The sequence below is a fragment of the Cajanus cajan genome, chromosome 7 (genome assembly GCF_000230855.2).
Source record: "Cajanus cajan strain Asha chromosome 7, NIPB_CcT2T_4, whole genome shotgun sequence".
Lineage (NCBI taxonomy): Eukaryota > Viridiplantae > Streptophyta > Magnoliopsida > Fabales > Fabaceae > Cajanus > Cajanus cajan.
This window is the reverse complement of record NC_138523.1, coordinates 14,950,115-15,094,293: the sequence shown is the minus strand read 5'-3', so window position 1 is coordinate 15,094,293 and position 144,179 is coordinate 14,950,115. Positions and strand designations below refer to the sequence as shown.

Here is a 144,179-nt window from a genome sequence, read left to right as displayed (position 1 = left end):
GTATTTTACTTAAATTGGTCGCTTGGAATTGGTATAGCTCGGCCTGGCCCCTATACCGTGGTCGCTTCATACACGTGTGCCTCGACCTTGCCCACACACGGGACCAACCAAGTCCTAGAGGAGAATAACACATCATCCACTCCAAGGAACAACTTTCCAAGGAGGGTTTTTAAACAAATTGGGCTCTCAAAGCACCACAACTATCTCAATCGGCACAATGAGATGAGCAACTTCGAAAACTTCTCCTCTAGTCCTAGTGATCAACAACTCATCACAACACAACCACATAGTATTTATCACAATAGCTCAACAATCAACTCATTCATACAACATTATATACAACTTGAATACAACAACTCATACAACATCAACTAATGCGTTGTCACGCATATACAACTAGGAGATCTCCAACAACTAAGGTTGAGCAGTCTAGGTGGCATAAACCCTACTGCATCCAGCGTTTGACCTATCTCAACCAGGTCAAGTATAGAACAACGTTAGGAACTCCGAAGAGAACCAAGTATAGACAACAATAGGTGATTTCTCAGGTGTGTCACTTAGACTCGGAGGTCCAGTACTACTGTCAGGACAGAAGGGTTTGGGTATGAGCCTACCACGGCCTTGGCTAGCATCACCAATCCACATATGGAGTTAGCCCACCCATTGTTCTCCAAGTACCATTCACCCTCCAGTACCTAGTCAAATACTACATCTCTAACTAAATACCTTACTCAAATTGGTCATTCAACCATGACATGGATCGACTACTTCCATGTCGCCCACACAGTACTAAGAGATTCAACTTTAAAACAACTTTCAAATTATCACCTTAGTACTATGTATCTCAACATAGGACATATATCTTCACCATATGTCCCCAACTTTCCAACTTTACAACAATAGGCAGCTTTACAACTTTACGGCAATAAACAACTTAACAACTTTACAACTATAGGCATCATAGCAGCTTTACAACAATAGACATCTTAACAACTTTACTGCAACTTACAACAATACATCAATAGACATCTTACAACAATAGGAAACTTACAACAATACAACTATAGACATCTTACAACAATAGGCAACTTACAACATTACATCATCAGGCATCTTACAACGATAGATAATTTACAACTTTACAACAATGAACTACTTCAACTTATACATCTCAACTTATTAATAACTCAACAATTAACAACATAAAAAAAAACCACTTAGTTTCACCAAATACACAACATATAAACTGTAACGACCCGCCACGGTCTTTATACTTAGTAGAATCGCATTACAACTAGTTAACTAAGAGAATATTAAACTGGATAACACATACATACAGGCATAAATATAAAGATCAAAATAATTAAGTTTCTGTATATAAAATATAGCACCATATATGTACAGTCATCCCAAAATATTCCTTAGTGCCGGTCAAGCACATACAAAAAAAATGTTACCCAAAATGGTAACTCAAAACACGAGACTCAGATCCCCGTCTCACAACGATCACCTCTACTCCAAACTATCCCTGACCTACTCCCATACCAAGTATGATCATCACAGTTCCACCACATGGAAACAAAAGGGTAAGCTAGAATTCAAAAATCAATAGTACAAGTACAGAATAAAATCTATATTACACATGCATCCCAAATCCTGTCCCTAAGGACCCTTTCATCTCAATCAATCACTCATTCATCAAACATGAAGTCAAACACCACACTTCATCCTATTAATAATCATGCAATAAATGCATTTCATGACAGATATCAATGCATATCAATCATCTAATGCGTCGTCACGCATACACCTAGGAGATCTCCATAATAATAGAGCTGTATAAGTGACATTACATCCTACCGAAACCACCCCAACCGTTTTCACGCCCAATGCGCCCGCTCGGTCACAGCTAAACAGGATATATAATCCTCACTCGGATTTACTCGGATGATGTCACTTACACACTTGGAAGTCCAGATCCACCATCAGGTATTAGCACAGCTGGGTATGGGCTTACCACGACCTTGGCATGCATTAACCAAGTCAATTGTGGAGTTCGCCCACCGACTATCCGCAAGGATCCACGCACCTTCCCGAGTACTTGGTTAAGGGAATAACCCTCGACCTCATACCCCGCTCCAACACTAGCTAAGGACTTAGAGGAGACTCACCCAACCCAATGGCCTATCTGAGCACCACTCTCCCAAATCCAGTGGCCTCCCAGAGCACCACTCTCATATATCAGTGGCCTATCCAAGCACCACTCTCAAGAGACTCTATGTGAGCTCTTCCAGTTCGAAAATATTTTTCCTCTCCTCAAGTCCTAGGCTAGACTCATGCCATAGGCATCACATGCAATCATGCATCATACATCATAATGGTCTGCCCACCATCATGATCAACAATCATATGCATCATACATCATAAATCATTATGATCAATAAACATACTCATATCATATTCAACCATTCGTACGTATCATCACAAGCATACATATGAATCATACCTCACCATACATCATATATCATACATACATGATCTAAACTTCGACTTTAAACATGTATAAGCATCAATTTAAATTAATTATTTATAAATATAATCACGATCGGCGCAGTCAGCTCGCGCCTGGCCTAACACCAACCCAAGAGCTCTAAGCTCTTCCACGCCTGGCGCGCTCAACCTGCGCCCGACCTAAACCTATTCAGAGAGTTCAAAACTCTCATCCAAACTAACAAATTCAACCACATGCAAACAATCTAGCTTTCCTTACCTGAAGATTCGCTCAGATAGCCAAAAACTGAACAAAAGTAGAATTTCCCTTTGAGGCTCAACTCGAAACTTCAATCCTCCCAAAACTAGCTTTCTAATCTGAATTTCAAGAAAAGACAGAATGAGTTATTGATCTAGAGGAGAAAAGGAGTTAAACAGAGAAATTTGGGAGAGAAAGGAGCTCACTGACCTAGAAACCTTCTCTCTAAAACTTCTAATTCTCCTCACGGCCCCCTCACCCCTATTTATAGGCAATCCGGAGTGGCCAGAACGGCCTGTACCGATACCGGAACGGCCCGTTCTGAACTCCCAGATCACGCACAAAATCCACGCCTAGAACGGCCCGTTCTGAAATCAGAACGGCCCGTTCCGGGACTCATCCGGAACGGCCCGTTCTCCTTCCCAGAAAGGCCCGTTCTCAACTACAATATGTAGTTCAATTTAGTAGTTTAGAACGGCCCGTTCCAGTTTGGGAACGGCCCGTTCTGGGCTACTGAATCAGCCTTTTTTTTTAACAATGTTACATAAACAACGTAAATCAACAACTACTCAACTCATCTTCATCAGACAACTTAGCAACTTAATCACGTTATAAACAACTTTTGAAACACAAGAACAACTACATGCAACCACTAATTTAAATCAATTATATCTTTTCTTTTAAACAACAAAACCCAACCTTTTAACTCAATCCACAGCCAACAACTTAACCATTTTCAAGGAAAACAATGCATGAAGCTTCTCTAACCTTAAGATTGGCTCAGCATTTCCAAGAGCTGAGAAGAAGTGGAATTTCCTTCCGAAGCTCAACCCGGGAACCTCCATCTTTCAAAAGCAAGCTTCCTGACCCCGAGTCTTTCTCTCTAAAATTTCTCTCTAAAACTTCTTTCTAAGTTCCCCTTTTCTCCCCCCCCCCCCCCCTCAACGCCTATTTATAGACGTTCAAGAGTGGCCAAAACGGCCTGTTCCGAATTCGGAATGGCCCGTTCTGCACCCTTTCATCATGTGCAAAAACCACATGCAGAACGGCCCGTTCTGAGACTCATCCAGAACGGCCCGTACTCCAACCAGAACGACCCGTTCTAGGGTTTGGAACGCCCCGTTCTCAACTATATTTTACAGGCCTATTTAGTAGTCTGGAACGGCCCGTTCTGGACTACTAAATCACCCTTATTTTAGTCATTTGGAACGGCCCGTTCTAGTTTACCAACTGCGTTACATCTTTAGTACTATTCTTATGCTTTATATGTGTTGTAAATGGATAAGATATATTCCCATTACTTTATTTATTGTTTTGTGTGTTTAGATTTTCACTTGCACGATTAGACTAGGTACAAGAAGAAGAGTTTGATAGAGGCATGCTTCGATGGTTGTTTTGCGATCTTGTTATCATACTATGACATCAAGGGTTAGAGAGGTTTGTGTTTTCCTTAGTTGACAAAATTTAATTCATTTTATGACATTTTATGCTTTTGTTGGAATTTTGTATAATAAAATGATCTGCACCTTATTTTGAAATCATGTTAAGGATATTTTAAATGTTTTAATTTAGTTATCATTTTTAAAAATAAATTTTTTTATCAACAAGTAGTTAGTTTGAGTGGTATTTGACTTGGTCCCTTAATTAAGCAAGATATTGGATTTGAGTCTTGTATGGAAAAACATATAATTGAGAAGGGAGACCCTATTAAAGGTAACTAGCCAGATTTTTCAACAAAGATTAATCATCGACGAAGTCAATAGATATTTCATTTCTTACCAATAACATAGTTAAAAAAAAAAAACTTTAACTTTGAGATAGAAAGGTGTTACAAGTATATGATAGTCCGACCTATTTAAGATATAACCTACAAAATTGTATTTTTTATGAGCTGAATAAGTTTGATCTACAAAGTAAAATGATATTTTTTTTCTAACTCGTATTCACCATTCGAAACATGCAGTTAAACAAACAAACCCATGAATCCAATAACAACATTAAAAAAATATATATTATTTTTCCTTTCCATTTTTTTACACAAAGAAAACATGAGAGAGCGATACGTTAAATTATAACATCAAACATTTTAAAATCAAAATAAATTATAAAAATCTTAATATATAAAAATTTACATATTTAAATTAAACATTAAAGTATTAACATATCAAATTTACATATTTAATCTATAACATTTTGATAAAAAAAAAATTAAAAAATATTTATTAAATTTAATATTTAATATTTATATTTATTTATTAATATAATACTAAAATCACACGTATTTTTAAGACCCCTATAAACTCTTAAAAGCTAGAAAAAATAATTCTCTTGTATTTTTTTTTTAAAAAAAACTTATTCAATGTGCAGTCCACGGACTTTGTGGCCAACCCACGGGCTATGTGCGCAACCCAAGGGCTTGAGACATATACACACACTTAATTAAGACAAGATTCTAATTTGTTTTTTTAGATATAAAACCGAAGTAGTATTAGTTTGAGAACAAAAGTAAAAATAAAGAAAGGGAAAGTGAAGAGAAACAGAGAGAGAGAAAAAAAAAAAGTTGAAATGATTTTATAAAAATGAAAAGAAAGAAAGTCATTTTTTTAATCTTGTTTGATTGTATAAAATAAAATAAACTAAAATAAAAGACAGAAAATATGTATATAAAATGGCATGAATATTTTTTTAAAACAGAAATGTAATATATATATATATATATATATATATATATATATATTATTATTATTATTATTATTATTATTTTTATTATTTTTATTCCTTAGGGTATGTTTGAAATGGTTGAAAGAGGATGGACAAAAGTTAGATGGATAGAAAAGTCTATTGAATGCGTTTGTCCTCTTTTTGTTCCAAATTTGTGAAGAGGAAAAGATTAAAAAACATATCGAGCCTACATGTTTCGTGGTCCATCCAAAATTAGATATTAGAAGGAGTGGATGAGAAAATGTGGTGTTATAAATATTTTATAAAACAAATATACTTTATTCTTAATTTTGTAAATTTTTTATAAGGTCATACTTATGTCATTATATACAATTTTTTTTCTTTTGTTTTATCTATAACCAATCAAGAAAAAAGAAAAAAAAATAACTTTATTAATTAAGTTTAAATATTTTTAATCTCTCAAATTTAGGATAAATTTATTTTATTTCTCAAATTTAAAGTTATTTTTCTTAATTATTGTAATTTAAAAAAAATAGTCTGTCAAATCACTAATAATACATATAAAAATAATAAATTAAGACAATTATACTATAATAATTAAATTTAATGTTATGTTGTCACTAACAAAGATATCTTATAAGTAGGTTCTGCATGAAAATATTTGACAATTTTTTTAAAAAAAGTTTAAATATAAGGATTAAAACATAATTTTTTTTAAATCACATGAACTAAAAAATAAATTTCAAATTTAATGAACTAAAAATAAATTTACCTTAAATTTTAGGAATTAAAAACATATTTAAATTTATTATTTATTTTAAATATATTCTTACCAAACAATATAGAAAATCATAGTACCTTCTAAATTCTTTCTTTTCCTCTTAAAAATTTATTCTTTTTATAGACAATTTAGACCAATTCATTAAAAGAAAAGAGTTTTTTTTAATATTTTTATTTTATTTTTCTCATGCTTTTTTAGTAATTATACGATAAGGATGCAAAGGTAAATATTGTATTACTTTTGTGTTTTAAATGAATTCAAATAGGAATAAATTAAGAAGGATGGAGTAAAAAATAAAAAGTTTAAATATATTTTTAGTCTCTCAAATTTAAGATAAATTTATTTTCGGTCCCTCAAATTTAAAATTATTGTTTTTAGTCCCTGTAATTTTTAAAAATCTTGTTTTAGTCCCTTAGGTCACCAATAACATATTTAAAAGTGACTAATTAAGACAGTTATGCAATATTAACTGAATTTAATGTGATATTTTCACTAATAGGGACACCAATAGGTAGATTTTATGCAATATTATTTGATAAATTTCTTAACAAAATTTGAGTATAAGGACTAAAATAAGATTTTTCTAAAATTACAGGGACTAAAATCAACAATTTTAAATTTAAGGGACCAAAAACATATTTACCTTAAATTTGAGAGACTAAAGACATATTTAAGCCAAAATAAAATGTAAAAAAACGAATACACATGTTAGCGTGCCAAAACCACCACTAAAATAAGTTAATCACATAATTTAATTTTTATACATGATATAAATTCTTAATTTAATCTTTATATATAAAAATATATTAAATAAATTATTATACATATAACTGATTTAGTCTTTGATACTCTTAACCCTCTTACAATAATCGGCCTTATAGAGATAAACGGTGTTATCAAATTAATGATACTTTCGTCGCATGGACCAAACCAATAATGAAGTAAATTTACGTTTAAATAAAATTAAAAAGTTAATTAAATAAAAACTAAAAGAGTTGCACTAATTGGATACTATCATGTAGGTGTAATGTATTTTTTATCTCATCAAGAAGAAGAGCAGAGTTAGGAAATAAAAGGATAAGATAAACTTTTTTCTCTTTCTTATATAAATTACATTATTATAATATATAATAAAATATAATAAATTTGACTTATATAATATTAAATATTAATTTATAAATGTATATAAATATATTATATAATATTAGTATATATTATAATGTACATATTAGTTTATATAATATATATTATTAAATTTGCATTTAGCGTTGAATCTCATATAAATAATTTTGACATCTAAATTTTAAGTATATTATTATCTAAAATATTTAAATATATTTTAAAAAAATAATTGAAATAATAATTATCTAAAATATTATAATAAAATTATTATTTAAAAAGTATAATGAATTTTTAATTGTCGATTTTTTTTATAAAAAAATTATTCGTATACATATGCTATTTATAAAATTTAAGATAACACTAATTACATTTTATTCCATTATATATTTGTATTTTACTTAAATTTCAGTTAAATTTATATATTAACAATTTTGTTATAAAATAAAAGTAAAAATATAATAAAAATGACCAAAATTATTTTATAAGAAACTGAAAATTTATTACGTTGTTTAATTTGTGTTTAAGAAAGGAAAATGAAACGGAAGTACTAATACATTTTTTTTCAAAGTAATAAAACATTTTCTTGATGGATAAAATTCTATTTTTGCTTATAGAATGTAAACAAAGTTTTAACCCTTTTCTTTGGGGTGGAAGTCCACCTTTCTTTGTTAATAATCATTTCAACTGAGTTTAGTTACAGCCTTACAGGATTTACAGATATACAAAGATACATTAATCTTACTCTTTCAAACAATGTTAATACAATTTAAATAATTTTACTTCAATTTTCAAACAAAATATCTTAATATATTATTTTCCATTTTCTTACTATTAGACTGTAGATTTTAAGATGTTTAACTGTTTTTAAAGAAAAATATTAAAATAAAATGACAATGAAAGAAAATGTTGGTGATGGAATTACTTATTGAAAAAAATTGATTACGTCTTTCCCCAGATGGCATCAATCAAAATATCAAATCAAATGAAAGTTGCATAAATCAAGCAAAAGTGTAATGATTACCCGCCAAACCGATTGATCAATGGATCATCCCTTCACTCTCTGTCTGCAACTGCAAATGCAAAGAGTATTCACGACTTCCCATGCCTTCTATTCCTACTAATCTAATGTTTTCCTCGATAACGTAATAATATATATCTCACATTATCTTCTTCTAACAATAATCATTATCCCTTTATATCCTAAGATTAATATTTTTATAATAACAAACTATACTTACTAGCTACTACTCTATAAAACAACAAGTGTGTGTAGTTTTTCTTTTTATTATTATTTAAGACTTAAATACATTTTCAATCACCTAAATTGGAAGATATGTATTTTTATTAAATTTATATTTTAATTTTAATTTTTATAATTTTAAAATATTTATATTAGTTTTCTATATATTTTTTTAAAAATTTAAAATTTTAATTTTCATTATTTAAATATTAAAGTTGTTATATTAATTTTTTTATTAAAATATTATTAATGGATTGAGATGATAATGAATAAGGTCCGGATAAAACCTTATAATGTTTGTCTCTTTGTACTTTATTTAAAAATAATACCGATGTTTGACTCTAAATTTACAAATTTTTTAATAAGTTGATTAATTTGTCTTTTAACTCCTATGTAGTCTTACGAGTAACTACATCTCATACAACTTTCACTAAGTCAATAAGTTTGTCTCTCAACTCCTTTAACTTGTGGTAAAAAAATAATTATTATTTTCTTCTCATATGTTAGGTTCTCCCTAGTGGTGTTCAAGGAACGGTTTTTTTTTTAAATCTAAACTGAATCGAACTGTTTTATAAAAGTGGATTGGTTAACCAATCCATTTTTTATAAAGTGGATTGGTTTGGTTTTTTTAAAATATGGATCGATTTTTTTGAAATTAAATCGGTTCAGTGCGGTGCGGTTATCTATTTTTTACTCATATACGGATCGACTTTTTTTTTAAATCGAACCGATCCATTTTTACAAAATGGATCGGATATTTGAACCGGTTTCATAAAGTGAATTGGTTCGGATATTTTTCAAAATGGATTAGATTTTTCAATGCGGATCGGATCGGTTATGGATTAATTTGGATTTTTTACACACCTCTAGTTCTCCCTGACCTACATCACATTTGATTCTACCACATGACTAAGATCATGCATGTACTTCCTTAACTAAGCTACGTGAAATTTATCATGTAGGTTAGATAGAAATGACGATAGAAATGACGATAAAACCAACTGATAAGCAACTGGCATATGTGACACCCTTACTACCCCAACACATATATAAATAAATCTTGTAAATAAACTAAAGAATAAAATATTCAACGTTGGTAAAAGGATTCACATAAAACCTTCAAAAATAACCAAAATAATTAAAAATGAAATTTAAAAGGTAAAACTTGAGAGTTTACAAATTGCTTTCAAAAGAGAAGGTATAACTCTAAATACATATAAAAATTTATCCTAGATTTCTCTGCCCCGATGTCACAATATCAGAGCATACCCACAACTCAACGGTTGACATTCTAGATGCCACTCAAAGCCGGATCTTCCTCACCTAAAACATCCACAAATTGTACGGTGAGAAAAGAAAACATTTATATATAAAGTACACAAGGAAATCCACAACATTATCTTATCACAACTTGAAATGTTATTTACAAGCATTTCTATATATATATCATCATTCTATCAATCATTCATCATCTTCACATCACAATTCATAATCAAACAAATCCATTACAATCCACACAAATCTTACAATTAACCCTATGTCAAGGTCACGCCTATAGCATCTCTTGCTCGAGGTCGTGCCACCCCCGACATAAACATTAATTTCCTCACACATCCCACCCTATGCTAAAGTCACACCTGTAGCATCTCTTGCCCAAGGTCGTGCCACCCCCGACATAAGTATGAGAAATCACACTCCTACATTGTGCCAAGGTCACGCCTACAACATCTCTTGCTCGAGGTTGTGTCACCTCCGACATAAGCATGAGGAATCACCCATCTCATTCGATGCCAAGGTCATGCCTGTAGCATTTCTTGTCTAAGGTCGTGCCACCCCTAGTCACAAGTGTGAGGAACCACAATCACATTCACATCCACATCCACATCTCAATTCCACAATACATATACACAATCCACACAAAATAGTGGTTCACATACCCCTCAAGTAATTTACCATGAATCCTCATCCTCATCTAGATCATCAACTTTACCAAATCATGTAATAATAATATTTATAAATTAATATAAAACCAGATTAAATCGCCAATTTAATATAATCTTAACCCAAGCAATAAAACCCCCAATTTTTCCAAAACCTAACTCACGGGCACTTTTCTACAATTTCGTTCTCTCTACCAAATCATCATTTGTACAAATTATTAGCATATTTCTAATCCTCAATACATATACAGTCTAATGGAATCATTAATTCCTCAAACAGAAATAATCCAATTTTTCCAAAACCTAAACAGAAATAATCCAATTTTTCCAAAACCTAACTTACGGGCACTTTTCTATAATTTCGTTCTCTCTCCCAGAGCATCATTTTTACAAGTAAATCATATATTCGTAGCCCTAAATATATACAGAATCACATAAGACCAATAGTTCTCCAAACAGAAATAATTATAAAATTACTCATAATCCTAAGGGGCTCTTCCTCTACCCAATTCCCTCATGTAACTCTACATATAAATAATCCCCTTTTCTCCCGTACCTGGATAAACAGTAGCTGAAACTAAGGATCTGATTGATCTCCTCCGCTGGATTCTCCTCGGTCTGAAGCAGAAAGTAGAGTGAAAGAAGAGAGAACAGAAGAAAAGAAATCAGAAAATTAGAGGTGTGCTTTTTGGGAGTGATAGAGAGCTCAATTTATAGGCATCAGGCTTCGCCGGAACGGCCCATTCCAAATCTAGAACGGCCCGTTCTGGACCCTTAAATCATGGGTAAAAATCACATCCAGAACGTCCCATTCTCAAACCGGAACGGCCCGTTCTGGAGTGCATTTAATAATCACAACGATCATATTTTTGAATGGTCCATTCTCAACTCTGGAACGGCTCGTTCTTAATTAGGAATCATAGGAAAATTTAATGGTTTGGAACGGCCCGTTCTAAATTCGGAATGGCCCGTTCTGGGCTACCAAAAGTAGGTCTATTTAATAATTTGGAACGGCCCATTCCAATTTTGGAACGGCCCGTTCCGGGCTACTAAACCACCTTAATTGGGCTTTTGGCCTAGTGAAAATTGGGTTGTTACAACATACACAATAAAGGATCTGAGAAGGTCCAATAAATCTAGGTGTCAATTTCTTGGATTTTATCACCCTTCCCACTCCTGATGTGGGTGTCACTTAAAAAAATGTTCTTTTTCAACAAACTCAAGAGGCTGTCTCATCTTGTCAACATATGACTTTAATCTTTACCTTCACTATAGTTTATAACACCAATTATGGACCTACCATAACTAACTCACCATCCTCATACCAATATAAAGGTGTTTTACACCTTTTCACATAAAGGGCTTCAAAAGATGTCATTCCAATACTGACATGAAAAAAGTTATTGCAGGTGAATTCCACCAAATGTAACACTTCTTCCCAAGTTACCAAATGATCCAAAACACAAGCACTTGACAAAATATTCAAAGGATTGGATTGTCCTCTTAGATTGTTCATTTGTCTATGGGTGATAGGAAAAACTCAACCTCAACTTTATTCCTAGGACTTGGTGTAAGCTTTGCCAAAACTTGAAAGTGAACCTTTGATCCCAATCCAAGATAATACTGAAGGTACTCTATGTAACCTTACTATCTCCCTAATATATAATTGTAAGCTTCTTCAAGGACAACATAATGTTGATAGGCAAAAAGTGAGCACTGTGAGACCCCTTCCATCTTTTCTTTTCCCGACTCTCTTTCACTCACTTGCACTCTCTTTTCTCACTCACTTGGTTGATTCACTTTCTTCTCCCTCCCATTTTCTCACTTTGCTTTTCACTATCTTTTCCTTGGGCTAAAGGTGCTTAGTAGCAGTGGTGGAAGCTAGCTGAGCCATGCGGAGCTTCTCTTCAAGTTTCTTCTTCTTCTTCATTGTCTTCTTCTTCCCAGAGCTCGGATTTCTTCACCCAGGTAAGGGAAGCTAGGTTTTTGGCTGATTTTGTTGGAAATGAGTTCATAAACTCATAGTGTGGCTGATTTTATGATGATTGATGAGCTATTGTGATGAAAATTCAATTTAGGGGTTTTCGGGGTTTTGAGGAAATTTGGGGTTTTGATGATTGATGGATGCATGTTGAAAAAGCTGGGATTTTTGGGTTGTTTGATGAAACTGTGATGTTTTGGGCCGATTGCATGTGCTTGGGGTGCTGATTTTTTGCAGGTTTTAAAGGAAATTTTTGAGCTTGGAAAGTTGCTATTTGGTATCACGCTGGGCACAGTTCTTGGCGCCGAGCGCGTGACCATCAGAGGGCTCCATTGGTCGAGCCCGCCGAGCGCAAGTGGTGTGCGCCGGGCGAGCTGGAGAATGGATTCCCCTAGATGGCTCACGACGGGCATGGTTGGACCATGTTGGGCGCGATATCAGGAAGTAACTTGGCATTTTGGGATTCTGGTGTGGCGCCGGGCGTGACCACGTCTTGCCGGGCGAGGAGACTCCTTAGGAGTCTCTGCTAGAGGTGGTGCCAGGCGCAATTGGTATTGCGCCGGGCGTGAGACCTTGGGGAGGTCTCTGTCTACCTTACACCGAGCACGGGTTTGGCATGTCGGGCGTGTGAGGCTCTTTGGAGTCTCTACCTCCTAACATGCCGGGCGCAATTGGTATTGAACCGGGCACGTTTTAGCTCTGGTACTCTCTGGTTGGGCCACGTCGGGCGCGACCTTGAGTGCGCCAGGCGCGGGTGTGATGGTTTTGTATATGCTGATAAATGTGTGAAATGTTGATATATGTTGAGCTGAGATGTTATTGATGAAGATTCTTGAGCTGAATGATAATATTGTTGTGTTGTAAATTATTAATGTTGAACTCTGATGTATAAGTTGTGTTATATGATGTTATTGTTGTGTGTTGTGTTGTGCTGGATGATGATATAAACTGTTGTAGGCCGTAAGGTTGAGCTGTTGTTGGTCGTAAGGCTGAGCTGTTGTAGGCCGTAAGGCTGCTGAGCTGTTGTAGGCTGTAAGGCTGAGCTGTTGTAGGTCGTAAGGTTAAGCTGTTGATCACTAAGACTAGAGGAGATGTTTGCGAAATTTCTCATCCCATGGTGTGGATTGAGGTAGCTGTGGTGCTCTTAGAGCCCAAATTTGTTAAAAACCCTCCCTGGGAAGCTGATCCTTGGAGTGGTCATTATGATGTTCTCCTCTAAGTACTTAGTTGGTCTCGTGTGTGGGCAAGGTCAAGGCACACGTGTACGAAGCGACCATGGTATAGGGGCAAGGACGAGCTATACCGCTTACAAGCGACCAAATCTAGCTGATATGTGTGACGACGCATTGTGTGTTTACTGCTGTTTATGTTGTATATGTGATGAGTTGTATGCTGATGATGTGCTGATAGCTGTAGCCGTTTACCATTCATGTATTTACATATATGTATGTTGATTCTTTTCACTAGCTTACCCTTTGTTGTTTCCATGGGGTTTGGATTGCAATGATCATACTATGTATGAGAGTAGAGCAGGGTTAGGTTGATGAATTGAGGCAGGTCTGCAGCTGGCAGATGGAGCTTATTCTTTTTGATGATTTTTCTGTTTTAGCTTTTAGTGTAGCATTGTTGGGTGTATTTTGTATACTCTGATTCTTTGCCCCATATTGGACCTTGCGTATATATTTTAGTTGTTTATATATATATATATATATATATATATATATATATATATATATATATATATATATATATACTTGCTCTTTTCTGTGTGGTGTTGTGGCGTTGTGTTGTGTGTAGTGACCAGCTGGGTCGTTACACTTTAGTGTATCAGAGCAGTTCAAGTCTAGCGGACACTCTTTGGGGGTGGTTCCTTTAGGCTTTTGTTGTGTTGAACTCTATGTTGTGTTGATTATATATATATATATATATATATATATATATATATACTTGCTCTTTTCTGTGTGGTGTTGTGGCGTTGTGTTGTGTGTAGTGACCAGCTGGGTCGTTACACTTTAGTGGTATCAGAGCAGTTCAAGTCTAGTGGACACTCTTTGGGGGTGGTTCCTTTAGGCTTTTGTTATGTTGAACTCTGTATTGTGTTGATTTCTTTGTTGATTATTGTGCTGTTGATTGTTGTTTGGTTTAGTTATTGTATACTGAAGGTGTTGTTACTTTTGTAGACAATGACTAGAACTAATGAGCAGATAGCTCGTGCCATGGGGATGATGGATATGGATATGCAGCAGCAAAATGCTTATTTTGCTAGGATGGACGCTGATAGAGTTGCAGCTGGTGTAGCAAGGCCAGTGGGGTCACAAGAGAGCCGGGATCTAGCTGAGTTCCGGGAATGCCATCCTCCACAGTTTAAGGGAGATGTAGACTTAGAGGTAGCTGACCACTGGATCTGTGAGCTGGAGAAGATCTTCCCAATGTTGGGATGTTCTCAGGAGAGGAGGCTGACATATGCTATCTACATGCTGGTTGGGGAGGCTGAGCATTGGTGGAGGGGCACTCACCATATGCTGACTACTAGAGGTGTTGTTGTGGATTGGGAGTGCTTTAGGAGGGTGTTCATGGAGAAGTACTTCTCGGAGAGCGTGAGGCACGTTAAGGAGGCTGAGTTCATGCGGTTACACCAGGGTGGGCTGTCTGTATCGGAGTATGCGATGAGATTCGAGCACCTGGCTCGTTTCTACTCGCAAGCTATATTTGAGGCCTAAAAATGCAGGAAGTTTGTTGAGGGTTTGAAGCAAGAGCTGAAGAGGGTGGTGGTGCCTATGGCCATCATTGAGTTTCCGGCCTTAGTTGAGAAGGCGAAGGTTGTTGAGCGGTTAGAAGGTGGCAACCGTGTGATGAAGACTACTGAGGGACCAGCTGGGTCCAAGAGGGAAGGAAACCAGAGGAAGCCATATGATAGGCCCCAACCACAACAAGGGGGTCCTTTCATTAGGCAACCTGCTGATGCTATCAGGGGAGGGAGACATGGTGGAGGTGTCACTCTTAGATGTTTCAGGTGTGCTGGACCCCATTTTGTTAGGGATTGTCCACACACGGAGAGCTGGTGTTTCAGGTGCCATCAGATGGGTCATGAGTCAACAAACTGTCCCGCTAGAGACAGACCTGAAAGGGGTTCTCAGAGGGGTGATGCTTAGAGAGGCGATGCTCGGAGGGGTGATAGACCTACTACTGCTGGCAGAGTATTCACTTTGACTGGGGTTGAAGCTTCTACTTCCTCAGATCTTGTGTAGGGGAAGGGTAAAGCTGCTGGTAAGGATGTGATGATCTTATTTGACTATGAGCTTCCCATTCATTTATTTCTTATGCATGTGTTGCTATGCTTGGTGTGCCGGTGTGTGACTTGGGGTTGAGACTGCTAGTGTCAACGCCCACTTCTACTTTGGTAGTTGCTTCTGAGCTGTGTGCTGGCTGTCCTATTGTGGTGAATGAGAAGAGGTACAAGGTGAACTTGATCTATTTACCTTTGGTGGACATTGACATAATCTTAGGGATGGATTGGTTGTCTGCCAATCGCATCCTTATCGATTGTGCCAATAGGAGGTTGATCTTTCCTCAAGTGGAGGAAGAGTTGTTGATTTCAGCTGGCCAAGCTGAATCATTGTTGAGAGATGGAGCGAAGTGCTGTCTTCTGCTTGTTGCCATGAGTATGGAGACCGAGAGGGTCATTGCTGAGATAGATGTGGTGAGGGATTTTGCTGAGGTGTTCCCGAATGAGGTGCCTAGGTTGCCTCCTATTAAGGAGATGGAGTTTAACATTGACTTGGTTCTAGGTGCGGGGCCAGTGTCGATGGCTCCCTGTAGGATGGCCCCAGCTGAGCTGGTTGAGTTGAAAGGTCAGTTGGAGGACCTGTTGGAAAAGCAGTTGGTGCGACCGAGTGTATCGCCGTGAGGTGCTCCCGTGTTGTTGGTGAAGAAGAAAGACGGAGGTAGTCGACTTTGTGTGGATTACCGGCAGTTGAACAAGTTGACCATTAAGAACAAGTATCCACTTCCCGGATAGATGACTTAGTGGATCAGCTGAAGGGAGCATCGGTTTTCTCAAAGATTGACTTAAGGTCAGGTTATCACCAGATTAGGGTGAAGGAGGGTGATATACCGAAGACTGCTTTCAGGACTAGGTACGGTCACTATGAGTATGTTGTGATGTCGTTTGGTGTGACCAATGCCCCGGTAGTGTTCATGGATTACATGAATAGGATCTTTCGTCCTTTCTTGGATTACATGAATAGGATCTTCCGTCCTTTCTTGGATAAATTTGTGGTGGTATTTATTGATGAGATCCTGATTTATTCAAGGACCCCAGAGGAGCATGGAGAGCACTTGAGGTTGGTGCTGGAAATTTTGAAGGCGAAGCAGTTGTACGCTAAGCTTTCAAAATGTGAGTTCTGGGGTTGGATGAGATGAAATTCTTGAGACATGTGATTTTAGCTGAGGGGATTGCTGTTGATCTGGCTAAGGTGGAGTCGGTATTGCAGTGGGAGCGTCCAAGAACTGTCACTAATATTCAGAGTTTTGTGGGTCTAGCAGGTTACTATCGAATGTTCATTGAGGGATTCTCCAAGATAGTAGCGCCTCTAACCCAGTTGACAAGGAAGGAGCAGCCGTTCATTTGGACAGATGCCTGTGAGCAGAGTTTTGATGAGCTGAAGAGGAGGTTGACTACTTCTCCTATGCTGTTGTTGCCCGATTCTGGTGAGCCTTTTGATGTGTATTGTGATGCTTCTCACTAGGGTCTGGGGTGCGTGCTGATGCAGAACAGGAAGGTAGTGGCATATGCTTCAAGGCAACTGAAGAACCATGAGAGGAATTATCCTACTCATGACTTGAAGTTAGCAGTAATTGTGTTTGCCTTGAAGATATGGAGACATTATCTGTATGGTGCTCGGTTCAGCGTCTTCAGTGATCACAAGAGTCTAAAGTACCTGTTTCATCAGAAGGAGCTGAACATGAGGCAGAGGCGGTAGATGGAGTTTTTGAAGGATTATGACTTCCAGTTGATGTATCATCCTGGGAAGGCCAATGTTGTGGTGGATGCGCTGAGTAGGAAATGCATCCACATGTCTAGTATGATGGTGAAAGAGCTGGAACTGGTGGAGGAGTTCAGAGATCTGAATCTCTGTGTGGAGCTAGCTCAGGATCACATTAGTTGTGGGATGATTACCATAACTAGTGAGTTCTTGAGGCAGGTTGGACTGAAATAATTGCAAGATGTGGAGTTGGTGAAGCTTCTTGGGTTGTTGGGTACCGAGAAGGTTGTTGGTTTTGAGCTGGGCGGAGATGGGATCTTGAGGTTTAAGGGCAGAATTTGCCTACCTCATGATGTTGAGCTGAAGAGAGCTGTGATGAAGGAAGGCCACAAGAGCAGACTTAGCATACATCCTGGTATGACTAAGATGTACCAAGACCTCAAGAAGACTTTCTGGTGGTCTGGTATGAAGAGGGAGATAGCCAAATATGTAGCGGCTTGTCTGACCTGTCAGAAGGCGAAGGTGGAGCATCAGAAGCCGAGTGGTTTGATGCAGCAGATGGAGATTCCGGAATGGAAGTGTAATAGTATCACTATGGATTTCATTGTGGGGTTGCCTAGGTCGGCTAGGAATAGTGATGCTATCTGGGTGATTGTTGATCGGTTGACCAAGTGTGCACATTTCTTGCCTGTCAATATCAAGTGGTCCTTGGAGAAGCTGACACAGTTGTATGTGAGGGAAATAGTACGGTTGCACGGGGTGCCTTCCAGTATTATTTCAGACAGAGATCTGAGGTTCACTTATAGATTTTGGCAGAGTCTACATCAAGCCTTAGGCACGAAGCTGAAGTTGAGTTCTACTAATAGACTATGGCCAAAGCCAAGGAATCCAAGAGGTGATACATTGAAGGAACCAAGAGGAATGGGATGATGGACCATGGGCCAACGGCCCAATTTCTAGAGCTATGGCCACCTTGAAGACCAGTGGACATCTTGAAGACCAGTGGGCTTTCCAAGCCCAAGGTACTCTTCAATTTGGACCTCTCTATCATGAAGAGAAGGCATAGTTCTAGTTGTAAATATCTTGTACATAGTTCTCTTGTATAGGCTTATTTTTGCCTTTGTATTTCTTATGCACTTTAGTTTCTTTTATTAGTCATTGTATATTGATTCTAGGGTGGGTTACTTGGAGAGTTTGACTCTATTTAACCTCTTTTGTTGACACACTCATTTTCTATTTTTTCAGTAGGAAAAGAGGGGTGACATTTAGCAATGCTTGAGGGTGTGACTAGTAATTGGGCCAGAATTGGGCCTAGGCAAAATTTTACATATTGGACTCATTTTGCTCCTAATTTTTCATAGATTTGATTTAACTAGGTTTCATCATCATTGGATGAACCTAACTAAACCAAATCAAACATTTTTTAAATTAATTCAAGGAGCTAAAAGAGACCAAATCCGCCCACCTTGCCTAGTCTCCTTTCTTTGACCGAATTGCTTCTCTAACCTTCAAGGAGATGAGAAGCTTGTGCTACAAGCTTCTCCTTAGCTTGCTTCCCAAGCAAGCTAAGTGAGAAGCTTGCTCCACAAGTTTCTAAACTCATCTAGAAGGTCAACTAACCTTACCATGGTTCCTAGTGAACCATGGTTAAGGTTAGCTTGCTCCTTAAGCTACCTACCTCTATATATTTGTAATTTCTACTCTTGTAATCACTTTTGAACATTTTGAGAAATAGAAATCAGATTTCTCTCTCACTCAAGAGTCCTAAAAATCGTAGAGAACTTTTTCTCTATGGTTTCTATCAAAGTTTCTTCAAACTTTGTCTTGGTTCCTCAAGCTTCTACAACAAGCTAGGAGTAACCGAACCTCCTCAATGCTTCTCCTCCATTGAAGCTACTTCAAAGGAGATTTCAGAGATCTAAAAGTGTCAACCTCAAGGAGCATCTTCGGTCCTTGCACGGAAGCTTGGAAGAACATCATTCTCCTCCAAGTGTTTCCATCATCTACTTATCATCCGCAGACGGATGGTCAGTCAGAGAGGAAAATCCAGTCCTTGGAAGATTTGCTGAGAGCTTGTGTGTTAGACCACTTGGGAAGCTGGGAGGAAGTCCTACCGCTGGTTGAGTTCACGTACAATAATAGCTTTCATGCTAGTATTAGGATGGCATCATTTGAAGCCTTGTATGGTAGGAGGTGTAGGACTCCTCTGTGCTGGTATCAAGATGGTGAGTCAATGGTTATGGGACCGGAGCTGATCCTGTAGACTACTGAGAAGTGAAGCTGATTCAGGAAAGGATGAAGACTGCTTAGAGTAGGCAAAAATCTTATTCTGATAAAAGGCGAAAGCCTTTGGAGTTTGCTGAAGGGGAGCATGTGTTTTTGAAGGTGACCCCAACCTCTGGTGTGGGTAGAGCGCTGAAGGCAAGAAAGTTGAAACCTAGGTTTGTTGGTCCCTATCAGATCATACAGCGTGTGGGTCCGGTTGCTTATCAGTTGGCCTTGCCACCGTCTCTTTCAAACCTACACGATGTATTTCATGTATCCCAGCTGAGGAAGTATGTCCATGACCCTAGTCATGTGGTGGAGTTGGATGATGTGCAGGTGAAGGAGAATCTGACATTTGAGAAGTTGCTGGTACCTATGGTGGATCATAAGCTGAAGGAGTTGAGGGGCAAGTCCATTGCTCTGGTGAAGGTATTGTGGGATGCAGCTACTGGTGAGGCTACTTGGGAGGTTGAGCAGCAGTACAGGGAGCGGTACCCTTTTCTTTTCCCAAGTAAGTCTGTTTTCGGGGACAAAAACTCCTGTTGTTGGAGTGGTTGTGAGACCCCTTCCTTCTTTTCTTTCCCCGACTCTCTTTCACTCACTTGCACTCTTTTTTCTCATCACTTGGCTGATTCACTTTCTTCTCCCTCCCATTTTCTCACTTTGCTTTTCACTCTCTTTTCCTTGGGCTGAAGGTGCTGAGTAGCAGTGGTGGAAGCTAGCTGAGCCGTGCAGAGCTTCTCTTCAAGTTTCTTCTTCTTCTTCATTGTCTTCTTCTTCTCGGAGCTCGGATTTCTTCACCGAGGTAAGGGAAGCTAGGTTTTTGGCTGATTTTGTTGGAAATGAGTTCATAAACTCATAGTGTGGCTGATTTTATGATGATTGATGAGTTGTTGTGATGAAAATTCGTTTTAGGGGTTTTCGGGGTTTTGAGGAAATTTGGGGTTTTGATGATTGATGGATGCATGTTGAAAAAGCTGGGATTTTTGGGTTGTTTGATGAAAATGTGATGTTTTGGGCCGATTGCATGTGCTTGGGGTGCTGATTTTTTTGCAAGTTTTAAAGGAAATTTTCAAACTTGGAAAGTTGCTATTTGGTATCACGCCGGGCACAGTTGTTGGCACCGGGTGCGTGACCATCAGAGGGCTCCATTGGTCGAGCCCGCTGGGTGCAAGTGGTGTGCGCCAGGCGAGCTGGAGAATGGATGCCCCTAGATGGCTCACGCCAGGCGTGGTTGGACCATGCTGGGTGCGATATCAGGAAGTAACTTGGCATTTTGGGATTCTGGTGTGGCACCGGGCGTGACCACGTCTCGCCGGGCATGGAGACTCCTTGGGAGTCTCTGCCAGAGGTGGCGCCAGGCGCAATTGGTATTGCACCGGGCATGAGACCTTGGGGAGGTCTTTGTCTACCTTGCACCGAGCGCGGGTTTGGCATGTCGGGCATGTGAGACTCTTTGGAGTCTCTACCTCCTAACACGTCGGGTGCAATTGGTATTGCACCGGGCACATTTTAGCCCTGGTACTCTTTGGTTGGGCCACGCCGAGCGCGACCTTGTGTGCGCCGGGCGCGGGTGTGATGGTTTTGTATATGCTGATAGATGTGTGAAATGCTGATAAATGTTGATATATGCTGAGCTGAGCTGTTATTGACGAAGATTGTTGAGCTGAATGATAATATTGTTGTGTTGTAAATTATTAATGCTGAACTCTGATGTATAAGTTGTGTTGTATGCTGTTATTGCTGTGTGTTGTGTTGTGCTACATGATGATATAAACTGTTGTAGGCTGTAAGGCTGAGCTGTTGTAGGCCGTAAGGCTGAGCTGTTGATCACTAAAACTAGAGGAGATGTTTTCAAAATTTCTCATCCCATGATGTGGATTGAGGTAGCTGTGGTGCTCTTAGAGCCCAAATTTGTTGAAAACCCTCCTTGGGAAGTTGAACCTTGGAGTGGTCACTATGTGGTTCTCCTCTAAGTACTTAGCTGGTCCCGTGTGTGGGCAAGGTCGAGGCACACGTGTACGAAGCGACCACAGTATAGGGGCAAGGTCGAGCTATACCACTTACAAGCGACCAAATCTAGCTGATATGCGTAACGACGCATTGTGTTTACTACTGTTTATGCTGTAAATTTGATGAGTTGTATGCTGATGATGTGCTGATAGCTGTAGCTATTTACCATTCATGTATTTATATATATGTATGTTGATTCTTTTCACTAGCTTACCCTTTGTTGTTTCTATGTGGTTTGGACTGCAATGATCATGTTATGTATGGGAGTAGAGCAGGGTTAGGTTGGTGAATTGAGGCAGGTCTGTAGCTGGCAGAGAGAGCTTATTCTTTTTGATGATTTTGTTGTTTTAGCTTTTAGTGTAGGATTGCTGGGTGTATTTTGTATATTCTGATTCTTAGTCCCAGATTGGACCTTGTGTATATATTTTAGTTGTTTATATATATATACTTGCTCTTTTTTGTGTGGTGTTGTGGCGTTGTGTTGTTTGTAGTGACCAGCCGGGTCGTTACAAGCACACTTTGACAAGCTATCAACTATCAACCAAATAACATCATTATTCCTAGAAAATCTAGGCAACCTAGCAATAAAATTATGATCTACCTTTTCTTTCTAACAAGTTAGACAAGCCACAAGAAACTCTATCACCTCTCTCTTTATACTAGACCACCAGAACACTTTCTTGAAATTTTGATACATCTTAGTCATACTAGGATGTAGACTAAGTCAACTCTTATACCTTTTCTCCCAAACTATCTTCATCAACTTAGAATCTTAACGTAGGCAATTATGTCCTTAAACCTCAAAATCTCATTTTCACCAACATCAAACCCCACTACATTTTCTAAATCCAACAAATCTTTGGTCTTTAATAAACTCGAATCTTACATTTGTTTCTTCTTCACTTGTTCCCATAACTTATTAGTAATATATAATTCAACCCACAAATAATGTGGTTTGGAGCTATAACAACATAGAGATTCAAATCTCTAAATTTGTTCACCAGTTCCAACTCTCTTATCATAAAAAATGACATGTGAATGAATTTTCTAAAAGCATCTACCATTATATTAGCCTTACCAAGATAGCACATCAATTGGAGGTCATACTCTTTAGGGAATTTCATTCACCATTTTTACCTTATATTCAACTTTTTTTTTTGTCAAACAAGTATTTCAAACTTTTATGATCATTGAAGACATTAAACTTTGCTCCATAAAGATAACGCCTCCATATCTTCAAGGCAAACACCACAATTTCCAACTTTAAATCATGAGTAGGATCATTTCTCTCATAGATTTTGAACTGCCTTAAAGCATAAGCTAATACCCCTTTGTTCTACATCAACACATGCCTTAATCCCTGATGAGAAGCATCACAAAAAATATCAAAAGATTCACCAAGGTCAGGTAATACCAACACTAGAAGTAGTCAACTTCCTCTTCAATTACAAAAAACTCTCTTCACATGCATCCATCCAGACAAAAGGCTAGTTTTTCCTTGTAAGTTGAATCAATGGCATTACTAACCTTTTATGAATATCCTATAGTAACCTACTAACACAACAAATAATACCTATAACTGTTTGAGGAAGCTCCCACTACAACACAAATTCCACCTTAGCTAGATCCATAAAAATCCTATTAACAAAAATCACGTGACCTAAAAACTTCACTTCACTTAGCCAAAAATCATACTTTGATAATTAGGCATACAACTATTTCTCCCCCAACAATTCCAACACCAGCATCAAATACTCGCTATGCTCTTTTAGAGATCCTAAATAGATAAAAATGTCATCTATAAATTCAAAAACAAACATATCTAAAAACTAGATGAAATTCTTGTTCATATACTCCATGAATACAATAAGGGCACTTGTTACATCAAACAACATCACAACATATTTATAATGACCATACCTAGTCCTAAAAGTAGTCTTAGGTATATCATCATCATTCATCCTTATCTAATGATATCCTGATCTTAGATCAATCTTGGAAAACATAAAAGCTCATTTCGGTTGATACAACTATTCTTAATAGCCAACTTGTTCAACTACATGTAATCAACACACAGTCAAGCAACACCATTCCTCTTCTTTATCAACAACATCGGTACACCCGACAACGATACACTCAATCTGATTTTCAATTTTTTAAGGGATCCTCAACTTGCTTCTTCAACTCTTCCAACTTAGCTAGAGTCATCCAATAAGGAGTTATCGGCACTAGCCTTGCACTTGAAACAAAATCAATACTAAACTCCACTTCTCTATTATGAGGTAACCGCAAAACTTCATCTAGAAATACCTTAGGGAAATCCCTGACCACCTTAACTACACTAATCAACTTCTTAGTCTTGATACCTGAAAAGGACAAAACAACAAAACATTGGACTCTTTCTCTCAAGAGATCATCCACCTATTTAACAAACACCAACCCATCTTTCTCAACTTAAGGAAGGATCATCTCTCTCCTTGCACAATCTAAAGGATATGATTGATAGAGAATCAATCCATCCTCGATATTATGTCCAACTCAACCAAAGGCAAATAAATCAAGTTCACCTTATAATAATGAGCACACACTACTGGATACCTCAAAAGTCATCACATAGGTAAAAGTGGGGGTAGATACAAGCAAATCATCAAGCAAGGAACTAAGAAGAAACTTCAATTGTTCCACACAAGCAACATATATATGATTGTGTAACACTCAAATCAAACAAAATAGAAACATTTTTACCAACAATCTTCCCTTTCTCCTTTATCAAGTCTAAAGAAATAGAAGCATCAACTCCTATCAGAGCAAACGCCCAACCTATAGTAATAGGTTGTTCCACCCTTTGTGCACCCTTAGGCTAACTAGCCTCCACTGAACATATCTTACGATGTGGCCTAACTTAAAAACACTAATTCTATTTCAAGAACAATCCTTCACAAAGTGGTCTCTTCCATATTTGAAATATTTATCACTAGGAGCTCCACCTTGAGAAGTCATAAGAGGTCTCTTTGCAACAAATCTCCCCTATTAATAAGGAGGTTTTTCATAAGGTTTCCTCTACTGACCACCCCTTCTTGGACCTAGCTAGCCCTTCACGCCCTTTCATCACCTTAGTTATTTGATTCCCATCAAAACCAGGTCTACCAGCCATTTTATACTAAGATCAATAGACTATAAGTAACATTGTTTAACAATAACAACAACAAAACACAACACTCAATATACATCAACTTCACAACAGAAGCACAATGGGATCACCTCCATATAGTGCTCAAAAGACTTGATCGACTCTAATATCATAAAAGTGTATTGACCCAACAGATCTCTACACTTACTATAATTTAACAACTAAGTAACGAAAAACATAAATATCTTCTAACATGGGATTTCCATGCAAGCAATACCTAAATATTCATGCAAAAATATATCTGTATAAGAACAAACAACTAGAAATATAAAGATCCCTCAGTGGGATTATAACATACTCTTATACATGCATACATACACACATACATACATGTATACATCCATACATTCAAACATACATATATACATGAAAACATACATACATACATACATACATACATACACACACATACAATATAAGGATTTGTAAAACATAAAATCCTAAGTTGTCAGTCAAGCAACACCTAGTTGTATCAGAAAAACCTCCACCAAAACAACGTCATCACCAACGTGGCTAAAAAATTCTACTTGTCCTTTAGCCTAATCTTGCCATGCTTACATACTAATATGATCATTATAGTCCAACAACATGAGAAAGTAAGGGTAAGTCTGTATATAAAGAAGACAACACAATACAGAAGCAATAACTAACCATATATAAACAAATGCACTATAACAACACTACAACATTCATAGTTTAACTTACCAACACAGATTAAATTATCAAATTCACAACACAACAACATAATTATATAACTTAGCAACATATCAAATTATAATTTCTAAAACACAACAACTTCACAATATTGCAAATTTACAACCCAACAACTTTATGTGTTATCACACATATCAATTGAGAGATCTCTTACAATATAGGTGAACAATCTAAATGGCTTAATCTTACTGAATTAGAACTTCTAATCCTTAAAAAAGAGATCAAGTCAACACAACGTTTGACATACTAATGCCTACTCAACAACTTTACTGATTTTTCAGATGTCATCACTTAAACTAGGAAAGTCCAACACTACTATCAAGAATAAAACATCTTAGGTGTATGCCTACCAATATGCATTAACTAAATTTATATGGAATTAACTCGTCAACTATCCCCCATATATTGTACACATTTCTAGCAACTAGTTAAGGATTTTACCCTTGACTTCATACCTTACTCAATTTTTCGTCACTTCTAAATTAGTATGGCTCAACTTGTCCACAATAAGATATTAATTAAGAAGCTAGAGGAGACTTAACGTTCTACTTCAAGAGCCAACTATTCAAGATGGATTTTTTTTAACAATTTGGGCTCTTAGAGCACCATAATACATATCATATCCACACAATGGAATATCTCATCTTTCTAAAATAACATCTTTCCTCTAGTTCTGAGTCCGCAACACATTTTATCAACACAACTCAATAACATAACTTATCAACACAACTTATCTTGTAGATAATTAGAATCGTCTCTAGTTCAACTTCCTACTACATGATTCTTCAATCATAACAACGTATTACAACATATCTCTATAATATTTCATCTTAACATTATCATATAAAGCATTAATTTAAAACTCATAAAACAAAACTCTTATTGGGTGAGATATTATTGTTGGCTAAGTTGAGCTTTCTAGAGCTCCTCATTGGGCAACACCACTTTTGTTACTTGAATGAAGGGTTTTGCCACTTTCCTTGATAGGCATGCTTTTGGCCCATCGAGCAGCTAAACTTCCCTAGACCTTGTCATTGGGTGTTAAAAGATCACTAAGTGATCCATCCTCTTTGTGTAAATTCTAGATTGGCAACCATATCTTGTTGGGCAACTAGGATTCTTTAGGGGTCCTCTTATTGAATGCAATATGTCTCATTGGGCAAGATTAGCCATAGAATGTTCTCTCATTGGGTGATGCATCTGTCGTTGAGCGAGAATGCGATTCTAGGTAGATGTTCATTTGTTCTTGAAGTGGTGTCGGGTGCCATTGATAATTGTCAAATATGTCGATATCTTTTATCCAATTTAGGCAAGTATCTAGCATATCTTATGCTTTAGAGTTTTGTTTTTGTCAAAAGTTAGTATTTTAATTTTTTTTTCTAGTTAATTAGTAAGTTCTTTTAGTTTTAGATATTTTCATTTTTATTTTTGAGAAACATGGAGAAAGAGCTAAAGCCAAAGGAGTTCCCCTCTCGCTCTCAACGAGTTCATACTCTTTCAAAACAAGTCATTTGAGTGCTCTGAGTAAGCCAACTTAGAAGACAACCTTGGAGCACCATAATAAAGCTCCTTTAATGCTTTGAGTGAGCTAACATAATAACACCAACAAGAACATGTCATCAACCCCGCTTAAGCAAGTATGTGTGAAAAAAGCTCATTTAAATCATTATAAAATTAGGGCTCAAGGAATTTCATAGACACTTCATTTTTTTTTTGTATTACTCATAGAGATTAGAGAAAGTGAGAGTGGTGGCATTATAATCATGGACCCCTTAATGATCTATATTTATATTTGTGAGAAAATTGTTTACCCATGAACAGTTAAGTCCTTTATTTTTTAGGATTGACGTAGCTACCCTACTTCATGTAACTATTTTTTTCTGTTCTTATCCAATAAAGGTTTTTATTTAGTTAATTGTTATTCTTCTATTCTTAATGCATGTTTTACATGATCCCATAGAATTATTTGAGGCTGGGAAACCCCTTTAAAACTACGATCTGAATAATAATACTAATAACGCTTATTAGTCAATTTTTATGCCTCCAATCTTAATGTGAGTTGTTTAACAAACTTTGCTAAGGAATTGAGATTTCTCTTAAAGGATTAGTATTAAAATAAATTTTTTTGCTATTGGATTAACTTAATAATTATTAAAATAGATAATAATTGGGAAAGATACATGTATAGAAGGTCAATGAAATCATTCACTAACATCTTTTATTCATTAATTTTCAATTCTTATTTTTAATTTATTCTTATTTTTTAAACCCTAAAACTTGTGTTCATTACCCTTTTTGTGTTCTTTAAACTAATCTTTTATAATTTTTCCCCAAAATAATATTAAATTTGATTAATCAATCATAGAGTAAGTCCCTATGGATATTCGATGCTTGAACTTCTGTCCATTTTACTACTTGCAACAATTGGTACGCTTGCCAAAAGTCTAATAGGATGAATACTTGCTAGGCAAAAAAAAAGGTTTTCACCCACATAATTCAACTTCTCTCTTCAATTTCCAACCATTAATTCATACCAAGTCGTCATGCAATCTTCAAATTAACATTTATACTTCATAAACAATTCAAATTCATCAAAATAAATAATATACAACAATAATAGGATCTAGAATCGTCCATTTCTCTTCCAAACACCCAAAACAATCAAAAACCTAAACATCAAGTTTTTTCACTTCTCAATCCATCACCAAAGCCACCAATGGGATGATCAATGTAGTAAACAATACATGCAACACAACAAGGATTAATCTATAAGCTTCCCTTATCTTGAATATGCAAGAAACAAGGGGGGAAAAAAGAAGAAGAAAACTCTAAGAACTCTGAGCTTTTGTACGATGACTTCTCCCTCAAATTCTCAACTCAACAACTTTTGAATCTTTCAACAATCAACACAATTCTACTACAAGGAAAGGATTGGAAGGCTCCTATGAAGTAAACTTCTTTGCCTCCATAAACTATCTCTCTAAAACCTTTCTTTAGGAATTCGGAGAAATAAACTTATAAAAATCAAGCTATAAATTTTTTTTATATACCTTCTCTAAACTTGATCAACTTTAACCTAACACAAAATAACTTCAAATAACTAAACTCTTAAAAATTCATTAACCTTAAAATTCTACTACATCAAAACAACATTATAAATCAATTAAATATTTAAATTTAAAATAAACAATACGCTTTCAATTGTGTTATAAATTGATACTTAATTATTAATTATATTATTATATTCAATTATATTAGATGTCAAATTTTAGAATACAAATGATATGACATGCAAATTGGAAAAAAAATCTAATTAGAGATTCTTTTTATTTAATAATAAGAGGTAATAATACTTAAATGTTATATTTTTACGATAAATATCCTTAATAAAACAATACCAAAAAATATATATCTAACCAATGAAAAACCTTTTAAAAACATGTTGGAGGAAAAGGGTAATAATACATTATACGTCTCGTCCTTTGGTTTCGCTTTTTCCTCCAGTCAATGACTAACGCGAACAAAACAAAGCCGATCTCTCTTTTATTGGGAAAAAACCAAAAGGGAAAAGCATTTTTGTCATTTAAAAAATTCTAAATGACAAAAGGCTTTAGTTGTGTGAGCGTGAAGGGCCAGCCTTATATATATATATATAATCACACTCATCCACTAATAACATCTATCTTTCTATGCATTAACAAATAGTCACTCTCTTGTGTTCTCTCATTCTCTCGTTCTCAACCTCTACTTTTGGTTTGAGAAAATATCACATCACACACAAATGGAAGAGACCAAATCCAAGTTCAAGAGGATTTGTGTGTACTGTGGAAGCAGTTCCGGTAACAAAGCAAGTTACCAAGAAGCTGCGGTAGAACTAGGCAAGGAGCTGGTAAATTTATTTCCACACTTTTAGTTAAACTTGTGCTTCTCTAGCGTTGAATAACAATATCACTTTCATCAGACCCTAGTTAATCTTCCTTATACGGGGTCCTCTTCAGATGAAAAAGACACGCATTTGTTTTTAGCAAATTCTGCATTCCTTCTTTTCATTATGTTCAGTGTTGGACCCAGTAAAAAGAAAAAAACTGTTTAAGCTAAAAGCACAATCTGATTCCACATGATTCTGAATACCCTTGCATTATTTATTTATTTATTGTCCTATTAGCTATTACTTTCACTAAATTATGTTCAATGAACTTGCTTCATTTAAGGGTCTTTGAAGTTGTTTTTTTCTTCAAAGTCTGCGGATGTTTCTCCATCTTGTAACTTTTTTTCTTTTTCTTTTTTCATTTCAATCATTTTTCCCCCTTTCTGAAGTGTGTGTTAGTTTTTTTTTTTTTTTTTTAAATTTTTCTGATAATCAATAATATCTCAAGTCTCAAAGCTAGCTAGGTTATGATCGTTGAGGAACGAGAATGGTTTAGGTTAAGAGTTTGTCATGAAAGAGAGAGATTGCAAGCTGGAACCTGCTGTCAGTTGTGCAGCCTTCTTGCATGATCTATGTTTTGCTTGTAACATGTTCTTTTTTATTTTCCTTATAATTCTTTTTTCAATAATTTTCCAACTGAAAATAAACAAAAGAAGGAAATGTTCTATGCGCGTTTCTAGGAGAACGAACGTGCAATATTGGTAATATGGTATCATTACACTATGAAGCGTGCTCTTAGCCTTTGGCATTTCCCACAAGCTTCACCTCCCATGATTTTTCCCAGTGGTCGAGGGGTTATTTATTTGCACCCTAAAATGATTTTTCCCTGTGACCAAACTTTACCATTAACCCCTAAAACTAATACTATAATAAAGTTACTATTCTATTTTATATCTTAGCTTTTGTGTCCAATTAGTTGGTTTGTTTTGTTTCTCCCATGATGATTAGTGCATTGACACGTGTCTAACTGGTTTGGTTTTCAATGTGTGTTTGAAGGTCGAGAGAAGGATTGATTTGGTCTATGGAGGTGGTAGCGTGGGGTTGATGGGTCTAGTTTCTCAGGCAGTTCATGATGGTGGGCGCCATGTTTTGGGGTTTGTTCTCTTTCTCTCTCTCTCTCTCTCAATCTCATTCTCTATGTCTTTGTTTATTATATTACATAAAAGTCGGTAATACAAGTGATTTAATTTGGTGATGTGTTTCTTAACTTAGCACAAGAGTTTTATTCTTAGCTCGAGTAAACATAGACTACTTTATTTCTATAGATGTCAACTTGGACAGGATTATATTTTTTTATTAAAAAAATGGAAGTGTGTTTTTTGATAGACCAGCTTAATCATTTTGCTGATTGCTACAACAAAGTAGGTTATAATGTTATATCCTTGTGTTTTGCCTACTGACCCATGCGTGTTTCCCTGTTTCCTATGAAATGAGTTCTTCTAAGGGACATCATTGGATCAAAAACCGGCAACGTGGGACATTATTTTTTGCCCCTTTGATTAATTCTTCCCAATGTAGGATAATAGGGAGCATTTTGGACATAAAATATAGGTTCACCCTGTGTAGTGGTTAATTGATCTAGCTTTATTATGTTACATTGGGGTGTTTAAAAAGGTGGAAAAGATGTTAACCTTTACCTATGGTTAGAAGCCTTTTGAGCAGCTTTGCTCTGTTGGATAAAAGTTGAATGCCTTTTGGCCCTTTTACAGAAAGAAAAGGTAGAAAGTTTTTGCTCTGGAATTGTTGCCAACATTGGCTTTTATTTTACTTGTCATGCACTTTGAAGACATGCTTAAAGTTCATTTATCATTAAGGAGAATTCGAATTGGTCTTTGGTTTCTTTTGTTATTAATTTATTGTAATAATCATTGTTTTTAGTTTAAAGTATTTGCTCTTCAAACTTTTGACTGATGATGTGCTTCATTGACTTTCTTTGCAGCGTTATCCCAAAGAGCCTCATGCCAAGAGAGGTAAATCACTCTTGTCTCTTTCTTCTGTGCTACCTTTTATGGAGTAATAATTAATAATTCTGTTATACTATAAAGAGAAAAAAATTGTATATCTTATTTTAAAGTGTTATTAACAAATAAGTTCATTAACATAATTTTATAATTTCTGATTGGTTGATAGTGGAAAACCTTTCGTATTAACTTCTTTTGCATATGCTAAGGTCAATGATTCATTAGGTGTTTATATTTTAATGTGTAAGTTGGAAATGCAGATAACTGGTGAACCTATTGGAGAAGTGAGAGCAGTATCTGATATGCATCAAAGGAAAGCTGAGATGGCTCGTCAAGCTGATGCATTCATTGCCCTTCCTGGTACGGATTTTAACTAATAACTATATTGACGCAAACACAAAACCGAAAGTGAGGACATGGTCATGTGAAGTGGGATTTGTTGGCCTATTGAGTAGTAACATTATTAGCACATGGTGCTGTTACTCATGTCTTGTTGTTTTCAAACATTAGGGGGATATGGTACACTCGAAGAATTGCTTGAAATCATAACATGGGCTCAGCTTGGGATTCACAGCAAACCGGTAAGAACTATTCATCCTCTTTTTTATTATGTGATTAGACAAATTATATGACGTAGTTCTTCTTTGTTGTTCTATACAACTAGTGACGTTAGTTAGGAACATTTTTGACCAGATCTTTTGTTGGAAGCTATTTTCTTGTTATTATGGAAAAAGTGTTCGTGAAGGTTATGTTTAACAAGGTTCTTAAATTAGTAAGATATGGGATAAAGGGTATTTTATAATAAGGTATAAGCTCTAATATTAAAAAATATTATAGTCTAGTGAGATAAACTTGTACACTAAGCATTCAAGTAAATTATAAATTAGTTGAAGTATTTTACCAAACACTAATAAGTAACCTAGAAACGCCCGAAAGGTGGGAATGTAATAAATATAGTATTCTAATACAAACTATACCTTTTAAAATTAATCAAGCAAGCTTCACTTGCCTCTTATGATCTCTCTGGAATCGAATTTCTGCTATATAGTTATAAAATATGAAGAAGTCAAATCTCATAATATGCCTCAATTATTTTAGAACTTGCCTTAAGCAACTTTGCCTCCTAATGACGCATCATATTACGTATCCATTCATTAACTCCATATTTTAATGTCGTAATTCTACGTACCAACAATTATTTTGTAACTTGGATAATTATAAACGAGCTTTTGTTTAGTTAATTAAGCCCGCTTAAGTGTGTACTACCCTAGTGAATATTATTTGTTTTTTATACGGTTGGGACGACCCAAGGAAGCTTCGCAAAGGAACCAACACATGTGGGGTATTTAATTCACACATTCACATGAGAAGATATCTGAGATTGTGTTAAGTTAATCGTTGTCACGTTACATTATTTGATGGTTCTCCGTTTGAATGGGAGAAAGATATGGCGTTATGAATAAACATAGAAAATGATTGAGGGAAACGACACATCAAATTAAAGTTAATAATGGTCAAAGGAACTATGTAGCTATTGTTATTATTATAATAACACAGTGTTTGGTTGTCCCAATTTTTTGTGGTGCAGGTGGGGCTCTTGAATGTGGATGGATTTTACAATTCCTTGTTGTCTTTCATTGACAAGGCCGTTGATGAAGGCTTTATTTCCCCAAAAGCACGTCGCATTATCGTGTCAGCACCCACAGCCAAAGAATTGGTGAGAGAGCTAGAGGTGCGTGAAGTGAACATTTTTTTAAAAAAAAAAATTTTCTTCATCACTTTTATATGAAAGTGAACAACGTTTTGTGGTTCATATATAATTCAGAAAGATAACATGATTAAATCATTTGTTTAATGGTTGATATATACATCATAATAATTGCTTACTCAAGTTGCTAAATCAAGTGGGGCATAATAATGTGTTGTGTCCTTAATGATATAATGTTATGTGAAGCAGGAACATGTACCTGAGAGAGATGAAGTTGTATCCAAGTTGGTGTGGGAAGACAGAATAAGTTACGTGCCTGAATCAGAAGTTGCCATGTGACTGATCTATATATGCGCTTAGTGGGTGATTTGATGAAACACCATAGTTTTGGGCATTTTGTTATGTTTTAAATGTATTTTGGGTACATAATAGTCAATATATATGGGCTAGGAACCTTAGGATCATACAGCATCCCTTTTTTTGTTTTTTTCCCAACTTATGTTCATGCCCCTATTATACAGAAAATTAACGAGGCTAGTTCAAAAAATATGGAAAATCATCAATGGAAGAATTATGTTATGTTACCGACCAAGAGCATTGCCTTTTATCCCTTTTCCTCTCTTCTCTTTTTGGACTATACTTTTACATTAAAAATAAATAAATAAATCAAATGCTATACTATAATTCTTTAGAGTCATCTTGCTCTAAATAATGAGATAACTCAATTATTATCACTTCTGAATTCAGGTTTATGGTTTCTTTAATGTTTGATATAATCCACTCTTAATCATCATTGTGTGTATATTGCACAGCTGTTTACGAGCTATCTAGCGATATTCTTGGGTGGAAGATGCTGTTGGCACAATAATATTAGGCCAAAATTGTTAATAATTAGAAAGGAAAATGTTTTTCTTAGCATATTAATAGTTAGATAACAGAGTATATTAGATGTCTCATTGCACAAAGGATTGTCACGTGTGTCAAAATGGCCACATGATTATAGTCCCCTAGTTGCGGCACCAATTGGCATAGCCCATTTTCTACTCACTGATCATTGGTAATCACTTAGAGCTATCTTTGATTTAGATTTAGTTAAGATGCTTCCAACATCAAAAGGAAGATTGGATTTTTCTTTTAAGAATTTTAAATGTCTTGGAATAAAATAGGATAAAATATTTTGTTTAAATAAAGAATTTAAAATATAAATTTTTGTGAAATTTTTTAAAATAGTAAAATTTCAAGTTATTTTTAAAAAAAATAAGAATGTAATTTTTTTATATTTTTTTATTTCTTTTCTCATCTATATAAAAAATATTAATACTTTTTTATCATTAAATATTTAAAGTATTTCTTAAATTATTAAATATCATTTAATATTAATTTTAAAATTATTAAATATTTAAAAATTAGTTAATATTTATTTTATAAAATTTAATCTTAAAGATATCTTTTATATATATATATATATAAAATCAATTTTATCATAAAGAAAATTAAATTATCATATCAAAACTAAAAAATTTAAATTGACTCCAAACAAAATATTTAAAAAATAATAAAATTAAAATTAATGTAATTCAAATTTTTAAAATTTTAAATTCTTTGAAATTTTAAAATTTTCTCATCTAATGTGATTTTTAATCTCTTTCAATTGTAAAGAGATTACAAACTCCCCTACCAAAACCAATTGTCATAAAACTCAATTTGAGAGTGAAAGAGATTGTTTTGTAAACAATGTTTACAGGAGAATAAATACATTAGTTTCCGAAATTGGAAGACATCATCCTATCGGAACCTTAAAATAAGAAATCGATAAATAAGTTATTAAAATATATAAATAAGTCTTTGAATTTAATTATTTAATATCTTTTTTGTTTTTAAATATATTAATATTATTACTTTATTCACACATTTTTCAAGTTTTATATTAATATAATTATCAAGTTATACTTAATTTTAGAGACTTACTAACATATTTCTTAATTTCAGGAATTAATATGATCATGATGAGTTATTCCAAATTCAAAAGATTAAAGTTTGTTTATGTATATTCAAACTTTAGCTCGTAAAAAGATGTTGAACTAGGATATTTTTAACACAAAATTAAAGACTAATTTCTTGGAATAATAAGATCTATTTAAGTAGTTAACTTCTTTTAATAAATTAAATTCTTAATTAAATGTTTATATAATATTTACGATCTAAACAAAATTTTCATTGTCGAGTTTAAAATAAAAGGAAGAACATGAATTTATAAACACACAAAGTATTTCTAGTATGAAATTTTTTGAATGATGATGAAAAGTAAATCTATAAAAGTCTAAATCCAAAGTAGATAATATCATATCCATATGAAAATGTTTAGAATACTTAGTACACAACAAAATATCATATTCCTCTTGAAAAATATATTTCTATAAAACAATTTATCCCTAGTATAAGAATCAAAGGTTCAATTAGAATTACAAAACAAATTTTCATTAATATTTTTTGAGTAATGATTAAACATAAATTTACAAGAATTTAAACTTAAAATAGATAATATCATATTAATATAGAGAAATGTGTAATAAATACCTAATATACAAGCATATTCCTTTTGAAAAATATATATATTTACAAAACAACTCTCAATAATAACCTTTCAATCATTTAACATTTTTGTTCTCTATTAAAAGTTGGTGCGACATGTCAGTATGTCACGACATGGATAATTAAACATGAGAATGTTCACTGAATTAGTATGGAGGTGGGGTTTTGCAGCGTTGTTCCAAAAAGAAGGAATGGAAATAGTTATGTCTAGATTAGGTGAAATTGTTGTGTAGAAACTATATTTCACTTTGTGAACTCAAGAGTTCTTAAAGACAGCAGTCACACATGTAAAGGAAATCTAAAGTCTAAACATTAATTAGGTCTAGAGAGTAAAAATCGATTATGTCTACAATGAATTCATCATTCTGGGTTAATTCATTACACATTTTGAAAGAAAGGTTGAACTAAACACGCTTGTAACAAGTAACAACAATAATAACCTTGTCGGCCAATGCCACATCACTAGCAGCATTATTTTAATTCATGTTATCACTTCTTTACCTCAATTAATTTTTCATTGTAAAGTTGGTTGAAGCCTTTATTTGTTGGGAACATTTTTCTAGCGTCTCACTCGTCCAATTACATGATGTGAGAAATGTCCCACCATATATAAAATATAGAATAAGAAAATTGTGATGTAACAAAATACATGTGAGGCACATGATCTGTAGTAAATTAGCACTTGCCCACCAAACAAATTTGATTTAATCAATTAGATGAGATCAAATCTAATCCAATCTTATTGGAAAATTCCTAGTCACCGACCATTAGAAAATTAACTGAACGAGTCTGAACTAATTTTCATTGATCTAATTAAAGTCCTGGTTCAACAAGAAACTATAGAATTCCCAACTACTAGCAGTAGGTCTGCATCAGGTTTGGCTGTTAGCTAAATTTATAACTGATTCAAAATATTCTGCTGCACTGGCTATCAAAAATATAATCAGATAGAGAATTAATTAAGAAAAGGCTTAAGGGAAATTAATTAATATTTATTCTTATCCCTACCTTTTGAATGTCATCCTACAAATTTGGAATGAGAACGACCTGAGTTATTTTATCTTTATGACGTTTGGCTATCAACAATCATTTATAATTGAAAGTAATTAAATTCAATAAAATAAAGGATTTTGGTAATGGGTAGTTAAGGATATTGATTAAAGAATTACTAATGAATAAAAAATTATTAAAAAATTTACAGTGAAGGTACAATAATAATACTTTCAAATAAAAACTTTCTATTTTTAATTCTTTAACCAATATCCTAACATTTGTTAAAACTCTCCTACAAAGGGCATGGAAGTTATTTTCTCTGTTTTATGTGATATTCAACTGGCGATGGTAATGATCCTAGAATCAATGTTTATGAAAAGTTTAGGGAAAAGGGTTGATCTCATACCTTTTTTCTATTAGAAAAAGTGTTCATATTTAGAAACTAAATAGGTCCCGAACAGAATTTTCTCTGATAAATTATAGTTTATGAGAAAACCAGGATTTATATCAACCAATATGCAACTTTAAGAAAAAAAACTCATTAAATCAACCAACATAAGAGCATACTCATTGCAGTTTTATAATAACACTTGTTATTGCTACCATAAAATAAAAAAGGCTATAACTTATATCTCACGATTTATATACCTAACAACCTTATTTTTAGTTTGTGAAAATTCCGAACTGGATTTCATGGAATAATCAGCAGATTGCAATGCTATAAACCAAATGATGGCGTAACGGTAGTTTAACTCATAATATCACATGAACTAGGATTTTGTCCCATGTTAGAAATTTGTTTGGAGCAAGTGGTTCGATACCATGTTTGGTGACTTTGACCAATGACAAAGGCAGTGCCTAAAATTGTGTTATATCCAATAAAAGATCACACGGATACACAGATATTCCCTTTTGCGATTTATTTATTTTAATTTAGTCTCATTCTCTTAAGTGCACTAAACAATCCTTTTATTTATATAGGGAATTTGGTAGCTGAATTAAGACCAAATAAAGCCAAAACCAGAGTGGCATGCCGTGTAGAGTACGTCATTTTTTTTTCTTCTAGACTATAATGTTTCTCGTCTCTTATATCAACATTAAATTTCTAAAATCTCCTGAAAAAACGGAAATTGAACCACTTATATAAGTTGTGATGCTTTTTATTAGTTTTTAATACACAGCACATATTAGTTGTTGAATATGGCACAGTTTAGCGTTGTAACTAACAAAATTTGGTGTGTGTGTGTGTGTTTTTTTTCCTTTTTCTAACAAACAAGAACAAGGCTCCTAGATTGGAATCTGTGTTTCAGATAATTGCTAACTCTGGCTAGTACGTGGAATGCTCGACCCTTGAGTCTAATCTTCTCGAAAGGTCTATCCAACTCACCAGTTCAAACTTTCATCAATAAATTCGAAGTGTATATAATGTTGTGTTGTTTTAGGACATTACTTTGACATTGAGAATTTTCAAGTTTTTATAAATTAACTTGTGATTAAAAATTGACTTAAATATGTTTTTAGTTCCTTAAATTTAAGATAAATTTATTTTTGATCTCTTAAATTTAAAATAATTCTTTTTAGTCTTTATAATTTTTAAAAATTTTGTTTTAATCCCTTAAGTCACCAATAATATATCTGAAAGTGATAAATTAATACAGTTATGCAATATCAACTGGATTTAATATGATGTTTTTACTAGCAGAGATATCAATAGGTAGAATTTATACAATAATATTTAATAAATTTTTTAACAAAATTTGAATATAAAGATTAAAATAAAATTTAGAATTAAAAATAATAATTTTAAATTAATATATATATATATATATATATATATTTACTTTAAATTTGAGAGACTAAGAATATATTTGAGCCTAGGCTAGGAAGTGGTTTGGGCTAGTATGAGAATTGGGCTTATGCGCCCAACATTGAGCCTCGTGGACTATTGAGTTTTGTTCGTTCTCACTTCTCTTTTCGCTAACTTTATACACTTTTTTTTTTTCTTTTTTAACATAAATATCCTTAATGGAAACATGTTTATGTTCTGATCATTACAGAACAGAATTTGTTTCCGTTGTGTTGTAAAGGGATGCAGGGTATGCGTATTCATTATACACAACGGAAACAAGTGTATAAATTCATAATATACAATGAATTCATATTACACAATAAAAATAAAAAATAAAAAATAAAAAAAGTTTTCATTGTATATAGTAAATTTCAAACGACACTTTCATCAATTATCAATATCAACACCTGTGTCAGCCTATATATATACCAGTAAAGTGCTGAGTTATTTATATATCATTAATTTGTTTAGTTAATTTTGATGCTTAAATTTTATGCTTTAACCAAGTTAAATTAAGTTAACATAATTGTACGAATAAGTCTGACATAATATGAAACAACACAAAACAGGTGAAGACGACACATTACAAAATAAGTCTAATATAACATGGAATAAAAAAAAATAGTAAAACAATTTCATAGATACAAAATAAAATCCATAACATCACTTGGGGATCATCCTCCTCCACCTCTGATATGCATACCCGATTGAAGTGTGTGACTATGTTAATGTCAATATACACTGTATATGTATAAAGGTTTGATTGTTAATACATAAAAGATGGGAATATGAAAAAATAGGGAATTGTATGTATACTTAGTATATTTATTTTTTACTTCTATATTTATGTTAAATTATTACAGAATAGACAGTTAAAATGATTTGTAAGTAAAGTTAGACTTTTATATAAGTCATGTTAAAGCGTTTAAAAAAATACTTATGATACGTAAACACACTAGATTCAAGCCATGTATATGCAATCAAGATTAGGTCTATATTTAGAAAATTTTAATCTGATTTAACTTATTTTCATCCTTAATTAAAATGAGAAATCATTAAATAGGTTATAAAGTGACAATGCTTAAAATACAACCTCCAATCCTATAGGTAATGGACATGTTTGTTTCAGAATTTTTTTTTACTTTTTAATAAACAATTTCTATCTACTTCTTAAAAATATTTTTTTAAAAATTTATTTATTTTTTGTTTTGAATAAATGAACCCAATATGATAACAATAGTTTAGTTATAAAGATATATATTTAAGACTAATATTAAATTCAAACGTGTATTTTTCCCATTATAAATTTAATATCCACAATTTTATGGAAAAAATAATTTTACATAAATTAATAAAATTAATTAAACATAACTTTTCCAAGTAATTGAATTATCAATATTTTAAATCAGCCTAATTGATAAATATTTTGCTATTTTTTAATTTTATAATATTATAAAATTAAATTATTAATTATTTTGATGTTTACATATAATATATATATATATATATATATATATATCATTTTTCATAAACAATTTAGATTTTTTCATGTCAATTATATTTTGCTATTTCAAGAGTGAAGAATAAATATTGTCTACTCATTATGGATTGTCATAAAGAAAACCAAATTTACAATTTTTTTAAATTATTGTGTATTGAATCCCTTTAATATTCATATGATTAAAAATAAAATTAAAATTACAATAGATAACGCGCATACCACTGGTAGAAAATTAAAATGATTACAATTCCAATACAAGATAAATGAACCTGTACACCAACCGTGCTTCAAGCTAAAAATGTTGTGTGCTTCCACTTATCAGATCAAGCTTTTGAAACAAATGGACATAAAGGGGGCAACAAATGGACATAAAGGGGGCAACAAAATTTCCTTTTTAGCTAACCGTACACCAACCGTGCTTCAAGCTAAAAATGTTGTGTGCTTCAATCCCTTGAAAAAATTTTCTGTTCGCTTGTAGAAAATTTAAGAATAGTTTTTTTATTTAAACTCCTTATTTCTTTTAGCTTCTCAATTTCCTTTTATCAGCAACGTGGTAGTTTCCAATTATATCACATTTTGCACAGAAATAATAACTTGCTGGAACTCAAGTGTTGGCAAAAGATATGTTCATATATGAACACGAAATAGAGAGATCATAATCAACAGAAATTGCAAAATAATACATAGTACACTTCAAAATCCATTACACCAGCATGAATTTATTAGTATTACCATACCTGCGGCTCAAAAATTTAAGGAATTACAAAACATTGACCCACTGATTGATACAGATGCAGATGACCACTCTCTCAACTATTATCCTAGCTACACCGCTGCGAAGTAGTCTTTGCTGAGTTTAGGGTCTGGTTTCATGGACTTCTCCCCAGGCTTCCACCCAGCAGGGCAAACCTCATCTGGGTTCTCCTGCACATACTGTAAGGCCTGCAACACAAATGGACATAAAGGGGGCAACAAAATTATGTACATTATAGAAAGGTAAAACAGAAAAAATGTGATATTTTTTTGTTGTAGATCGCACATCGACGATTGAAATGACCATAATAGAGCACATAAGTAAGAAACAATCCTCATTTTACAAGTCATTTTGTGGAATTGAATAAGGTCTCAACTCACTTTCTAAGATTCTGAAAAAAAATTATGCTGTCATAACACCCCAAATTAAGTTCATAATTTACCTGGAGAGTTCTCTTTGTCTCATCAACACTTCTACCAATTGCCAAGTTGTTAATGGTAGAATGCTGAATGACTCCTTCCTTGTCAATGATGAACAATCCTCTCAATGCAATGCCCTATATCATTGGAAGCATTCAGAGTCATTAGGACACAAGTCTGATAAAGTGGAATGAAAGGCAAGTTTCCAATGTCAACACTTGGTGCTACCTACTAACACCTAAAGCTATTTCCTACATTGCATTCCAGAAAACATAGAAACATAAGCATATAAGTTGATGATTGGGAAAGGAAAAGTTCACGGCAATGGTTCAAGTCCTTAGCAAAACCAAATTAAAACTTGATTTGATTAGAGAGCAGGTCTGATAAGTGATAATTCGCAAATTATGCAAATGGGGGAGACTATGCCTCATATGAAACATGATATACCCCTTCCTAGGCAGGTTTTGAGAGAGAAAAGACAACAAACAAATTAGATTATATTTCTTTTAATTTATCCATCCATAAGTAACATTTTTTCAAACAAATGTCATGTCAGAACATACCTGATCAGGAATGAGAACACCATAAGATTTTGAAATGGATTTGGTGACATCAGAAATCAAAGGATACTTCAAGTCACCAAGGCCACCTGACTTTCTATCTGTTTGGATCCATGCAAGGTGCGAGAACTACAATAATAACAACAGCATCACAAATCAAGAAGAAATAAACATTGGAAGTTCAATTAGATAGGGTATGACACAGACATCAGAACATAAAGAACCGACTAAGCCCAACACCTTTTTTTTTTTCTAGGGCACACATCTACATGTTAGAGTACTGTTGCTGTCTATGCAAAGGTCATGTGCATTACTTTATAAATATCATATAATCTTATTACATCTGTTGATCAACAAAAACATGTTTCAATTATCTAAGCTCAAGTGAAGCTTCCACTCAGATATTCCCCTCTTCCTTTAGTTATGAAGTAATTCCTCAGACCAAACTTTCGCTCCATGAAGCATGTCTTCAGCGACAAATGCAAATACAGTAAGCTTGAAGCTTTTAACTTATTAGATTAATCATGCTAATAACTAGCTTAGTAAATCCTTAAAATGCACAAAGATTGTAAGCAGACATAATCCTTTTCATAATACAACAGGCAGAAGAATGTCATATAAAGCAGAATATGAGATTTTCCCCATCAACTGAGCCAGCTATAGTAACTAAAAAAAGCGTCTAAACTAACTCACCACACTGTCAACTGAAACACCCAATATCTCAGTATTCAGTGCCTCGAACTCTGCATGCCGGTCACTAAAGGCAGTGATTTCTGTGGACAAGTAACAGATGTCATTGTTAGGGAGTTAGGGGTAGACAAGGCTTAGTAATGTAATGTTTTTCCCCAGAGAAATATCAGTCCCTTTTTGTTCGAAAACTATCTTACACAACTAACAAAAATGAACTATTAGGGTCATTTGGTTTGATAAAAAGCCTCTGCTATCTCCTGTTTTTAAAAGTTTATACAAAAATAGTGAAAATAGAGAATTTGAAAACATAAAACAAAATGAAAACAAGATAACAATTTTGTAATTAAAAGTGAAAAAAAAAAAAAAAAATTAGTCAAACCAAACAGACCCTTATTTTTCTAAAATAAGTTAAACCAGACAAACAAAACAGACATATATCTCAACCTGATTATTATACCCTGGTAAAAAAAGTCCACTAACCTGTGGGACAAACAAAGGTGAAATCCAACGGGTAGAAGAAGAGCACAACATACTTCTTCCCAATGTAATCAGAGAGTTTCACCTGGAATCACAATGCTTAAGCCAACAAGCACAAAAACTTTGCAAAAACCATAATTAAAAATAAAACGTGTTTTAGTTCCTCAATTTCAGGCAAAATTGGTCCTAGTCCTTTTAACTGGTATTTTTATTTTATAATGGGTGAATTTCATCCCTCTTACTAGATTGAGTAACAAAATTCACTCACCAATTCTCTTTCTTAGCGCTTACACAGTTAAAGTAGAGGAATCAAGACCAAGACAAAGACCAATTCTGACCCAAAATTAAGAAGAAACCTAAAACCCATTTTAGCTTAAAATGAAACAACAAGACAATGAAAAGCAAACAATTTTACATTGATAAACTCCTGATCAAACACAGCCTCGGCTTCAAAATCCGGTGCAGTATTTCCAACAAGCGGAAGCTCACTCTGTTCATTAAAAAAAAAAAAAAAAAAATTAGCAACAACAAAAAAACATTATGGGCGAAAGAAAAGGGCGAGTAAGGTGAGAAGGTTAGTTACGGAGGAGGCTTTGACGAGGAAGGAGCGGCGAGTGTGGGAGGGGCGCGTGAGGGAGAGCGAAGGGCGCGTGGGGAGAGAGAGGGGGTTGAGGCGGAGGGAATTGGGGAGGGAGAGAGAGGCGTTGGGAGAGAAGAGAGGCTTAGGGTTTAAGGAGGAGAAGAGGGTTGCAGAGGTGGCTGAGCATGCCATTGTGATTGTGATGAGATTGAGGGTTTCACTCCAAAGAGAGGTTCAAATGGGATTGGGTTTTGAGATTGGGTGGTGAGAGTGAGATAGATAAAGTGGGTTACACTCAGAATAGAGAGTAGAGAGAGAAATCGGGTTGCTTCACTCTTCACTCTTCACTACATGCCATTGCCACCATTACTTCTTTCCACATTTTTCAACCTTCCTATTTATTTTAACAATTAATTCCACTTTTCCTTTTTTTCTTTTTAAATTAATCCTTACCAATTTTATATTATTTATTTATATATAATTATTAAATTTAAGGATGAAAATATCTAATCAAAAAATGGAGACTTAAGAAATTAGTTACTAAATTGTGCACATTATGGATAAAAATTGTGCACATTACTAAATAGTTACTCTTATATTCGTGTCTATATTTTATATTTTGTGTCACATGGATATTTTTTTTATTATATATTAGATGTTAGGTGAATGAATAAATTAAAAGTATGAAGGATAAATATATTTACTATTTATTTTGTGTCACATGGATATTTTTTATTATATATTAGATGTTAGGTGAATGAATAAATCAAAAGTATAAAGGATAAGTATATTTTAAAAAATGGATATATAGATAAGAAAAAAATTATATATATATATATATATATATATATATATATATATATATATATATAGTAAGGAGACTAAAAGTATTACTATTATGGTGTAAAAAAATATTACTATTATTAAACTTTGTTATTAATAATGTTAGTTTCTATTTTTAATTTAATAATTTTTAATATATAATTAGTAATTAATATTTATACAATAACAAGTTCTAACACAATTGGTTGATAATTGATTTTTTTTAAAGTATATTAAGTATGTGTTTGGTTTCAATTTTTAAACACAAATTCTTTATCTCTCCATGTCCAATTATCAATTTACGGAGAAGCTATTATTTTTTCCTTCCAGTTAAACGTGAAAAATCATATTTTGATGTTAATACAACACACGGTAACAAGATTGAATTCTCAAGTCATGTGTCTCCAGATCCTCCCCATAGAGAAATGGAGAAATCTAGTTCATGCATTGAGAGAATGACACGTGGATAAAAAATTTAATGGTTGAAATTTCATCTCTTTTCAATTGCATTAGCAGAAACCAAACAACAGGACCTTCTCCCACAAAGTAAAGTTATAAGTTATATAAGAAAATTTTCAGCATTCAGCAACATTATGACTTGCTCTATAACATGTGAATAGTCGATGAATTGTCACCACCAAACTTGAATAATTGAATTGGTGTATGGCATTGGTCATTTATAGGTTGCTCTCTTATTTGCCTAAACTTACTTTGCCAGTTAAAGTGGCAAAGTTTCATCGGTAGAAAAATAAAATGTTAGTTGTTCCTAATCATGTTCTAATCAGATCAGAAAATACACTTGATTGTTCTTATTTAGCTCCTCTAAGCCACTTGTGAATGTTTGAGAAATATTGGAACCAATGAAGTCCAAAAATGAGAATATAAATACTTGAAAAAAAAATATTCAAAACATGTAGATAAATATCCACTGGTGAGAATGGTAGGTTAGGACTTACGAGGCAAAAACCTTTGTATTTTTATCCACTTGTCATATACTTGCATCATATATAGAACAACCGGATATTATTACTATTAGTCATTAAAGGTTACTATGTTCGTTTACTGTGATTTAAAATTTCTACACATAAATTAAGAATAATAATAAATATATTAATTTTTTTTATATTAATTTACTAAAATAACTTACCTTCTTAATAAGTATATTACTTTTAATTGTGATAATTAAATAACTTATAAAAAAATAAATTGGAAAAAATTAAGATTACATTGGAGAATATTATTCATTTTAGAAAATTTTTTTAATGTTAAGACTGGTCATTGCGGTTTTATTTTATTTTTTTTTGTATATAAAATATTAATAATTTTATAAAATATATATTATTAATTATATTTTAATTATGTTATTATATATAATAAAATAAATATATTAATATTTTTTTATATTTTATTTTATTATGTTTATCTTATTAATTTTTATCATTTTATTCTTTTAATCTTAAATAAGTTGCAAAAAATTATAAAGTGATATTTAAATATTTTTTCAAACAGAAAGAGAAAAAGAAAAAATTATTACTCTATTTATAAGACAATTATATTTTATAAAAATAAGTAATTTTAAAATTTTTACCATAAAAAAATATTTTTCAAAATTATTATATTTTTTAATAAAATTAATCAAGAATATTGGTTTAATTGCATTTTTTATCTCTCAAGTATTACAATTGTGCAGTTTTGTGATCTCCAAGATTTTAATTGCATAATTTTAGTCCTTAAAGAATTACAATTGCGCGATTTTGGTCCTTCAATTTTTAATTGAACAATTTTAGTCTCTCGAATATCATAATAGTATGATTTTTGTTTCTCCCATTAAAAATTAATAATTTTAATATATATATATATATATATAATGTTTTAAAATTAAATAATTATTTATCTATTCAAATTAACGTATATTATAATTTTTGATATTATATTAATAATACTATTAATATATTTATAGATAAACTAATAATTTGATAAATATAACTTGTTATATATTAATATACTTTTACAAAAATATAAGTATATTAATTAAAAATATATATCTGATCTTATATATTTATATTTTTGTAAAAGTATATTAATATATATTAAGTTATATTTATCAAATTATTAGTTTATTTATAAATATAGTAAAAATATTATTGATATTAATTTATCAGTAATATTAAAATACTAATAATATATAAATTTTATTTATTTAGTAATAATAAATATATATCATTTGATACATTAAAAAAAAATATATACGTTAATTTAAAAAAACAAACAATTATATAGTTTTAAAACATTATATATATATATTAAAATTTTAAAATTATTAAATTATTAATGAGAAAGACTAAAATTGCACAATTATGATATTTGAGAGATTAAAATTGTTCAATTAAAAATTGTGAGACTAAAATTACACAACTATAATCTTTTAAGGACTGAAATTACTCAATTAAAACCTTAAAGATCAAAATTGCATAATTATAATATCAAAAACACAATTAATTAAAGAATATTTTATTCACAATTTTGGAACGGGCCGTTCTGCTTCACTGGTGGTGTTTTAATTTTGCAACCAGAACAGCCCGTTCCGGTTTCAGAACGGGCCGTTCCGGGTCCAGGTGTTTTCACAAAAAAAAATCTCATCCACGTGGATGCCACGTATGTATCTACGTGGCATCCACGTGGCCAAAAGTTAACTCCGTTTAAATAATTTGGACGGAAGTCCCACATTGAAACTAATTAATTAATTTGGGACTAAATTGAAACCTATTAATTAGTTTGGGACCAAATTGAGACCAAAAATTAATGAGGGACTAATTTAAAACAAAAAAAGATTATAAGGGACTAAAATAAGTTTTTAGCCAAAAATAAATTGAAAAAAATTAAGATTACATTGGAGAATATTATTCATTTTAGAAATTTTTTTGAATGTTATGACTGGTCATTGCGGGATGAAGAATATATTTTTAATAAGACCAATAAAAATAGTTAAGTTAGTTGTAATTAATAATGTCATAGTTTAAAATTTTATTTTAGAAAATACCCATAGAATTAAATAGTTTACAAATGATAGTTATATTAATCTAATGATACCACTCAAAAGTTAATGAGTAACTTTTTCAATCAACAAGCATAAATTATAATGTTAGTTGTCTAATATATAGATTCACTTTCATGAAAAATGAGTATAAGACTAAAAAAAAGTTATCAATTAATACATTTAAAAATAGATTCTTATTTCTTATAATTAAAACTAAAATAAGACTCATTTATTTTCTATATATGCCGATGAAGGTTGTATTATATATGAATTTTAGTTTTATAAATAGATATACCATATAGTCATATATTATTTTCATTTGCCTTATATTGACCCCATACATAGGGCAAGTGAATATTATTAATCATTAAAATTTAATTTTTTAATATATATATATATATATATATATATATATATATATATTTTGTGATGCCCCAAGTTTTATTCTTTCTCTTTTCTTTTTTGCTTCAAGCTTCGGGATCGAGAGATTTCTCAACTTTCTCCATTTTTCTATTCTTTCTTGAACGTAATGGAGCCAGGATTGCGGAGTCGAAGCTCCTTCTTCTTTCTCGTTCACTCTGTGGTAGCTTAGAGTTCTTCTCCAAAGTTCTCATCTAGCTCGGAACCTCGGAGTTTGCGAATTCGAGGTTAGGGATGCTCCATTTCCTTGTTTTCCTTGAAATGATGGAGTTTTAGGTGTGGATTTGGGTGAGAATAGTGGAATGTTGAAATGAGTTTTGAGGAGAAGTAGAAATAAGATGATTATGAGTTGAATCTTTTGTTGTGTGTTGTAGTTTTGGTATTTTCTATGTTGTGGGTGAATGTTGTTGGCTGGATTATAGGCTGCATGTGTTGGAAAAAGTTGAAAATGCAAAATTTGAAGAAAAATCGAAGTGAGATTTTCTTTTAGAAGTTTTTCAGGAGAGTTCTTTCTTCCTTACACTTATTAGCTAAAGGAAGAATTCTTCTAATTTTAATCCTTCCTTACACTCATTAGATAATCGAATATTAGAGGCCTTTTATAAGTAAAATTATAATTCATCTATTTTATTATTATAATAGTGTTTCATTAATTCCTCTATTAAGAACCAATAAAACATGTTTATTATGACTCTTAATAATAGATTATTTTATAACAACTCTTTATTACCAATTAATTAATTAAATTAATAAAATAATTAAATCATCCATAAATTTTTACATGAGTTACATAATATTCTTTCAACACGATACAATACACTTTTAAATTCAAATTTAAATTTAAAATAAAAATGTAAAAAGTTAAGCACACTCTAGAAAAATTGTCCGGTTTGTACTAAATACCTACATGGTCTATATTCATGTGTGTGAGCATCACAACTATTATTACTCGCTTCATATATGTTTTTTTGAAATACTACAAAATACAACTGTAAAATATCTTAAAAGTGCATATCCGTTAAACTAATTGATATGCAAGTAATTTTATTAGGAGATTGTGTTGTTTGTTTCTTGTACTATCCGTACTTCGAAGTCGAGCTCCGAGCTCGGTACCATAGTACGAGCCAATCTCAGACACGCGCTACGTGGCGTCAGCTCGACACTTAAGAGATTCTAACTGATCTCTGGGAATCTCGGTCTAGGCGAGATTCTCTACCTAATCAAATCACAACTAATCTCAGGCCCAAGGCCTAACACAACCCTAATATACATCAAGGTACGTGCATTATATATACGAGATTCATACTCACACAAACCCTAACTTTAGCATCAGAGTCTCTTTTGCAGGTACCACCCCCATCTTGGAACACGAGCGTACCAGTGAAGGAGGTTCACCGATCTTACCTGGCGGATCAGCTCTACAGCAGATTTTCGGTAAGAACGTTTCTTTTGTTGTATTTTTCAAAATGATAAAAAAAGAAAATATGCATTTTCCGTTTAAAATGATTTTACATACATATCCAATAGGAGTTCACCATATTACTCCATAGCCATCATATTAATTAATACGATGATGTGATAAAAAAAATGCATTTTCCTTTTAAAATGATTTTACACACATACCCAATAGGAGTTCACCATATCACTACATCAGCCATCATATTAATTAATACGATGATGTGATAAAATAAAATAAAAAATAGAATCCTGTGTAGAAAAGTTTTGGTGCAATTAACAGTGTGTACAAACAAAATTCTAAAAAGAAACAAACTCCATTAAAAATATTAAATTATATAAAAAATTATATATAGTTTTTCAAATAATAACTGAATTAAGCAGCATTGTTATGATAAAATAAAAATAATGTTAATAATAATATACTAATATTATCATAATCGTTAAAACTAGGAAAATAATGTAAGTTAAATTAATGAAAAAATAAAATAAAATAGGAGTTCACCATATCACTACATCAGCCATCATATTAATTAATACGATGATGTGATAAAATAAAATAAAAAATAGAATCCTGTGTAGAAAAGTTTTGGTGCAATTAACAGTGTGTACAAACAAAATTCTAAAAAGAAACAAACTCCATTAAAAATATTAAATTATATAAAAAATTATATATAGTTTTTCAAATAATAACTGAATTAAGCAGCATTGTTATGATAAAATAAAAATAATGTTAATAATAATATACTAATATTATCATAATCGTTAAAACTAGGAAAATAATGTAAGTTAAATTAATGAAAAAATAAAATAAAATCTATGATACAGTATAATATGTATTTTACAATTATTTACATTAAATAATTATAAAATTTATTGTATAATTGTTTCCGTAAGTAACTATAATGAAAACAATGTCATGATAAATATTTTATTATTTTTATCATAAAATATTTTATAATCAGCAGAATTTTGTTATATATTTTTTTAGTGTCTATATTTATAAATAATTAAGAAATAGGGTTTAAAAAATAAATAATTTTTTTTTAAGGGCATTTCAAAAGTTAAAAATTAATTATTGTATAATGGGAAAATGTGAAGCTTGAATCGCACAAAAAGACGAGACAAATAAAAATTTAGAGACACAGATAATTATATAAGTTGTTGACATGACAATAATCAAGAGATAACATTTAATGAAGATACGTGATTATGAAAATGAAAGAACATGTTTTAGATATTTTTTAACAGCTTGGCCTATTGTAAGGTAGGGCTTTTTTTCTGTTTTAAAATATTAGAAAAGTAACCAGCTTAAATCCACTTTTAATTCATATGCTATGTGAATATGTAATTTCCTCCTCCTCCAAATTTTTTTAGTACAAATTTGATAATTTTTAAAATTAAATAATATTAGTCTATTTATTAATATATCATTTAAAATTAAACAAAAGATATTAATATGTCTTTAAATAATATTGTCTATCAATTAATTAGTGACATAAGAAAATAAAAATATTTAAAATATTTTAATAGATTATAAGTTTTAATTGAGATTTAAAAAAAAAACCATATTTGTATAATTTTTTTTTTTTTTAAATGAAAGTCAAAATAATTAAATAATTGTTAGATAGTGACATTTACAAGCAAGTTAACATCTTTAGGGTTTAGGACTAAGGATTAAACTTCCAACTATATATATATATAAAAGGGATAACGTAATCTACCAAACACACCACATTTTGTTGGTATCAAAAGTGGATTTAAATCAAAGTAATTTTATTTGATGGAATGTATTATAATAAATTTTTTTTTATATGGACGAAATGAGAAACAAAATAACAAAACAAAAAGATTGTTTGAAATATATATCTATAATCACACTAATTTTTATTTTTATTTTTAAAGTTGATAACTATGCTTTGAACTTGTACATGATCGTATCTTATTCTAATTTATTTTAAAAAAAATGTACTTAAGGAAAATTGCTTGGTGTATATATCAACAATTTAGAGATACTTGTTTGATGGGTCATTTTGTGTCATTAGGTCTTTAAAGAAAAATAATAATAATCACCAAGCATAGGTTTTCTTTCTTTTTCTATTTGGTCCAAGCAATATTATCAAGGTTCATGATATATACATCTCCTTTTTTTTTTTATAAGTACACCTCCTTTTAAAAAAATAATTAAAATTTTAAAATATTCTTAATTTTTTGTTTTAAATTTTTTAATTTTACATCCACAACATTTAATTTAGTACTTTTTTTTCACATATCTTTCCTCTTTTTTCAATTTTTACATGCACCCCCTTATTTTTCCTTCATCCCACCTATTTTGGTAGCATGTGAAAATTGAAAGAAAAAAAAAGTATGTGAATAAGAAAAATAAAGTAACAAATTGAAAATTGAAAGTGTAAAATTAAATTTTTTAAAAAAAAATTATAATATTTTATAATTTTTTTTAAAAGAAAAAAGTGTACTTATAAAAATAAAGAGGTGTATATATCATGAGCGTATTATCAATCCTTAATTCAAGTGGATCAAGCTGAGTCATTTTATAATCAAGCTGGGCCTTTTAATAATCAGACCAACCGTTATAAACTGGAAAACGAATGGATTCAATTGAAGTGGGCTTCCCCATGCACAGTCCAGGTCCTTCTCTTTGTTTGGCCCATCATCATCGCTACCAGAATAAGTTGGCTGATGATATATACACCTCCTTTTTTTTTATAAGTATATTTCTTTTATTTTTTAAAAAAAATTATAAAATTTTATAATTTTTTTTTAGTTTTTTTAATTTTACACCTCTAACTTTTAATTTTCTACTTTCTTTTTTTATTTTACACACATTTTTTTCTCTTTTAGTTTTTACATGCTATGAAAATAGGTGGGTGAAAAAAAGGTAAAGGAGGTGCATGTAAAAATTGAAAATAGAAGAATGATGTGTAAGAAAAAAGTATTAAAATTAAATGTTGTGGATGTAAAATAAAAATTTTAAAAAAAATTAGGAATATTTAAAAAAAAAATTAAATGGAGGTGTATATATCATGAACCGAATAAGTTTACTATTCCCTGGAGGCATAAATTAATAAATAATAGAATCAACTATATCTTTTCTTTTATTTATTTTTAAGACTTAATTTATTTATATTATTTTTAAATAATTCAATTTGATTTTCTAATTTTAAGATTAATTTAATATTATTATTTCGTCTAAATAACACTAACTAACTACATTAATAAAATCATGCAAAAGGATAATATTAATTTTTTCTTTAAAATTAGAAGATCAAATTAAATTAAATAGTAAGATCAAATTGACTTTCAAAAATAAATATAGAAATTAAATTGAATAATAATTGACAAAATAATTTTTACCTATGTGTAATACTAAAATAAGTATTTTTATTTATCTGAAAATTATTTTAGATAAAATTAAGACCATAAGTAAATAATTTTAAAAAAAAATTCCTAGTTTTTTTTTATTAACTTTAGATTTTTAACTACTTATGTGTTTATTAATTTATCTAAAATAATAATAATTTTATTATTAAATTATTATTCAATTTAATCTCATTATTTTTAACCTAAATGATGATATAGGGCCTGTTTGTTTAAAAAAAATTCTTATAAAATCATTTTTTTAATAAATTAAGCAGTTTTTACTTTTTTATATGTGTTTGTCTAAATTTTTTTAAAGAAACAATTTTATGTTTCTTTTTTTAAAAAGTAACTTCGATGTATTTCTTAAAGAATTGTTTTTTAAAAAACACTTGCTTAAAAACTATTTTTTAAAATGTTAAACAAACACACCCTAATAATTTAGGAATAGAGATTAATTTATTTTAAAAATAACTTTTGTTAAAAGCACTCTACTCAATAATTCACAATATATAATTTGAGTGATCCAAAAAATTAAGTTTACAAATTCTTACAATTGAAAACTGTTTCATACAACTTTATATAAATTCAAATTAAAGTATGTTAATATGTTATATTCTTACAAATAATTAATGACATAGTCTAGGGTGATCCAATAAAATAAGTGGTCTATGATAGCTAAAATAATATAGACTAATAGATTTAATAATAAATTATTAAAGGATTGAGAATAATGTAGTGTTACTTTTTTGTCAATACTTTAATTGTATATTTTTAATAAAAATTTGATTTACATATTTATCCATTATGATTTAGAGTAATATCAATTTAGTAAAATTGTGTAACAATTAAGCTCTCTCGGGGACTTGCTTAAGAATGAGAAAGAGGAATTTTATGTAAATATCACAACATAAAATTTGGTCCTATTTATGGGGATTCTGTAAATATTCCATTCCAAGAAAAAATTAGAAACAATTGGAATTTTTTTTGGAGATTGGATGCAATTACTAATTCATGATCTAACATGTACAGAATAAAAACTTCATTCTCGATTCTACAAGAATTTTTATGAAAGTCTTTCATTTGCTTCTCTTCGATGGAGTCTGTAGTTACTCTCTTCTAATAGTCATCATTCTAAGCAATCACAACAAAAAAAAAAAACATCAAATTGCGATTAAACCCTCATCCCATCATGATTGCAACCCAAAAATCGATGAACTTAAATTCGCATTCATAAAAGAGTTCAAACATTAATCTCAAACTTATAGACATTTTTGTATCGTATCAGTGTTTTAAGATTTCGCCTTAAACTAATTTAGTTTAACTAATAGGTAAGTAAAGTCTGACTAAAGATTGTTTCTGACAAAATCAAACTTGGACACTATCCGAATAATTTGACCTTGAATTTAGTATATTAACCACTTATATCAAATTATTTGATTATCCCAAACTTATATGTAATAAAATATCATATAATTCTTGAACTTTGTAAAATAATTTATAGACTTGATGTATTTAATAAAAAAATTTAATTTAACCATTAAATTATTAAAATTTAATTATAATATAAATTATTAAGTGAAATATTTATAGATAGAATTATGAGTTAATCACTTATACACTGCTAGTGTAAAGTTTTTTTATACTAGCAACCAATTATATCTTTTAATTGTATCATGTCACTGTTAAAAGTAAATATGCTTATAGTGACATGACACAATTAAAAGATATATATAATTAATTATTAGTGTAAAAAAACTTTACAGTGACAGTGTATAGGTAATTTACTCTAGAATTATTTCCATACTAACTTATCTCCATCCTTAATTAATAAACATTATATTTTTATGTTTATTTCTCTAACCGGTCATTTATTGCCTTTTATTTTATTTTTCTTTCTCTCTCTTAGTTGTCCAATTTGTGGTACAAATATCATTTCTTAAATTAATTAATTAATTAATTACTAGCTTTTTAATTAAACGGATTCCATATCATCTTGAATTTCAATCCACTCACCAATAAAAATGATCAAAGGATTTGAAAGGAAAAAAAATAAAACATAATTCAATTTAGAGGACAAAAAGCAACCAGTAGAATGGTACGTGTTCAACTTTTCATTATTCGAAAGCAGTTTTATTTCCTGATATATTTTGATAAGAACAGTTACCATAAAAAGCAGCTTTTTGAAGAAATTGCGTCCAGCTGGACAGTAATAGTTGGAAAATGACTGGACGCATTAAACCATATGTAGTTTTGGCAAGAAATGTATATAAAAAATAAAAATAAAAAAATGTGTATATCCGCGCCGCCATGTTGAGTTCGAGCTCGGCATCACGGCGTGGAATGACTTCGGAACACGCATATGGAGATCTCGGTCTAGACGAGATCCGTAATCCAACCAGATCATAACTGATCTTAGAAGATCTCGGTCCAGACGAGATCCGCTATCTAATTAGATCATAACTGATCTCAGGTCCAAGGCCCAACGCAACCTCAATTCACACTAAGGTACGTGCATTACTTATACGAGACATCTACTCATAAAAACCCTAACTTTAGCATCAAAGTCTCTTTTGCAGGTACCACCCCCATCTTTGGAATACCAACGTACCAGTAAAGGAGGCTCACAAATCTTACTCGGTAGATCATCTCTACAGCAGATCTCTGGTATGAACACACACAAATGTGATGTAGTTGTTGGTAATTTAATAATTAGATGATAGACAATTGTGAAATACTAATATATACATATGTTTATATGCCATTTTGGGTGCAACACCTTTTTCATGCACCGGCTTATTGGGTGGGTAAGATTTTTATTTTTATTTTTTAGTTATAGTATTAATAAGAAGTATCACAACTTTTTTTTATAAGCAAGGGGGCTTAAAAGCCCATAATGGAAATATTATTGAAAATCACAAGGTAGTGTAATAGCAGAAATGTTTGCAGATAAAAAAGAAAGAGCCTAACTGGGGGTGAATTAAAACAGTGCACCCCAACAGATAAAGAAAAACTCTTTTTAGCAAAATCATCAGCAACCTGGTTAGCCTTCTTACGGATATGGACACAATCTAGAGAGGGAAAATCACCTGCCATTCTAACTATATGATTAACTAGCGAATACCAAGGTGATGACGCGAACAACCTTCATTCAAAAACTTAACAGTAAGAGTTGAATCGGACTCAATAATAATATGAGCTTGGGAGTAATCCTCTTTGATCAAACGAATTCCATGATAAACAGTCCATAATTCTGCTTGTAATACTGGACATTGTCCAATCAATCCAGAAAAGGCCAATAAGAATCTACCATTATTATCTCTTAGTATACCACCACATGCAGCTCTGGATGATCCAGAAACAACCCCATCTACATTCAATTTAAGCGTGCCATCTGGAAGTTTGATCTATCTTATGTCATTGTCGCCACCGGCCCGAAACGGGCTTTCGGCATTCGCGAAGGATGGTTGGACTCTTTTATTTGTTTAAAAATATGGATTGCTAGAATGACTTATTCTCAAACTGAGACCTCGTCAAACGAGCAATTTTATTAAAAGGCTCACCAATCCATGTTAATCCCAAGCGGGACCCTCCATGGATTAGCGGTTTTCATAAAAAGGAAGGGTTCATGGAGTCGCCACCAATGTTTTACTCAAAACATTGGAAAAAAGAGGTTTAAGGCAATCGATTCAAAAATCGACTTCGACCATTATAACCAGAGTCGGGTAAGGGAGTCGGTTACGCGTGGGGAAGGTGTTAGCACCCCACAGCGCCCCTTTCGGGTTCCCTATGACAGATTATTTAAAAAATAATAGTGCGAAATTACTAAATTACCCCTATTTATTCTAAACAATTATAACTTAACTATCTACATGATGACAGTTAAATATACACACAGAAAACAGTAAAAGGAAGGACTTAAAAAGAAACCTTTGAAGCGTGCTTTTATATTCAAGTAAAACTGGGAAGCTTTTTGGCGTTCCCTCGCTCTACAAGCCCGCTCGCTCCCTCCTAGAAAATTTTAACTATGGAAATCCGGAGGATTTCCCTTCGACTCAGTTCGAGACTCAAGCAAAAAGCTCAGAACTCGAGAACTTTGTCGGATCAACTCTCCGAGTGATTTCTAGGCAGAGCACTGCTCAAAAAAACCCAGAATACTCAAGAAGAGGGTTAAAACTCAGTGTCCAAGTGTAGAATGACGTCCAATTGACGTCATATTTATAGGGATGAGGCGCAATACGGCCTCTGGGGGTCAATACGGTCCGTATTGAAGTTTTGAACTACAATACGGCCGTATTGAATTCAGTACGGCCGTATTGAAGTTCAAAAAACCTCAATACGGCCGTATTGAGTTCAGTGCAGCCGTATTGAAGTTCAGAAACTTCAATACGGCCGTATTGAGTTCAGTGCGGTCGTATTGAAGTTCAGTGCAGCCGTATTGAGTTCAGTGCAGCCGTATTGAAGTTCAGAAACTTCAATACGGCTGTATTGAGTTCAGTGCGGCCGTATTGTAGTTTAAAATGTTCAATACGGCCGTACTGAACTTTTGGGAGGCCGTATTGGGCTTCATTCCCTCCACTTTCTTATTTTTTGCTACTCTAAGACCTCTAAACCTACAGATTGTCATCCCACGGTCTTCTAAGAGTCCCTTTGGCTGACTTTCCTTTGATCTTCGAGAGTCTTCGAGTCTTATTTCCGACCCGGACAATTTTAGGGGTCTACAGCTGCCCCCCCTTTACTTAGTCAAACGGCCTTTTAGTGTACCGGTTGATAAGTAAAGGAGTTGACCCAATTGTCCGGGGAATAAGGCCATCCTTCCGACTTGTAGTGTCTTCCGGTGGAAAATTGTTGAGTAGCCTCTCCAGGTTGAGTATTAGTCGTCGCCTCTCCAGGCTCATTGTATACCTCGGTGCTCTCGACAACTGGGTAGCTGAGTACCGCCTCTCCAGGCTTGTGCATACCTCGGTGCTCTCGACAACTGGGTAGCTGAGTACCGCCTCTCTAGGCTTGTGCATACCTCGGTGCTCTCGACAACTGGGTAGCTGAGTACCGCCTCTCCAGGCTTGTGCATACCTCGGTGCTCTCGACAACTGGGTAGCTGAGTATTGCCTCTTAGGCTCGTGCATACCTCGGTGCTCTCGACAACTGGGTAGCTGAGTACCGCCTCTCCAGGCTTGTGCATACCTCGGTGCTCTCGACAACTGGGTAGCTGAGTACCGCCTCTCCAGGCTTGTGCATACCTCGGTGCTCTCGACAACTGGGTAGCTGAGTATTGCCTCTTAGGCTTGTGCATACCTCGGTGCTCTCGACAACTGGGTAGCTGAGTACCGCCTCTCCAGGCTTGTGCATACCTCGGTGCTCTCGACAACTGGGTAGCTGAGTATTGCCTCTCCAGGCTTGTGCATACCTCGGTGCTCTCAACAACTGGGTAGCTGAGTACCGCCTCTCCAGGCTTGTGCATACCTCGGTGCTCTCGACAACTGGGTAGCTGAGTACCGCCTCTCCAGGCTTGTGCATACCTCGGTGCTCTCGACAACTGGGTAGCTGAGTATTGCCTCTTAGGCTTTGAGATGATTTTGTCTCCACAGTCCACGATGCTGCTTCGACGGTTTGATTTTGATTTTGGTGCCGCTGAGGGCTGGATAACGCAGGGATCCGTCTAGGGGATGTGCAGTTACTCATAGTTTCTTGTGTCCCAACTTTCCATTGTGTAGTTGGTACCCATTGAGGAATTTCTGTTTCCTTGGGGTGTAGACACGAAGATGCTCTTTCTGAGATGAGCGGTGCCTTATGATTGGCTGTCGTCCTTTCGACGTTGTGGAGTATCCCGGTTATCCTTATTCGGGTGACTCTTTTTTGATTTTTTTTGATTTTTGTTGCCTCTGTGCAGGCTGTTATCCGCTGGGGGATTTTGTCGTTGATTTTGATTAGCCTCTTCTGTTAGGCATATCATCTTGATGTTCAATGATTGGCTGAAAAGCCAAATTCCGCTTGGGGAATTGTTATTGATCTTTTCGATTTTTTTTTCTTTTTTTTTGAAAGAGTGCCTCTGGGTAGGCGAATGATCTTGATGTTCCGAGTGCCGGATTCCGCTTTTGGGGAATGATTATTAATCTTTTTGATTTTTCCTCTTTTCGAAGGAGTGCCTCTGAGTAGGCGAATGATCTTGATGTTCGGTGTTTGGCTGAGTGCCGGATTCCGCTTGGGGAATGGTTATTGATGTTTTTTTGATTTTTTTTGCTTTTTGAAGGGGTGCCTCTGAGTAGGCGAGTGGGGATTTGAAGTTTATATATCCCAGAGTATTATTTAGAAAGCCTCTTCAGGCTTAGCTTCACTCATCGCTTGAGTTGGAAAGCTATCCTCCACTGAGGAGGTCACAGTCCTTTCGACTTGGATATTCTGTTTAGACGATTAAGCCCTCCTTGGGGAATCTTGCTGATCTTGGTTTGATAGCTTTCACTGGGGAATTTGGCCCATGAGTGGAAGCTGAGATATCTCTGGGGAGTATTATTTCGGCGAGCCTCTCCAGGCTCAATTATTCTGTACAATTTGTCGAGTATTATTTCGGTGAGCCTCTCCAGGCTCAATTATTTTGTATGAGTATTATTTCGGCAAGCCTCTCCAGGCTCAATTATTCTGTGGGAGTATTGTTTCGGCAAGCCTCTCCAGGCTCAGTTATTCCGCACGAGGCGATTGATTTTCTAAATCTTTTGCCTTTTTTTTTTTGTCGTTTTTGGCTTTTTCTGTATTTTTTGCCTTTTTTGTCATTTTTTTGGCTTTTTCTGTATTTTTGCCTTTTCTGTTGATTTGCGGCCCTTTCTGTTGACCGCTGCCATACACAAGCAATTTTTCCTATTTTCTATTTTATGCAATTGCCTCATGATAAGGTCTTTGAATGTGCAACTAATGTGTGTGATGCACAAATGCAAGTTTTATTATTTAATGTTTTTAGAAAAATGAATGCTCTCCCTATCCTCCTTTTCTTGGAGGAATTTCTGTCATCGACGTGAGGGAATATTTTTGTGAGCCTTTTATGCAGGAGATTATGGATTTTATAGGAACCCCTCCAATTTTCTTTATTGACCGATTATTAAGGAATTTCATACAATTTTTTAGAAATACCAATTTAGAGGCATAATCACATGGTCAAGAGAGAAAAGAAATGAATAGATATTTTATTAATATTCACAAGTGTTTTTACAGAAAGATATACAGAAGGAATTTCTGAAGAATGGCTGGCCAGGGTAGGCTATATACATTGGGCTTAACAATTATATCTGTAATTGTTGCTCTTTACATTCCCCTAGTTGCTTCGGGTGAGATACCTGAGCCAGGAGCGTAGATGCTGCAAGACGCTTGCTTCTAGAAGATAATCACTTGAACCGCCTTTCGGTTTTCGATTCAAGTGACCGTTGCTTGCTTTGCTTTTACATCTTATTCTTTTGCCCCTAACTTTTGCCTAGGACGTATCCTAGCGGGGATAATTTTGCCTTTGTTTTGCCTAGTACCCTTGTACTGGCGGGCTTTTTGTTTTGCCTAACTTTTGCCTAGGATGCCCTTTTTCGGGTTTTCATCCTAGCGGGCTTATGCAAGCAACGTCTTCAAGCATAGTACTTCTTTACCTCGTCAGCGTTGACTGGGTATCGAAGTTCTTTTCCATCCATGTCTGTGAGGATCAATGCTCCTCCTGAGAAGGCTCGTTTTACCACGTATGGTCCTCCGTGATTTGGGGCACACTTTCCGATTTTGTCCTTTTGAGTTGGTAGCAATTTCTTCATTACCAACTCTCCCTCATGGTAGACTCGAGGGTGGACTTTCTTGTCAAAAGCCTTTTTTGATCTTCCTCTGATAGGCTTGACCATGGCATATGGCGTTCAGCCGTTTCTTTTTGATAAGGTTCAACTGGTCGTATCGGCTTTGAACCCATTTTACCTCGGAAAGTTTTGTTTCCATGATTACCCTTAGAGAAGGTATCTCGACTTCGATGGGTAGAACTGCCTCCATCCCATAAACGAGGGAGAATGGAGTAGCTCCTGTAGATGTATGTACTGAAGTCCTATAGCCATGAGGAGCGAAGGGTAACATCTCGTGCCAGTCTTTAAATGAGACAACCATCTTTTGCACTATTTTCTTGATGTTCTTATTGGTTGCCTCGACTGCCCCATTCATCTTCGGCCGATATGGGGAAGAGTTATGGTGTTGGATCTTGAATTCTTGGCACAGTTCTTCCCCCATTTTATTATTCAGATTAGATCCATTTTCAGTGATGATTTATTTCTCCATGTTTCCACTAGATTATTCTAAAATCTTTCGGGACAAGAGAGAAAAGAAAGGAAAGATATTTTTGTTCTGAAGTTTGTGTTTTAGAGGGGATTTATTTTTCAAAAATGGTTTTTGTAAGAATGGATGGCCAAGGTAGGCTTATGTGTTTAGGCTTTGTTTGATTAAACACTTATGAAGTTAAGCACGTCTTGGTTATTAACGTTTGTGATTTGATAACTTGGATAGCTTTTCTTGAGCCCCTTTGTTGAATTCGGTTCATGGTACCATCATGGATTTCTTTTGTTTTTTGATTGCCCTAACTTTTGCCTAAAACACCCATTTGTGGAGTTTTAGCGGGCTTTTGTTTTTGTTCATTATTTTGTAACCCTAATTTTTGCCTAGGTCACCCTTTTGTGGGATTCCTAGCGGGTCTTTTGCTCTTATTTTTGCGCAGTCCCCTTTTTGGGTTTCCTGCCGAGCTTTTTGTTTTTTAGGATTTTTGTCCTAAATGGATTTCTTTTTATCCATGACGGCACTTATTGAGGCCAAGGAAAGGTGCTCCAAGTTGTCACACACTTCCACATAAAAAAGATGCGGGTTTATTTTTATTAAGACGATTTTAACCTCATTTATGTTTATTCAAACAGGGTTAAATAATGCGGTCTAGAATTTTATTGTAAGCAAGAAAAGAAGCAATAAGAAATAATGAAGAATGATTTTATTATAATCATAGCGGAAACATGTGTCCTTATTTTATCACTGATATGGGTCCCAATATTGACCTCTTTTATCTCTCGGCCCTGCCCCAAATTCACAGTCTCCAATTTCTCTTGACGAGCTTCTTGATCTAGCAATCTTTGCAAATCCGGAGAATGGTCTCCTCATCACTGTCCAACTCAACCCATTTATCCTCAACTTTCGGATCCCGGTCAGAGCGAACAATTACAGACATAATTATTTTATTGGTTCTGTTTAGGTTTAGAATTATTAATGTTAATGGGGAAAGAGAGAAAAGAACAAAAGAGAGAATAATGTGTGAAAAATGCCTTTTTATTGATATGTATTAAAACTGTACAAAAACCCTTATTTACATGAAAAGGTTCTCATGATCTCGGGTACTGATCATGAGTCCCTAAAAGAGAAATATGAAGGGGCCCTATCGTGGCTTGTTCTTCTCTCTAATCCTGCTTTGGCCGAGGATTCTTGCTCACGTCGGGCGCTGTTGAATCAAAAGTGATCCACCCAGCATCGATAAGGTTTTGGACCTTATATTTGAGAGCTCTACAGTTCTCCGTTGAATGCCCCGATGCCCCCGAATGGTATAGACATTTGTCTTGCGGTTTGTACCAATAGGGATGAGGTGGATCAATCTTCTTTAGTGGAACGTAAGCTAGGAGACGTGCTTCCACTAGCTTCGGCAGGAGGTCGCTATATGTGGTCGGAAGTTTATCAAACTTCTTCACAGAGTTGTATTGCGACTTTCCTGACTTCGAAGTGGAGGAAGACGAGGAAATGGTTATGGCGCTGACTCCTCTCTCCTTCTTCTTCCCAAAGGTCTTCTTAGCTTTAAATGATTGGGAAGGTTTAGCTAGCTTCCCACTTTTCAGCTCTTGTTCCAATTTTCCTCCAACATGATGGGACTCATGATCACTGTGCTCAGCCCCGTGTATGTTGTGGTGACGCATGAGTTCCATCATTTGCGCCATTTGCTCCTTGAGCTGTGAGAGCTCGGCTGTAAGCTTCTTATTTTGTTCCTCCAACGCGTCCATCTTCTTGATTTTCTGCGCGCGCGTGAGGACAGAGAGATGACCAGCCACTTTCTAAAATGAATGTTTAATTAGTTTATTTATGGGATGAATACGCTCTTGACATGAGCTTGATAACCCTCCATTTTTAAGGCGCTGCCTTTTTAAAACAGAGTGTTACTACCCTCCTTGACTTATGATCTCTCCTCAACGGAGAATCTCGATAATTATGGGTCTCTTTTACTCATGTCAAGAGGTATTGGTGAACCTAGAATGCATGGTTTATGAGGATGCATGATAACTTATTGGTAATGATGTACATGCTCCTCACTTTTATTATATTTTCACACATGGTCTTTCCTCTCATGTCATGGTATTTTCATGCATGGGGATTATTCTTTAGACCTTATCACGAGGTTTATTATTAATGCACAAACAATATCACATAAACCTATACACAAACAATTCACTCATCCACGAACAGTCACGAGCGAATCACGAGGTAGGGGTATCCTGCAGAAAAGTGCATATTCAAGGTGGTTCTAACTGTTCTCACCGGTCTGAGGCCCCCAAGGTGCCCCCATTATAGGGACCCAATTCCTCTCGTCGTAAGCCGATGGAAAGCTCCAACGCACTGTCGGACTCGAGTTCATGGTTATCACCTTGAGTGATGTTTTCCGACAACGGTCTACGGGCACCTATAGACCCATTCGACAACCGGCCGTACTAACATCCACTCCCTATGGCTTTCCACTCATGCCCCCGGGTATAGAGGGAACTGTTGTGTGTAAAGGTTTGTGTGCAGTTTTTATTTCAAACAATTGCGGAAAATTAAACAAACAACAGTTATTAAAGCCAAATAGATAAACATGTTATCATACAAGCAAGGGGTAATGAAGTAATTTTAAACTATTATTTTAGAAATAATCCATCACTAAATGGGACTGACTCTCGAGGCTTCCCCAGTGGAGTCGCCATCTGTCGCCACCGGCCCGAAACGGGCTTTCGGCATTCGCGAAGGATGGTTGGACTTTTTTATTTGTTTAAAAATATGGATTGCTAGAATGACTTATTCTCAAACTGAGACCTCGTCAAACGAGCAATTTTATTAAAAGGCTCACCAATCCATGTTAATCCCAAGCGGGACCCTCCATGGATTAGCGGTTTTCATAAAAAGGAAGGGTTCATGGAGTCGCCACCAATGTTTTACTCAAAACATTGGAAAAAAGAGGTTTAAGGCAATCGATTCAAAAATCGACTTCGGCCATTATAACCAGAGTCGGGTAAGGGAGTCGGTTACGCGTGGGGAAGGTGTTAGCACCCCACAGCGCCTCTTTCGGGTTCCCTATGACAGATTATTTAAAAAATAATAGTGCGAAATTACTAAATTACCCCTATTTATTCTAAACAATTATAACTTAACTATCTACATGATGACAGTTACATATACACACAGAAAGCAGTAAAAGGAAGGACTTAAAAAGAAACCTTTGAAGCGTGCTTTTATATTCAAGTAAAACTGGGAAGCTTTTTGGCGTTCCCTCGCTCTACAAGCCCGCTCGCTCCCTCCTAGAAAATTTTAACTATGGAAATCCGGAGGATTTCCCTTCGACTCAGTTCGAGACTCAAGCAAAAAGCTCAGAACTCGAGAACTTTGTCGGATCAACTCTCCGAGTGATTTCTAGGCAGAGCACTGCTCAAAAAAACCCAGAATACTCAAGAAGAGGGTTAAAACTCAGTGTCCAAGTGTAGAATGACGTCCAATTGACGTCATATTTATAGGGATGAGGCGCAATACGGCCTCTGGGGGTCAATACGGTCCGTATTGAAGTTTTGAACTACAATACGGCCGTATTGAATTCAGTACGGCCGTATTGAAGTTCAAAAAACCTCAATACGGCCGTATTGAGTTCAGTGCAGCCGTATTGAAGTTCAGAAACTTCAATACGGCCGTATTGAGTTCAGTGCGGCCGTATTGAAGTTCAGTGCAGCCGTATTGAGTTCAGTGCAGCCGTATTGAAGTTCAGAAACTTCAATACGGCCGTATTGAGTTCAGTGCGGCCGTATTGTAGTTTAAAATGTTCAATACGGCCGTACTGAACTTTTGGGAGGCCGTATTGGGCTTCATTCCCTCCACTTTCTTATTTTTTGCTACTCTAAGACCTCTAAACCTACAGATTGTCATCCCACGGTCTTCTAAGAGTCCCTTTGGCTGACTTTCCTTTGATCTTCGAGAGTCTTCGAGTCTTATTTCCGACCCGGACAATTTTAGGGGTCTACAGTCATCTTGAGAGGAATTAACACGGGTTGCATCCCTACTGCCATTTTCCAAGGATCTAGTCAACTCTGTCACACGACCTTTTATTTCGCAAGCCATGTGGTATGAATTCAAAGGTTGGTTTTCAAAAACAAAATAATTTCTAGCCTTCCAAATTGAGTTAATTGTAATTCCAAACTTTTGCCTCCAACAATTATCCTTCACCTCTAGACATGAAACCATCCATTCCTTTAGCGGTAGGTTGAAAAAACCATGAACGATGTACCCATCCATTATTTGAGACCAAACAGCTCTGGCGAATAAGCAATCCCGAATAGCATGTAAACAACTTTCTTGAGTTGAGTGGCATAAAGGGCAACCCGTGTTAGACGTTCTGGGCAATTATTAGTAGATAGACTCTCATGCGCAATTCTCCAAAGGAGGCACTTAACGCGTTCTGGGCCTTTCCACTTCCAAACCAGAGAGAACAGATGATTTGAATCTGATCTGGAGCTATCCTGAAGAGAATTGTAGGCATTCTTCACTAAAAAACTACCGTCTTGGGTTCCTCCCCACACAAGACAGTCAACATCATTTTCTTCTGAGGGTGGTGCAACTGCCAATATTTCTTGAAGGATGGAATCCAATAAAAGGTGATGTAACATGTTCAGCTTCCAGTTCCCTCCCTCATCCACATACTCCGCAACTACTTGATCAAGGAAATGCCTCGGCACTAAGGTTATAGCAACTTCTAATATTATTACCCTTGAAGGTAGCCATCGATCTTTCCAAAATTTAGTTGTTTTCCCATCTCCCACGTTCCAAGCGATACCTATTTGAACAAACTTCCATGCGTCACAAATACCACGCCAAGCGTTAGATGCAATAGTTTTTTGTTTATCATAGGCACCCTATCCTCCCCATAATCATACTTAGCTTTTAACACACGAACCCAGAGCTTGTTGGGTTGAGAGCATAAATCCCAACAATTCTTCATCATAAAGCTTGTATTGATTTTCCTTGCCTCCCGAATACCAAGGCCACCTATAGTTTTTGGTTTGCAAATAGTTTCCTAGGCTGTGGCATGCACACGACGATGGGCCCTTGAATCACCCCAAAGGAAGGATCTGCTTGCTTTACCAATCTCATCACAAAGCTGATGAGGGAGAAAAACTGTCTGCATGGTATATGAGGGGAGAGCAGCCAAAATAGACTTTGTCAATGTAAGGCGACCAGTAAAGGAGAGGGTTTTCACCTTAAAATAGTGATTAATTTTTTGAGAGATCAATAACTTATGACACCCTTTACCCCACATTCATAATTATATAATAAATGGAGATGGTGAGACAGATTCAGGAGAGGTTGAGGGCTATCTAGAGTCAACAAAAGTCCTATGCTGATAGGAGGAGGAGACCTCTAGAGTTTGAGGAGGGAGAACACATGTTTCTCAGGATGACACCAACTATTGGTGTGGGAAGGGCAGTAAGGGCTAAGAAGCTCACTCCGAGGTTCATTGGTCCTTACCAGATCCTTCATCGTGTAGGTCCAGTAGCTTATCAGTTGGCATTGCCTCTGGTTCTGTCCAACCTACATGATGTGTTTGACGTTTCACAGTTAAGGAAGTACATTAGAGATCCGAGTCATGTGGTAGAAATGGATGAGGTGCAAGTTAGAGAGAACTTGACCTATGAGAAGAGACCGCTAGTTGTGGTTGATCATAAGTTGAAGGAGCTTATGGGCAAATCCACCAACTTGGTAAAAGTTCTTTGGGATACAGCTACTGGTGAGGCGACCTAGGAGGTGGAGAGTCAGTTTAAGGAACGATATCCACTTCTCTTTTCAGGTAAGCCTATTTTCGGGGACGAAAATTTCTATTTGTTGGGAGGTATTGTAATGTAGTTAGTAGACTGGAATGAGGCGTTTCCAAATTGGAACGGGCTGTTTCAAACTACTAAAACAAGGGTGATTTAGTAGCCCAGAACGGGTCGTTCCCAAACTGGAATGAGTCGTTCCAAACTACTAAATAGGCCTATAAACCCTAGTTGGGAACGGGTCGTTCTGGTTTGAGAATGGGTCGTTCTAGTTTGAGAACAGGCCATTCCAAACATGACCGTTATGGATTAAAATGCAATCCTAGAACGGGCCGTTCCGGATTCAAAATGGGTCGTTCTGGCCACTCCAGACTTCTATAAATAGGCCACATAAGGAGAAAGAAGGGGAGCTTAGAGAGAGGTTTTAGAGAGAAGGACTCTGGGCCTATGAGCTCATTTCTCTTCCAAATTTCTTTGTATGATTCTTCTTCTCCTCTAGATCACTAATGTTTTCTGTCTTTTCTTGAAATTCAGACTAGGAAGCTTGCTTTTGGAGGATTAAAGTTTCAGATTGAGCTTCTGAAAGGAATTTTACTCCTTCTCTGTTCTTGGGTATTCCGAGTCAATCTTCAAGTGAGGGAAGCTAGAATGTTTGTCATTTAGTTGTATGTGAGTTTAGTGACTCAATTGATGCATGAAAGTCGAGGATCCATGGTTGGATTGGAGAATTTGCTCATTTTTTGGGGTTTTGAGAAAAATGAGGTTTTTGGTGATTTTGATGCATCAGATGGGTGCATGTTGATTTTGAGTTTGTTTTTGAGTTGTATGGAGCTTGTGCATTGTGTTTTTGTGTTTGCATGTGGCTAGATTTGCTGGTTTGGATGAGTTTTTGAACTCTCTAACTGGGATTAGGCCGGGCACAGGTTGAACGCCCCGGGCGTGGAAGAGCTTAGGGCTCTCAGGTTGGATGTTAGGCCGGGCGTGATTTGGTTGCCCCGGGCGTGAGTGGGTTTGATGTTTTTGGATTGAAATTGATGCTCATTCATGTTTAAAGTTGAAGTTTTAGATCATGTATGTATGATATATGATGTATGGTGAGGTGTGATTCATATGTATGCTTGGTAATGATATATATGAATGTTTAAATATGATATGACATGTATATATGTTCATATGAGTATGATTATTGATCATGATGGTGGGTAGACCATGTATGATGTATGATGCATTATTGCATGTGATGCCTTATGGCATGAGTATGGTTATTGATCATGATGGTGGGTAGACCATGTATGATGTGATGCATTATTGCATGTGATGTCTTATGGCATGAGTCTAGCTTAGGACTTGAGGAGAGGGAAAAATTTTTCGAACTGGAAGAGCTTACACAAAGTCTCTTGAGAGTGGTGCTTGGATAGGCCATTGATATATGAGAGTGGTGCTCAGGTAAGCCACTAGATTTGGGTGAGAGTGGTGCTCAGGTAGGCCACTGGATTGGGTGAGTCTCCTCTAAGTCCTTAACTAGTGTTGGAGCGAAGTATGAGGTCAAAGATTATTCCCTTAACCAAGTATTGGGAAGGGTGCGTGGATCCTTGCAGATAGTCGGTGTGCGAACTCCACAAGTGACTTGGTAATGCATGTCAAGGTCGTGGTAAGCCTATACCCAGTTGTTCTATACCTGACGGTGGATCCGAACTTCCAATTGTGTAAATAACATCATCTGAGTAAACCTGAGTAAGGATTTTTATCCTGTTTAGCTGTGACTGAGTGGGCGCATTGGGCGTGAAAACGATTGGGATGGTTTTAGTTGGATTGAGATGTCACTTACACTGCTCTACTATTAGGGAGATCTCCTAGGTGTATGCGTAACGATGCATTAGATGATAGATATGCATTTGATATCTGTCATGAGTTGCATGTTATTGCATGATTGTTATGATGATGAAGTGTATGGTGTTTGACTTCATGATTAGTGTGTTGCATGTTATGCATGAATAGATTTGGATAGAGTGTATGGTGTGGCTCTATGAACATGATTGGATGAATGTGTAGTATAAATATTTGTTATATACTTGTATGGTTGTTTATTCAACTCTAGCTTACCTTTCTGTTTCCATGTGGATGAATTGCGATGATCATACTTTGTATGGGAGCATATTAGGGCTAGCTTAGAGTTGAGGTCCGTTGTCAGATGAGTGTTAAGTCAAATGAAGAAACTCCCAACAAGGTTTTGAGTGAGACAAATATGATACATGTTGTTATCTCTAACAAGTGCGTTAGTATTTCCAAAAAGCATAAGTATAGGTAAAATGAAGAACAAGACTAAAGTTGGATAAGCAACAAATGAAGTCAGTACAATATATCAGATAAAGATTAACCAAGCATCAGACGATACAAGATGACAAACAAAATCTTCAAACATGAGCCAAGGGAAAACACATCATAAATACCCTGACAAAAGTTGGTCAATGAATTAGAAGAAAGTCATCCTCGTATTAGACGAAGGATAGTACAGACTAATAAGCATTCTAAACGGAAATGAAAGTCGGTCCATATGAAGACTGACCAGACGAGAAGAAAAGTCATACAATAATATCAAATACTCAGACGAAGTTCAAGTCTTGAGTCACACATGGACTATCAGATGAAGATGTAGTCTAACATGCAAGCAAGAGGAGAATCAATCTTCAAAGAAAAATTTGATTATCGTCTACGATCACAGAGAAGCACATGAAGTTATCAAAGTTGTGAGAAGAGAAGAATAAGGAAGAAAAGCAAACTTAAACATCAAATCATGAGTGTGTCAGAAAAAGGACACCCGCTTTTCAGAAAAAAGATAAAGTCCCTGCAGCTATATGACTGGGAAAGGACAAGAAGCTCCTAGGTCTTAGTAAAAATCAGAAATTGTAGATTCAGAAAGCACGCAATGTCTATGAACAAGAAGCAACATTTAATGCAAGATCAAATGCATTAAGTAAAAAATCAAACTAGTCTCAAACGACAATATCAGCTTCAACGGACATATGCAATGGGTAGATTTTATAAGACTATATATATGCCATAATCTCAAACCGGGAAAGGTGGCATTACCTTGGGCTATGACTTAACCGTAAGTATGGTTAAAGAGAGATCAAGTCCAAGAAATGGAGAAATCAGAGACGAAGCATTTAGAGTCAAATATACAGTCGAGCATTTGTATTTATCTCTATAGTCTAAGGTGTTCTAAGTGTAACTTAGGGACGAAAACCTTAGCGAGTGTAGAAACCTTTTTATCCTCTCTACGAGAGTAACCCACACACTCTAAATCTTTGTAGAACTAAGGTCACATACCTTAGTGAGTGTAACAAAATATGTATCCTCTCTTTGAGAGTAACCCAAACACTCAAATAAAACCTGCTTAGCCATCAGATGTAAAGCCTGAAGAGGCTAAGAAAAGAATACTTGTAAAAGCCCGGAGGGGCTTGTCAAAGAATACTCACTGCGAGCTAGAAGTGGCTGAAGAAAGAATACTAGAGTTGGTGAGTGAAGCCAACGGGCTAGGAGGTGGTCGAGAATACTCACTAAGCCAGAAGTGGCTGAATAAAGAATACTAGCGCTGGTGAGTAAATCTGGCAGGCCAGAAGTGGTCAAGAATACTTTTGGCCAAAAGTGGTCGATAATACTTGTGACTAGGAGTGGTCTGATACCTGGATAGTTGAGATAATACTCATTGCGAGCCAGAAGTAGTTGATTAAAGAATACTAGCGCTAGTGAGTGAAGCTAGCGGGCTAGGAGTGGTCGATAATACTTGGACCAGGAGTGGTTCTGACCTGGGTGGTCCATAATACTCATTACAAGCCTGAAGAGGCTGAACAAACAATACTTGTACGTCATTGAATACTTAGTGGAACCCTTTGTTTGAAGGAGACTGGACGTAGCTCAACTTGAGCAAACCAATATAAAAACATTTGCTCTATTTCTCTACATCTCAGACGCATATTCAGTTAAACTATTTTTAACATACTAAAAACTTCATCCCATGTTTATCGTCCATTGTAATCATTTTCAGACGATAACCACAACTGCCTAACTAAGTATCTTGAAGAAACATTTTTATTTAAGAAATATTTTTGTGTACAGACGATAAGTTTTTCAGACGCAAACATCTTCTCCTGAACTAACCCTGCACAGTTTTGATTTAGCATTCAAAATAAGATTTTGTTGAACAAAGAAGATATTCCACTTGCGAAAAAGCTTTAAAATTCCTTTGTTCACACTCACACACATTCAACCCCCCTTCTGTGTGTTTTTCATCTAACTTCAACGAGGAGTTTTATCCTAGTGTTAGAGTTACCTACTGGGGTAACTGTTGTTGTGCTTGACCAGCACTAGGGAATATTATTTTGGATGATTGTACATATATATAGTGTTATAATTTGTTTTTAAAAAACTTAGTTATTATTATATTTTATATACCTTGTATGTATGAGTTGTCACATTTAATATTCCTTTAATATAGTTGTAATAGTGCGATTCCACTAAGTGTAGGGACCATGACAGGTCGTTACAGATGTTATAAAAACATTACTTCAGATTTTCAAGGTTTAGTATTTAAAATATTTTTGTGTTATTTATTATATTCAAAAAGATATAGTTTAACATATTATATATTTTTGCTCAAAAGTCTATTCAACACTTAAAAAACCATTCAACACATAAAAGGCTTTTGTGCTGATTGTTATGCTCATAACATATCAAACCCTTATGATGTAGATGTTATATGTTTGACTGTTAATAACACAATGTAGAAGAAAATGAAGAAAAGACTCCACACAAGGATTTTATATTGATTTGATAAATCATGATTTGATATGTATCTTTTCCTTTAATTTAGCTATTTTACATTCCATCCATGGCTAATTATAGGATTTAGATAGATATGTGTGTTGTTGGGCCTAATTGGATAGTTGGGAATTATTATTCTAAATTTTGCTGTTTTTGGGCTGATGAACATGTCTCGGTTTTCAGGCCATAACTTGGGCTGTGGTGATCCAAATGGAGCAAACTTGGTGGCCCTGGAAAGCTGAGACAAAGACCTAAAACTTTGCAGAAGGCGCCGTTGGCAACTTCGATCATCTAGAAGGCCAAATTCGGTGATCAATAATCGGTGCGGAAAAGAATATGGAATCCAACTCATCCCACCAACAACACCAAATCATCCCACCACCTACACAACTCATCCCATTTCGTTTTGTCTACACTTTTTCCCATTATTTTACAGTTTTTATGTGTTGTATGAAGGCTATAAATAGGCCTTCATTTCTCCATTGCAAGATGTCCCAAAACACCTTCAAATAAGTTACTCTTGGGTGTTCTTCTACCTCCCTTTCTTCTTCTTCTTCTCAATTTCTTCCTAGTCTTTCTTGTTATTTAATGTTATAATGTCTTTTAATTTTATGGATAGCTAAGTTTCTAATTCAGCTTGTGGTAATAAGTTCTAATGGATTTTGAGGTTTGAAGAAAATTTTGTGTATCCTCAACTCTTAATAATTGAATTTATCTTTATCTTTCTATCTTGTTTATGCTTATATAATTGAATTTGAATTGATCACTTAAATTCATTACATAAGACGTTCTCATTAACTCCTTGAACTAAGACCTATGTGATGCTTACTTACATTGGACTTAAGAAGGAATGCAAGACCAAGAATTATGTGACGCTTGTTTACATTAATTTTGAGAAAGACAAAGGAATATTCATGGACTTAATTGATTGACTCATTAATTGTTTGCCGATTCAAGGACTTAGAGTTTAACTAGGGATTAAATGTGAATGAATAATTCTAACCTTGTTAACTCGAATCATGTTTGCTTAAACATTTGAAGAATCTCCTAAATTAATTGACGCTTGATTGGTTAACTTTGGGACAAGCAAGAATTGATTAATTAAGTTCTCCAATGGATGGCTTGTTGGATTCTTGGACTTAGAGACCAAATAGGGATTAAAATTGGACGCTTGATCCTAACCTAATGGACTCAAATAATGTTTGGAAAGAATCTATTTAAGTTTTGTTGGTGCTTAACTAATTGAACTTAAATGCAAGAATTTAATTATTATTTGAGATTGAGATTTTGAACCAAGGATAAATCCAAAGAACGAAAATCCACAAGTTGAAGTTTTTATCATCTAAGTTTATTATTCAACTTCTTGTTCTAAAAATTATATCAAACTCCAAACCCCCCCCTTTTTTTCAAAATTTTGTTAATACTGCTAATATAATAAAAAGAATTTCCTTTGATCCTCGAGAGACGACTTTGGGGCACTACTGTGCTACAAGTTTAAACTCATTTTACATTTGTGTTTGATAGAGGCTTCGACAACCTCTCGTCAAATTGGCGCCGTTGCCGGGGATTAAAGGTGTCATTTTGTTATATTAGATATCTTTCATTTTATTTTATTTTCATTTTCTCTTTGTATTTTTGTATAGTGTATGACAAGATCTTCTACTAGTCCTTTACTTGATTTGGATCCTGAAATTGAAAGAACACTAAGGATAACTAGAAGAAGACTTTTTAGAAATACTTCTAATAATCAAAACAATAACATGGCTGATAATAGGACACTAAAACAATTGGCTGCACCTGATGTTTCAAATCCACCTTTATGCATTCAATTTTCTGCTGATGAGGATGACTGTGAACTAAAATCAAGTTTAGTTCATTTGTTACCCAAATTTCATGGACTTTCAGGTGAAGATCCCCACAAGCACTTGAAAGAGTTTCATGTTGTATGTTCAACCATGAAACCTGCTGGTAGCAATGAAGAAAGCATAAAGTTGAAAGCATTCCAGTTTTCACTAGTTGATGCAGCCAAGGAGTGGTTGTATTATCTCCCTCCTAAAAGAGTCACATGGGATGAAATGAAGAGACTGTTTCTAGAAAAATACTTTCCTGCTTCTAGAACTGCAGCCATAAGAAAGAGCATATGTGGCATCAAGCAAATGAATGATGAAACACTACATGACTATTGGGAGAGATTCAAGAGGCTATGTGCAAGTTGTCCACAACATCAAATCAGTGAGCAACTTCTAATTCAATACTTTTATGAAGGTCTCTTACCAATGGATAGAAGCATGATCGATGCTGCTAGTGGTGGTGCTCTAATGGATAAAACTCCTGCTGCTGCCAAAGACTTGATTGCAAATATGGCAGCCAACACACAACAATTTGGTGCAACAAGAGGAACTAGTTCAAGGTCAGTAAATGAGGTACAATTATCTAGTACTGAACATCAAAGACTAGAGAATAGATTAGATGAATTGACCTATTTGGTGCGAGGATTGGCCATGATGAAACAAGCGCCTGCTAAACTCTGTGGCATTTGTGCTTGTCCCTCTCATCCAACTGATGCATGCCCTCAGCTACAAGAAGATAATCCTGAAGAAGTAGCTGCTGTAAATAACTTCCCAAATTCCTCACAACCAAGAAATGACCAAGCCAGAAATAACTTCAATCCCAGATACAATGATCATCCTGGTTTCAGATGGAGCAACAACAACAACCATTTCCAAATAGGCAACCTTTCCAACAAGCTCCAAGGCAGTCAATGCAACAACCACAACAACAACAAAATAACCCTTCCTTGGAGGACCTTGTAAAACAAATGGCTATGCAAAACTTGCAATTCCAACAAAGAACTGATGCTAGCATTCAAAACTTGGAAAAGCAAGTAGGACAAATGGCATCTTCCATAAGCCAACTTCAAGCACAAGGATCAAGTAAGTTGCCTTCTCAAACTATTCCTAATCCTACAGGAAATGTTAGTGCCATCACACTTAGATCTGGAAAGACTGTGGAAGTTAAAAATGATGTGAAACCTGCCACTGCATCTGAGAAATCTGAAAACAAGGAGAAGCAATCTTTCCAGTCAAAGGATGAAGAGCCAAGCATTCCACTACCCTTTCCACAAAGAGTTTTACAAACTAGGAAAGCTGAAGCTGAAAAAGATAAAGAATTGCTTGAGACTTTCAGAAAGGTAGAAGTAAACATTCCTCTGCTAGATGCAATCAAACAAATCCCTAGATATGCCAAATTCTTGAAGGAAATGTGCACCCATAAAAGAAGGTTGAAAGGGAATGAAAAAATAAGTCTGGGAGAGAATGTTTCTGCTATCATTCAACCAATGCCTCAGAAATGCAAGGATCCAGGTACGTTCACTATCCCTTGTACAATAGGTAATTGCATATTTGAAAATGCCATGTTAGACTTAGGTGCATCTATCAATGTCATGCCTATGTCTATCTTTAAATCTTTGGGGCTTGGTCCTTTAATTCCAACTGGTGTGGTGATTCAACTTGCAAATAGAAGTAGTACTTACCCTTCAGGATTAATTGAAGATGTCTTAGTTAGAGTAGGAGAACTAATTTTTCCTGCTGACTTTTATATCCTAGAGATGGAGGGTGAAACTACAACTAAGGTACCAATCATTTTAGGTAGACCTTTTCTTAAAACTGCAAAAACAAAAATAGATGTGCATGCTGGAACTCTTTCCTTAGAGTTTGGTGATAATATAGTCAAGTTCAACATTCTAGATGCCATGAAACACCCTAGGGAAGAACACTCTGTATTTCACATTGATTTGTTGGATGACTTGGTTGATTGTTATGCACATGACCATTTATGCACCGTATCATAAAACTGCTACACCGTATCATCCTCAATCAAATATGGTTGATTTGTCGAAGCCTCTATCAAACACAAATGTAAAATGAGTTTAAACTTGTAGCACAGTAGTGCCCCAAAGTCGTCTCTCGAGGATAAAAGGAAATTCTTTTTATTATATTAGCAGTATTAACAAAATTTTGGAAAAAAGGGGGGGGGTTTGGAGTTTGATATAATTTTTAGAACAAGAAGTTGAATAATAAACTTAGATGATAAAAACTTCAACTTGTGGATTTTCGTTCTTTGGATTTATCCTTGGTTCAAAATCTCAATCTCAAATAATAATTAAATTCTTGCATTTAAGTTCAATTAGTTAAGCACCAACAAAACTTAAATAGATTCTTTCCAAAGTTCAAGCGAACATTATTTGAGTCCATTAGGTTAGGATCAAGCGTCCAATTTTAATCCCTATTTGGTCTCTAAGTCCAAGAATCCAACAAATCAATGTGAAATACAGAGTGTTCTTCCCTAGGGTGTTTCATGGCATCTAGAATGTTGAACTTGACTATATTATCACCAAACTCTAAGGAAAGAGTTCCAGCATGCACATCTATTTTTGTTTTTGCAATTTTAAGAAAAGGTCTACCTAAAATGATTGGTACCTTAGTTGTAGTTTCACCCTCCATCTCTAGGATATAAAAGTCAGCAGGAAAAATTAGTTCTCCTACTCTAACTAAGACATCTTCAATTAATCCTGAAGGGTAAGTACTACTTCTATTTGCAAGTTGAATCACCACACCAGTTGGAATTAAAGGACCAAGCCCCAAAGATTTAAAGATAGACATAGGCATGACATTGATAGATGCACCTAAGTCTAACATGGCATTTTCAAATATGCAATTACCTATTGTACAAGGGATAGTGAACGTACCTGGATCCTTGCATTTCTGAGGCATTGGTTGAATGATAGCAGAAACATTCTCTCCCAGACTTATTTTTTCATTCCCTTTCAGCCTTCTTTTATGGGTGCACATTTCCTTCAAGAATTTGGCATATCTAGGGATTTGTTTGATTGCATCTAGCAGAGGAATGTTTACTTCTACCTTTCTGAAAGTCTCAAGCAATTCTTTATCTTTTTCAGCTTCAGCTTTCCTAGTTTGTAAAACTCTTTGTGGAAAGGGTAGTGGAATGCTTGGCTCTTCATCCTTTGACTGGAAAGATTGCTTCTCCTTGTTTTCAGATTTCTCAGATGCAGTGGCAGGTTTCACATCATTTTTAACTTCCACAGTCTTTCCAGATCTAAGTGTGATGGCACTAACATTTCCTGTAGGATTAGGAATAGTTTGAGAAGGCAACTTACTTGATCCTTGTGCTTGAAGTTGGCTTATGGAAGATGCCATTTGTCCTACTTGCTTTTCCAAGTTTTGAATGCTAGCATCAGTTCTTTGTTGGAATTGCAAGTTTTGCATAGCCATTTGTTTTACAAGGTCCTCCAAGGAAGGGTTATTTTGTTGTTGTTGTGGTTGTTGCATTGACTGCCTTGGAGCTTGTTGGAAAGGTTGCCTATTTGGAAATGGTTGTTGTTGTTGCTCCATCTGAAACCAGGATGATCATTGTATCTGGGATTGAAGTTATTTCTGGCTTGGTCATTTCTTGGTTGTGAGGAATTTGGGAAGTTATTTACAGCAGCTACTTCTTCAGGATTATCTTCTTGTAGCTGAGGGAATGCATCAGTTGGATGAGAGGGACAAGCACAAATGCCACAGAGTTTAGCAGGCGCTTGTTTCATCATGGCCAATCCTCGCACCAAAGAGGTCAATTCATCTAATCTATTCTCTAGTCTTTGATGTTCAGTACTAGATAATTGTACCTCATTTACTGACCTTGAACTAGTTCCTCTTGTTGCACCAAATTGTTGTGTGTTGGCTGCCATATTTGCAATCAAGTCTTTGGCAGCAGCAGGAGTTTTATCCATTAGAGCACCACCACTAGCAGCATCGATCATGCTTCTATCCATTGGTAGGAGACCTTCATAAAAGTATTGAATTAGAAGTTGCTCACTGATTTGATGTTGTGGACAACTTGCACATAGCCTCTTGAATCTCTCCCAATAGTCATGTAGTGTTTCATCATTCATTTGCTTGATGCCACATATGCTCTTTCTTATGGCTGCAGTTCTAGAAGCAGGAAAGTATTTTTCTAGAAACAGTCTCTTCATTTCATCCCATGTGACTCTTTTAGGAGGGAGATAATACAACCACTCCTTGGCTGCATCAACTAGTGAAAACTGGAATGCTTTCAACTTTATGCTTTCTTCATTGCTACCAGCAGGTTTCATGGTTGAACATACAACATGAAACTCTTTCAAGTGCTTGTGGGGATCTTCACCTGAAAGTCCATGAAATTTGGGTAACAAATGAACTAAACTTGATTTTAGTTCACAGTCATCCTCATCAGCAGAAAATTGAATGCATAAAGGTGGATTTGAAACATCAGGTGCAGCCAATTGTTTTAGTGTCCTATTATCAGCCATGTTATTGTTTTGATTATTAGAAGTATTTCTAAAAAGTCTTCTTCTAGTTATCCTTAGTGTTCTTTCAATTTCAGGATCCAAATCAAGTAAAGGACTAGTAGAAGATCTTGTCATACACTATACAAAAATACAAAGAGAAAATGAAAATAAAATAAAATGAAAGATATCTAATATAACAAAATGACACCTTTAATCCCCGGCAACGGCGCCAATTTGACGAGAGGTTGTCGAAGCCTCTATCAAACACAAATGTAAAATGAGTTTAAACTTGTAGCACAGTAGTGCCCCAAAGTCGTCTCTCGAGGATCAAAGGAAATTCTTTTTATTATATTAGCAGTATTAACAAAATTTTGGAAAAAAGGGGGGGGTTTGGAGTTTGATATAATTTTTAGAACAAGAAGTTGAATAATAAACTTAGATGATAAAAACTTCAACTTGTGGATTTTCGTTCTTTGGATTTATCCTTGGTTCAAAATCTCAATCTCAAATAATAATTAAATTCTTGCATTTAAGTTCAATTAGTTAAGCACCAACAAAACTTAAATAGATTCTTTCCAAACATTATTTGAGTCCATTAGGTTAGGATCAAGCGTCCAATTTTAATCCCTATTTGGTCTTTAAGTCCAAGAATCCAACAAGCCATCCATTGGAGAACTTAATTAATCAATTCTTGCTTGTCCCAAAGTTAACCAATCAAGCGTCAATTAATTTAGGAGATTCTTCAAATGTTTAAGCAAACATGATTCGAGTTAACAAGGTTAGAATTATTCATTCACATTTAATCCCTAGTTAAACTCTAAGTCCTTGAATCGGCAAACAATTAATGAGTCAATCAATTAAGTCCATGAATATTCCTTTGTCTTTCTCAAAATTAATGTAAACAAGCGTCACATAATTCTTGGTCTTGCATTCCTTCTTAAGTCCAATGTAAGTAAGCATCACATAGGTCTTAGTTCAAGGAGTTAATGAGAACGTCTTATGTAATGAATTTAAGTGATCAATTCAAATTCAATTATATAAGCATAAACAAGATAGAAAGATAAAGATAAATTCAATTATTAAGAGTTGAGGATACACAAAATTTTCTTCAAACCTCAAAATCCATTAGAACTTATTACCACAAGCTGAATTAGAAACTTAGCTATCCATAAAATTAAAAGACATTATAACATTAAATAACAAGAAAGACTAAGAAGAAATTGAGAAGAAGAAGAAGAAAGGGAGGTAGAAGAACACCCAAGAGTAACTTATTTGAAGGTGTTTTGGGACATCTTGCAATGGAGAAATGAAGGCCTATTTATAGCCTTCATACAACACATAAAAACTGTAAAATAATGGGAAAAAGTGTAGACAAAACGAAATGGGATGAGTTGTGTAGGTGGTGGGATGATTTGGTGTTGTTGGTGGGATGAGTTGGATTCCATATTCTTTTCCGCACCGATTATTGATCACCGAATTTGGCCTTCTAGATGATCGAAGTTGCCAACGGCGCCTTCTGCAAAGTTTTAGGTCTTTGTCTCAGCTTTCCAGGGCCACCAAGTTTGCTCCATTTGGATCACCACAGCCCAAGTTATGGCCTGAAAACCGAGACATGTTCATCAGCCCAAAAACAGCAAAATTTAGAATAATAATTCCCAACTATCCAATTAGGCCCAACAACACACATATCTATCTAAATCCTATAATTAGCCATGGATGGAATGTAAAATAGCTAAATTAAAGGAAAAGATACATATCAAATCATGATTTATCAAATACCCCCACACTTAGCTTTTTGCACTCCTGGGCAAAATCATGAAAGCAAAGTAGAGAACAATTCCAAAGATAGAAAGAAATATAGACATCAATACACACAAGAAAACAAACAGATTTACGCAATCCTCAATGAATCCTGGGAAAAGAAAAGGAGTAGACAATATCCAACACAAAAAGAGTCAGAGAAACTAGACACTTATGGAAATTATCCAAGCATTTCAAGGCATGGCAAGATAATTAATCAGCTCAAGAGGTGAATCAAAAGCAATAGAACCTCACAAGATGCACTATATTACTGTATCTCTCAAATGTCCAGGCAACTGTATACTCTCAAAGCACTCATGAAAAACAAGCAACAGATAGATTTGGCAAGCCTCTAAAATCAATGCCCAATAAACATGCACAAAAGGATCATAAGGTCTTTTCAGGGTTGTAATAAGGACAAGGTGGGATAAAATTTAGGATAAGTAGCTATAAACCAGAGGAACTATTAGAGCAATGGGGAATAAGTATGAAATAAGCATAAGAGCAAACCCAAAAATTGCTAATACACCTCCAACACCAATTATTTTCCTTTTCCTCAAACAAATTTTTTTTTTTTTTTTTGTTTTGTTTTGTTTTGTTTTGTTTTGTTTTGTTTTTTTTTTTTTTTTTTCACACATCATGAAACACTAAGACATATACAACAGGAAGAATTAACTAGCCAAAATTTAATAACCAATGATACATCCCTTACTTATTCAAGAATTTATTCCCAAAACTATTCCAAAGCTCCAAAATTCCCTAAGGTTAAGGTGATCTTGGTTTTTCACTTAAGGCTTGTAATGAGCTTCAAACAAAGAAGGGTAAATAGGCTTAGCAGGGGTTATCAAAGGAGTTAATTCAAGGTAGGCTTATTTGGCTAGAGGCTTATAGGAACAAAAATGCCTTAATCATATCCATACATGCATGTGAATCAAGAAGTATCAAATAGAGTCAAGACAAGGCAACTGTGCAAGTAATCAAGAGGCATATCACACAAGAAAGAATAGAGAATGGCTTAATTCCTCACACAGGGTATATCTGTCACCTTCAATTCAACCTCTCAAACCTCATAATCAACTTTACAAGCATAGAAAGACAGGGATTTCAAAAGTTGTTGTGGATTTTGTTAGGTCTAACATTTTCTGCAGATTTGGCATTCCAAGAGCCATCATCAGTGATCAAGGGACGCATTTTTGCAACCGCAATTTGGAAAGCCTCTTGAGAAAATATGGTGTTGTACATAAAACTGCTACACCGTATCATCCTCAATTAAATGGACAAGCTGAGGTGTCAAATCGAGAGATAAAACAAATTTTGGAGAAAACAGTCCAACCAAACAGAAAGGATTGGAGCAAGAGACTTGAAGATGCTCTGTGGGCTTATAGAACTGCATACAAAACACCAATTGGGATGTCACCTTTTCGATTGGTCTTTGGTAAAGCATGTCACCTTCCAGTGGAAATTGAGCATAAGTCATATTGGGCAGTAAAACAATGCAACTTAGCTTATGACAAAGCTGGCATGGAAAGAAAGTTGCAATTACAAGAACTTGAAGAGATTCGGTTAGAGGCTTATGAGAACTCAAAAATGTACAAAGAGAAGACCAAAATTATCCATGACAAAATGATATCAAGAAAGGAATTCTCTGTTGGACAAAAAGTTCTTCTTTACAATTCTCGCCTCAAGCTCATGCCCGGAAAGCTTCGTTCCAGATGGATAGGACCTTTTGTAGTTACTGATGTGTTCCCTCATGGAGCAGTAGAGATCAAGAGTGAATTATCACAAAATAAATTTAAGGTCAATGGCCACAGACTAAAAATTTTTCATACAAGTGAAGGATACCAAGAGCAAACTGTTGAGGAACTCAGCTTGCATGATCCATTCCAACCTCCATAAATGAGGGAGCTTATTTATCCTCTCCTTTTATTTCACTTGTCATAATTTACATTGCATAACATTGAGGACAATTGATGTATGGAAAACCGCAAGTGTACGGTTGTCGTCAAGTAATAAATATCGAATCACAAGGACTACGTGTTTGACCTAGAATTACTAGTATTTTAATTTGAATTTTAAAACAGATAGAATTTTTGTTTTGAGATGATAAGATCAGATTCGATGGTAAAAGAGATAGTAATGCAATTAATGAATAAGATAAAACTTTAAGATAAGATAAGGAGATTTTCGGGAATCTAGGGTTCGCACAAAGAGTTCCAACATTATTGAATTATTATTTTCATTAATTAATTCTATTCCATCTTGAAGGTAGTCTTAACCTAATTTAATCCTTGCACCTTCTCAGGCTACGAGGATGTGTTTAATTAAAATTAATCTCTACTCTCGTGGTAATTACGTTCAATTAAACCCATTAAGATCTTTGTTAATCTATTGCTCCTCGAAAGCTTAAATCAACTCTCGTGATTTAACACTCAAGTCTGTTCCTTTAGGTTCCGATAATTAGGTTCTCCTCTCAGTTCATCCCTAATTATCTATGATTATGAAAATTAAGATTAATTGTTTATCATAATTATAATCAAGTTCTCCTCTCAGTTCATCCTTAATTAATGTTATTATGAAAACAATAATATTAAAGTTCATATATAAAATATAAAAGAACAGATCAAGAATTGGAATAAAATTAAGAAACTGAATAATGCATTAATAAAGAGGTTCTCAGAGGCTAAGCCCTGATCCCAGAAAAAGGGAAACTACTCACAGGAGTTCATAGTAGTTCTCCAAGAAAAAAAAGAATAAAAGAAAAGCAAACCTTAGAGTCGATGGCACAGGCACCCAACCTTCTCCAAGTGTCAAAAACTAAAAAACTGTCTCCGAAACAAAAATCCCTGTTCTAGGCTAACCTCATCTAATTTATAACCTAAAAGGGTAAAAAGGTAAAACTACCAAGATAAAAATTACAAAGATAAAATAAAAATAAAACATAAAACTTAAAAAGCTGGGACGCGAAGTGAATCACGGCCGTGACTGAGAATCACGACCGTGATCTTCTCTGGAGCACATCTATGAAGGGTCAGTGGCGTTCATGGGTGTGATTGGGAGTCACGGCCGTGATTTTCTCTGGTGAATCACGGGCGTGATTTAGAATCACGGCCGTGATTTTCCCTGTAGCTCAGCATTTCCTCTTTAATTCTTAAATCTTGATCCTGCTCAGAGAAAACACAACACATACCAAGAAAAGCATAAAATAGGAAAATGATATAAAAATTTATTAAAAACATGAAAGATATGCATGATTATGCTATGAATTCTTGTGAATTAAAGTGCTAAAATACGAGTAAAATACACAACATCAAATAACCCCAAACTTGAACTTTTGTTTGTCCTCAAACAATAATTAGCACTTTGAAAAAAAAAATCATCAAGAATTAACTGAGCATTTAAAATCTTCACTCTTAGTCTCACAAGGTCCAATTAGAGTCTTAATCTTTCATTACTAGCGCCAACTCTTAGTTTCTAAGAGTTTCATGATGTCAAATCTTGTAAAGCTCATTAGTCAAACGAAGATAATTTAACAGAAATAATTTTTCAATTCTTGTGACACAAATAGGGGTAATATTTTTATTTTTGTTTTTGTCTCACCTAAAACATTTCCCCAGTAGCCAATCAGTGTAGAGAGGATGATAATTTCAAGAACACGTAGCCTCAAAGGGGGTCTAGCTATTTTACTAAACAATTCCCCAGTAGCTAATTAGTTCCCTTAGTTTTCTAAGGTTAAGAATATTCTCCCTCTAACCTATGACCTCAAAGGGGTGCTAGGTGATTTTTTTTTTTTTATTACCCCCCAAAAGCTTTTAAGCACGAATTAAAAAGAATTTATCTTCAAGAGACTATTTTTATAATTCTCGATCATTTCAAGCCTCAATACTAAGAACCAAGTGCTAGCCACAAAACCAGCTAATTTTTCAACCTTTTGTTCTGAGACTTCAAGATTCAATTCATCACATTTAGTGTTTTCAAAGACGAACAATTTCATTAAAAATATTTACTTTTCAAACACAAATTCAAGCTGGGATTAACTGAATATGTATATATGCATGATTTTTTTTTTTTTATTTTGAAATTTTGCATGAATGAATGAAATGCGTACATCCTCCTAACCCCAAACTTAAAGATTTGCTTGTCCCGAAGCAAAGAGCTAATGAATGCATGATAGATTATTTTGACAAAATTATAAAATGCATGAATATGCAACCAACCCACAACAGAAAGGAATGCTTGTCCCTAAGCAACAGAGTAAAATAAGGAATAAGAAAGATCTCACTGTGGTGGAAAATCATCTGGATACCGTTGAATGTGCCATTGATACATTTGATCAACCATGTAATTATAATGCTGCTGGCGTTCATCCATTTGTTTCAGCCGGTTATCCATTGATTGAATAGCTGCCAGGATAGCAGCATTGTCCACCTCAGGTCCAGGATGTAGAGGGGGTTGTTCAGGAGCTGCTTCCTCATCTGCAGGAGCCGCTTCCTCAGCTGCTGGAGGTAGGTCCTCTAATGGCTCCAGTGGAAACTGCCGTGTAGCCCGGTTCTTCACGGTGTATGTTGGATTTGGTAACTGGTGGTGCACTCCCGACTGGGTTACTACAAAGTAATATTTATCATCTTCATCTTTCGCAATGCAGTTCATAGAAGAGCAAGTAGCAAAATTAATAGTACGGCTTCCAGGGAGTGGTTCTAACTGGTCCAGCCAAGCGTGATAGCCAAGGTGTTTGGCTATAGTGGTAATGAGGCCGCCATTCACAATCGCACCGTGGCTGGTATTGGAAATACTCTGGAACTGTCGTGCCAAATGACTGCCAGAATCAATAGGCTCCTCTCTGTTTTCCATCATAGCCCATAAAAGTAAAAGGTCGCTCAAACGAACCTTTCCTTCAGAATCACCTCGGGCCAAAACAGTAGAGGCAATAAAGCGGTGCATAATACGGATGGCGGGATGGCGGAAAGCAGAGGAATTACATTTTCCAGCGACCCAATTACTTGTACCTGTCAAACTATACCAAAAAGAACCAGGGTTGAAAGAACTTGGGGTTCTCGTGCTCCCTCCAGTGGGAAATCCAAAAATATTATTGAACTGAGCCAGGGTTAATTCGTGTTCTTGGTTAAACATACGGAAAGAAATCAAACCTTCAGAACAATTTGGCCCAGATAATATTTCCGTGTGGAGAGAGCTCAAGAACTCAAGAACTAGTCGAGGATAAACAACATCATTATGCATGGTAGCAAAGGTTGTCCACCCAATGTTAGTTAACATGAAATTGATATCAGCACGTAAACCCAACTTACGAATAAATGGGAAGTCGAGATACCTGGTAGGATGGATAGTGCGGAAGCGTAATACCTCGTTCCGCTCACGCTGTTCATCGTTCCGATAGAACCTCGGAGGAAGGTGCGGAATTTCACTTGCTTCTTCCTCGTAACTGTGGGTATCGGAAGCGGTGGAGGACGAACCAACGGTACGGGTGCGCTTGGGAGCCATGGATGAACGGAAGGAGTGAATGTGGGAGGAAGAGGGAAGAAGAGGAAGAAGAAGTGAGAAGCTAGGGTTTGGGAGAGAAGAAAAGAGAGAATGGGCAGAGTTCGTAAGTTTGAGAGAAGTGAGAATGTAAAAGGAGGGGGAAAAATATATAAGGGAAAGGGGAATTTCAAAAATCACGGGTTGTATCTGTTGAGCGTCAGCAGGGAATCACGGGCGTGATTGGAAATCACGGCCGTGATTCTCTTTGTGAGTTTTCAAAAATTCAAACAGAGGAGATCACGCCCGTGATTTATAATCACGGTCGTGATTCTCTCTGGGGTTTTCCAAAAATTTTCCAGAGAAGATCACGCCCGTGATTTATAATCACGGTCGTGATTCTCTCTGGGGTTTTCCAAAAATTTTCCAGAGAAGATCACGCCCGTGATTTAGAATCACGGTCGTGATTCTCTCTGGAACTCTGAAATTTTATTTTATTATTATTATTATTATTATTTTTTTTTTTAAGAAACTTGAGTAGGTTCCTGAAGAACCATAGAGTATAATTTTTCTAAGTGTTCCCCATGGAAATATAACTTCAATCTCTGTGCATTGACCTTGAATATGTCGCCTTTATCGTTTCTGATTTCTACAGCTCCATAGGGATATACTTTTTGAACTGTAAAAGGCCCTGACCATCTTGACTTCAATTTTCCAGGAAACAATCCGAGTCTGGAATTAAATAATAGCACCGAGTCCCCTTGCTTGAATTCTCTTCTATGTATATGCTTGTCATGCCACCTCTTTGTTCTTTCTTTGTAAATCTTAGCATTTTCATATGAGTCTAATCTGATTTCATCAAGCTCATTGAGTTCCAATTTCCTTTTTTCTCCAGTATCCTTTAGGTCATAGTTGAAGTATTTTGTTGCCCACAAAGCCTTGTGTTCTAGCTCTACAGGAAGATGGCAAGATTTGCCATAAATCAGCCTAAATGGAGACATGCCAATAGGTGTTTTGTAAGCACTCCTGTAGGCCCAAAGAGCTTCATCTAATCTTAAAGACCAGTCCTTTCTTGTTGTAGATACAGTCTTCTCAAGAATCTTTTTGATTTCTCTGTTGGGTATTTCTACCTGTCCACTTGTTTGAGGGTGATAAGGTGTACCAACCTTGTGAGTGACTCCATACTTTTTTAAGAGAGATTCAAACTTTCTTTCAATAAAATGTGAGCCTCCATCACTGATCACAGCTCTTGGGACCCCAAATCTTGGAAATATAATTCTTTTGAAGAGTTTAATGACAGTATTTGAATCACTCGTTTGAGCGGGAATCGCTTCTACCCACTTGGACACATAATCAACTGCAACTAATATGAACTTGTAACCTTTAGAACTAGGGAATGGTCCCATGTAATCTACTCCCCATACATCAAAAATTTCTACTTCTAAAATCCCATTTAATGGCATTTCATGTTTCCTGGATATATTCCCTGATCTTTGGCATTGGTCACAAGAATTTACCATCTTCCAAGTATCCTTAAATAAGTTTGGCCAGTAAAAACCAGATTGTAGAATTTTAGCTGCAGTTTTTGACGTACTAGCATGCCCTCCATATGCGGAAGAATGACATGAGTGAATGATGTGAGGAGCTGCTTCTTCTGAGATACACCTTCTGTAGATACCATCTCTACACCTCTTATATAGGTAAGGTTCATCCCAAATAAAGCTGTTAAGGTCACTAAAGAATTTCTTCTTTTGTTGATAATTAAAGTCTTCAGGAAGGACTCCACATGCTAAGTAATTCACATAATCTGCATACCAGGGACTGTTTTTCACAACAACTGCTAAAAGCTTTTCGTCTGGGAAGCTGTCATTAATAGGGAGTTCCTCCTTTGTTGCTTGGTCTTGTGGAAGTCGAGAGAGATGATCAGCTACTACATTTTCTACTCCCTTTCTGTCCACAATCTCTAAATCAAATTCTTGTAAAAGGAGAATCCATCTGAGGAGCCTAGGTTTAGCATCCTTTTTATTAAAAAGATACTTTAGGGCAGAGTGATCTGTGTAAACAATAACCTTAGACCCCACAAGATAAGATCTGAACTTTTCAAAAGCATAGACGACTGCTAACAATTCTTTTTCTGTTGTTGCATAATTGGCTTGGGCTTCATCAAGAGTCTTGCTGGCATAGTATATAGCATGAACCTTCTTGTCCTTTCTTTGTCCCAATACAGCTCCTATAGCATAGTCACTTGCATCACACATGATTTCAAAAGGAAGGCTCCAGTCAGGAGTTTGCAGAATAGGAGCTGTAGTGAGAGCTTCTTTCAACCTGTAGAATGCATTCTTACAAGAAACATCAAAGTTAAAAGGTACCTCTTTCACAAGTAGATTAGATAATGGTTTAGAGATTTTTGAAAAATCTTTAATAAACCTTCGGTAGAAACCAGCATGCCCTAAGAAACTTCTAACACCTTTAACATCAATTGGAAGAGGCAATTTATCAATTACTTCTATTTTTGCTCTATCTACCTCAATTCCTCTCCCAGATATTAGGTGTCCTAAGACAATTCCTTCTTGTACCATAAAATGACATTTTTCCCAATTTAAGACTAAATTCACTTCAGAGCAACGCTGCAATACTTTAGTTAGATTTAATAGACAGTCATCAAAGGAAATACCATAAACTGAAAAGTCATCCATGAAAACTTCCATCTCTTTTTCTAATAAATCACTAAAGATTGCAGTCATACATCTTTGAAAGGTAGCAGGTGCATTACATAGGCCAAAAGGCATTCTCCTATAAGCAAAAGTACCATAGGGACATGTAAAAGTAGTTTTCTCTTGGTCTAATGGATGAATAGGGATTTGATGAAAACCGGAGTATCCGTCCAAATAACAAAAGTATGAATGCATTGCTAACCTTTCAAGCATTTGATCAATAAAAGGTAAGGGAAAGTGATCCTTTCTAGTGGCATTATTTAATTTTCTATAATCAACACACATACGCCACCCAGTCACAGTTCTTGTGGGAATTAATTCATTATTATCATTTTTAACTACTGTCATCCCACCTTTCTTAGGAACCACATGAACTGGACTTACCCAAGGACTATCAGATATAGCATAAATTACCTTAGCATCCAATAATTTCAAAATTTCTTTCTTTACCTCTTCTTTCATCTTGGGATTTAGTCTTCTTTGAGCTTCAACAGAAGGTTTGGATCCTTCCTCCAAGAAGATGCGATGCATACAAAATGAAGAACTAATTCCCTTTATATCAGCCATAGTATATCCAATAACTTTTCTAAATTTTCTCAACTCATTGAGAAGTTTTTCAGTTTCTTTTTCATTTAAAGCTGAATTTACTATGACTGGATAAGTGGAATTAGCCCCCAAAAACTCATACCTTAAAGATGAAGGAAGTGGTTTAAGTTATAACTTTGGAGAGTTTTCTTCTTGCCAATCTGTTGAAGACTCAAGAAGACTTTCTACTAGAGGATCTTTTTCTTTACACGGGGGACTTGAATCGATCAAGCAAGCATAATTAGGTTGAATCCCCTCAAGATCTATGTGCTTTCCTCCAACTAGAAAATTCTCCAAGGGATCCCTCAAAATAGATCTCATGACTTCTTCCTCCATGTCTTTAGGCAATATATCAACCCTGCAGCAAATATTTTCAAGAGAAGGTTGTCTAACAGATTTAGCAATATTAAATTCCATTGTTTCATCATTAATGGATAAGGACAATTTTCCATGTTTGACATCTACTATCACGCCTGCTATAGCCAAAAATGGTCTACCTAGTATGATTGGTATTTGTTTGTCCTCTTCCATTTCTAAAACAACAAAATCTCCCGGAATTAAAAATTTACCTATCTTAACTGGAACATCTTCTAAAATTCCTATGGGATATTTTATAGATCTATCTGCTAACTGGATTGACATTGCTGTAGGCTTTAATTCTCCCATATCTAATTTCTTGCAAATTGATAAAGGCATTAAACTGATACTTGCCCCAAGGTCACATAAGGCTTTTTCAAACCTTAGATTTCCAATGAGACAAGGTATAGAGAAACTACCAGGATCCTTAAGTTTTTTGGGCAAATTATGATGGATCAATGTAACAGTCTCTCTATCATCCAATTTCCTTCGGTTAGCTAAAAGATCCTTAAGAAATTTAGCATATGTAGGCATCTGTTGTAGAGCTTCTACAAATGGAATGTTTACATACACTTGTTTGATCATATTTAAAAAATTTTCAAATTGTCTATCAAGTTTAGTCCTTGCTAACCTTTGAGGAAAAGGAATTGGAGGGTGATAAACAGTTTGAGGCTTTGATGAAGATACTTTTTCTTTTTCTAATCTCTCTTTTTCAGGTTTTTCAACCATAGGAGAAGCGTCTTCATCAATCTCAATATTATCATTTTGATTAGACACAGGTCTGTCTAATTTCTTCCCACTCCTTAAAGTAACAGCATTAACATTTTCAGCTGGGTTTGCAACTGTTTTACCTGGGAACTTACCTGGAGAATTGTTTGAACTAGGCATCAACTGTGCAATTTGATTTTCCAGCATCTTGTTGTGGAGAGTAATATTCTCAACCTTGACAGCAAGGTTTTGAATAGAATTTGCCATTGAATCATTGGTCTGTTTTTGATTAGTGACAAAATTCTCCATAAGGTTTTCTAATCTTGAAACACTTTGTTGAATTGAGGGTGTCTGTACTGGATTTCCTTCCCCATTAATGAAGTGATTGGACGGACGGAAATTAGGTTGCTGATTGCTAGTTCCTTGAACTGGGTTATTCTTCCAAGAAAAGTTAGGATGATTCTTCCAACCAGGGTTGTATGTGTTGGAATATGGATTACTCTTCTCTCTTCGAGGAGTGTCATAGAAATTATGAGAAGCTGCCACCTGTTCAGTAGTATCTTCTTTTTCTCCAGTAAAAATTGAGGTACAATCTACTGCAGTGTGCCCTTGTTCCGTACAAAGGTCACATACTTGATTTGTAGCCACTGAATTAACCTTAGCTTTTTCCATCTTGTCTAATCTTTGATTAAGAGTATCAAATTTTGCTAAGAGTAACTCAATATTGTTCACTTCATATCGCCCCGGAGTTCCTTTCCTTGCTGTGACTTCTCTTTCACTGTATTGGCTGTGATTTGAGGCTACATTTTCCAAAATAATCATGCAGTCATTAATAGGTTTCCCCATGAAAGATCCTCCAGCTGCTGAGTCTAATATCATGGTGCTTTGTTGGTCCAATCCTTCAAAGAAAAATTGGATGGTAAGCCAACGGTTGAAGCCATGTTGTGGGCATGCTTGAAGATATCCTTTGAACCGCTCCCATGCTTCATAAATAGTCTCTCCAGTGCCTTGTTGGAAATTAGTGATTTTCTTCCTCAATTCTTTAGTTTTAGAAGGAGGAAAGAATTTCTCTAGAAAAGCTCTTTCACATAATTCCCAAGTTGCTATCTTTTCTCTAGGCACTGTTCTTAGCCACACCTTTGCCTTATCTCTCAAGGTGAGTGAGAATAAGCGGAGTCGCATTCCATCAGAAACTTCATCATCAAATTGCTGGGTCTCACAGATTTCCAAGAACCCCTCTAAGTGGTCATTAGGATCTTCTGATGGTAGTCCTCCAAAGGTGTTCTGTTTGAGCATATTCACCAGAGAAGCTGGTACAGTAGCTCCAGTTTGCATCTCCCCTCCAGGTATCCCACGAGCTACGGGTGCAGAGTAATCCCGAAGCGGTAAATTATCTCGTTGTGCAGCCATGTCAAATTCTCTAGAAAGGTTTCTTTTCCTTCTCAGGAGAGTTCTTTCAATCTCAGGATCAAGTGGTGTTGGTTTCCCAAGACGTAGAGATCTCTTTTGCATTAACCCTAAGGCACTGCAAAAAAAAAAGAAAGTGACCCGTGAAATCTGAATTGGAGAAGTAAACACTAAAAAAAAAAATATTTATTTATTTAATTTTTTTTTATTTAAAAAAAATCGAATTAAAATAATTGTAATTTAAATCAAGAGACGTAGTCCCCGGCAACGGCGCCAAAAACTTGATGTGTGGAAAACCGCAAGTGTACGGTTGTCGTCAAGTAATAAATATCGAATCACAAGGACTACGTGTTTGACCTAGAATTACTAGTATTTTAATTTGAATTTTAAAACAGATAGAAATTTTGTTTTGAGATGATAAGATCAGATTCGATGGTAAAAGAGATAGTAATGCAATTAATGAATAAGATAAAACTTTAAGATAAGATAAGGAGATTTCCGGGAATCTAGGGTTCGCACAAAGAGTTCCAACATTATTGAATTATTATTTTCATTAATTAATTCTATTCCATCTTGAAGGTAGTCTTAACCTAATTTAATCCTTGCACCTTCTCAGGCTACGAGGACGTGTTTAATTAAAATTAATCTCTACTCTCGTGGTAATTACGTTCAATTAAACCCATTAAGATCTTTGTTAATCTATTGCTCCTCGAAAGCTTAAATCAACTCTCGTGATTTAACACTCAAGTCTGTTCCTTTAGGTTCCGATAATTAGGTTCTCCTCTCAGTTCATCCCTAATTATCTATGATTATGAAAATTAAGATTAATTGTTTATCATAATTATAATCAAGTTCTCCTCTCAGTTCATCCTTAATTAATGTTATTATGAAAACAATAATATTAAAGTTCATATATAAAATATAAAAGAACAGATCAAGAATTGGAATAAAATTAAGAAACTGAATAATGCATTAATAAAGAGGTTCTCAGAGGCTAAGCCCTGATCCCAGAAAAAGGGAAACTACTCACAGGAGTTCATAGTAGTTCTCCAAGAAAAAAAAGAATAAAAGAAAAGCAAACCTTAGAGTCGATGGCACAGGCACCCAACCTTCTCCAAGTGTCAAAAACTAAAAAACTGTCTCCGAAACAAAAATCCCCGTTCTAGGCTAACCTCATCTAATTTATAACCTAAAAGGATAAAAAGGTAAAACTACCAAGATAAAAATTACAAAGATAAAATAAAAATAAAACATAAAACTTAAAAAGCTGGGACGCGAAGTGAATCACGGCCGTGACTGAGAATCACGATCGTGATCTTCTCTGGAGCACATCTATGAAGGGTCAGTGGCGTTCACGGGTGTGATTGGGAGTCACGGCCGTGATTTTCTCTGGTGAATCACGGGCGTGATTTAGAATCACGGCCGTGATTTTCCCTGTAGCTCAGCATTTCCTCTTTAATTCTTAAATCTTGATCCTGCTCAGAGAAAACACAACACATACCAAGAAAAGCATAAAATAGGAAAATGATATAAAAATTTATTAAAAACATGAAAGATATGCATGATTATGCTATGAATTCTTGTGAATTAAAGTGCTAAAATACGAGTAAAATACACAACATCAACAATGTGAGATTTAAGTGTGGGGGGGATTATTCGTTATATGTTTTTGTTATTTTGGGTTTTATGTTTGGTTGTTATGTAAAGTTTTGCATGTTTCTCTTTGATTTCTGGGTTTTGATAGTTTTTAGGCACTTGCTTCACTCTAAGATATGAGTTACTTGATGTTACATGGATTGAAATCCCTGTCTTTCTATGCTTGTAAAGTTGATTATGAGGTTTGAGAGGTTGAATTGAAGGTGACAGATATACCCTGTGTGAGGAATTAAGCCATTCTCTATTCTTTCTTGTGTGATATGCCTCTTGATTACTTGCACAGTTGCCTTGTCTTGACTCTATTTGATACTTCTTGATTCACATGCATGTATGGATATGATTAAGGCATTTTTGTTCCTATAAGCCTCTAGCCAAATAAGCCTACCTTGAATTAACTCCTTTGATAACCCCTGCTAAGCCTATTTACCCTTCTTTGTTTGAAGCTCATTACAAGCCTTAAGTGAAAAACCAAGATCACCTTAACCTTAGGGAATTTTGGAGCTTTGGAATAGTTTTGGGAATAAATTCTTGAATAAGTAAGGGATGTATCATTGGTTATTAAATTTTGGCTAGTTAATTCTTCCTGTTGTATATGTCTTAGTGTTTCATGATGTGTGAAAAAAAAAAAAAAAAAACAAAAAAAAACAAAACAAAACAAAACAAAAAAAAAAAAATTTGTTTGAGGAAAAGGAAAATAATTGGTGTTGGAGGTGTATTAGCAATTTTTGGGTTTGCTCTTATGCTTATTTCATACTTATTCCCCATTGCTCCTATAGTTCCTCTGGTTTATAGCTACTTATCCTAAATTTTATCCCACCTTGTCCTTATTACAACCCTGAAAAGACCTTATGATCCTTTTGTGCATGTTTATTGGGCATTGATTTTAGAGGCTTGCCAAATCTATCTGTTGCTTGTTTTTCATGAGTGCTTTGAGAGTATACAGTTGCCTGGACATTTGAGAGATACAGTAATATAGTGCATCTTGTGAGGTTCTATTGCTTTTGATTCACCTCTTGAGCTGATTAATTATCTTGCCATGCCTTGAAATGCTTGGATAATTTCCATAAGTGTCTAGTTTCTCTGACTCTTTTTGTGTTGGATATTGTCTACTCCTTTTCTTTTCCCAGGATTCATTGAGGATTGCGTAAATCTGTTTGTTTTCTTGTGTGTATTGATGTCTATATTTCTTTCTATCTTTGGAATTGTTCTCTACTTTGCTTTCATGATTTTGCCCAGGAGTGCAAAAAGCTAAGTGTGGGGGTATTTGATAAATCATGATTTGATATGTATCTTTTCCTTTAATTTAGCTATTTTACATTCCATCCATGGCTAATTATAGGATTTAGATAGATATGTGTGTTGTTGGGCCTAATTGGATAGTTGGGAATTATTATTCTAAATTTTGCTGTTTTTGGGCTGATGAACATGTCTCGGTTTTCAGGCCATAACTTGGGCTGTGGTGATCCAAATGGAGCAAACTTGGTGGCCCTGGAAAGCTGAGACAAAGACCTAAAACTTTGCAGAAGGCGCCGTTGGCAACTTCGATCATCTAGAAGGCCAAATTCGGTGATCAATAATCGGTGCGGAAAAGAATATGGAATCCAACTCATCCCACCAACAACACCAAATCATCCCACCACCTACACAACTCATCCCATTTCGTTTTGTCTACACTTTTTCCCATTATTTTACAGATTTTATGTGTTGTATGAAGGCTATAAATAGGCCTTCATTTCTCCATTGCAAGATGTCCCAAAACACCTTCAAATAAGTTACTCTTGGGTGTTCTTCTACCTCCCTTTCTTCTTCTTCTTCTCAATTTCTTCTTAGTCTTTCTTGTTATTTAATGTTATAATGTCTTTTAATTTTATGGATAGCTAAGTTTCTAATTCAGCTTGTGGTAATAAGTTCTAATGGATTTTGAGGTTTGAAGAAAATTTTGTGTATCCTCAACTCTTAATAATTGAATTTATCTTTATCTTTCTATCTTGTTTATGCTTATATAATTGAATTTGAATTGATCACTTAAATTCATTACATAAGACGTTCTCATTAACTCCTTGAACTAAGACCTATGTGATGCTTACTTACATTGGACTTAAGAAGGAATGCAAGACCAAGAATTATGTGACGCTTGTTTACATTAATTTTGAGAAAGACAAAGGAATATTCATGGACTTAATTGATTGACTCATTAATTGTTTGCCGATTCAAGGACTTAGAGTTTAACTAGGGATTAAATGTGAATGAATAATTCTAACCTTGTTAACTCGAATCATGTTTGCTTAAACATTTGAAGAATCTCCTAAATTAATTGACGCTTGATTGGTTAACTTTGGGACAAGCAAGAATTGATTAATTAAGTTCTCCAATGGATGGCTTGTTGGATTCTTGGACTTAGAGACCAAATAGGGATTAAAATTGGACGCTTGATCCTAACCTAATGGACTCAAATAATGTTTGGAAAGAATCTATTTAAGTTTTGTTGGTGCTTAACTAATTGAACTTAAATGCAAGAATTTAATTATTATTTGAGATTGAGATTTTGAACCAAGGATAAATCCAAAGAACGAAAATCCACAAGTTGAAGTTTTTATCATCTAAGTTTATTATTCAACTTCTTGTTCTAAAAATTATATCAAACTCCAAACCCCCCCCTTTTTTCCAAAATTTTGTTAATACTGCTAATATAATAAAAATAATTTCCTTTGATCCTCGAGAGACGACTTTGGGGCACTACTGTGCTACAAGTTTAAACTCATTTTACATTTGTGTTTGATAGAGGCTTCGACAACCTCTCGTCAATTCACCCCAAACCTAGGGCTACATCTAGTTCTCACATTTCCATTAGCATAACTAACATCCTTGTTGGAGACATCAACAATAATACCAAATTTCTTCTATATTTCCTTGTTGGACACATTGGACTTCAACAACTCCTTCACCATAACACCTTCCTGGTTTTGGCTTGGAGTGTTTTGTATCTCTATAGACACATTCTCCACTTCTCTAGGCATCCACTCAACAATGAAACCCACTTGGCCATGAGAGAGACAAAATATAAGTATTCTTTCACCTATATAGGGTGTTTGAGTATTATTTTATTCTAGCCTTTTCAGACTATCATCTTAGAGACTCTCTTTAAGCTACCCACATTTCATGGGCTTCTCCCTATCACTTTTCTCACAACCAACTTCTACCCATTTGGGTGATTTCGGATAAAAACGTGTTACATACAAAGAGAAAGTGTTGGGGGATAATATACAACTAAATAACACTCATGGGTTTGACTCTTCATGGTAATCTTGTTTTACTTCACTTCATTTTTTTCATTTTCAATTTTAGAGAAGTGTTAGAGTGGAAAGGAGTTGATTAATGGCTTAGAATGGTGTAGGCTATCTCCTCTCATTTTTGCAGCTATATTTGACTAATATATATATATATATATGCCATGTGGGATGAACTAGTCGTTGGCGCATGTATTGTTCCTCAAGTTCTGTGCTGACATCATATATTTGTTGTACATCAGCAAGGCTTCTTAGACAAGGTGCCTTCTGCACGTGTTTTGAGTTCTATTTTCTCTGATACATAACTTTATAGATATAGTCTCTGTAATTAAGTATTTTGACCCTTCAAATTGCCAAATTAATTTTTGATGTCTTCATAAAACTTGTAGATAAATTTGTCCTTGATCAAGATATTTGAACCTATGCAGCACAAGATATTCCCCAAACATTACAATAACATCATGTTGTTTTGGACAAATAATTGTTTCATATTATAGACATGATTTGGTCATGATAAATGTAACAACCCAAAATCGCTGGGCCAGAGGCCCAATTGATTGCCCGGAACGGGCCGTTTCAAAAGTGAAACTGGCCGTTCCGAAATAAGAAAAATGCCCAAAATTGGAGAAGCAGAACGGGCCGTTCTGGTTTTGTGAACGGGCTGTTCTGGTGGGAGAACGGGTCGTTCTGCTGGTTTTGAGAACGGGCCGTTCTGGTTTTGAAACGGGCCATTCCAGTTAAGAATTTTGCGTAGTTTCGAAGGGCCCAGAACGGCCGTTCCACTTTTGGAACGTGCTGTTCCGGTAGGTGAGCCTGAAATCCCATAAATAGCGCCCCTCACCTCTCATTTTCACACATCTCTCATTCTCTCTTCCTATTATCTTCTGTTCTCTCTTCTTTCCCTTTTCTTCTCTCTGAAGACCAAGGGGCATTTAGAGGAGGAGACCAAGAGATTCCTGTTTTAGTTCAACTACTGTTTATCCAGGTACGGGGGAAAATAAAATTATTTATATGAGTTGCATGAGGGAATTAGGTAGAGAAGAACCCTTAAGATTTTGAGTAATTTTATAATTATTTCTGTTTGGAAAATTATTGGTCTTATGTGATTCTATATGAATTTAGGATTATGAATATATATTTTATTTGGAAAAATGATGCTCTGGGAGAGAGAACGAAATTATAGAAAAGTGTCTGTTAGTTAGGTTGTGAAAAATTGGATGATTTCTGTTTGAGGAATTGATGATCCCATTAGATTCTGTATGTGTTGAGGATTATAAATATGCTATTAATTTGTAAGAATGATGATCTGGGAGAGAGAACGAAATTGTAGAAAAGTGCCTGTGAGCTAGGTTTTGGAACAATTAGGGGTTTTGCTGTTTATGTTGAAATCATATTAAATTGGTAATTCCGTTGAGGATTATATTATTTATGAATGTTATTGCTATATTACTTGATAAAAATTGGTGATTTAGATGTGAATTGTTTGAGGTGTATGAAACCCATTATTTTGGACTTATCTGATATGTGTATGAAATTGAACTATGAGATGTTGTGTGGAATGTGAATGAGATGTGATTGTGGTTCTTCACACCTATGACCAGGGGTGAGCACGGCCCGCGATTGTTACATGAGTATCGTGACCTTGGTTAACATGTCAGGGGTGAGCACGGCCCTAGGTTAGGGGTAACGTGACCTTGGCACAGTGTTATATTAGGGGTGCGCACGACTTTGGATTGTTACGTGGGTATCGTGACCTTGGTTAACATGTCAGGGGTGAGCACGACCCTAAGTTAGGGGTAACGTGACCTTGGCACAATGTTATATCAGGGGTGAGCACGGCTCTAGATTGTTACGTGGATATCGTGACCTTGGTTAACATGTCAGGGGTGAGCACGACCCTGGGATAGGGATAACGTGACCTTGGCATAGTGTTATATCAGGGGTGAGCACGGCCTGAGATTGTTAAATGAGTAGCGTGACCTTGGCATAGTGTGAAGTGCAAGATTTGTGATGATTGGTGTGATTGAGAATTATGACGTGATGACGATGCATGATTGACTGAAATATGATATGTTGAAACATTTATGAATATTAAGCTATAATGAGATAATATGTTGTGTTTTCTTATGTGCTATATATATAGATGTTTTCTTTTCTCACCGTACAACTTGTGGATGTTTTAGGTGAGGAAGATCCGGGCTATGAGTGACATCTAGAATGTCAACAGTTGATTTATGGGTATGCTCTGATATTGTGACATCGGGGCAGAGGATTTCTAGGACATGAATTGTATTTGTATATGGAGTTGAACCTATTATTTTGAAAACATTTTGTAACCTCTTATGTTTTATTTTCCAAGTTTCTTTTTCAGACTATTCTGGATATTGAAGAATGTTTCTAAAGGTTTTTATGTGAACCCTTTTACCAACATTGAATATTTTATTTCCTTAGTTTATTTATATTATTACAATATATATGTTGGGGTAGTAAGGGTGTCACAATAAAGATCTTATTAGCCCATAACTTCTTCATCAAAGTTGTAGACAATTTTTCCATCTTTTCACAGCCACCAAGTTTGGCTTAAAATCATGTATATAAGTCCAGATATGTTCAAAATATTGCTCTGTGATAGTGTTATAACTCAACAACATTTTCATCTTGATTGCCATAGGCCTTTTTGGTGCACGGGTTCTTCATAAAAAATGTAGGTAATTATTATAGCTTTCCATAGCCATAAAATGTGGCTTAATATCATGGCTACAACTTAAGATATGTGCAAACTACAACAACTATGTTTTACATTTAAGATCAACATCATTTACAACTTCTTTTGCAATTTTACAGATGATCCGATCCATATAAGCTCTTGACTTCTTCATGAAGAATGTAGATATTTCTTTAGGGTTTTAATAGCCACTGAGATCTCCTCAAATAAAATCCTAAAACTCAATATATCACACAAGTGAACTTCATAGTCTTCTTAAGATTTTCACAATTGAATACATAGTTGGGACATCCATTTTGAGTCATTCTAAGTATGGAGAAAAGATAAACACAAGAAGGGGGTTGAATAGTGTGTATCAAAACTCACACATTTTTCGTAGTGAAGTAGTCACTACAAGGAAAATGATAAATTGCGATGGACAAATTGCGACGGTTATTTAGAAACCGTCGTCGCTTTGATATTACGACCCTTCATACGATAGTTTTTCAAAACCGTCGCAAAATTGTTCAACATTGCGACGGTTTATCGTAAACTGTCGCAAAATTTGTTTAACATTGTGACAGTTAATCATAAACCGTCGCAAATTTTTTTTAACATTGCAACAGTTAGTCATAAACCATCACAAACTTTTCAGCATTGCGACGATTTACTATAAACTGTCGTAATCTACAAGACAATTTTTTTATTAGAATTTAAAAGTTTTTTTTTGAAGTATTATGTATATTATCTTAATGAACTTATATTTTATTAAAAATTTTATATATACTTCCTTTAACATGAGGTACACGATTTTTTTTTTCTTTATATAATTTCAAAATCGTGACTAGAATATAAATTTATCTTTCAACAAACTTATGAATTTATCCTGAATGTAAGATGTGTTAGAGTATATAAATAAATATAATTATCATTTTATAACTTAATTTTTGAGTTATCAGATCACATATTATTGAATAATTTACAATGTTAAATTTTATAAATTTTATTTTAAATGTCCATCTTTTTAACACTATTAAAAATAAAAAAATAAAAATGTTAAATTTTATAAAAATGCAGTTTAATTTATTTATGATATAAATATGTTTTTAATATCTAATATATATTTTTAGATGATAATTTATTTAAAAATATATCTTATAATAACAAATTTAAATGGAACATAAATCTTCTGATTTTTCTTATTTTGATTTTTTTAATCAATATATACAATTTTACTATTTTGATTTTTCAATCAACGTATACAATAAATAAAAAACACAAAAGATAAACATGCATGGTACAAATTTTATTTTATCAAAAAATTATTTATTTTAATATATTACATTATATATGTGAATATTAAGACATATATATATATACATATATATATTATAATTAAACTTTTTTAAAAATTAATTCATTATTAAGAAATTTTTTTTATCGCATGAGAATTAATTTCTTTCAAAAATTTGACAGATATCAAATAAATAAACATTTTTGCTGAATCTATATTTTTAGTTTATTATAATATAATTTTTATTTTTTAAAATATATTATTTTTTTAGATAAAAAATTATGTATATGTCAAATAGTAGTGGGGGCAAGTGCCCCACTATTCCAAACGTGCATCCGTCCCTATATATATATATAGGGTTATAATTATACCGGTGTAACTTTTACTAAGTATTATCTCGCTCAATAACTTTATATTAAATGTGAATTTTGTAAATCCAACCGTTAAATTGAAAGTTCATATCACTTTATAAGTGTATATCTAATTTTGTTAAAATTGAACAACAACTGGAAGACAATCAAAATGTTTATATTTTAGTGTATTTTGAAATGAATATATTACATCAATTTTGTTTTATAAAAATGAAGTATCAAATCATCTTGAATTAATATAAAGTTTTGTATATATAATCTATGAGAGATATGAACTTTCAATCTAACAGTTGGATTTACCAAATTCACATTTAATATAAAGTTATTGAGCGGTGTAATACTTAGTAAAAGTCACATTTAATATATATATATATATATATATATATATATATATATTAGTGTATTTTGAAATGAATATATTACATCAATTTTGTTTTATAAAAATGAAGTATCAAATCATCTTGAATTAATATAAAGTTTTGTATATATAATCTATGAGAGATATGAACTTTCAATCTAACAGTTGGATTTATCAAATTCACATTTAATATAAAGTTATTGAGCGGTGTAATACTTAGTAAAATGTGTAAATTTTACTAAGTGTTACACCGCTCAATAACTTTATATTAAATGTAAATTTTGTAAATTCAACTGTTAAATTGAAAATCTTTTACTCTTAAATCATATATACAATGTTATATTAATCGAAGATGATTTTTTATAAAACAAAATTAAATCTGTTGAAAAATTTATATTTTCGATGAGAAAATTTTTGTAGGAAAAGGTATATTATTGATGGAATATTTCAGAAAAATTTATATTTGTCGAAAATGTAAGAACTGGTTTTAAATTTGATATGAAAATATTATGATATAATAAGATAAGAATTTAAGTTAGTATTTTATTAATGGTTGATAATTAAAAAAATAAAACAAGGATAAATACATTTTTTGAATTTTATATGTTTGATTTAAGATAACTTACAAAATAACTCTTAGTAAAGTTATTCCGCTCAATAACTCATGGTGTGTGTTGAATTTTATCGATCTAATTAATTGTTGATTTAAAAGTTATTAAATTTTACTAATAATTAATATAAAAAAATTAATTAGTTTTGGAATAAATTATTTTCTAATTAACAATATAATTGAAACATTAATTATTTTAAATTATTTAACTAAAATCTTATTGACAATTTACTATATGATCTTAATATTTTTGTATAACTAATATCTGGTTTTAAATTTGATATGAGAATATTATATATAATTATATAAGATTTTAAGTTAGTATTTTATTAATAGTTGATAATTAGAAAATAAAACAAGGATAAATACATTTTTTTGAATTTTATATGTTTAATTTAAGGTAAATAAATACATTAAATTAATTAATAATTTATTTAAAATATTAAAATTTAATTTATAAGTATGTAATAAATAAATATTTATAATTTTATAAATTATATTATCATTATAAATTATAAAATTAAATAATTTTAATTTTAATTTTAAATAGAAATAAGTAGATGTTAATTATAAAAGTAAGTACATATAAATAAAGAATAACTAAATATATTATTATTATTATTATTATTATTATTATTATTCGTAATATAAAATTATTATATATTATTATTATAATACAAATATGAGATTGTATATTTGAGGATGACTTAAATGAATTAATTTGTACAAGTTATACTGACAACATACATATACATTTTGGTAGCTTACTCATCAGAACTTCACAATTAGGCGTGATTGACCTGGAGTAGTACAGAGATGAGTGACCTTCTGGAAATTTTCCCAGAAATTGCACAAGTAAGGATAAAACACGCTAAACAGTGAAATATCGTGAAATAGAACCCTTGAGAGGCCAAATACGAGGATTGTTACATTAATAAATTTATTAAAATTAAAAAAATTATAATTTCTGACGGGTAAAAAAAGGGTCGTAATATTAATTTAGAGGCAGTTGGTGCGACAGTTGATGAAAGGGTCGCAATGTTAATATAGAGACAGTTAGTGCGTCAGGTGCTTCAAGGGTCGCAATTCCAATTTTGCGACGGTTTGTGCAACGGTTCTGATAACCGTCGCAAAATTGCCTTGTGACGAACAATTCTGTGACGGTTCCCAAATCGTTGCAATGTTGTCTTTGCGGCAATTCTAACCGTCGCAATGTAGGCCATATAACCGTCGCAAAATCGTCATTTTCTTGTAGTGAGTAACTCTAGTAAGATGAAACGCGAAGAACAGTCAGATGAAATACTGAGTATTTTTATATTGGTTCGTCTCAACCACTGAGACTGTTTAGTTCTCAATCCAACCAGATTGAGTTCCTCTATCTATAAACAAAGATACAAGTATTCTTATAACAAACCACTTTTGACTTGACTCTAAATACTCTTTGACTTGCCTCTTCAAGCAACTATCTAAATATTTTTTTAATAACAAGCCTTTTCACGCTTAAGTGTAACACCCTAGGAATTTTCTAATTATTAATATGGGAGGTAATATTGATTTTATTTTATGTTATGATTAATAACTTTTATTTTATTCATTTTAATATATTTAATTATTCAGGGGAGTATTAGAAATAATGAAGATAAGAGGGGGTTTAGGAAAATAAGAGTTATGTATTATAAGAGAAGGCAGAAAAGGGCATTATTATTCATTTCTTTCATTTCACGTTCTTTGACGTTTGGGTGCTTTGAAAAGAACGCATTTAGAGAACAAGGAGGAGGGATCACCGGAGAAGAGGAAGAAGATAAGGCTCGTATGTTGCATCACACCAAGTAAGGGGGAGTGAGAACACTCATTTATGAGAATTGGATGTATGCATGAAAGGTAGAGGGATTGGCCCTAATCCCATAAGTTTTCTATTTGATGAAATGATGTGTGCGTTTGATGTGATTGGTCAAGTAGATTTCAAATATGTGATTGATTTGATAATTATATATTTTATAGTAATTAATTAAGTGCTCTGTAGAGAAGGGTTAGAACCCTAAGAAGATAAATTTTATGAAATTAAGGAATAAAAGTTGTAGATGCTAAATTGGTGAATTTCCTAGATGGAAAATGAATTTTTGATTGATATAAATTGGATGGATGATTTAGATGATGTTTTGTTTCGAGATCTTGTTTTGTATTGATGTGTTTGGGTATTGGAACACACACAACGTCGGGCTTAAATGTTTGACGTCGGACATGCCTTCTTGTGTTTGAAGGCACTACCTAGACGTTGCTGGCGTCGGGTGCAAGGAGATGGTGGAGCTCTTTGTTGTGGTTTAGCACTGGGTGTGGAAGTGTGATGTCGGGTGCGAGGAGAGTGTTGTCCTCTCTATTGTGGCTTAGCGTCGGGTGTGGAATTATGACGTCAGGCATGAGGAGGGCATGGTGCTCTCTATAGTGGCTTAAAGCCGGGTGTGGGTTTCCAAGCCCAATGTGGATTGTCAGGTGGCCCTCTTTGACGTTTAAAATGATGTTATTGTGATATATATGATTGATTACATGACGAGGAATATATATATATATATATATATGTGTGTGTGTGTGTGTGTGTGTGTGTGTGTGTGTGTGTGTGTGTGTGTGTGTGTGTGTGTGTGTGTGTGTGTGTGTGTGTGTGTGTGTGTGTGTGTGTGTGTGTGTGTGTGTGTGTGTGTGTGTGTGCGTGTGTGTGCGTGCGCGTACATATATGCCTAATTAAAGATGATTTTTATCTTGGTGGGTGACATTTGGCATGGATGGATATAAATGTTGGTGAAACAATGAATAATAAAATGTTCATGATGTATTGATATGAAAGCATTTACATGGTGGTGACATGCATCATTTATTTGCATGATTCTGTGGTTCTAGTGGGAACCTGTTGGTGTTATGGTGGGAACACTTTTATGTTGGTAGCCTAAGGTTAACTAGGGACTTAGGTACCAATTGTATACTCTTGATAGTGATGGTCGGGTATCCCATACATTTGGACGTAGGTACACATGGCATTGCATTCTTGTATGTGTGCTTGCGAATGGAATAATTGATGTTTATGAGTGGAATTGAAGTATGAATTGTTGATATTATAGTCGAAGTATGAATGGTTACTATTATATTTCAAAGTATTATATGTTATTAATATATTGTTAATTGTGAAGGGATGGGATGCCCAGGGTTGCGACCCATTCCTTATAGAGTGAGATTGTTCTCACTCCCTATTTATTTTCTGTGTGTCTCTCGTATGTTTTGTAGATGAGGACCCCCAATCTAGGGAGGTGCAGGGAGAGATCTAGAGGTGTGTGAACTCTGATGCCAATGTGACAACGAGGATTTGGAGTAGTTTAGGAATTTTAATACTTCTGTTATTTCAGCATTTTTGAATTAATTGTTACTACTTTATTTACTTATTTATCGGATAAACTAAAGTATTTAATTTATATATTTGCATAAGGACATAATTGAGATTTTATGAATTTTATTACTATCATACTTGGGAGTAGATGGGTGTAACATTAACAACCAAGTATTCTTTTACAATCAAGCCTCTCCAAGCTCAAAACAAGTATTATTTTTTAGACAAGTCTCTCTAGACTCAACAATCAAGTATTCTTTTACAATCAAGCTTCTTCGGGCTAAAAAAAATATTCTCTTTTGGGTAAGTCTTTCTAGATTCAACATTATAACAATGGTCACGAAGGTTACGCAAGTATTGTGTTCATCTCACTTAGACGTTATACAATATAGAGCAATGAGTGTTTACAATAAATAATAAATTTACAGTAAGTATGCTTCTGTACAAGTGTATTTATATATTTGTTCTTTCTTTTTTCTTGAGCTTTAAATCTTCTTATATAGTAGCTTAGAGAAGATGATTGTTGAAGCACTTTGAGTCAAACTCATAAGTTTGTTTCGTTTGTCTTCAACGTCTTTCCTTGTGATTGTAGGTGACCATTCGACTCATTTAATGTGAGCACTAAATGTATTTCACCAAATGACATCTCTTATATGATCAAGGAGGCTACTTAAAAATAGGCAGTTTGTTAACATTAAAACATATTTTTAAGAGATCTAAAATCTTCTTTTGAGATTAGGAATGAGAATAGGTCAGATCGGACTTTCAATATATAGGTTGAATATGTTCTATGAGATTAAAGTCTAATCTTAATATATTATCTATCATATTTTTTTTTTATAGACTTGGACTGACCTTTTCAAAAATCTAATTTGACCTATTAGCCTATTTTACATTATCAAAGTTAACTATGTCAATAAACTTAATTTTAAATAAGTTAACAATTCTACTTTTAAATACGCGTATGAGTTTTTTTTTTAATTTGGATTATAAAAAAATAGTTTACACTATTATTAATGTTTAGAGTTTAAAATAAAAAGAAACTAATATAAGAGACAACTCATATACACACATGTAAACTAACACACAAATGTGAAGAAAGAAGATAATTTTATAAAAAAATTAACTTTTAAATATCAACTGTGAAGATGAGAAAAAACAACAACCAAAAAAGTAAACTACTAAATTTTTTATCTTTTATTTCTTGATTTGTACGAATAAAGAATGCAAAATATTTAAGTGTAGTTGAAATGTGAAAATATTTTTAATTTGATTTTTTGAATTATAAATTTATTTATTTAATTATATTGTTAATAAGTTAATATGCATGTATATATATATATTTATTTATTTATATTATATAAATAAATAATTAATTTTTTTTAAAGTTTAAATTTAACTTTTTTATTAAATAATTCAATCATATTTTAAATACATTATAACACATATCTCTATTTAAGGTTTAACCTATTTTTATTCTTATTTGAGATAAAAAAAAAGGAAAAAAAACTTAAAGGCTAATTAAGTATTTAAATCAATAAAATATCCTAACTTATGCAAGTATCATTTATGCTTATTCTGTTTTATCATTCTTAAAACATAAATATTTCTCATTTCACGTGATATTAAATTATATCATGCTGATTTCTTCATTAAACATAAACATCAGTGCTTATAAGCAGAAAAAAGTGGTGAAATTTCTTTTATTTATTTATTTTTAGTAAAGGACCTAATATAAGATAAATAGAAATTCAGCAAATAAGAAACATAAAAAAAACTCAGTCCAATTTTATAATATATAATAACAAATACATGTAATATATTTTTTTTCTGATGTACATACAGTAATTTATGCTCATTAAAGTTTATATATATATATATATATATATATATATATATATATATATATATATATATTTTAAGAATGTTCATTTAACTTTTACGAACTTTAAAACATAAATATTTCTTTATTTCATACCCTAAAAAAAAAAAACTCTTATTTCATGCTCAATTGATCTTAAATAATCGCATCTGATTTTTCACTTAATATTATTCATCACATTCTGATGTAAGCAAAGAAAGTTAACAAGATTCTTTTAATTCTCACTTCTTTTCATAAAAGATCGAATATAAAATAAACAGTTAGACAGCAAAAAGGAAATAAAATAAAAATCATACCATAATAATATACTGTAGTTTGTATAAGATAAAACAGTTAGGAAGTAAAAGAGAAATAAAAAAAAATCTTATTCCAGTCTAATTTCATGATAATAAAAGAATTTGATGTGTAATAATTTAAATTTTGTAGTTTGTAATGTGATACAATACAAATTTAATTTTTTTCCCCCATGATAATTTCTAATTACAGGGATAATTTAATTTGAATATTGTAATTTGTGATATGTATCTATAATAATGTGATAGTAATTTTAATTTTATTTTTGGCGCATGCAGTTCCCTCCACATCTATCCGAAACCAAATTCCCTCCTTCCCTCGTTTTCTGCTCTGGCCTCCTCTACGTCCCCAACTCCCTCTTTTTTCTTCCAAACCCTTTTCCCTCTCTCACTTTCTCTCTCTAAACCCCACTTTCTCTCTCTAAAACCCTACTCTGCTCCTCCGATCTTCCCCGCTTCGCTCCAATTCTCCTCCAACTTTCCGCCTCATGTCATCCGCCGCCGGAGCTCCCGACCGCCGCGCCTCGCCGCCGCAAGGGGCTGCCGGCGCCGCCAGCCGCCCGCCGCTCAAGCGCCACCTCGCCTTCGCCACCAAACCGCCGTTCGCGCCGCCGGATGAGTACCACAGCTTCTCCACTCCCGACTCCCGGCGCGTGGCCGATGAAGCCGTCGTTGTTAGATCTCCGGTGAGACCTTCTTTCTCCTCTCTCTGCTCTTAATTTCGTTTTGCCTTTGCAGTCTCAGCTCCCGAATCTGGAATGTTCCTTTCCGATTGTGCGGTTGCGATAGCTTGTGGTTTTCTGTCGATCTTTTTTTTTTTTTTTTTATTTTCTTTGAGAATTTTAGTTGGATTCGCGTTTACAAGCTTTTAATTTTGGTTTATTGGAGCGGGGTGTTGTTTCTGTTGTTTTTTTTTGGTTAATCTATTAATTTATTAATTATTAATTATAATTATTAATTTCACGTGGAAAAGTCAAGTTAATTTTTCAGCCTCCGACCCAAACTCGAACTGGCTAATCAATGTTGGGGTCCTTCTTGCGAAGCTTCGGTAGGTGCTTAGTGTGGTAGTTATGTGCGTTAATTAAGTGGGGGGAGGAGACAGAGGGGGGACAGAGAGAAGGATGATATAGTGGGAATTTAAGGTCTGTGATTTGGATCAAGTTTTTGAGATGGAAGGAATGGTTTCTATTGTGTATTGTTGAGCGACTTGTGTGGTTATTTATATACACAAAATTTAGAAGAGTAATGCAATTATGTGTGCAACACATTTATTTTTTACATGTGAGGTTCCCGGTAAAGTATGAGGTGCATGTTTGGAGTGGTGGGGATTCAAGACGGTTTTACACAAGAGGGGAAAGACCATTTATATAGTTTAGGTACTTTTGTCTTATCCATCAAGGGTGTTGAGTCTTTGGCGGACAGTATGATATTAAGTTATATAGATAATTTGAAAGAGTAGAAATTGTGTTCAGTTTTTTCATGCAAAGAAATGGGACATTGAATCTTTGGGGAACAGTGTAGCATGAAGTTATATGGATACTTTGGAAGACTAGAAATTGTGTTCTTTATAATGATAAGAAATGGGACATCGAGACTTTGGAACTAATTAAACTACAGACATGGCAATGGCTAAAGGCAAAATGTAGACCCAATCAGCTTTTTTTGAGCCGATGTTTGGAACCCAGTTGTTTGTTGGGTGTAGTGTGACAAGGGAGAAGTTAAAGGTTTTATATTTTGTGAAATTCTTGTGTAAACATTTCTTGTGCTTATTCAAGATTATATTGTGTGAATAAATATTTCTTTGGCCTTTTGATAAAAATATACACAAAATTTTGATCTATCCTTAATGTTTAGGGATTATGATCATGGTATTTAAGGAAACTAAAAGAAAACAGGAAAACAATAAATCAGGGAAATAGAATCAGAATAACATATAAATAAAATCTCAACCTATCTTAACACTCCTCCTGAAGTCGGAGCATATATTTAATATTATATGAATCTAACTTGTTACAAAAGTATGCTATTTTGGGTCCCTTTGATGAAAATGTCATTAAGTTGATCCTTGGAACATTTATGGTCTTTGCTTGCTTTGAAGCAGCTAATTCTTAATTGCAGAACAGTTATGTTTTGGGAAGACAAATTGGTTGTGCATTTTTGGTGTGTTCTCATTTGCACTCTTGCAATACATGTTTATACTTGTTAAGTGATACATTTTGCTATGTGTTGTGTTGTTTGTCTAGTTTTAGTGGATGGGTAATGCTTGCTTATGACCTTTATTTGTGATTCAGTGTGACGAGGCTGAATTGCTTTTGTATGTGTGTATCTCCCCTTTTTTGTTGATATTTTAAGGAACGTTGTATTTAGCACCATTGTAATTTATCGTACATATCAAAGGATGAATTATTACCTTTGCTTGTTTGGTTGCATTATATTTTCTGCATCTCAACTATATGTTAATGTGTGTATGTGTGTATCTTTGGTCATCTCCATTTTGTGTTATTTTATATATTGAAAGTGATGGTGATGCCAGTACATGAAGCGGAAGAGTGGAATGAATGACACTGAAGGAGAGTCGCAAGCACAAAAGTGGAGTAACAGCCCTGGATACACTAACGTTAGTAACATAACGAGTAGTCCCTTCAAAACTCCCGTGTCTGCAAAAGGGGGAAGGACACAGAAGGCAAAGGCTTCCAAAGAAGGCAGATCATGTCCTCCGACACCGATCTCAAATGCCGGTGAGAAATTTTTCCTTTTATGTTTATTGATAAACAATGTTCAGTATTCCGTTTGAGAAGATTTTATTGCTTGGAAACAGTTGTTGTCCAAAATACAAATTATGATTCACCTACCTATTCCTTAATCCTTGCTGTGCTCTAGCCCATAATATATTGTGTTTAATCAGACTGTTTCTTGTGACATGCAGGTTCCCCTTCTCCTCTTACTCCTGCTAGCAGCTGTCGTTATGACAGTTCCCTAGGTAATTTAAGAAGCAATCTTAATTTTATAATTTATTTTCATTTCACTTTTCTGTTATGTTTGGTTAATGGAGTTATTTGCATGAGAAAAGAATGACAAAATCCATAACATCGCAGGTCTCTTGACAAAAAAGTTCATCAATTTGGTCAAGCATGCAGAGGATGGTATTCTTGACCTAAATAAAGCAGCAGAAACTTTGGAGGTCCCCCTTATTTTTCAAAAAAGAAAAAAAGAAATTCAATGCCAAAATATTGATATTTATTCTTCCTCTATCATATATGAATTTAAATTTTTAACTTTTGTACAGGTGCAAAAGAGGAGGATATATGACATAACTAACGTTTTGGAAGGCATTGGTCTAATTGAAAAGAAGCTCAAGAACAGAATACATTGGAAGTACTGTGACACATTTTTAATACTTCTTTAGTACATGTTCCTTGAAGTTTAAATATACGTAGTTTTAGAGCAAAATTCTTACATCAAAACTTGTTTAATCTAGGGGAATTGAATCTTCTACTTCTGGTGAGGTGGATGGCGACATCTCTGTGCTTAAGGTAAGTTATGTAGGTGTTTTTTTTTTCTTTTGGTGAATGACCTATTGTCACCCAACTGACTAATTATTACAAAATTATACGTGTTACATACGTTTTTCATGCATCCTTGTTACAATCCATGATGTCTATCTATAGCAAGCAACATTTATTGGATCCAGATCATTGTTGGTCAAGTTCTATATTTATTTTGATTCATGATATGAAACTATTTAAAAGGATTAAAACAACCTGGTAGTTAGTGAAATGTTACAGTATATTGTTAATTATGATGTTGACCTTGTGACTGACTTAGTAGCATGTTACAGCATATTCTTAATTACACTGTTGACCTTGTGTCCATGTCTTGCAGGCAGAAGTTGATAAACTAACTTTGGAAGAGCAGGGATTAGATGATCAAATAAGGTTATATGGGATCTTTGCATTGGAAAAAGCTGAAATATGCTATTTAAAACTGCTGGCCAATGCTGATTTTTCTAAACTATTGGCAGGGAAATGCAAGAAAGGCTGCGGAATTTGAGTGAAAACGAAAACAACCAGAAGTAATCTACAAACCTTTCATTTCTGAGATTCATTTTCCCTCTCCCCTCCCTTACATAAGAAAAAGTAAACTGTTGTCTCTATATTATAAATTAATACCAATTTCATTTCTTTTCAGGTGCCTTTTTGTGACCGAAGATGATATTAAGGGCCTACCTTGCTTCCAGGTCTTTCTTCTTTAATATCAATTGTTATTATAAACATTGCTCTTGCTTTATTCTCCTGTTATTATTAAAATTGGCATTTTATTAATACCAGTGCATTTCTCAAAGCAGAATGAAACTCTAATAGCGATAAAAGCTCCACATGGAACCACCCTGGAAGTCCCTGATCCTGAGGAAGTAAGTTTTGGGCATAAATTGATGAAAAGTTCGCGAGCTTTTTAAAACTTATGTTTCTGATGCATGGAGAATTATTGCTTCTTTATGCATCAGGCTGTTGACTATCCACAGAGGAGATATAGAATCATTCTTAGAAGCACAATGGGTCCCATTGATGTCTACCTTATCAGGTATAAGTGTCTAGGCTAGTTTTATTTTTCTCTACTTTTCTAGTTAATCTATCTGATTATGCATTGTCCACTTAATTCTTGGTATTTTGCAACTGCTTCCAGTCAATTTGAAGAGAAATTTGAAGAGATTAACGGTGCTGAGCACCCGATGATCCCACTTGCATCCAGTTCTGGGTCCAACGAGCAACTATTGACAGAAATGGTTCCTGCTGAGTGCAGCGGAAAAGAACTTGAAACTCAAACTCAGCTCTCTTCTCATGCATACTCTGATCTAAATGCTTCACAGGAGTTTGCTGGTGGCATGATGAAGATTGTCCCTTCAGATGTTGATGTAAGTATATCATAATCAAGATGTGAGGTTTCCCCCTCCCCTTCAAATTGCCATAATGTTTAAGTTCTTCTGATGATATTTTTAAGACTCAGCATTTGTAGGTTGGATAAGAGTTCTTTGGTGGAATGCGTTGGCACTGTTTGCTGATATTCTTGGTATTTTTTTTGTAGAATGATGCAGACTATTGGCTTCTATCAGATGCTGATGTTAGTATAACAGATATGTGGAGAACAGACTGTATCCTTTTCAATCTTTCTTGTTTTTTTATCCTGACTCACTTTTCTCTGTCTTATGTCTTATTTGAAGTACTACACGTAATTCCTAAACTTAAAGCAAAACAGCTACTGTTGATTGGAATGGGGTAGACATACTTCATTCTGATTTTGGAATCGTTTCCAGGCCTCAAACTCCATCATCTGGGTTTGCTGAAGTTCCACCAACAGGAGCTAACTCTAGTCAGAAGTGATTTTGATTTGCCTCTGCTGTCAAAATGCCTTCATCCTATGCACAGAGGGAAACTACTTCCATAGAGTGATCGCTAGCCTTGAGTATGTCAGGAGCTGTTGAATGTCAAGCTGAGTGGTTGCTTTATTTCGGTTAAATTATTTACTCTGACGAATAAACTTATTTACAGTAGACATACTCTGCTGTTAGAGGATTTAGCTTGGAAGGTAGAGCAGTTGCGATTAGTTTTATTACAAACTGTATGAAATGTAAACAAGGTAGTCTCATAATCAGTATATATTGTCATATGATTAGCCATATTTGAAGTCTGGAATCGTGCTTCCAGTTTTTTGAAGATGAGAGCAGCTACATATATGCTGACTGCAAACGTACAAGGGTGTACTGGATAATATTAGGAGAGGACCACCTCGTTATTGAATTCATCATGTTTATAAACATGTCATAAACAGTCTAATGATAAAATTATGTCAATTACTTTGCTACGCTTCTCCATGTTTTGTATACTTAAGATTAAGAATAAAGGGTTCTTGAGAATCATTACTGGAGTGTTTCAACCACTCAGCACAGTATAAAATATAAATATTGTATTCTTAAGCATAAATTTGTTTGCTCCAAGCTTGGAACAAATGAACTGAATTTGAGACCCTCCTAAAGACTTGGTTAGAATGTTAGCAATTTGAACCGACGAATTTAGTACTAATCTCCTTGGATTGTAGGTCCTGCTAAACAAAGTGGCAGTCAATTTTTATGTTTATATCCTTGGATTATAGGTTTTCTCAAACAAAGTGACGGTTAATTTATATATATATATATATATATATATATATATATATATATATATTTTTTTTTTTTGAGCATTGGATTAGAGTTAATTTGAAGAGCTAGCTGATTGTCGTAATACAATTTCATTTGTTGGATTTCATAAAACTTAACACTTGAATTTGTTGTTTAATCCACATCAATTCACAAGTGGTTCTATGCATAACTATATTTTGGTTTTTTATTTAGATCTAGCAACATTTGCCTTTTACACTTTTAAGAGGATGTTTTCTCTAATGGATATATTATATATAGTATTTGGAAGTAGATTGTCCCATTTATGCGGCATCCTACTCAATTAACATCAAAATATCCAGAGATTTAGGCATCTCCCTTATCTTTATACAATAGACATTATCTTGTAGCCCCTTTTAACATACTTGAGAATGGGAATCTCAATATTCTAGTGAATAATACGAGGAACTCGAATGAATTGACTCAACTCTAACCGCAAAAGAGTTATAAGATGTTGTAATTGTTAGATAAACATTTTCTAATTAGCCTTCTATATTTTTATGTGTTTGGAAATGGTTCACCTACCTTTGCCATTAACTTTGATTTGAATCCATAATATTATCAATAGGCGTACAATTAGTCATTCATGTCTCTTTGATTATCTTGAGCATACTTCTTTTGTTAAATAACAATGTCCGCTTTGCATTGAGATATTTCTATGTCAAGGAAGTATTTCATACATCCAAGATTCTTAGTCCGAAATGAGTGAATAAGTGTTGATTTAGTTGAGAAATTTTAGCATCATTTTCAATGACTATATATCAACATAGACAATTAGGAAAACACACTTTCCAAGAGAATTATAACAATAAAAAGAAATGAATGATCCATTTTACTATGCTTTTAATCCCAAAATTTTGTTCAACATGAATAAATTTTTCAACTCAAGCTCGTGGAGACTATTTGAGTTCATAAAGTGCTAGGAAGTTTAGTAAGCTTACCAAAATTATAAGTAGTAAGATAGACAAAATCCAAGTATCATATCCAAAGAGATTTGTGTAATACTAATTCAAATTTAATTCTAATTAGATTTTTTTTAAAAATATTTTAGTTAGGAAAACTAAAGCAAAGACTTCAATTTAAAGAAAAATAGTAAAGAAATATTTTTAGGATTTTTTAATTGAATAAAATTGCAGAAAATTGTAATGAACTAAAACATTAGGAGTTTGATTTTACAAACATTTCTTACACGTATCAATTAATTGCAAATTAAGTTTTAATCTTTATTAATTCAATGACCAATAGTTACATTTTAACCGTAATCTTTTATATGAGAAATTTTTAATTCCTTAATTAAAATTTTAATTCCTTGAAAAGTTAATTAAACAATTTGTATTAAGATTAGAGGTCCAAACATTGACTAATAACCTTACACTATCCCTTGTAATAAGTTATATTAGGTTCTTCTAGTTCACGATTTCAAATGTGTTTTTTTATAATAATATTTAATTCTAATAAATCTAATTATGGGTAATCAAGTCACCAAAAAACATTAAGAGTAGAAAGAAAGAACAAGTAATTGAATAAAAGCTTAAATAAACAATTAAAAGGAGTCTATGAATTTTGGTCTAGTGACATCAATTTCTAACAAGAGTGGGTGCTACTAATGGACATGTGAAAAAAATAAAATCGATTAAGAAACATAGAAAAATGGACGTGTTATATAGTGAGCCTTTTTTCCTAATAGGATCATGTTAGAATATGAGATAAGTTATAACTCTTCTTTGTTGGACCTTTATATCTCACTAGAAATAATAGGCTTGATAGCCTTGTACTTAAGCACATTAAATTGGTATGTTAAGTGAAACATCTTCGAATATAAACCCCTAAAAGTCCTCTTGCATAAGCATGATAAGTTGGTGCTTAAGTGATGCTTGATGATGAAAATTTCTCTCTCTAATCTCTTTTAAGCGTGAGTATATTTCACCTAAGTATGACTTATTAAAAAACTCTATTCTCACTTAAGTCACACAAAATTGATATGCTTAAGTGAGTTTTGCCTTTTAAACTTGTCTCCTTCCAAAATCTCATCCTATAAAATATGAATTAAAATTAGAGAAAAAATTAAATAGAACCATTAAATTAAGCAAAAACTATTTATCTGTAAATTTTATAAACTTCAACTTCAAATATGGTTCAAAACCATAAAATATTTAAAATAATTGTCATTAATGTTTACAATAATAAATCATTTATAGTAATTATCGAAATCTCAAATTTAAAACGTCCCCAAGTCAAAATAAGTTAAAATTGAACAAAACTAACTAACAATCACACAAAAGAAAAATATGGTTTGAAATTTATCATATTCGGTATCCATTGTATATGTTTTCACTTTCAATTCAAGAGTACATGTTTTTTTACAATTAAATCACAAAATATAGTGCCCACTACCTCACTCATGATAATAAAGTAACAATGCGAAAATTGCAATATTTCCTTAAAGAAACAAGAAAAACAATTAATTATTGAGGAACTTCATGAAACTTGAATCTCATAAGAAGTTTTTCACTTAAACACAATTATATCAAGATAAGTGTATCTCTCAAATCACACTAAAACCACACAAAGCAACTTTTTTTTTAATCTCTCTAAGAAATTGACAAATATAATATATGCATGCAAAGATCACTAAAGACTTTCATTGACTTGTAATATTATGGTCAGACTATAAAGAATGAGTTTTTCATTATAATTAAATTCACCACAAGAAAATAGGTGAACATCATCTAAATTAAATAATTTTTTTAATCCACACTTTTCTTATTAACTACATCCCAAACCTTTCAATAGTTTCATAATCGATCACATTTTTTATTCTAACTCACCTATATTTCATATATACATATATATATATATATATATATATATATATATATATATATATATATTCTAATATAATCTTTCTTTTTATCTTTTCCTTTTTTGTTAACTGTTACACTTCTAAATGTGAGGCCCGTTAGAAAGGCCCAAAAGCCCCTTAAATTCCAAGACTATATATGAGGCCCAATAGTAATTTCTAAATATTTCTTTCTTTCCCTAAAGTCTCAACCAGCCCAATATATAGTAACCTAGCTCTAGGGTTATGTTACGAGTATTTAAGAGAAAAGAGATGTAATGAGATAATATGAATGAAAATTTTCTCAGTTTTATATTTCCTTCTTTTATCTTAAAATTTATAGTAGTGTAACCCTAACAATCTGGTGCTTTCATTCAACCTTATGCCTCCCAAAACCACCAAAGACTTGGAAGAGGCCATCCAAGCCATGACTGACAACCTCCTTCAATACCAAAATCAACAAGAGCAACGTTTGGATCAAGTTAATTCTTCCATGACTACTCATCATGATGCTCTTACCAGTGTCCTTTCTTCGTTGATGGATAAAGTGGCTGCCCTCTCCCTACCCGAACATAATACAACCGCTGATTCCTTGGGCTCTATGGGGTTAGCTTCCCCTACCATGTTCCACGTATCACCTCATGGCACTATCCATAACTCCACACCTCCTGGTTTTGCACCCCTACCCATTCTTTCTCCCCATTTACACCTCCCCATATTTCACATTCCACCGCCAACCCTTTTAACCATTCCCAGCCTCCTACGTTTCATTCCCAACCTCACCCACCTCCCTTACGTCTTCCCAAGCTCCAATTACTTCCCTTTGATGGTTCTTCCCCTCTCGATTGGCTCTTTCAAGCTGAGAATGTTTTTGCATTTCACCATACACCTCTTGAGCAACGTCTCTCCATGGTTGCTTTTTATATGACTGGTGATGCCCTCTCTTGGTACAAATGGCTCCATCAAAATAATCAACTTTATGATTGGGACTCTTTCACCCGAGCCTTGGAATTATGTTTTGGACCCTCTACTTATGAAAATCATATGGCCGCTCTTTTCAAGTTGAACCAAATAGGGTCGGTGGCTGATTACCAACTTAATTTTGAACGTCTCTCCAACAAAGTTTTTGGGTTTCCACCTGAAGCTCTCCTCAACAGCTTTATTTTAGGTCTTATTATAGAGATTCAGAATGAACTAGCCCTACTTCGACCTCTTAATGTGTCTCAAGCCATGGGACTTGCTAAACTGGTGGAGGCTAAACTAAAAGATTCAAAACCTAAACCCAACCCTAAACAATTTTCCAAAGTTCACTCTCCTTCCCTTAACCCTACCACCACACCCTCCCAATCCCTTAATTCTTCCACCACAACCTTACCCGTTAAGAAACTCACCCCCTCCCAACTACAAGAGAGGCGCACTCTTGGCTTATGCTATTATTGTGATGAAAAATACCACAGTGGCCACTGTTGTCAACCCAAACAATTTAACCTCTTTTTGGTTGATGAGGAGGATTGCCTATCCCCGAATTTTTCCCCCAACTCACCCTCACTACCTCTTCCTTCTTCCCAAGACGACCCACCTCTCATTCATCTCCAACTTTCTCCACAAGCCCTCAATGGTTCCAAATCCCCTTAAACTCTTTGTTTTCATGGTTCAATATCTGGCCATTCCGTTATTGTTCTAATTGATACCGAGAGTTCGCATAACGTAATGCAACCTCGTCTTGCCCTTCGCGTAGGCTTACCCACTTCCCCTACTCCCACCTTCCCAGTCATGGTTGGTAATGGTGACTTCATTTATTGCAGTGGTTTTTGCCCAAATGTTCCCCTTACCCTTCAAACTCACACATTTACCCTTCCTTTTTACCTCTTACCCATACAAGGGGCTGATCTGGTCCTAGGCATGGCTTGGCTCAACACTCTTGGACCCATCATTTCTGATTTTGTTGTTCCTTGCATGTCTTTTAACCATAACGATTCAACCATCACCCTCACCGTCTCTACTTCTTCCACCCCAATGCCTTCCACATTCAACCAATTTTGCCATTATCTTCACACTGACTCCATTACCTACCTTCACATCCTAACCTCTAATCCCATATCCACAACTACTTCATTGCCTCCTTCCCTTGATTCCTTGTCTCCTGATATTAAGGAACTATTACACACTCACTCCAAAGTTTTTGAGTCACCCTAGGGTCTTCCTCCACCTTGTCCCCATGACCATGCTATACCCTTATTAACCAACTCTAGCCCAGTTCGTGTTCACCCTTATCGTTACCCACACACTCAAAAAGAAACTATCTCCCAAATTGTGGTTGACTTACTTTTTGAAGGCCTAATTACCCCAAGCCATAGCCCTTTTTCTTCCCCGGTTCTACTGGTGCAAAAAAAAGACAATACTTGAAATTTTTGTGTTGATTATCGTGCTTTAAATGCTATTACAATCAAATACCGATTTCCCATTCCCACCATTGATGAGCTACTAGATGAATTGGGTCACGCTACTATATTTTCTAAGATTGACTTATGCTCCAGTTACAATCAAATTTGGGTTTGACCAGAAGACACACATAAGATTGCTTTTCACACTCATGATGGCCAATATGAGTTTTTGGTGATGCTTTTTGGGCTTACCAATGCTCCTTCTACTTTCCAAGTTGCTATCAATGATCTATTACGACCTTTTTTCCGTCATTTTGTTCTTGTTTTTTTTTTATGACATATTGGTTTTTAGTTCCTCTTATGAAGATCATTTGGTTCATTTAGATTCCATTTTACAATTATTGAGTACTAATTAGTTTTATGCTAAATTCGTCAAGTGCTCATTTGCTGTCCCTACTATTGCTTATTTAGGCCATATCATCTCTTTTGAAAGGGTTCATCCTAACCCAGACAAGATCAAAGCCATATCTGAATGGCCTCCTCCGCACTCCATCACCACACTCCGCGGGTTTTTGGGACTCATTGGATTTTACCGTCGTTTTATTCGACACTATGCTACTATAGCCGCACCCCTCACAGATCTTCTTAGTGGTACCACTCCATTTCATTGGAATTCAAGTACAAAAGATGCTTTTACAAAATTAAAAGGGGCCCTAACTACGTCATCGATGCTTGCCTTGCCAGACTTCTCCAAGCCTTCTGACCTTGAAACCGATGCTTTCACAACAACCATTGGTGTCGTTCTTTTGCATAATGGTCATCCCCTTGCGTACTTTAGTAAGAAGTTGTGCCCCAAGATAAAGCTTGCCTCAGCCTACGCTAAAGAGATGTACACAATCACTGAAACTGTAAAAAAATGGCGTCAGTATTTGTTGGGCAATCATTTTCGTATTTTTACAGATCAACAAAGCCTCAAACATATGTTAACACAAGTTTATCAAACCCCTGAAAAGCAAAGATGGGCATTCAAATTACAAGGGTTTTCATTTGAGATTCATTAAAAATCTGGAAGTTCAAATTGGGTTGCAGATGCTCTCTCTCGTGCCTCGTTAGCGTCGGAAGCTCTATTCCTCCAGATTTCGACACGAATTCCATCTATCATTGAGGAACTCATGAGCTTTTACCAATTTGATCCTATTGGTATTTCACTTTGGCAGCAACATTCCGTCTCACCAGGCTCTGATTCTAATTACCACGCCACTAGAGGAATGATATTCCACCACAACCGTATTTTTGTCCCATATGTGCTTCATCTTCGTCAACGGTTGCTCCACCAAATTCCATGCCACCCCCTCAGCGGGTCATTCAGGGTCCAAAGCCACCGTTGCTCGTCTTGCGGGATCCTTCTCGTGGCCGTCTATGTCTCGTGATGTCAAAACTTTCATTCGCGAATGCCAATCTTGCCAACACAACAAATCAATTAATAAAAGAAAAGCTGGGCTCCTGCAGCCATTACCCCAACCTCGATAGTCTGGGAGGACATCAATATGGATTTTGTGACTCACCTTCCTTCGTCATTTGACCGCACCGTGATCTGGGTTGTTGTTGACTGGTTGTCCAAATACTCGCACTTCTTGTCACTTCCTACCAAGTTCTCTGCGACAGCACTTGCAAATCATTTTGCCACTGATGTCTATAGGCTCCATGGCACTCCTCGCTCCATAGTGTCCAATAGAGACTCCATATTCCTCAACCAGTTTTTGGCGTGAGTTATTTAAGCTCCAAGGCACTACCTTGAAGTTTTTGACAACCTACCATCCAGAAATTGATGGTCAAACAGAGGTCGTGAACCGTTCCCTCTCTGCCTATCTTCGTTGTGTTGCCAGTGATCTTCCCCATCGTATTCAGTGCTTCACTTGGCGGAGTTCTGGTACAATACTTCGTACCACTCTGCTATCGACACCATTCCTTTTCAGGCCTCTTATGGTCGCCCTCCTCCGGCAGTTCGAGGCTATATTGTTGAATCTTCTACAGACACGGCTTCTGAGTCCCTTCTCCAAGATCGCGCCAAGAACCTGCTTATAACTAAAGAGCAACTGCGTCGAACCCAACAGAGAATGAGGGACCAAGAAAATAAGGGTTGTATCAACGTTACCTTTGAAGTGGGTGACTGAGTCCTTTTAAAGACGTAACCTTACAGTCAATGCTCCTTAGTTAGGCCCGTGTCCCACAAATTGGGTCGTCGTTATCATGGACCCTTCCAAGTCATCTGCCGTATTGGTGCGGTGGCCTACGAACTCGCTCTTCCTGAGCAGGCTCGCCTCCACCCCGTGTTCCATGTGTCTTTGCTCCGGCACTTCCACGGTGCACCCTCTTCAACAAGCCGTTGATCTTCTGCTCAGAGAGAGGCTTCTGAGAATCCAAATAACATTTTGGCTTTGAAAGATCTTCAAATGCCACTTAGCACATAACATGCGAGCTTTTCACCTTCCACACAACACGTGGGCACAACTGGTACCCACTCACATGACACAATTCACCCTCCACCCTTAGATCCAACCTTGATCCGTGGCAATGCTTTAAACTCTCAATCTCCGCCCTTCTTTTCATCTCACATCCCACCTACCACATTTAATGCACCTAACCCCACTATGGCCTCCAACCTGCTAGATTCTTTTCGTGTCTTGGAGGACCAAGACAATTCTCATGGGGTGGGCATTGTTACACTTCCAAATGTGAGGCCCGTTAGAAAGGCCTAAAAGCCCATTAAATTCCAAGACTATATATGAGGCCCAATAGCAATTTCTAAATATTTCCTTCTTTCCCAAAAGTCTCAACCAGCCCAATATATTGTAACCTAGCTCTAGGGTTATGTTACGAGTATTTAAGAGAAAAGAGATGTAATGAGACGGTATGAATAAAAATTTTCTCAGTTTTATATTTCCTTCTTTTATCTTAGAATTTATAGTAGTGAAACAAAGGTGATTTTTTTTAATCTACATAAAAGTTAGTAACTTTATTTTTCATTTGTTTGCCACAATGTTTAAGATACCCGATTGCAATCTCTCTTCCTTTAAAACAACCTTCTCACTCCAAACTTAGTGTAACACCCTATTCTTTAAATTTTATGCTCTTGTCTCTAGATGAGGAATCCATAGTTTTTCTTTAAGGCTTAAGGTTTATACAAAGGATAAAAATATTGTTTTTGGTTAACTTTTTGGTTTAGTTTCTGATTATTTAAACAAAAATGGCCTTGATCACTTCCAAGCACACATGTAAAATAAAGGACTCAAGAGATCCAAGAAAAATCAATTATGTAAATATCAGTGGTTTCACTCATCAATATAAAATCATGTTCAACTAATCTCACAATTTTAACACATGTGAATCATGAAAGTTCTCCATAAAATCATGACAACTTTTCAATCAATTAGAGAAGAAGCAATTTTATCATACTAAGTCAATACTTAAGAGTGTAACCACATTCATGCAATATAATCTAAAATCAAACCTTCATGAAATGAGCATAAACAACAATAAATATACATAACAATGGATATGTCAAACAATTACCTCAAGCCACATTTTAAATTAAAAATGGAAACCAAATTTAACTTTTTTCGCCCTTAAGTGAGTGGCTCCAGAGAGCCACTTTTCATCCCATGGGTTTTCTTGATTAAGTGATATCAGGGCTCACTTAAGTGAGTGACTCTAGAAAGTCACCTTTTATTCCATGTGTAGGCTCACTTAAGAGAGATCAATGTTTGCTTACTTAAGTACCAATGATGTAGAACCCTTCTTCAACTTGGAAAGTTCTAAATTAAAAATTGTAAATATAGAGATAAAGTTAGAGAAATGGGTTGCCTTTCGACATGCGTTGTTTGACGTCATAAGCCTGATAGTGCAATACTACTTAAGGCTCCTTCAAAATAAAATGAACATTTATCTTCTAGGTTTCCCCGTTCATGATATGACTTCAATTTGTCTCTTTTGAATTTGAGACAACCCATTAATATATGATCTTTTATCTCAATTTTTTCTTTAGCTGTGATTTTCATCTTCAAGTCAAATAGTTGATGATCAACTAAAATTGTACTTCACATGCAAAGAATTCACAAGGTACTAGAGGAAAAGTGAGATCAAACAAATAAATTTTTTTCAGAAAAAAAAATAAAACCTAAAATAAAAAAATAAAAATTTCCCAAGTGTTGACTGGGAAGTCTATGGTAAGGAGGGCATTAATTTGTTCGGAGTTTTGGAAAGTGTACCAAAGTCACAAGTAATAAAATGGACAAAGTATAAGTATCTTATCCTAAGCAATTTGCATAATAGAAATTCAAATTTAATTATATCCTACACATGTTTAAAAGTATAACAACCCGACAGATCATCACACTTAGTATAATATAGTTATTCAATAGAAATGTGAGTCTTGTATATCGGAAATGGATTAGGTGGAGCATATTTCGATGCTCCCTAAAAGATGGATTGTATCTTTGTCATCTCAATCGTCTTGATTGTTGAGATGACTAAATGATGTTTCTTAAAAGACATTTCAACTACACCACCCATCACTCTCAACTTAGATAATTGAAACATATTTGTTACTCGATATGTCGTCCATTTACCTTATAGGTTTTGTCTTGCAAACAAACACTTGCTCGCCTTGGTCATGATGGACTCAACACTCTTGGTTGCTAAGATAACCGAGGTAGTCAAGTTGTATACATATTTTATTTGTTTATGATGGCCTCGGCTCTCTTGACTACTAGAGTAGTCGAGATAACCTAGCTAGTCATATCTTTAGATCATCATAATGTGGATTACATAACTAGTGAAGAAAATAAACGAGATTAGGAGATTAATCTATCATTAATGACTATATTACCTAATTGGTAATTAAGAACCAAAGTACATCAGATTCAAATCTATTTTGGTCAATAAATTGTTAGATAAATCGAGTTAAAACTAATATTCATTTATTGCTCACCTAGATACTTGTGCTAGATCTTGACTTAAACTTGAGAGTATCTTTTGTATTTATTTCACTTCTCAAATTAGTTAACCAACTCGAAGTTAACGTTAGAAACTTATCGTTGCATCTTTGGATAAATACAAAATTCTTTATCAAAATTTGCTTTAGATCTTATTCATTAAGGAACAAGTTGTGATTAAAATTTGTAACATTAGATAAAATTTGAAATTTTATAATTTTATAATTTTTAATTAATAATAAAAATATATCACTATTATTTTTCTCTTAAAATTAAGTAAAAATGATATATTAACCGGTTAAATCTAATTGAGATATTTATCTAAATTACTCTTTGTCACATACTATTATTTTATAAAAGAACCTACACATGACGTGAAAAAACAATTCTTCATATAAAATAAACAAATTATTTGATAGAAATGAATTGGTGTTATTTTTTTTTTTTTTTAAGAAGAATGAATTGGTGAATTGGTTATGCTATTTAATTTGTATGGTTAGTAATGGAATGACCACGAGTGTAATAAAAGTCCACTAGTAAATTGTGTGCTTGTTTCCAATTGAGAAAAAGTCATTTAATCTTTAATGGAAATGGACTCAGTCGGCGTACGCAACTTCAGCGGGGCCAATTCATAATTATAATATTTGAATGCACCGTAAGTTTTTATTTTGTCTCATAATATAAGTGTTTTATTATTTTTTTAAAAAATAGATCGAGAACATCATTAAGTATATGAAACAAAATAATGTTATAAGGTAAATTTGTTTATAATTTTTAAATTTAAATTTTTTTAATTCTTATAATTTAAAAAAAAAGTTATTTTAATTTTTATATTTAAATTTTGTTAAAAAAATTATCAAATATTATTACATAAAAATATATTTATTGATGTTTTTATTAGTAAAAACACTACATTAAATCTAATTAATAATATATAACTATCTCAATCTGACACTTTCAAATATATTATTGGTAATCTAAGAATTAAAATATGATTTTTAAAAATTATAAGAATTCAAAAATAACAATTTTAAATTTAAGAAATCAAAAATAAATTTATCTTAAATTTGAGAGATTAAAAATATATTTAAGAAATAAATAATTATTAAAATTAACTTTATTATTATTATTTTTAAAAAAATAATGTAACATAATTTTGAATTTAAATTAATTCTTTCATCATATTGTTTTACTTTTTTTATTTATAGAAAAAAAAAATTACAACGAGAGGACGATAATTGAACAAATCTTCTAGACTAACATAGTGATCTAAATGGTTGGTTTTAGTGTATGTAAATAAATCAGCATAATTAAATACTCATAATCTTTACGGTTAAATTACAGCAATTGATAAAAGAAGATTAAATGAAAAATAAAACAAAATTAAAGCATCAACTCTGTCCACACAAAATGTAAAGGTCTTATACTTCGTAAACGGTGCCTCCCTTAAGATTTGAAAGGTCCACTTTATTGCTTTAGACTTGGAGTGCAAAGAAAAGGATTCTCATTCCTATATGATGTGATAAATAAACTTGAAAAATGCTTCTGAATTTGGAAAACACATACATAATCTACATGCTATGGAGGATTTTTATTTATTTATTAAAATATCATTTAATTGAAAGCAAAAGATAAAATTCTTTCGAGACAAAGAAATTATTGAAATAGGGTTTATTTCTTTTAACAAAATATTTTGTATACACTAAAAAAATAAACCTTAATAGAGAATTTTCTATTTGTCAAACTGGAATGATCTTTAACTGATTTTTGGAGAAAGTTTTGGGGTATATGTTTTAATTGATTTTAGGAGAAAGTTTTCGCTATATGTTTGCAAAGAAAGGTCATTTCATTTTTAATCTCCTCTTATATATAAGTTACACCGGACGCTCATGAATAATGAGTTGAATTAAGTTAAACTTGATTCAATAAAATTTGACTTGATATATGTGGCTCAACTTGTAACATAATTCAAGTTTGACATCTGTTTTTTTTTTTTTTTAATTGAATTTGACTTAGTTCAAGTTTGTTAACAATTTTGTTTAACTTGTTAATTCGAATCACATTAACCTAATAATTAATATTTTTTTTAAAAATAATAAATTTAGATAAAACGATTGTTTAACTTTTTTAAAAGATAAAATATAATTTATTATATTAGTTTTGCAAGGTTATAAAATACGACTCTAAAGAAATATAATCCATCTGCACACAATTGTATGATACATAATCAAGGGTCGTTCAAACCCATCAGCACACCGCTTTCTCAATTCAATTAGTTAAACAATTTAATAATACATATAAAACAACATAGGATTATCATTTTGTTCAGATTCATCTAATAAATTTGACATCCACATTTCTCTTTATCTCGAGCGATAATTCCACAACATAAACACATTCTATGTAGTCTTAGCCATTGCTTCATACTTTCTTCGATGACCTCCTCTAGATTCTCCTCTATAGATACTCTTAGAGTTCATAAAGATGCATAGAAAAGACCTAATCTTATTTTTTGATTTTTAAAAAGCTTTTAGGTTGGAATCAGAGTCCAATCCAACTCCTCCCTCGCTACCTACAACCTTTATTTCATTTTATTTAATGAAAATATTTTATTACTAACCCAATTAATTAGATTAATTAAGTGAGAAAATATAATTATTTTCATAAAGCACTATTTTATTTTATTTCATGAAAAATAGTATGTTACAACTCCATCCTCTAAAAAGAAATTTGTCCTCAAATTTTACCTATTACAAATAACTTTGTATATGCACTTCCTTCATCTTGCTCTCTAACTCCCAAGTAGCACTCTCAAAAGTAACTCCTCCCTAAACAACCTTAACCAAAGGAATATCCTTACCTCCGAGTTATTTAATCATTCGATCCTCGATTCTCATTGGTAAGGTCTAGAGTATTAAGTTATCTCTAACCACAAGATGGTTTGACTCTATCACATGTGATGGATCATGGACATATTTTCGAAGTAGGGACACATGGAAGACATTACGAAGGTTTGACAAGTGTGGAGGTAAAACAACTTTATAAGCTACTATATTGACTCTCTTAAGGATTTGATAAGGACCAATGAAATAAGGGGTAAGCTTTTTAAACTTTAAGGCCCTACAACCCTAGTCCACAAAGTGACTCAAGAATACATGACCGCCTTCTTAAAACACTTAAGTTTTTCCTTCTCTTATCAACATAACTTTTCCTACCCACTCTATGATGCTCTCATCCTATCTTGGATCATCTTAAACTTTTTCATAATTTGTTTCACTATGTCAGGTCCTAACATAAAGTTCTCATTAGGTTTACACCAACACAAAGGTGTCCTATACCTCCTCCCATACAAGGCTTTGTAGGGTGCCATCTCAATACTAAAATGGTAGCTATTTTTGTAAGTAAATTATATTAAAGATATAATAAAGCCATCCTTTCTTCTAACACACTAGCTCTAAGCAAGTCTTCTGAGGATTAGATGGTTCTCTCGGTCTAACCATCGGTTTGAGAATGGTAAGCTGAACTCAACCTTAGTTTGGTTTCTAAGGTTTGGTGAAGACTCCCTCAAAATCTAGAGGTAAACTTAGGGTTTCTATAAGAAACAATGTTAGAAGGCATGTCGTGCAATCTAACAATCTCACTAATGTAAAGATTAGCCAATCTCTCCAAGTAATACATAATGTTGACAGGGATGAAGTGAGCAAGCTTAGTTAGTCTTATCCACTATAACCTAGATGGAATATTCTAAACTCTTTGTGGTCCATGAAAACATTATCCCTTCCACTCAGGCACACAAGGGTTGTAACAAACTCGACGATTTCTGATGTTCTACCTTAGCTTTCTGACACACACTAAGCATGCATACATTGCAAATATGTTTCTACTCCTTACAATTTTTTTTCTTTGTTTTTCATCCTTGTAAAATTCAAAATTATTTAGAAGGTTATATGACTATTCCAATTGCTAAGTGGTATTGATATCTGCCTATAATACTTTATTTGTTTGTGACACTTCTAATTTTTTTATAAATGATTAAAATATATGTTATATTTATACACACACCTTAAAATGATCATTAAAGACAAAAAATAATAACTTTAAACTTTAGAGGATGAAAATTAAAATATTTTTTTTATAGAGACAAAATCAAAATTTGTTTATTATTCAGAAACTAAATATAATGTTTACAAATTTTAGAAAGATGAAAAATAAAGAAAAAAATTACAAAAACTAAAATTATAATTTATTTATTTCACACAAACTAAAAATATATTTAAACTTAAAATAAAAAATAACGTTAAGTCAAATGAAACCATGGTATGTGTTTAAGAAAGAATTTGATTGATAGTAACCCACTTTCAAACTAAAACAACTACCTTATTATTTCTCTATTTCATTTGAAAGACGCGCAAACTCTCATTTGAAAGCACTAAAACATTAAATCAAACATGCCTTTAATAGTTTTGTAAACGTATAATGCCTTTGTGATGCACATAGAAAGAAAAAATGATCAAGGAGCATCGCATCTCAATTCACAAAACCCGGAAAAGTGATACCTTTTAATATTGTAATTTGCGGTTGACAAATCAACATTTGGGGACTCTTTCTGCTCATGATGTTCCAACGTGGTGTCAACTTAATTTCCTCTCTGCTTCTCTACAAGTATGACTTAAATTGTTATAAAAAAGAAATAGTATTAAAGTTGACTTTATTATTATTATTATTGTTGTTTTCACATAGCAAGTATTCTATTTAATATCTGATTCTTACTTTGTTTTGTTTTTAGCTTTTATTTTAATCTTTATCAATGTGTAGAATTTGGTAACACACTTTTACTTATGATTTTTGTTTTGACATTAGGGTACCTCGATCGTGTTCACATGTAAGCACCTTAAAGACGATGCGATCATGTTAATGATAAGATCGAATATAATTTCATCAAAAAAGTTTGGATGCAATTTATCTTATTAGTGATTATCTTTTGATAACCTGTAATTACTTTTTCAACTCTTCTTTTAACACCTTCGTAAGGTATGGATACAATTAATCTTATTAGTGATCGCATCAATTAAGAAATCCACAATCCACCAATTTTTTTTTTACCTAATTACATATGCAATATACATAATATTAGTATAATAATAATAATAATTATATATAATAATTATTATTATTTAAAGAATAAGCATTTAGATACATAGAATATATATATATATATATATATATATATATATATATATATATTATTTTAGTTATATATTATATGATAATTTTTAATAATATTTATAAATGTAAATTATTCTAACAAATATTTTAACAATATTTCCTCTTTTAAAAAATAAGCTAATGAGGACATAAATCCTAAATCTTAAAAAATTAGATACTGCAATGTCTTATGTTAATTTTCTTTTTTTAAAATATAAAAAGTCCTAATTTCACAATATAAAAATAAAAAGAAAAATTCATAGTAAAAAAATAAAATAATTGTTGAGTCGTAAAAGGAGGAGGATAAGAGTAAAAAACTTAAGGGAAGGAGAGAAATCACAGTTTTTATGCTAGGAGGGTTCTTCCCCCAACTAAGATCCATTTTCTTCTCATTCTACTCACAGAAATCCTAACAAATTCATTTTATATATATATATATATATATATATATATATATATATATATATATATATTGTAGAGATTATGATATCAATTTCATCTTTCACCTTTTTCTTTTCTTGACGTGTGTTATAAAAAAAATTACCAATTAAAAGTTGAAATTTCAAGCATTTTTTTGTGTTATATAAAGGAACAAATTCAACTACATAGAATAAAATAAAGCAAGTCAATTAAAGAGAACGAACAAAAAAATAGAGCCAATCAATGACACTATCATTTACATATCGAAGTTTCACAAAATAGGGAAATAAGATGAGAACAGTACTACAATATGATATATGAGCAATGAACAATAGTGCAGTATTATTAGTAGAGAAAAAATGGAGAAGACACGAACATAGAAAAAAAAAGATGAAAAACTCACTTGAAAATTCTTGAAAAGTCACTTCAAACAATCCTTCAAAATCCGATGGGTTTGGATGAAATTGTTTTATGAATTTGGTATTTATAGATAACACTAGAAAGTCCTTCAAAATCCATCTCACACAACAATCCTTTAAAATCCTTATATTTTTAAATACCAATGGATTGTTTTTAAGTTGTAAAAAATCTCAAATGAATACCAATGGATTTCAATAGACTCTTTAAAAAATCTTGAAAATCCATATTGAATACCATTGGATTGTTTTTAAGTGACATAAAATTCTGATTGAATACCAATAAATTTTTTTACTCAAAAAAAGTCTTTTAAAATCCTACGAAATCCTAAACGAATACACCTCCTTAGTGTTTCTCATAAAAAATCTAATAATTTTTATTAATATAGTATTAACAAGTCACATTATGAATCAAAATCGAAAATTCTAATAATTGTCTTCTGATATATTTATATTATATAGAATATTTTTTATTTATTTATAAAAGTATATTAATATATATTTATAAAGTTATTAATTTATCTATAAATATACTTATAATATATATAAAAATTTTATTTAAAAATAATAAATATATACTATTTGATACATGAATATAATTTTAAAACTATATATTTATAAAATAGTTTAACAATTATATAATTTTAAATATTTATGTATATATATACCCATATATTATAATTTTAAAATCATTAAATTTTAAATAAAAGGACTATAATATAATACTTGAAAAACTAAAATTATTTAATTAAAATTTGAGATATGAAAATCGTATAACTTCAATACTAGATAATAATACTACAAATCTCTTTCACCTTTTAAGTAACTTTTTTTTATAAGCAAATTAAATTAAATTAAAAGGGAGCACAGGGTACTCCAACCTATACAAACACAAGTTTGAATTACAAAGAAATAAGAGTTAGTTGTCAATAACTATTAAACTAAAACCATATCTGCTTAAACAAATTGAAAACCTAACTGCAAACAAATTACAACAAATACCCAATTACACCTACACATCACCAAAATGCAAATCCCGATATCCACTTCCAGGATCGTACTTTAAATTAGAATTTGAAACCCTTTCAAACCAAACCAAATTACACTTATTTATAAATATATATTTTTTCCAAATACATAATGCATGAACACAAAATTAACACATAACATAAAAAAGTGTTTTATAAAATTATAAGTTACTAAAATGTGTTTTTATCTCAAAATATGTTATAATATTTAAAAGATATTTTTATAAAATTATAAATTACTAAACCAAATTTTAGAATGAAAAATGATGATATATTTATAATGTTCAAAAATATTTTTTTAAGTGATATATTACATATATGAAAAAAAGTATTTAAGATAACAACTAAAATTATATTAAAGAAATATTGTTACTAAGATAATAAGATAAGAATTGATGTTAAATACATTGTTTACATAGTTTAATTTATTTTTTTACATATAATTGTAAACAAATAACATATTTTGAATTAATTTTTAAATAAAAAAATTTAAAAATCAGAAAAATAGATCTAAATCAAATAATAAAAAAATAGTTTGATTTGATTCAAATTTTATAATTTATTCAATTTAAATCGGACTTAATTTTTTTTATTTGATTAAAATAATATTTAAAGCAAAATAAACACGAGACTCCTAATCCTTATTTTGAAGGACAGATTTAAAGGTAGAGTTGGATCCGGAGAATCTGAAAGAGAAACATAATAATAAAATAAATAATAGGAAAAGCAAGCCGTTGCAACGAAACCGCGTGTGTTAATTTGTTATTGTATCGTTGTTCCGTCCTTCGAAAACTGAACTCGAAAAAGACCCATTCCCATTATCGTGCAAACGTGTTTCCGTGTTCGTTAATTGAGCAAAGAGTTCAAGACTCTCTCTTTTTTCCTTCTCATTCTCTCTCTCTTTCTGCAGAGTTCAACCATGGCCAACCACTCCACAACTCCAAAAATATCGCTTCTCTCCGTCAAACCCCCCTCTTACACTTCCCTCAAAGACGTGCTTCCATTCTCCGCCGCCGCCGCTGTCAACTCCCCCGCCGCAAGCCACCACCACAACCGCCCCGTCCCCATCCGCAACCGCCTCGTCAAGCAGGCCGCTTGGGCCTACCTCCAGCCCATGTCCGCTTCCCCCACCGGCCCATCAGGCCCACACTTGTTCCGCCGCCACAACCCTCTCGCCGCCTGCCTCACCTTCCTATGCCACCACGTAACCCGAACCTTACACCGAATACTCCACGCAATCCCTTGCTTCCCTCGTCAATAGCATAATAAAAACGTCTAATTTTTTTCCTATAGTCTTTTTTCGCTTACAAACACGAAAATAAAAATTAAAAATTCCTTCTTATTGCAAATTCCAAATGTATATGTCGTCACTGGGATCAAAGTGTATACATATATCAACGAATCACAATTTTTGAGAAGCAGAACTAATTTGTAATTTGAATTTTGAATAATTTCAATTCCCCGTTTATTATTAATTTCTTTTTTCGAGGAATGAGATAGAGTTTGAGTATGTACAATTGTTGTTGTTGTTACTGAAGTTTATTATTGTGTGTGGGGGTTCGCGGGGTTCGAGGACTGTTTGGGTTTGAGTCCAACCGTCTGAGCCTGGCACGTGCGGCGCTGATTTTGTCTTTGATGCTGGCGCCTTCGTCGTCCATAGCTACAGGTTCGGCGTCCCAAGCCTCTTCCTCGCCCCGAACCTCCACGGTTTTGGTCTTCTTTGGTATGGAGATGTTGCGGTGGATCGTTGCCTTGGTTGGGGTGGCAGGGGGGCTCGGAGGCCACTTCTTGCTTTTGCTTAGGCTGCTGCTTTGCTTCATCAACGAGGCTTGGGTTTCGCTTTGGGTTGAGGGCTCTTCTGCGGCACTTCCGTTTTTCTGCAATGTGGGGGAATTCACTTTTCCTCAGTCACTATTATTTGCAAATGTAAATATTCTTTAGTGTTTAATATATTCTACACTTGTTAAGGAAAGAGATGTATGGTTTGTGATTGGTTTGAGGATTGAATATGATTTTTGTTTTCACTAGCTAGTTTTTTCTATTACTTTTTAGTTTTTATTCTTTTTTAAATTTGGTATGACATGCATTTAGGTATGCCACCACGATTGCTATTTTGAGATGTTGTGAAAGTTAATTTGTTTAGATAGATGTTACATCAATAGTGGAATCATTCTCGATTTTTATTAAATTAACGAGACAATTTTTAAACAATAAAATCAATGTTTAACACTAATAAAATATTAAATCTATGATCAACTCACAACTTGAGAGAATCAGAACAAATGGGTTTTTATAATTTTTTTTAAGGATCAATGTTGCTTAACCATTAGGAAAACAGATTTTCAAGTTAAAATAAAGGTTTTTTGTGTGTGGAGATAAAATAGGGCCCACTAAAAACAAGTTGGAAGCTAGTCGGGTTTTTGTGATTGAAATAGAAATACAACTAATAAATATTCTTAAATCCTATGTTGACCCAAGAGAGTTAACAACCGATATTAAGTCTTGAATATGCTTTTTGATCGAGATACATACATGACGAGACACGATTGATACGTGCAATATCTTCAACTAAAAGAGGGATAATCGTAAACTTTGAGAAACCTCAAGAAAGTTACTTTTTTATTAGCCTTGATTTACAACTTTGTGTGATAATGACGTTGAACAAGTCAAACATATATAAAAAAAAGGGCAAGGGGTATTAAGAAACTAGCTATGTTGTTCCTATTTAAATGGAGAATTTAGTTTACCTTATTGTGGGTGGAAATTTTGGAGGATTGAGAAACCACGTGCTGAAGAGCCTGAACAAATGCAGTTTGGCCAAATTTGGCACAATATTGCCAATAAAATATGATAAAATCCCATGCTCTAGCCCTCCACTCTAGCAATTTCCTATCAATGTCATTTTCATGCTTTGACACAATGGGTCGTAACACAACTTCGTAAACATATCCTGTTCCCTGCATGAGGCAACATTTGTATCATCAAGTTGAAATCAACCATGCATCATTTTTTTTTTTTTTTTTTTACCTTAAATCAAGTCTACGTAAATACATATCAACATTCTTTATTATATTTGGACCAGTTTTATTAAACCAAACGTGGATCCAAATTATTTAGTGAGACTAAGTAAAAGTCTACTGGATAATGTATTTAAAAGGGTGTGTTGTTGGGTTCCTCCCATCATATCCACACTATTTGAATAACATTACTTTTATATCATTTTTAAATACGATAAAGCATATAACATTAACATCCCAAGGCACACATAATAATCTTTTTTTCCCTCAATCAAGAAAGCTGTGATGGCAGTATAACAAAGTATGGCCTACAAATATCATTAAAATAATTCGAGTGCAAGAAATAGTGTATTAAATGGAAGAGAAAGAGGCATGCCTTAGTTTTGGGATACCACAAGTAGACAAAGAGCACCAGCTTCATCTCTCCATACATTGGCAACCTTCAAAACATTTCAGAGTGAATTTACTGCTCTAAGCCAAATCAAAAGGCAACAATGTGGAAAAATGTTTAAAACTTGGGATTTCTTACCATCCAACAAAAAAATCTGTAAACTTTTCCAGTACAGTGAAAAGGGCCACTATGATCCTGCAAATGAGAATTCAACTTGCATTTTAATAGGATGCATGACCAAAATCCGCATGATAACTTTTTTGTTTTTCCTATTCAATCAACCTTTTCTGGTATTCTTAACCCCATTAGCAAGAAAAAAGGACAATAGGACATGTGTTTTGCTTCTATGCTAAAAAATCAATATCATACAAGTTCATTATCATGGTGATTCTTCCCTCTGCTCTTCTTTACAATGTATTGGCCTCGGTTTGGATATTTCGTAATATTCTTTTGGCCAAAATTTGAAGACTCATTTTTTAACACTTGACTCATTGATGAATATATGCCTTAGTTTTGTGTGTTAAAATTTCTTCAGCGTCGTAATTAAGGTTTTAAATTGAAGTTTGCAATAGTGTCACATGCATTTGCATTTAAAACAATTAAGCACTTTAACCGCTACGTTATTAATTTAAAGTCTTGATCATATCATAAGTGATTCTGTCCAACATCTTAAAATTAAAAGTCCAATTTCAGGAAATAATAGTATTTTTGTACCAGTATTTACACCAGAAACGAAGTTCCTCAATATCAACCCTATTTTTCTCCACAGTTTTATAGCATTCGAATCCAGGGTATGCATACCCCAGAGCGAGTCTGCAACAAAAAAAATGGATCAAGAATGTGACATGACATAACATAACAAATGATTCAAAAATAAATTGGAAAAGATTCATATATATATATTAAAAAAAGAAAAGGGACGTACATAAGGATTCGATTAATGAAATCTCCCAGCATTTTCAACCCTTAAAAACAACACAAACAGTGTAATATCTGAAAACCAAAGCAAGCAACTTGTCAAATTATGAATAAAAATGTTAAAACATTTTATGTGTGCAATTTGGAAAATGCCTCGAATAAAAACAAGAGAATGGGACTGTTTTACAAGGATCAGATGAACTTACAACTTAGGTTGTTGTGAGTCCCACGTTTGAGAGATTCAGAGGCACCAATAAATCAAACCGTTGGTCTGGGAATTGGGGTGCCTCCAAACCCAATTCCTAAGGGAATATTAACGACTTGAGATTTTATACTTTAGAACGTAATGTGGTTAAATCCTCTGGAAGAATGGCCTCTGATTCTCTCTTCCTCTCAAACAAAATGAGGAAGAAGCCTTAGATCTTAGGCAACAAAAAAGGCTACGTCCATATAAATAGTGGTGGTGCAGTTATATTTAACTACGTGAACAAGGGAAATGTTTTCCAATATTTTTTTAATAATAGAAAATTGGAGGAGAGAGAAAAAAGATAAAGAGGAATTTCTTGGCGCAAACGCTTCGCTTCAATTTTTGACGTAACTATCTGAGTTTGAGGGATTTCTTTGAACGTATTTACGGTTGGGAAGGCACTGAATCGAGGGCATTTTGGTCATTTCGCTCTGATTTGGTGTTTGGTTTTCATTTGTTAATACGAGGAAAATATTTGTGGTAGAGAATATATATTATGAATGGTGCCACAATAGTTAATGCTTAATTTTAGATAATGTAATGACACTGTTGATGAATGATGGTGGATGAGCCACCTGGAGAGGAGGGTGATTACGAGATTATCACCTTGTTCATTCAATTAGACCTCGTCAAAATCGTAATGAATATCCAATAATCCAACATAAATATATTGTTTTGTTACTACATGTTAGCATTAAAAGGTAGTGATGATCGATTATTGTTAAAATGAACAAAATGTTTGTTGGGTAGAGAGTTGAATAACTAATTAATTACAATAAAAATTCACATACATTTGACTTGAAAGGAAATAAGAAAAATAAGAGAAAACTAATAAATATGATAAGTAAGATAATGCAATAAAGAGGTGTAAGTAAATAAAAAAATATCAATATTAATGTATATAAAGAAAGAGGAAAAATCTCTTAATAAGAATAAGTTTAGTTAGGCTCACTTTATATATCAAATTTTAACAATTTAATTATTAAATTAAAAGTTCTTAATGTATAAATTAACTGTGAAATTTTTTTAAAATTTTAAAAACTTTTTGATGTTCCATTTCTTTAATTCAAATTGACGGATAATCATAAAAAATATTTTATATGTTAATTTGAATTAATGAAATGAAGTATTAAATAGTTTACATTCTTTTTTTAAAATTTATAGATTTGATTTATGTATTAAATTTTTTTAATTTTATGATTAGATCGTTAACGTTTGATATAAAAATAAGTTATTAAATAAAGTACGTTTAGGTAAACTTATTGTTAGAATAAGTAGATATCTCTTTATATATATATATATATATATATATATATATATATATATATGCATATGTATGTGTATATGTATATAATGTGAGAAGGAGAAATTAATTTTTCATAACCATATTGAGCTTAAAAATGGTAAATTCTCTGACGGACCAGTTTAACAAGTGGTGTATGGGTGGTGAATTAATAATGACCGTAGATTAGAAGTTAAAAAAAGTAAATGGTTGAGATTGAATTTAATGTTTAATTTTGAACAATTGCATAGTAGTCCTTTGAAATTTGTTATTGACGGACATTTTCTATTGTCTAGGATTCCGTTTAGTATGGGTGAAGTACGACTCTTCCACGGTAGTGGTGGTGTTTTGTTACGATTCTAGCAATAGTTTGTTGAGAAGCATGGGTGAAGTACGAGTGTGGCACGGTGGTCATGTTTTGTTTGTCGCAGGCCGCAACCCTTGTGAAAAGGGTTTGTTGATTGTGGAGTCGGAAGAGCGGATTGATGATACGTTAGTCAGGGTATTGTGTAGAACAAGAAAATTGTGGTGGGTTGAACATCGTTCATGGCTGAAGTTTTGGTTTTGTTGTTTGTTGGGAAGCATGGGTGAAGTACGAGATGGGGCGGGACCTGGGGCAGGGAAACTTCGCCAGTGTACCACGGGAGAAACCTCGAGACCAACGAGAGCGTGGCCATAAAGGTCATAAAGAAAGAGAAGCTGAAAAAAGAGCGACTGGTGAAGCAGATAAAGCTCGAGGTGTCGGTGATGAGGCTGGTGCGGCACCCCCACATCGTGGAGCTGAAGGAGGTGATGGCCACCAAGGCCAAAATATTCCTGGTGATGGAGTACGTGAAAGGCGGCGAACTCTTCTCCAAGGTGGCGAAGGGAAAGCTCTCGGAAGACCTCGCCAGGAAGTACTTCCAGCAGCTAATAAGCGCCGCGGCGTCACCCACCAGGACCTGAAGCCCGAGAATCTCCTCCTCGACCAGAACGAGGACCTCAAAGTCTCCGACTTCGGACTCTCGGCGCTCCCCGACCAGCGTCGCGCCGACGGCATGCTCCTGACCCCCTGTGGGACCCCCGCTTACGTGGCACCCGAGGTCTTGAAAAAAAAAAGGCTACGACGGCTCCAAGGCTGATATTTGGTCCTGCGGTGTCATCCTCTACGCCCTTCTCTCCGGCTACTTACCCTTCCAAGGCGACAAAGTCATGCGAATTTACCGAAAGGCTTTCAAAGCTAATTACGCTTTCCCTCCCTGGATTTCCCCCCAGGCCAAATCCCTCATTTCCAACCTCCTCGTTGCCGACCCTGCTAAGAGGTTCTGATCCATTCCCGATATTGTCAAGGATCCTTGGTTTCAAATTGGTTTCATCAGCCCCATTGCGTTTTCCATCAAGGAGGATGTGCTCATCCACAACCTCGATTTCCACGACGACCACCACCACGAGGCTAAACCTCCCAGGCCCTTTTACAATGCGTTTGAGATTATTTCCTCGCTCTCCCACGGTTTTGATCTCAGGAGCTTGATCGAGACCAGGAAGCGCTCGCCCTCAGTCTTTATATGCAAGTTTTCTACTTCCGCCGTGCTGGGGAAGCTTGAGGCCGTCGCCAACAAGATTAACTTTAGGGTCACCGACAAGAAGGAGTTTGCGCTGACCATGCAGGGGGCGGAGGAGGGCCGCCTATCGCACCTGCTAATCGGAACTCCTACAACAAAAACGCCACAATAACCTGAACGCAAATCAACTGATGATGCACGACCCTGAAAAACAACATAACCCTTCATAAACTATCAAACACGGACAAATATAAACATTACAAGGACGACTATGCAATTCTTAAATTTTACTCATTACTTTATAATCTCAACCGTTCAATATTTTAATATTATATCTACGGTCATCTTAAATCCTAAACATGCTACACGGATGGACTACTTCCTAAACTTGACTATAAGAGACTTCACCCTTAAAAATTACCTAATTCTTTAATTTCACTTTCTCTTTTCATTGTTATTTAATTTTTTAATTTCATGTTATTACAAATTCTGAAACAATGTTTTTAGTAGTAGAAATAATTTTATCATAGATCAATTTATGTGAAAGGTGTATTAAGAAAATTTTGAGTTATATTCTTTCTCTTATCTTATTAGCAAAAATAAGAGAAAACCCTACTATAAGTCATATATATATATATATATATATATATATATATATATATATATATATATATATATATATAAGGTGTTATAATTACACCGGTGTAACTTTTATTAAGTATTATACCGCTCAATAACTTTATATTCATTGTGAATTTTGTAAATTCAACCGTTAGATTGAAAGTTCATATAACTTTATACATGTATATCAATTTTTGTTAAAATTGAACAACAACTTGAAGGTAATCAAATTATTCACATTTTAGTGTATTTTGAAATGAATATATTACGTCAATTTTGTTATATAAAAATGAAGTATCAAATCATCTTGAATTAATATAAAATTTTGTAAATATAATCTAAGAGATATGAACTTTCAATCTAATGATTGGATGTACAAAACTCACATTTAATATAAATTTATTGAACGATGTAATACTTAATAAAAGTTACACCGGTGTAATTATAACCTTATATATATATATATATATATATATATATATATATATATATATATATATATATATGAGTTCACTTTATATTTATTTTTTATTATCGAATCAGGAAGTAACATCTTATTTATTATTGTATATATTTTAGGTTTAATATGCATAAAGTGATAGAAATATATAGAATGAAAGGAGGTAAAATGAAATTATCAAATCTTACAATTTTATTTTATTATTTTAAAAAGGTGAAACAAAATGGAATAATATCTCCTTTTTGTATACCATGGAAATATATTTAATAATAAAAATAATAACTTTTATTTCATTTTACTTTACTGAAGATTTGACTAGGATTATTAATTAGTTTTTAATTTCAGATTTGCGATTTTAATTTTGTGACTGGAAATTTTATAATTTAGAATCACTTTAAATTGAGGATTTCGGCAATTTGCTTACCTTGACTTTGACTTTATCATTAAAAGTTTTAACCATTGACTTTGACCAAGATCTCCTCTTTTGGGCTTCTGGAGCTCTGTGGTCCAATGTGATATACATTCTTAAACCCTTTTGAAACAAATGGCTTGGAACCTTTTAAAACAAACCAACACTAAATGGCTTGGATCAAATAAGATTGCGAAATAAATGAAATTAAGAAAAGGTGCATCTTTAATTCTCACCCTCTTCATGGATAAAAAAAAGTTCATTTATTGTGATCTAAATATAATATTTACAAAATACCTTTTATTTAATTAAATTTCTTTTTCTCAATGATCCTTTAATTCGTGTGTTATCAAATTGGCAACCACATAACTTAAAGATGATAAAATAGACTCAAGTCCTACGAGCACCTGCAAAAATATCCTCTTACGAAGGCAGGTAAATATCCGCTTATATGAGAATGGGTACGGGCGGGTATAAATCCACAAAATTTAGTAGGTGCGGGTGCAAGTACCAGTACTATGATATCTAACCTGCCCCGCCCCACAATATTTTAATATATATATATATATATATATATATATATTAATATAACAATTATATATATATATATAAATATATATTAATTAATATAATAATATTGTTATTATTTTAGATTCAAGCTACAAATTAAAGTTGTTGGAGTATTTTTTTCTAAGATTTATGGTAGCTCATCTACAATTGAAATTAATAATATCAAGAAATTATGTTAATCATTGTTTGAAGAGTATCAAACTAAAGTTAAGGGAATAGTGAAAAATTCAACTTTACAAACAGATGTCAACGAGTCAAACTTGGATAATCTAAATATTAACAATATTTTTTAGTGATTATGATTCATTTGTGAATGTTACAATTGAAATACAAATAAAGTTTGAAATAAAGCTCTACTTGAAAAAAATGTTTTGTTTATGAGTGTTACTTTTGATATTCTTGGATGGTAGAAAACAAATAAGATTAATTTTGCAAAAAAAAATGCTAAGGATGTTTTGGCAATTTGAATTTCAATCGCAACTTCAAATTAAAATTTGCATTTAGCACAAAAGGTAAAATTTTGAGTCCTCATCATTCTAAACCCCGCGAATTTACTCTAGAGACACTTATGTGTACATAAAGTTGGTTGAAACACAAGGAATAAGGTAATAAATAATTAAATTTTATTTATTTCATAAAATTTATTTTATTTTTTATTGTTGGTATTAATTATTAATTTAAATTGTCTAATCATTCATTTTCTTGTCATATAGTTTCTATTGATATTATTGGATCAAAATAATATATAGACTTGGAAAAATATGAAGAAGTTGATTTTCATGTTGAAGTTAAATGTCTACATATATTTTTTTTTAATGTTTATAGTATATAATTTAATCTATAATTTTAATATAACTATTTTCTGTATATTTTTTTTCACAGGTCTTGGAGAATATTGTTAATATATAATTATGATGTTGAAAGTTTAATTGTAACTTTTATTACGTTGAATATTTTTAAAAAGTTTATTTACAAGAATTAAATATTTTATAATATTTATTTATAATAATTGTAATGTTATAAGCCTAACAAATTAATATTATGTTTGCTTATGCGAAATGATATTTCTTTATTAATTTATTTACTTTATACATAAATAAAATGTGAGTCATAGGTACGAGTAATAAGATTTTTAAATATGTGGGTCATATTTACTTAATTAATATGGTCACTGCAATACCCTAAGTTTTCTAAAACTAATAAGAGTTTTAAATTAACTAATTAGAATTTTGAAAATAATTACAAACTTTATATGATTATAGGTTAGTTTATAAAGGTTGTGAAATTATTTATATAATGAGTATAGAGAAGTATGAATTTTATTATTTTATTTTATTTATTATGATATTTTATTAAGAAAAAGGAACTTTGGTTAAAAAGGTGGTGCAATTCATGTTTTATGTTTATGCTTATTTTCCCTGAACATAGATAAGTGGTTGGAGAGGAGAAAATCGTTAGAGATCACCTAGAGACATGCATCCTTCATCTAGAATTAATCAAAGTAAAGGGGAGTGAGGGTCTCCCCTTATTATGGAGGTGGATTATATGTTGGGTAAAGGAGTTGACCCCAACTTTGATGCTTGTTTGTTTACTTGTAGAATGAGAATTGGTGTTCCATACGCTTCATATGAACCTTATATATGATTGTTGAGTGGTATGTGTAATTAATTTCCTATACATTGCTCTAATTGTGAATCTATGAGTGTTTGTAATTCCCGTGAGAAACCCTTGAATTATATATCAAAGTGAATAATTTGATGTTAATTGTGTGAGTATGTGAAATTGATGTTGGGTTTAATTAATTGATGTTTTCACTTATTGGAGTGAGTGAGAAGTGAGAAGTGTCAAACTTGAGTGATTTTCGCACATTCTAGAGGATTTTTTAGAACTGGTGTCATGTCGAGCACACACTTATGGTGTTGGGCATGATAATTTATAGTGATCTTTGTTCCTATTGTGACGACATCAAATAGGTCTCGCTAGACACTATTTGACGTTTCTTTTACATAAGTTTCTAGCCAAGCGTGACCTCAACCAAGCCAAGCACAAGTGTTGTAGAAAGGGTTTTGACCTCTTTGTGTGATAAGGCACAACAAATGTCTGATTGGATCTTCTGATCTTCATAAAAATTGTAACATTTGATGTGAGCTTTTCAATGACATTAGGATCACACATAAAGAAGGTCTAAAACTACTAAGATGATTAAATTAATGACCAAGGGTTAAGTTGTTAGATTTAGACTAAAATGTTGAGGCTTTGTAATTTTTAAGCATGGTAGATGGTAAAATAAACTCTTGAGGTCAACATAAAAGTTTTAGATAATTTTATTATTTTTCTAAGAAAATTGAGATCAACTTAATATCATGATTATAACTCCATATATTGTGTTTATACCCCATAATATCATAGACGCTTGAGATAAAGAGAGATAATTTGAGAGTTGTAATGGTGAGTTTTTTTACCCTTTAAGTGCTTAATCTTGGAGATGGTTTGAGAAACTTATATCATGGGTTAAGAAATATAAATAATGAGATGGGATATTTGTGAATGAGTTATGATGAAGATATAAAATTATGTTTGTGATACCTTGTGCTTGAGGCTTGGTGCCTATATGCAATATGAGATTTTTTTTTTGTGTGATATGCAAAATATGAATTGTTGATACGTGGCATGAGAAAATTATATGCAACAGATTATTATACATGATGTGATATGAGATGGTTATGTGTAATATGATGAGATGTTGATGTTTGACTTGAGAAAATTATGTGCAATATTTGAAACATTGGTGAATGATGAGATGTGAGATAATGATGATAATGTGTGATGTGAGAATGAAATGATGATGATGTGTTTGTATGAGATTTACAAGATGATGATGTGTATAAATTAGATTGACATTAGCCTGACGTGTTAAGTGAATGAAATAACTATGAGTTAAATTCATGAAATAAAATGTTGCACAGAGTCTTGTATATGAAGCATGCATCATGAGTACAAACCTTCACCATTGAGCCATGAGTAATTTCCTTTGAGCCATGAGTATTCACCTTCAAGTCATGAGTAATTGCATTTCGGCTATGTGTATTAGCCTTCAGACCACGAGTTATGAGATCCTTGGCCCACATGCATGTAGATCTAGATAAGTCCATGTCCACTATATTAAGTGAATGAGATGTGAATGTGTATGATTTTAATGGTGTGATGTTGTTATTAATTGAAGTTATATTGTTTTACTTATATTTTAATACTCTCATTACATGTACGTACACTAATGTTATAGTTGACATTAGCCTGACGTGTCAAGTGAATGAAATGACTATGAGTTAAATTCATGAAATAAAATGTTGCAGAGAGTCTTGTATATGAAGCATGCATCATGAGTACAAACCTTCACCTTCGAGCCATGAGTAATTTCCTTTGGGCCATGAGTATTCACCTTCAAGTCATGAGTAATTGCCTTCCGGCTATGTGTATTAGCCTTCAGACCATGAGTTATGAGATCCTTGGCCCACATGCATGTAGATCTAGATAAGTCCATGTCCACTATATTAAGTGAATGAGATGTGAATGTGTATGATTTTAATGGTGTGATGTTGCTATTAATTGAAGTTATATTGTTTTACTTATATTTTAATACTCTCATTACATGTACGTACGCTAATGTTATAGTTGATGTTTGTTTTGCTTGATTATATCTCACACAAATAGCAAAGTGAGACATTTCTCACTCCCCTTTGTCGTTGTTGTTGTTGTTGTGTTCCTACATGTGTTTTGCAGATAAGGATCATTATGATGATGATGTTGGTAAAGAAGCATGTGCCTTATGATGTAGTAGTTTCTTGTTAACCATGAAGTTATTTTGTTAAATTTGGTATTTCTTTTGTTTAAGTATATGTTTTCAATTTTGGACAGATGTAACTTCCTCTATCCATGGAGGTGTTTTTGTGAATGGTTTCCTTATATATTAAAGTTTCTTTAGAGCAATTAGAGTATATTATTAATTAATATAAATATTGATGAATAGGGTAGAGGGTGTTACAAGTGTTGACAGTTCATTACCATTACCAGACACTTTATGTCAGAGTTCTCTTGAATAGGACTGAATTTTACTTCTTCTAGCATGATGCTTTCCTTCCCAATATTGAAAGAACTTATGAAATTCTCATAGGAAGAGGGAGAGACATTAGCAGAATCATAGCCACATCTTCGTCTTCCATTTTTTATGTCAATATTATAGTTTCAACAAAATAAAGTTTAATTCATCAACATGATCTTTCAAAGATGTGTCTTCCTTCATACAAAGACCAAAGAGCCTCCTCTTTAGCAAAAACTTATTATA

At 33.7% G+C, this 144,179-nt stretch overlaps 9 protein-coding genes, 1 long non-coding RNA gene, 1 other non-coding gene and 1 pseudogene across 13 annotated transcripts; 8 read left to right on the top strand and 4 right to left on the bottom strand.

The window, feature by feature from the left end:
- The first annotated feature begins 14,678 nt into the window (after positions 1–14,678).
- On the top strand, positions 14,679–15,647 carry LOC109811342 (uncharacterized). Its single transcript, XM_083060748.1, has 2 exons — positions 14,679–15,142; positions 15,224–15,647. Exons 1-2 carry the CDS (start codon positions 14,679–14,681, stop codon positions 15,645–15,647), a joined length of 888 nt encoding a protein of 295 aa, XP_082916874.1.
- A 13,687-nt stretch (positions 15,648–29,334) lies between these two features.
- Positions 29,335–33,847, top strand: LOG7 (Putative lysine decarboxylase family protein). 2 transcript variants are annotated; one of them, XM_020354476.3, is made up of 7 exons: positions 29,335–29,551; positions 30,587–30,684; positions 31,530–31,560; positions 31,812–31,911; positions 32,062–32,132; positions 33,140–33,283; positions 33,509–33,847. In XM_020354476.3, the coding sequence occupies exons 1-7, from the start codon at positions 29,444–29,446 to the stop codon at positions 33,596–33,598; spliced, it is 642 nt and encodes a 213-aa protein (XP_020210065.1). In that variant the 5' UTR covers positions 29,335–29,443; the 3' UTR covers positions 33,599–33,847. The 2 variants fall into 2 exon arrangements, with proteins under 2 accessions (XP_020210065.1, XP_020210066.1); XM_020354477.3 differs by lacking the exon at positions 29,335–29,551 and adding an exon at positions 29,682–29,924.
- A 6,958-nt stretch (positions 33,848–40,805) lies between these two features.
- On the bottom strand, positions 40,806–44,036 carry LOC109805659 (2-Cys peroxiredoxin BAS1, chloroplastic). The gene is made up of 7 exons (XM_020367833.3): positions 43,678–44,036; positions 43,510–43,584; positions 43,098–43,179; positions 42,621–42,700; positions 41,931–42,056; positions 41,391–41,504; positions 40,806–41,136 (listed from the first exon to the last, which is right to left on the bottom strand). The coding sequence occupies exons 1-7, from the start codon at positions 43,864–43,866 to the stop codon at positions 41,020–41,022; spliced, it is 783 nt and encodes a 260-aa protein (XP_020223422.1). The 5' UTR covers positions 43,867–44,036; the 3' UTR covers positions 40,806–41,019.
- A 22,466-nt stretch (positions 44,037–66,502) lies between these two features.
- Positions 66,503–75,535, top strand: LOC109794285 (uncharacterized). The gene is made up of 4 exons (XM_083060747.1): positions 66,503–66,805; positions 67,396–67,473; positions 73,329–74,294; positions 74,384–75,535. The coding sequence occupies exons 1-4, from the start codon at positions 66,503–66,505 to the stop codon at positions 75,533–75,535; spliced, it is 2,499 nt and encodes an 832-aa protein (XP_082916873.1).
- Positions 75,536–75,980: 445 nt separating this feature from the next.
- On the bottom strand, positions 75,981–76,976 carry LOC145949850 (uncharacterized). The gene has a single exon (XM_083060746.1). It carries the CDS (start codon positions 76,974–76,976, stop codon positions 75,981–75,983), a length of 996 nt encoding a protein of 331 aa, XP_082916872.1.
- A 5-nt stretch (positions 76,977–76,981) lies between these two features.
- On the bottom strand, positions 76,982–78,034 carry LOC145949849 (uncharacterized). Its single transcript, XM_083060745.1, has one exon. It carries the CDS (start codon positions 78,032–78,034, stop codon positions 76,982–76,984), a length of 1,053 nt encoding a protein of 350 aa, XP_082916871.1.
- A 12,549-nt stretch (positions 78,035–90,583) lies between these two features.
- Positions 90,584–90,690, top strand: LOC145950197 (small nucleolar RNA R71). Its single transcript, XR_014428304.1, has one exon. It is a non-coding gene; the product is annotated as a small nucleolar RNA R71 (small nucleolar RNA).
- An 11,916-nt stretch (positions 90,691–102,606) lies between these two features.
- Positions 102,607–106,154, top strand: LOC145949751 (uncharacterized). 2 transcript variants are annotated; one of them, XR_014428174.1, is made up of 3 exons: positions 102,607–103,165; positions 103,598–103,826; positions 104,610–106,154. It is a non-coding gene; the product is annotated as an uncharacterized LOC145949751 (long non-coding RNA). The 2 variants fall into 2 exon arrangements; XR_014428173.1 differs by having other exon boundaries at positions 102,607–103,217.
- A 1,008-nt stretch (positions 106,155–107,162) lies between these two features.
- Positions 107,163–112,743, top strand: E2F3 (E2F transcription factor 3). Its single transcript, XM_020365717.3, has 14 exons — positions 107,163–107,570; positions 109,418–109,622; positions 109,811–109,864; positions 109,980–110,065; positions 110,171–110,259; positions 110,363–110,417; positions 110,767–110,819; positions 110,906–110,956; positions 111,073–111,121; positions 111,230–111,295; positions 111,389–111,465; positions 111,568–111,796; positions 111,967–112,033; positions 112,138–112,743. The coding sequence occupies exons 1-14, from the start codon at positions 107,373–107,375 to the stop codon at positions 112,260–112,262; spliced, it is 1,404 nt and encodes a 467-aa protein (XP_020221306.2). The 5' UTR covers positions 107,163–107,372; the 3' UTR covers positions 112,263–112,743.
- A 7,122-nt stretch (positions 112,744–119,865) lies between these two features.
- On the top strand, positions 119,866–120,492 carry LOC145949848 (uncharacterized). The gene is made up of 2 exons (XM_083060744.1): positions 119,866–120,025; positions 120,227–120,492. Exons 1-2 carry the CDS (start codon positions 119,866–119,868, stop codon positions 120,490–120,492), a joined length of 426 nt encoding a protein of 141 aa, XP_082916870.1.
- Positions 120,493–131,700: 11,208 nt separating this feature from the next.
- LOC109789076 (putative HVA22-like protein g) lies at positions 131,701–135,150 on the bottom strand. Its single transcript, XM_020347941.3, has 7 exons — positions 134,914–135,150; positions 134,715–134,782; positions 134,504–134,602; positions 133,928–133,984; positions 133,775–133,838; positions 133,129–133,338; positions 131,701–132,258 (listed from the first exon to the last, which is right to left on the bottom strand). Exons 2-7 carry the CDS (start codon positions 134,744–134,746, stop codon positions 131,911–131,913), a joined length of 810 nt encoding a protein of 269 aa, XP_020203530.1. The 5' UTR covers positions 134,747–134,782; positions 134,914–135,150; the 3' UTR covers positions 131,701–131,910.
- A 1,204-nt stretch (positions 135,151–136,354) lies between these two features.
- LOC109791511 (CBL-interacting serine/threonine-protein kinase 5 pseudogene) lies at positions 136,355–138,112 on the top strand (annotated as a pseudogene).
- Positions 138,113–144,179: the final 6,067 nt, after the last annotated feature.

Bases quoted from the DNA above. Each gene is read 5' to 3' on its own strand.
- LOC109811342 (XM_083060748.1), top strand. From the start codon at position 14,679: ATGACTAGAACTAATGAGCAGATAGCTCGTGCCATGGGGATGATGGAT. The intron at 15,143-15,223 runs GTCTGTATCGGA...CTAAAAATGCAG, and splicing joins CGGTTACACCAGGGTGGGCT to GAAGTTTGTTGAGGGTTTGA.
- LOG7 (XM_020354476.3), top strand. From the start codon at position 29,444: ATGGAAGAGACCAAATCCAAGTTCAAGAGGATTTGTGTGTACTGTGGA. The intron at 30,685-31,529 runs GTTTGTTCTCTT...CTTTCTTTGCAG, and splicing joins GGTGGGCGCCATGTTTTGGG to CGTTATCCCAAAGAGCCTCA. The intron at 33,284-33,508 runs GTGCGTGAAGTG...TATGTGAAGCAG, and splicing joins AATTGGTGAGAGAGCTAGAG to GAACATGTACCTGAGAGAGA.
- LOC109805659 (XM_020367833.3), bottom strand. From the start codon at position 43,866: ATGGCATGCTCAGCCACCTCTGCAACCCTCTTCTCCTCCTTAAACCCT. The intron at 42,701-43,097 runs GTTAGTGGACTT...ACTTGTCCACAG, and splicing joins CACCTTTGTTTGTCCCACAG to AAATCACTGCCTTTAGTGAC. The intron at 41,505-41,930 runs GTATGTTCTGAC...CCAATGATATAG, and splicing joins GTGTTCTCATTCCTGATCAG to GGCATTGCATTGAGAGGATT.
- LOC109794285 (XM_083060747.1), top strand. From the start codon at position 66,503: ATGACACCAACTATTGGTGTGGGAAGGGCAGTAAGGGCTAAGAAGCTC. The intron at 66,806-67,395 runs GTAAAAGTTCTT...CTTGAAATTCAG, and splicing joins TGGGCAAATCCACCAACTTG to ACTAGGAAGCTTGCTTTTGG. The intron at 74,295-74,383 runs GTAAATAACTTC...TCCTGGTTTCAG, and splicing joins ATCCTGAAGAAGTAGCTGCT to ATGGAGCAACAACAACAACC.
- LOC145949850 (XM_083060746.1), bottom strand. From the start codon at position 76,976: ATGGCTATGCAAAACTTGCAATTCCAACAAAGAACTGATGCTAGCATT.
- LOC145949849 (XM_083060745.1), bottom strand. From the start codon at position 78,034: ATGGCTGATAATAGGACACTAAAACAATTGGCTGCACCTGATGTTTCA.
- E2F3 (XM_020365717.3), top strand. From the start codon at position 107,373: ATGTCATCCGCCGCCGGAGCTCCCGACCGCCGCGCCTCGCCGCCGCAA. The intron at 109,865-109,979 runs GTAATTTAAGAA...ATAACATCGCAG, and splicing joins TCGTTATGACAGTTCCCTAG to GTCTCTTGACAAAAAAGTTC. The intron at 110,066-110,170 runs GTCCCCCTTATT...ACTTTTGTACAG, and splicing joins AAGCAGCAGAAACTTTGGAG to GTGCAAAAGAGGAGGATATA.
- LOC145949848 (XM_083060744.1), top strand. From the start codon at position 119,866: ATGGATTTTGTGACTCACCTTCCTTCGTCATTTGACCGCACCGTGATC. The intron at 120,026-120,226 runs GCACTCCTCGCT...CATCGTATTCAG, and splicing joins TGATGTCTATAGGCTCCATG to TGCTTCACTTGGCGGAGTTC.
- LOC109789076 (XM_020347941.3), bottom strand. From the start codon at position 134,746: ATGCTGGGAGATTTCATTAATCGAATCCTTAT. The intron at 133,839-133,927 runs GTAAGAAATCCC...AATGTTTTGAAG, and splicing joins ACAGATTTTTTTGTTGGATG to GTTGCCAATGTATGGAGAGA. The intron at 133,339-133,774 runs GCATGCCTCTTT...TGCCTCATGCAG, and splicing joins TGTGGTATCCCAAAACTAAG to GGAACAGGATATGTTTACGA.